Below are 144,179 nucleotides of genomic sequence, written 5' to 3'. Positions count from 1 at the left end.
CCAAGCATCTTCTTCTGTCGACCCTGAGGTCATCTGTTTTCATGTTTTGGAGCAGATACCCAGTCCAGAAGAAGGAGAAGAGGGAGTATCTCTGTATAAGAGCTGGCATAAGAGGGACAACTGGACAAATGACCGTGATGCACCCAGGTAGAAAGCTACAAAGTTAGACAAAATAGGATAATAAGCATTATTATTAATAAGCAACAGTAAAAAATGTTGCCATTTGGGCACATTGTGTAAGACGCACTAACCGGCCAGAACAGGTATAGCAAATAAATGCATTTAGGCATGTAGACAACCTTCCAAAGCTTAAGTAACTTTGAATGTGGTGTGTTTGTTGGTGTCAGATGGGCTGGTCTGAGTATTTCAGAAACTGCTGATATACTGGGATTTTCCCACACAACCATCTCTAGGGTTTACAGAGGATGGTCCCAAAAAGAGAAAATATGTACTGGGCAGCAGTTCTCTGGGAGAAAGTGCCTTGTTGATTGCAGGGATCAGAGGCGAATGACTGCTTCCAGCTGACAGGAAGGCTACAGTTACTCAGAGCACCATTTTTTACAACCAAGGTATGCACAAGATTCACAATAAATGAATTCTTAATAAAGAAGATGGTCTACGGCAGCAGAAGACCACACCAGATGTGAGTCATGTTAGCTAACAACATGGGGTCACCAAAACTGGACAGTAGAAGATTGGAAGAATGTTTGCTGGTCAGATGAGTCTAAATTTAGCTGTTTGGATGGATGGTAGGGTCAGAAGTTGGTATTAAAAACATGAAATCATGGCTTGATTTGGCCTTTTGTGAACATTTCAGGCTGGTGATGATGTAATTATGTGGGGGACATTATTTTTCGCTTTGGGCTCTTCAGTACCAACAGAGCATCGTTTAAACACCACAGTCTACCTGAGTATTGTTTCTGATCATGGTAATAAAAAAAGGGATTCTGACGGTTGATTCCAGAAAGATAACACTCCATGTTAGAAAGCAACTTTTTCTGAAGACAGAAGGTCAAACTGAGTACTTTGCAAAGTGTACCTTATAAAATGTCCAACGAGTGCATATGCATTCTACTTAAAAGCCGTATCTATTCAGTCTAGTCTTTTAGTGTTTGTAAGTTAGCTTTAACCTCCTAGGACCACATATGTGGACATCACATTTTTGGTTGTCTAGACCAAAATACTAAATTTTGCAGTACAAGGGCCTGATATCCATTTACGAGGACATTATGCTGCTTCTGTTTTATCAAAATTTAAAACAAATATCCTCATTTGTGGCTCTCATTTTTCTTAGAAACAAAAATCAGGTTAAAAAAATCTGCTGATTCTTTGTTTTTACATACATTGGGTCCCAATATGCCCAAATTAAAAAAAAAATGCATGCCATGGAAGAGTTTGGGTCTTAGGAGGTTAAGTTAAATTTTGAATATGAGGCGTCTCACTCATTTTTCATTTATATGGCTCAATCCTGGTGTTTCGTAGGATCAGTAAACTTGGGTCAGGCAGTGATTTCGAGGCCTATTTTATCCGTCTGGGAATTGCTTCAGGCAGAGCTCGATACACCAAGAACACGGTGAGACATGCTGCACTCCCACATTTATCCATATAGTTATTTGTTTTTACCACAATTAAGGTACACTCAAAAAAATAACTCTTTAAATGAACATAAAAAAATCATGGAAAGAATTTCCACGTGATTAAATTGCTTTATTTTAGCATTATGCAATTCTGTTACTCCAACTTAATGCACTCAAGTTGGATCAACTTAATTAAAGATTGATGAATCAACGTATTTACTGCATTTTGATCCAATATATTTTAATAGTGTTGATCCAACTTAAAGAGTTTTGTTCCAACTCAATTCAGTAGGTTTTCTCCAACTAATTTACTAAATTTGGTCCCAGCTTAAGTTAATTGAGTTGAACCAACTCATACAAATTAAGTTATTCCAACACAAGTCTTTAATGCTAATAGAAAGCAATTTAATCACGTGGAAATTCTTTCCATGATTATTTTAAGTTAATTTAAAGAGTAATTTTTTGGAGCATTTAACAAAGTCTAGAGTCTGGTTAACATACATTTCACTATTACATCTAAAAGGTAAATAAAAATTTGTCATACACATCTTTTTGTTTTCTCCAATTTATTGAATTTATAGCAAATTTCACATAATGTATAAAGAATACATGAAATGCAAGTACAAGTTACATAACAGAAAAAAAGTAGTGGACAAAGTGGAAAGTTAACCTGTTAAAACAATTTTTTAACAACAATGAATGGCTGAAGCAGGTGATTTTTCGATGACCAATACAACTACTTTGAAGGTCAACAGATGCACTTTCAAAAAAGAAAATATCTGCAATTATTTTAGGTTCATGGTCCAGATACATGGTGTAGCTGTTGTAATGGGAACATTTCTCAACGAGAAAATAGTGTTTTGAGAACCTGTACTTTGTGTGCTGTTGGATAGTTCGTGTGCATCTAATTCCATAAGAATCTTCTGCAGGACCTCAAAGGTGTACCTGAGTTCCAGAGGGTAGCTCAGGTTCAGTGAATAGACCAGACCAAGCAACATTGTCACTGCAAAAACTACATTGCCCAACTCACCCATCACTTCCACCCCCTCTAGAACAATCACAACATCCTGAGGGTCATCGCCAGGCTCCGCACCCTCTGACCGAATGACACAGATTCCAAAGACTGTCTCTGCTATGGCAGTGGCGATGCTTTTTATCAACTTCCTGTGACAATAAAACAAACAAAAAAAAGATAATGATTTCTCACTAATGTCCATTGCAAACAGTTTTAAAAGTAAATATCTGTTTTACATTAATGTAAAATACCTAAAAGCTTTATTCATTCAAGCCTTATAATAATGTAAATGTAATCAAAAATGACTGCCCGATATTTTTCCTGACTCATGAGAAGTTCATTCAATACCTCAACAATGTCCTGTCTTTCAAAATCTTGTGATAGGGGTGACTGTGGCACAGGAGGTAGAGCAAGTTGTCTACTGGTTTAATCCCTGGCTTCTCTAATCTGATACTAAAACTATCAATGGGTAACATACTGAACCCCAAGTTGCTCCTGATACATCCATTGAAGTGTAAATGTTACATAAAAATCTTGTATGAATGTGTGTATGAATGAGGTTATTATAATGATATTATAATAATGATAGTATAAAACACTCAAGAATGGTGTGTGTAGTATCCAGTGAGAAACTTAAAGCTCTTACTTTTCCTATTTTAAAAGGTATTTTTTACAGCCACCGGTAATTTATAGGAAAACCCCATCCCCTGAAACTTTTTGTATGTAGTTCAAGCTTATCTTTGATCATCTCCTTAGTTAAGGATACAGGCAAGTTAACATACCAGGTAATTCTTCACCAGCTTCTCAGGATCTTCATTCAGGTACACGCAAAGACCTTTGGCGATGTATTCTCTTCTGATTTCAACAGCATCAGTCTTTATACACAGAGGGGGAAAAAAACAAATATATACGGAAATCCATCTCAACGACCTAGCAGTGGGATTAAAGAGCTTTTAGTTGAATTACCAGGAATTTGTGAGAAATACAGAGGCTATTGTTTTACGGTCTTAATCTTTTCAAATAGTATTTATGCATTTTAGACAAGTCTGTCATTTTAATATTGTTTTGTAATTTGTGTATTAATTTAATCATGCCATACCCCCAATTCAAGAAAGTTTAGATGATGTGTACATAAAATCAGAATGCAATGTTTTCTTGGTCTCAAAACTATATGTCACCTACAAATGAATATATTACATTTTTAACATGGGAATGTGATAATTTTTAAGAAAAATATTAGCTCACCATGAATTTGATGAACTGGCCTGCCAGCTCTCCAGACCTTTCACCACCTGATAAGATTAAACATTTATTATCTTTACAGGAGGGAACTGCAAGTCTCCAAGTTTATTAAGTAGAAAAATATTAAATTTCAAAAAAATTAAAAAACAGGAAAACATATCTGTTCATGTTTTTTCTTTCCTCCTCAGTGTACTAAAAACACATAAATTGTTAAATAAACCACTGTCCATCAGTTGCAACTTACAAACTTACAAATTTCAACAACCCACACGTAAAATGTAAATTTATCACAACAGTCTCTGTGGTAGAGCCAAACTAGCTTATGTGCAGAGGTTAAGTTATAAACAATATCTATATTTGGAGTAGCTAAGTCTTTCATATTAGGCTATCATGCTAGCATGACATTGTGCTATATTCTTGCACTAACGTGTTAGCTAGCTAGAATGGCATAAACAAACAGATTTTTTTTTTAAAAAACAAAAAAACAAATGTGAATAAATAGAACTGAAAAGAATCGACAAACTAATGATACCTTTGTGCAAAAAGTATTTTCATCAAGATGGATGAAGATAGATTCACTCTTACCTTTCCAAGATGACCGTGAAGCAAACCATGTGCTTTCCTGCCTCTTGTTGTTTAGAATCTCACGTGATCTTGTGATATCGCGAGTCTTTAAGGCAGCTAACCACTCTTGTTAGATTTTATCATGTCATATCAACAAGAATAAATTTAAGAGGCGCTAAGTTGGTAAATTTCTTGTAGATCTTATATGATTTTATTACGTTCACCTTAGAAACATAAATTCATTGTGTTCAAATTACATGTTAGAGTGTTGTAAATGCAATAACCACCAAATTTCACTTTTTTGAGTGTATATGGCTATGTGCTTTTGCTGTATTCATAGTGTAAGCGTTTGTATATCCAGAGTTCTTTATATTTGCATTTTTATTTTCTACTACAATGTAAATCTACTGTGTTTTATTCAAGATCGATGTTATTGAAAGTTTGGCTTTACCAAAGGGTGGAGTATCTTAGTGAGAATAAGAGGTGACTGAAGGGTCTTTATTGTAGAGGTTAAGTAACTGTGAGCAAGCATGGACTCATGGTGAAGTATTTTATGTGTCTATTCAGAAAACAGAGCGCTACAGTAGCTATCCAGTCTATCACAGTGTGTATGAAACCTTCGAGATTGTGGAGAAGTTCTACGACCCCTCGTTTAAGAGGCTTCAGGCGGTGGCCCAGGTGAGAGGTGCACTCATCTTCCTGTTGGCTGACTCCCAGCTGCTCCCTCTGGATGTTAATGAGTATGCAGATTCACTGAGGAAATATGCACAGAGCATAGCACAGCTGGTCCAGAAGAACTTAGTGGAAATGGAGACGTATAAGGTGTCATTTGGTGAGTTATGGTCACTGTTAATACAATAATGTCATGACCCAAAGATTGCAGAAGTGCTGTCACAGTATATGTGGTGCACACTTTTTAATTGTATCTATTTTCTCTAGATTCCCTCTTTTCTGCAGTCGAGAACTTCACTGTTGCAGCCAGGGATTTCCACGAGCGCCTTCAGACTCTCAACAAAGCGGAGTACGAATTGTGTTTAACGTGTTAAAAATTTCAGGCGTCTTAATCAAAAGCTTCACTATACTTTTCTGCATGTTTCTACTGTATACAGTCCTTGAAATGTGTCTTGAGACTTGACATGTAGTGAAATTCAGATGGAGGTGTAATAGTATTTTTTTGTATGTGCAGTCCTCTTCAGCTACGAATCATGAATGATCAGCTTATGTACTTGGAGAGAGCCTTTATAGACCCTCTGGGCTTACCTGGCAGACCTTTCTACAGGTTAGTTTCTCACAAACACACAAAAAACATTTTTCTATTTTTTTGCATTGTTTTACAGCTACACCTCAGTATACTGCCCATTAGTTAGCAGCATGGACTGAGTTAGCATTATTATGAGCAGTAAGATTGATCTAGATTAATTCATTTTTTTTAAATTTCACAAATTTTGCAAAACATGTCTGTAGCATTGTATTATTCTTTGAGAATACCTGGGCAGGTGGAGGCAATGCTCTGGGGAGGAGAGGAATGATGGGGAAGATTTAAGCATGTAGTGAAAGAGGACATGCAGTGAGGTGGTGTGACAGATGAGGATACTAGAGATGGAGGCAGAAGGAGGCAGATGATCTGCTGTTGTCACCCCTAAAGGGAGCAGCCAAAAGAAGATTTCTTAAAACTAATACATCACAAAGCAGTAGTCTATGCAGTAGCAACGTTTTTAAATTGCAGCTTCTCAAGATTGAGCAGCCTTGTTAGTGTTGTCACCACCTTACTGTGGCTGCTTAGAACAGAATGATTTATTTCTTTGGTTTACATTTACAAGGCATAACATGTGAAACTACGACGCATTAAATTGAGAAAACAGCTATTATGAGAAAAGTGTAACAGTCATTGCATCTCATTGGGCTTTCTGGGATGTCCACTTCACCCTCTATTTCTGTGAATTTAAACATAGTGCAGCTCAGCTCTATGGTTTACCGATCCAGTCTCAAAGTACACTTTGGGATGGGCTCCTATGTCATATGAGTCTCCAATAAAACACTTGTGCTACTGGGTACCTCACAAGACAGATAATCTTTAAAACTGCTTCGTCTGTGGTCCTTGTCACTGAATATATTCTGTATCTATGCTGTACATTAGAAAATTTCACTCTTTTCTAAATGTGATATTTTAAACCCAAGACTAGCCAAGTTTACCTTGGTTTAGTCATCCTATGTGTGCATTTAACAGTAAAAAGAAAATGCTAAATGGCACAAATACTGTGTAGTAGTTTCTAGATTTTTTAGAAGTATTTATAAATTCTGTCATGTGATGTTTTCGTGCAGACAGCTGTCACTCTTTTTATAAACATTCATAATTATATTTTAATAATTACACGATAACTACAGTGTCCTTCAGACTCTTGGCTCCTGAAACAAATTTTAAATATTATTTTGATCCTTTTAAACTGTATGCATGACTGCTTCTCAGATTTATACATTTGAAAACACAGCTGACTGTGAGAGGCAGTAGATGTCAAGACTCTTGTCCTCTTTACTTGTTCCCACTCTTGAACTTCTTTTTTTCAAAAATAGCACACATGTATTTCTCTTGAAATACCAGTGAGTGCATTCCCCTAACGATACACTTCCATTTAATTCATCTGTTCTATTTTCAGGCATGTGATTTTTGCTCCCAGCAGCCACAATAAATATGCAGGGGAGTCTTTCCCTGGGATCTATGATGCTTTATTTGACATTCAGAACTCAGCTGACCCAGCAAAGGCCTGGGAGGAAGTCAAGCGTCAGATCAGCATAGCAGCTTTCACTGTCCACGCTGCTGCCATGACCCTCACACCGCCTGCATGAAGACAATATAAAAATGTGTAATTAATTTGACAATTATAAGATCTCCAGTTCAACACACATGGGAATCCATGTTTATCTGGATGTTTTCCAGAACACCTAGACCTGCAGAACAATGTGAAATGCTTCATCAAAGCTTGAGAAATCTTTGTACTTTTTCAGGTTTCTGTTTTATGATGTGGCTCCACAAATAAATCTGTTTTTTTAATGTTTTGTAATAATATTTGTGATTACAAGTCCACTCAACTCTTCACATGTGGGCACAAAGATCACTGATTTTAGTTATGCACGCAGATTTTTTTGACAAATTTACTCAAATGAAAGGTACACAGCAAAGTTTATTGCATGATAAAATGATCTCATGTTGTGGAAACACTGTCAAACATTTATCCTATGTTTAAAACGCTGAGCTGTCAAAGTTATGACATACAAGGGATGACATTACGAGGCAATGAAGCCCAGACATTCGAACAGTTGTAAAAAAAAAAAAAAAAGCTTAAGTGACAATCAGGAAAAGTTACAGTGTAAAGGCAAAAATATGACAATAATTTCACAAATAATAATATAAAATATAATCCATACAGTTAGGGTGAATAAATCTGATACTGTGTTAACTGGAAACAACATTGGTGTTCTTACACTCATAAATATCTTTTGTGACTTCTTTGTGTGATTTTTGTATAAGGACACCTAAAGAGAATGCACAGAAATAACACATGAATTCCATATTGTGGAGGCTGACAACAACACATACTCATTAGAGAAAAATGTCTTGATGCATGCTCAATCATCCAGGTAAGGAAATCTGGTGGGAGAAACATTTTGAGTCACTTATCCAAGTGACTTGATAAGTGACTTATCAAGTCACTTGGATAAGTTTCGAGTCACTTATCCAAGTGACTTGAAATGTTTCTGCCACTGAAAACGCTAAATCCAGATGAACAGAATCAATCTTTTTGGGATTAGAGAAAAATATCAAAGAGATAACTTAAGACTAAAATTGATTCATCCATGTGGCTAGATAAATAAGCTGCCTAACCACAGTTATATCCCTTAAGCCTTGATTAAAGCTACAGTACATTGCCAGTGTTAGTGCAAGGTTTGAGGTTTCATCTGTTTACTTTTAATAAAAGGTCTGACATTAAACATTTGATTTAAAAGGAGGTCAAGTGAAAGAAATCAGATTTGCCACAGTGACACTACTGAAGGGAAGGACAGACACACAGGCGACAAAAGACTAAAGAGGGGAACAAGCTGGAAGTGAGCTCTGAGTGTCCTATGTGTGATTGGTGTCCTCCTGTTCCTGATTCTGTGGCAGGGAGGGCAGGTCCAGACGGGCCCATGTGATTGGTTCAGCCTTCTTAAGAGACACCTCCATCTTAGAAGCCAACAGGTTCACCACACTGTTTTTTTTTACCTCCACAGCCTGATAGGATCAAGAAAAGGGATGGCGTCTTTTAGGTTTTTAATTCTATTTTATATCGTTACTACCACTGGAGGGCGCCAAATGTGTAACTTTCCAAAAACATGTGCTGCTATATTAATATTAATCATTTAACAATAGTCAAAGTAAAATCAACAGTGATCATGCAATACAGCTTAATATTAAAGCACAAACAAAGTTTATAATGAAACACAAGGTGGTCACTTACCCCCCATAAAATGATCTTCTGTTCAAACTCTTTATCTCCTTCAAACATTACATGAATGTTCACCTGGGACAATCAGAGAATTACTTATTACCAACATTAGTCATAATTAGAGATATGATGGGGTGTATATGTGAGAGGTAGAACATGTCTTTGTGGTTTCTACCGTGGTGCTGTTGGCCTCGACATAACTGAGCTCTGGCAAGGAGTTCTTTGCATAGATGGAGATGATAACTTGACTGCCGGTCTGGTGCCAGTCAAATCTACACGGCATCACCGTCGTCCCCTGGAGATAGAGAGAGTCAGAGAAAGACAAGATGATCATCATCAGGAAACTATAACATTTGTTAACTTGAAAAATTTGCATTTCCTGTGAAAATGCAGTGTGGATGCTTTAAGCTGAAGCTGTCTGCAAAAACTAGCTGAAAAAGCTGAAAAGTTGCAGAAATTGTAAAAACTTTGCAGAAGCAAAAGAAGTTTGCTAAAATGGAATAATTTAGCAGAACTGCAATATCTTAGAGGAAACATAATACTTGGCAGAAATACAATAGCATAGCAGAACTTTGCAGAAATATTGTAACTTACCAGAAACATGATAACTTCTCAAAAATACAAGAATTTAGGAGAAATAGTGTAAGATAACAGAAAGAATATATTTAGCCAAAAATACTTAAACATTACGGAAACACTATGATTTAGAAAAATAGTACAAGATAGCAGAAATACTGTGATTTACCAGAGACACTGTGATGAACTATGAATATTGTAATTTTAAATTAATACTATGTTTTAGCACAAATACTATAATTTGACAGAAATACTATCATTTGGCAGAAATACTGTTTCAGCACAAATACTCTGGTTTAGCACAAATATTATAACATAGCAGAAATACAATTATATAGCAGAAATGCTATATTTAGAAAGAAAAATATAATATAGTAGAAATAGTATGATTTAGCAGAAATACTGTATTTAGCACAAGTACCAAAAAGTAGCAGAAATACTATGATTTAGCAAAAATACTATGATTGAGCAGAAGTACTAAGATGTAGTAAAAGTACTTTGATTTAACAGAAATACAATTATGGAGGAGTAATACTTTAAAATGGGAGAAATATTGATACACACGCACATACACAGAGCCTAAAGGGAAGAGTATTTGTGCCATGGAGTGTTAACAAGAATGTGAGGTCCATATTAGAATAGCTGGTAAAATCATAAAAGTTTGCAGAATTGTAATAAATGATGAATATGAATTACTGGTCTGTGACAGTGTATTAATTTGTAGGGAAAAAAAATGTTGACAAGGTGGAATCGAACCCACGACCTTTGGTTTGAAGACCCGTGTCATTACCAACTGCGCCACTGGGAAAGAGAGCGGGCATTTTGAAAAAATAGGACAATGAGCAGTCAGAATTAGATCGCGGTGAGAGGCGAAAAACGCTGTTTTTTGGAGTTACAAAACGTTGTGTAACCCAAAAACTAGGTGGATTGAAGCATAGTTCTTGTACTGGGTGAATCAGCGGACTTTGGTGTACTTTGACTGCGATTTTCATTGCTCTTTGTATCTCAGTCGCGGCGATATGACGAGAGAGGAAACGGAAGACCTCAGATATGATTGGCTGGCTGGGAAGCCGTGCAGGCCCTGATATGTGCATTTGAATGTCTGAGTCCTCACAGAGGATTGGCTCCCTGGGGACCTGGCAGAAATATATAGAAATACTATGTTAAGCACAAATCCTATAAAAAGCAGAAATACTATGTTAAGCACAAATCCTATAAAAAGCAGAAATACTATGTTAAGCACAAATCCTATAAAAAGCAGAAATACTATGTTGCCTCCACCTGCCCAGGTATTCTTTGAGAATACCTGGGCAGGTGGAGGCAATGCTCTGGAGAGGAGAGGAATGATGGGGAAGATTTAAGCATGTAGTGAAAGAGGACATGCAGTGAGGTGGTGTGACAGATGAGGATACTAGAGATGGAGGCAGATGGAGGCAGAAGGAGGCAGATGATCTGCTGTTGTGTTTTGGAATTTGCATGTGTTTTTGAGTTTGCAAGTGTTTTGGATTTTGCAAGTGTTTTGGAGTTTGTACGTGTTTTGGAGTTTGCATGTGTTTTGGATTTTGCAAGTGTTTTGGATTTTGCAAGTGTTTTGGATTTTGTACGTGTTTTGGAGTTTGCATGTGTTTTTTAGTTTGCAAGTGTTTTGGAGTTTGTACGTGTTTTGGATTTTGCAAGTGTTTTGGAGTTTGCAAGTGTTTTGGAGTTTGTACGTGTTTTGGAGTTTGTACGTGTTTTGGAGTTTGCAAGTGTTTTGGATTTTGCATGTGTTTTGGAGTTTGTACGTGTTTTGGAGTTTGCATGTGTTTTGGATTTTGCAAGTGTTTTGGAGTTTGTACGTGTTTTGGAGTTTGCATGTGTTTTTTAGTTTGCAAGTGTTTTGGAGTTTGTACGTGTTTTGGATTTTGCAAGTGTTTTGGAGTTTGCAAGTGTTTTGGAGTTTGCAAGTGTTTTGGAGTTTGTACGTGTTTTGGAGTTTGCAAGTGTTTTTTAGTTTGCAAGTGTTTTGGAGTCTCTACGTGTTTTGGAGTTTCTACGTGCTTTGGCTCTAGGGGCCACCGTAAATTAAGTTCCATCTTACTATATCTTCCTTTATTTTTTTGTATAAGGGTAGGTAGTTCTGTTCAAATAATTTTGTAAGATCTTTCGGTAAATTTATGCCTAAATATTTAAAAGACTCCGTTTGCCATACCAGGGGATAACTACATTTTATTTCTTCTGGTGGGCTATAATTATATGAGAGTAGCTGGGTTTTACCTATATTAATTTTATAGCCTGATAATTGGCCGTATTGTTCAAATGATTGCATCAGTTTGGGTAAAGAATATGTTGGGTGTCCAAGGTAGACCAAAATGTCATCCGCATAGCAAGCCAGTTTATATTGCATCCCTTTGATAGAAATTCCCTTAATGTCTTCGTTTTGCCTAATGAATTGAGCTAGTGGTTCCAAGTATAATGCGAAAAGTAACGGTGACCATGCACAGCCCTGTCTAGTGCCCCTTTTTAGGGTAAAACTGTTAGATAGGCATCCATTAATTTTAATCCTGGCTGTAGGATTATCGTATAGTGCTTGTATAGTTTTAATAATCGTATCATGAAAGCCAAATTTATATAGTACCCTGTAAAGGAACTTCCAGTTGACGGAATCAAAGGCTTTTTCAGCGTCTACACTCATCACAATTGCTTTGATTTTATGTTTTTGTATATGGTCCATAATATGTAGTGTCTTTCGTATATTGTCCTGTGTTTGGCGTTGATGTATGAAACCAGTTTGGTCATTACATATCAATGTTTGTAGGAACTCTTCTAGCCGTTTGGCCATGATAGATGTGAAAAGTTTATAGTCCACATTAAGAACGGAGATTGGCCTGAAAGATCCACATTCCATTTTATCTTTGCCTTCTTTTGGTATAACTGAGATAATTGCCTCCTTCCAGCTGGGGGGCATTTGTGCCTTTTTCAAGACCCAATTCAATGTAGGCAATAAAACAGGTATCAGTTCCTTTTTAAATTCTTTATACCACTCTGCCGTGTAACCATCTGGTCCTGGTGATTTACTTAATTTAAGCCTATTAATTGCAGCTTTTAATTCTTCTTCAGTTATGTTCATTATCATTGTTTGATTTTGTTCTTCATCTAAAGTGGGTAAGTCTAGAGGGTTCAGGAAGCTATCAATCTGAGCTTCAGTCCCGCCAGGGGCTTCAGAGTATAGGGTTTTATAGAATCTTTCAAAGGCTTCCTGTATTTCATTTAATTTATTTTTTATCACTTTTGTACTTAGGTCCCTAATTTTATAAATTGTATTTTCCGCTGTCTTTTTTTTCCAATTTCCACGCCAATATTTTGGTAGATTTAATGCCACTTTCATAGTGTCTCTGTTTCAAAAACATTAAATCTTTCTTGATTTCTTGTGTGGCTAGATTGTTAATTTCATTCCTAATGTTTTTGATTTCCCTTAATATATCCTGTGCTGAGTCCCTTTTATGTCTTCTTTCTAGTTCCTTTAGTCTCTTATTCAACTCCTCTAGTTTTCTATTCTTATCTTTTTTCCTAAATGAAGTTATTGCTATAATTTTCCCTCTTAGTACCGCCTTCAAAGTATCCCATAGTATGGGAGGTGGTACTTCTCCGGTATCGTTGAACTCTAAGAAGAGACTAATTTCTGATTTAATTTGTGCCTTAAAAGGCGAATCATTCAACAGACTTGAGTTCAATTTCCATGTATTATTTTTTAACCGTAGGTTAAAATCAATGGATAAGTATATTGGTGCATGGTCACTTATATCTATCGTCCCAATTCCACAAGTATGTATTTTATCCTTATCTTTACTAAATGTTATGAAATAATCTATCCTTGTATAAAGAGAGTGTGGAGCAGAGTAGTAAGTATAGTCCCTTCTATTAGGAAAAAGGTCTCGCCATATGTCAATTAATCCTACCTCCTCAAAAAGTGCATTCACTTTGATATATGGGGATTTCCTATCATACGTTTTCCTGCTAGACGAGTCTAATTTTGGCTGTAGGTGTATATTTAAATCCCCTCCACAGATCAAAAGGCCTTCTGTTTCTGTTACCATAATATTAATAATCCTTTGGAAGAAACTAATATCACTCTCTGGCGGGGCATAAACATTTAAAAGGGTGATCAAATTCCCATCTATTTTTCCTTTTACTAGAATAAATCTGCCCTCTTTATCACCCATTTCAGATACTTTTTCAAAGTTTAATTTGCTTGAAATAAGGATTGCAACTCCTCTCCTATGTCCTGATTTGTATGAAGAAAAAAACAAATTAGTAAAACCCATTCTCTTTAATTTTACATGCTCCTTATCTGTCAAGTGGGTCTCCTGTAAGTAGACTATATGGGCTTGTTCTGCTTTCACTTTAGTTAGGATTTTAGTACGTTTAATTGGATTTAACAGCCCATTAACATTGAAAGATAGAAATTTTACTTTATCACTAGCCATATGTAATCAACGTATGTCCATGGAACAAATAAAATGAAACTTATCAGATCTACTCCCTAAACAAACAAAGATATCAAACATAAATAACAAGTACAGAAAAAAAGACTGTGGTTCCAAGGCTGGGGTCTCTAATAAGTGACCCTGGGTAGAGCTAGAAAAAGCGTCTAGCTGTGAGGGAAAGCCTCTCCCATATATGGGCTGAGGGCCCCCGCCATGGCACTTGAGGCGGAAGAAAACAAAGTCGTTGTTCATTACACGGAAAGTGTGTCTTTATGCATCCCTCGCTTATATCTATATAATCTCATCCAATTGGGGTAGAGATATACACACAAACATCTTGAAATATATATAACACCGCGTATTTTTACCTCATTTTAAAGCCCAACAGTACTTATAACTCCTCTGACGAGGGTATGATCTGTCTTCTGAAGGTTCGCAGTCTCGCCCTGATATCTTTCTCTCGCTCGTCGTCTGTCCCTCGCTGAGTTGATCCTCTCGTTGTTTCCCAGGCGGTACGGGACAGCTGCTCGACCAGACTCTCCTTCGATGTAGTCACATTAACTGGAAGCCCTCTGTCCTTCATGTCTGTAGTCGCCTCCTCCGCCGTCTGATACAGACATGTTCCATCCTCATAAAACACTCGTAGTTTTGCCGGGAACGGAGTATGGAAGCGGATATTTTTCTGCTTTAACACCCGCTTCGCCTCTACGTACTCCTTTCTCTTCTGCAGTACTACTGGAGGGTAATCATGGTCAAAGAATATTAATTTCCCATTCAGAAAAACTTTCTTCTTTTCCCAAGCTCTACGTAGGATCTCTTCTTTAACCCTATAGCGGAGAAATTTGACTATTATTGATCGCGTTTTATCTTGCCTGTCTCCGGCGGGTCTTGATGCCAACGCCCGGTGTGCTCTCTCGATGCCAAACTCCACAGTAGGGTTTATCTCCAGAGTGTCGCGCAGTAGTTTTTCCACAAAGTCCATCATAGACGAGCCCTCGGCTCCTTCCGGAACATTATATATCCTTAAATTTTCTCGTCGCGATCTTCCTTCATAGTCAAGTAACTTATTTTCTTGTTGATGCATGATTTTTATCATCTTATTCAGCGTCTGTTCCAAATTTTGAACACGGTCTTCCACTTTTTCAATTCGTACCTCTGCCTCCGTTATTTTTTGATTAACGCTGATAATCTCTGATTTAATACCAGTTAGGTGTTCTTTTGTGTCTTTTCGGAAGTCCCGAATCTCCTCCAAGATTTTTGTCAAACTTACGTCGGCACTTGAGAGAGCTGGGTTAGCATTAGCTTCGCCTTCTTGTCCCTTCGTAAGAGAGCTGCTCCTCGAATTTTCTGCATCTGCAGTTTCTGCGGCGGTGGTTTCTTTGTTTGCACGCGTCTTCCCCATTCTTGCCCCTCTCATCTGTTCAAGTATTATTTGTAGGTCTAGTATTTGATGGTCTGAAGGGACGAAATAACTATTTTCGCGAGGGAGCTATTACTTTACAATCTGTGAAACAAAGAAAAAAATTTATTTGATGTGGATTTCAAAATATCCAATGCTGAGAGGAAGTCAAATTTGGTGTGGTAACATACCATGCAGGTCCTGGACTTCTCTCCAATGAAAGAATCCCTGAGGACTTTGGTCAAAGTGCTCATTCGGAAAGGAATGTGATCACTGTTCTTTCCCAGTGAACGGATACACTCCTACAGGATACAAGAGAGGAAACACCAGTGTTTTGAGTTGCTGTGCAGACATATTTAATGGAGAGAAAACAGAGTACTTCTGCCTTTTAATCAGCAATCGATTACCTTGAGAGCCAGAAGGCTGCGGTTGATCTCGGCAGTTTCAACTAAAGTACTCCGGTCATTGCTGCTGACATCTGTACCACGCTCATTGCCAGCCAAATCGACCAGTGAAAACTTGCCGTGCAGCGTGGTAGCACGGTCATTGCGCCGAAGAACAATTTGAAGGAATGCATGAGAGCGGGATGAGTTGGCATTGGCTGAGGTTTGGCCCGACGTTCTGGAAAAGACAGTGAGATTCTAACTTGGAGTTTGCCTACCTACACTAATGGGCAATTAATATGTTTTTGTGCTCTTTCAGGCACAAAGAAAAATGAACAAGGAAACATCAAACACATTCTTGATACTAAACTACCTGCATGAACTGCCAATCTGTATCATCTTGATGACCTCCTCTGCTGAGGTCACATAGACCTCTTTGAGGCCGACCACCTGAACCTGTTGTCGTTCATCTTCCAAAGCACGCAGCTTGGCCTTCTTATGCAACAGGTCATACACCTAAATAAAAATAAATGTCTAGTTTGCTATATGGATTAATTGAACACGTGGATTCAATAGATATCTTCTGAGTGAAGGGTGTTCCCTTCACGTCTTCCTACCTTGCCGTTGTAAATCTCAAAGAAGCTGACGTAGGCAGAGAGATCCAAATTAGCATACCTCCTGTGGTGGAGGTAGGCAAAAACATCCTGGGCTAGAAGTGAATAGACTCAAATTATGACAAAGTCTGTTTTTTTGTACAAAATCCAGTTGTTTCATTTAAGGTCCTACCTGCTAATGCGTAGATGCCTTTAGCACTGTTCTGCTGCTTCCCTGTGAAATCACCTCCCATTGTCTTAAAAACAAATAAAGACTTTGAATAAATTCCACATTTGCAAAATTGTGCTTCAACCCCCCCCCCCCCCAAAAAAAAAGATCAATCTCCTTTTTATTAATCTCTACAATACACAAGAGTATCGGAGTTAGTGTATAAACATGGCAACTGTTTTCTCTCCCTTAATTACTCCTTTATATTCAGATGATAGAATAGAGAATCTACAAATTATTCCTGACCTACCCTGCTTGTTAAAGGGCCGCTTGCGAACGCACACACAAATCCTTTGGGGCTCAATCTTAAAAAAGGCAAGAGATGTGCAGAGAAATGACTGTGCTACAGTTTGCAAAGCTACAATAAAACTTTCTGGATGGAACATTGTAAGTCCATGTTCAAACCTACCGTTTCAGTAGTTGATAAGGGTGTGATTTCCAAAGTCGCTCTGAAATCCTGAATCATCTCAAAGAACTTCTGGTTGGCCCGGGAACCTTCCAGAAACTATAAAGACAAGCAAACAAAAGGTACTGTAACAAAATGAGGAGTAGTTTTGCTCATGTTTAAAACAATTTACATTATAAAATAAAAAAAATAAAAAAAGAATAATGGTTGAAGAAATCTTTCACCTTTCCCCTCTTGGTTTGCATATCTGGGGGCTTTATAACACAAGAGAGCCTTTTATTGCCTTTGTTCAACTCCATGGGAGCCACAGATTTCCTCCTGCCTAAAATGTGAAAAAACAAACAAACAATATACACACTTAATATACGCACACACACACACACACACACACACACACACAGAAATAAATAAATGAGATGTTAACACCTAATACCAATAAAATGGGTTACATACCTCTAACTGTGGATGGAGTAGGCATTTTCTCAGGTTCATCATTTTGCTTTATGGCCTCAGGAACAAAAGGCTGCAAAGTCGCTGGTTGTGTATCATTCTTTTTACGCTGCTGATTCAGAATTACTAGATGACAAAAAACAAATATAATTCAGATTTAACAGAAGGAAAAGACCAAAATATTTCTTCATACATTTAAAGTACTCAGAAACTTATTCAAATACATTTTAACAGGTACATGATATGACTTTGTACCCTGCAGATAACCAAATGAATATGGCATGGTCACCAACAACAACATGTTGTTAAATGAAACAGATGTGGCACTGTTATGATTTTTTAAAATGCATTATGCATTTTTAAAAAAATCTTTTTGTTTTCTGTTTTAAATGAATAAGTAAATCACAACCAACCAGAGTTTTTGAGGACTGATGATGGTGGGGGCTCGGGATGTATGGTTTCTGGGTTAGCTGAAAAGGATTCTGTAGCTGAGACTGGTCCTTGAACAGAACCTGGGGCCTGAAACATACACGTCTGCCGAGCCTGGGACCGAGTAGCAACTGAAAGTGACACAAAACCAAGTCAAACTGCTGAAATATGAGTTTATGCAATTCAGACTGCACTGAAAAAAGTCTAACATGCAGTCATTCATTCAATCTAATAAGTGCCATTCAAAACAGAATAAAATCATTGATTTGATTGTGAAACCCTTTCTTTTTGCATTTTAAAATACCACTTTTGATTTGGATGAAACTAAATATCTGTACAAAGGACACAACGCAAAGTTTTTGATTTCTCTCAAAACATATATTTCTTTTCATGTTGAACAGATAATATCTTTAATTTGAGTCAAAGTGATTTGCACTTGAACACGCCCACCAGAAATAGACCGGGACCCATTTTTATTCTGCATGGCTGCTGGAAACATCGTGTCACATCTTTGATTAATTTCATCTGAAAATAAACGTAAGTAAAGCCAAGTGTGTTACAAAAGCTTTTATAATTTGTATTGCCAAAATTGCAGAAAATAACCCCATTTAAGCTGGGTCGACAGCCACCCCTAATTTTTGCATGATTGTAGCTGCTAGCTATAAGCTAGCTAGCTATCCTGCGCAACGTTAGAACTGGTTACCAGAAACCGACCATCACAGTCGGGAATGCAAGTTAGGCAAAAAGCCGTTTTTTACCAGTATACTAACTAGCTAGCGTTACCACGATGCATCGGTGGTGGATACAGCTAGCTAGCATAAGTTCATAGTTCATAACATTCATAGTATAACTCCGTGCTCCGCTTCGTTTGAATTTTTCTGGTGAGCTCGCGGTTTCTAGACACAAGCTTGTGTTTGTTGATTATGCAATTCACAAATCTGATTAGTCAAATAATTGTTCTAATAGTCTGTGACCAAACAACTATCAAAATAGTAGTTTATTATGGTCAAAGATTTATCAGGTGTGCCAGACTTCAGTTCTTCACTTGTACATTTTGTTCCATATTTTACCTCAAGATATCCCAGAAAGATGAAGCTGAGGAAGAGCTGCAGAGTACCACCATGGCACTCTTCGTCTTCAGGGACAACTCAAGCCTCCTACATCAGCCTCGAGACATCGGGATAATCATTGATGGTGTGGAAGTCCTGAATGAGTTGCCTTCTGTGGCAGCTGGAGTGGCAATGGTCTTTGGACTCTGTTATGCTCTTAATATGGAATATCCACGAGGATTCAGGTTCACCTTTGAGGCTCTTCAAAAGATTATGATGGAGCTTGACTTTAACAAGATGACCTCTAAGATTCGCAAACTTAATTGTGAACTTAACACTGCACAGTAGTGTGTTTGCATGCATGTGTGCATGTGTATGTGCACATGCATGTGCATGTGTGCTTGGTTATTTTGCTTGGTTGGCCTGCAGTGGTATTCTACATTCAAAATTTATAAGAACACCCATTTGAAAGGGAGATTTAAGTTGATTTCATTGATACATGTGTAGATTTTTTTTTTTTTTTTACATTGTACAGGCACAGTGCACATATAAACATTTTTGAGTACTTGCAAATTGGTTTAAAAAGTTTTTATAATGGTTTTATGCCAGTTTTAGACAGGTTGCAGGTTTTATACTGGTTTTCAAAAGATTGCAGGTTTTATACTGGTTTTCAAAAGATTGCAGGTTTTATAAAACAAACATTTCTCTAATCATTTCTGCCGTAGCACTAAATCTGTATATTACTAATATAATAATATTAGTAATATACGCCTCAACATACGCTCATCATATTCTGTGATTATAGTTAAAATGGTTTGGAACAATAAATAATTTTGAAATAATTGGTTGGCCAACTGTCTTGTTTTTTATAGGAAATGCAGAGCATTTTTGAACTGAAATAAAATGAAATGTAAAAAATATAGTTTGAATATATGTAAATCAATTACCTGGCTTCAACACAAACATATTAGTTCATGTTAATTTGGTTCGATGTGAATACATTAGGTTGGTTAAATTTCAATATATTAGCTTGGTTCAATAATTAAAATATGGTTCTATGTAAAAAAAATCAATTTGGATCAATGCAAAATTTAAAGTTTCAGTCAAGTCTAGTAATATTGTTTATATCAACATAAAAGTATCAGGTCATATCAAGTGACTCAATTTGGATTCTATAAAGCCAAATATTTTGGATGTGACAACTGGACATCATTTTTTTTTTTTATTTGAATAGGGTTATTCTTTTTACAGTGTGATTATTACCAGCATTATTGATCTGGATTAAGACAGCCACTACTGGTAAAATGGAGGAGAAAAAGGTAAGAAGAAGAAAAAAAAAAAAAAAGCTGTACGAGGCTGTCTGGCAAAACACAAGTGACACCAACAGTAAATTCACCACTTATTTTTCCGAAAACAGAACAACCAAATTAGACATCCACAGTGGTAGAAAAGTGTGTTACTTGAAACAATCCTCCATTTCTGACCATTACTTAATCATTTTTCTCCCAATCTCACCCTGAAAATAATGACTAAATACAGCAGGAAAGTGTTTAGAGAGGTCACATTTGGAAACTGTTTTTCTTTCTATAGTAACAAAATTCTTTTTACAAGCCCTAGGTATTGCCCCCTGGTGGCCATTAAAAAGAATAGAAATTTAAGACAGAGTCTACACCTTTATTTAAATGTCTAAAAAAAAATGTCAGACAGCTTTTAATCACCTGCCTGACACAAAAATATGGAACTGATTGACTTGTTTGACATACTTACTGTACATTACGAACATAAAAAGACAACAAATATCTTTAACCAGTAACCAGTAACTTTAACCAGTAGTGATGTGCGATACCACTGATTTCCTTTCCGATCCGATACCAAGTAAAATTCAGGGTGGTATCAACGATACTGATCCTTTTTGCACGATACTTTGTGCAAAAACGTATTTTATTTATTGTATCTCAAATTATAGCATCATAATGATTACAGGACATCAGATTACTTGTTCTTATCACTTAATAATACAGAATTCATCATATAGAAATAAAAAAAACCTGAAGTTGTGCGCTATTTGAACACCTTGCCTGCCTGCAGCACTAAAGGACTCCATGAGAGACGTCTGTCTCGCCCTAGCAGCACCTGTCCCTGTCCACTCCTCCTCCTCCTCAGTTCGCCTCAACATACGCTCATCATATTCTGTGATATGATTTACTCTGAGGTGTTTGACAAATTTGTGGTGTTGCCACAACACCTCACTTTCTTGCCACATGTATCACAAACCATGTTTGTGGATGTAAAATACGTCCGAACATAACTCCAGTTACGCTCAGCCATTGTTGTGACTGCGCACGCCAAGGGACTGCGACACATTTATACAGCCGTATTTCGCACATGACTATGAAAAGCGGAAGAGGAAGTAGTTGCTTCCAATGTAGACAATCCGAATGAAATAGGATCTTCCCACTGTGATCCTGTTAATGATAAACTACAAGTTTACTCTAAATTACTAAAATATCGATATTTTAATGTGAGAATCAATTCTAGAACATAAATGACTGGTATCAGAGGAATTGATATTTCAGTATTGAACCGCACATCACTATTAACCAGCCACTGACTTATGAATTTTGTGGCTCCATTGTATATTGGTTTTCAAATCTGCTTAGCTTAATAAGAGGTTACTTGTCCAGTTCCAAAACAAATATTCTCTTTGTGGGTTGTGTCAGGAAGGAAGATACCAAAATATCCAGAGCTTCCTGTTGTGACAAGATCTTTCACATGGAATTCCAATAAAATTGATTCATGTTTGTGGCTGTAATGTGACAAAATGTGAGAAAGTTCAGTTCAACGATTAAACTGGCCTTAAAACTTTATTTTTTTTAACATTTATTTTTAAGCTATGTTTTTCCAGACATCTTTTTGACGTACTTATTTATGATGTATTTTTATTTTTTTCATGTTGACAACAGGAAATTTCATATTAAAATGAAATTATCTGCGAGAGCTGCCTGTTGTGACAAGGTGGCAGACAAAGAAACAAAAAACAAAACACAAAGTACTAATAAGAGACTTTATATAAATTTTGATTAAGAAGCCCCTACATTATTATGTATTCCTTGAAATTTAAATGAATTATCATTTTTTAAAAAGTGCTAGCGTATTTATCTCTACATTTTTGCAATTACTCGCTTTTTCCTTTACTCATTTTGATATATTTTCTAAATAAATAATTATTTGTGGACAAAATCATCCAACTCTTGTTGTGATCTTGCTCTGTTACAGTAATAATCCAGCTGCTCTTCGCTGATGCCTTGGGTACGTTTAATTCAACACAGTGAAAGCACAATGTCCTGCTGTTGTTACAAAAGCAGAACTTAACTCACCCCTGACCAAAAAGCTGATTGTTCCGGGAGGGATTTGGACACCAGAGCTATAATTTTAATCACAGACACAAGGATTAATTTGCATCAAGTGTACAATATTTTCCAGTATTAAAGTAAAAATGTAACTTGTATGTTGTAATTGTTCTTTTTGTGTCAAGGTATACATCTGGAGTTCCACGAGGAAGCTAAAAGTTGGATTGGGGCCTTGGCGCACTGTCAGAGAAATAATTCCTCGCTGGTTGAAATATGCAACAAGACTGTGAGGGTTGAAGTGAAAAATCTCTTGCAAAATAAAATCTTGCAGGATGGTGTGTGGATTGGCTTGGAACGACCAATCTTTGGCAACAAGGATGAATGGAAGTGGATTTCAGGGTCAAAACTACTAAATGCTCAGTTGAACAGCACTGATTCAGTCAACGGCTTCAACAACCACTGTGGAAAGATCGTCTTCGTTAATGAGACAAAAGAAATTAAGTGGCTGGATGCCAGCTGTCATGAAAAAATACCTTACATCTGCAAAGGTAAGCTGCTGATTTGTTTGGGTCAGTCTGGCATGATATTGATACCAAATGTTAAATTCTCCCCTTTTCCAGATTTGAAATTTTGAGGATGCTCATATACAATCAACTGAATTGTTTTGAGTGAGTGGTTATTGATTTTTGTGAAAGAAAGGGAAGCCAGCAGCTGCAGCAGGCAGGAGAAAGGCGATGACGACAGCAATGGCAGCAAAGAGAAAGGCGACAGCGGCGAGGAGGAAGGCAACGGCAGCAAGGGGGAAGGCAACAGTAGCAAGGGGGAAGGCAATGGCAGCAAGGGGGAAGGCAACGGCAGCAGCGAGGAGAAAGGCCAGGGCAGCAAGGGGGAAGGCCAGGGCAGCAAGGGGGAAGGCAACGGCAGCAGCGAGGAGAAAGGCGACGACAGCAAGGAGAAAGGCTACAGGATCTAATGAACACTGAAAGCTAACTAAAATACTATTTTTTTAAAAATAAATAGATAAATAAATAAGGAAATATTCTAAGTTTTAGTCTTTATGTTTTTTAAATCTTGTTTCCTGAGACTTTGGATGTCTACATGAAACTGACCTGGCTGTCTTCCTGTTGTGCTTATGCTGATTTTCTAAATCTTGACCTTTATGCCATTTTAATTAAAATACAAAATGTTTTTTTGATCTCTCATTGTTGTTTGAGTTAATATATTTGTATGTGTCAGAATCCCTGTGTTGAGTTTTGTTCACTCTCAGTATTTCCTGGGTTTTTTGTATATTGATATTCTAAGGTTTTGTTTATCATCTAGTTCAGTTTTGGGGTTTAGGTCTATATTCTGAGTCTTCTATGTATTCCTTCCCTAGTTATCAGGTTTCCCTTTTGTTTTTGTTCTGTCTAGTTTTCATCTATTTGTGATTCCATGTTTGCAACTTCCTGGTCCTCGTATTAGTTGTGTTTGCTGTTTTATTGTGATAGTTTCTTGTTTAGTGTGTGTTGCCCAAAGATGTACTTCCCCTGTCATGTTACCCCTGATTTGTCTCTGCTGTGTTCACATCTGTTTCCACTTCCATACTCACCCTCTTGTGTTCATACTATTCCTGTCTGCCTATGTGCCCTGTCAGAGAATCTGTTATGTTCCCATTAGCGATCTGTCTAGTTCCTGTCTCATGTCGGCCCTCTTCATGTTTCGGTTTTCTGTTATTTCCAGTTTAGATTTTTTTTTTAGTTCGGGTTTATGTTTTGGACTTTTGCCTTTGTTTTGTACCAGTTCCATCAGCCTAATAAAAGCGCTCACTTTTAAACCTCCATGTAAGCATTTATGTCTGCCAACTATACAAACACTGACAGTATGCTGTTCAAACAAACTGATAAGCTTCTATTTGTTTCCTATTTGACTAAACACACCCTCCTACTTGAAGGTCTTTGGACTTTTTGTAATTTCCAAATTTCAAATTCAAATAGCTTATACACTTGGATTTACAAGATATTTGAGCTTCATTTTAGCTTTGAGATTCATTTACTAGTCAAATTTGTGAATTAAGAGTTATTTAATGTATAATGTAAGAAATTGCACACACATAATTACACAAAAAACATTAAAAAGTAAGTAAAAACAAAACAGCTGAGTTTTTTAATCTCATCTGTCCTGGTTATGAGAAGAATGCAGGGAGCATTTGCCGTCAAACTTCATTCAAATTGATAGTTTTAATGTGACGATCAGGTACTTATGTATCAAGTTATTTTGTACACTGACTAATTATTCAACAAATAATATCAGCTTGCAATTGTTAATGCACTCTTTCATGCCATAAATACTCAGAGTCCTTATTTAATGCCAGCTACAGGACAATATTTAATGCAGCTAAAAGACAATTGTGTGCTCTTCAAGTTCATTGTTTTTAGTACACAGAAATGTAGATGTCCTAAATGATGTGTAACATCGTGTCATTTGCATATTTGGTGCAGCAAGTTGTGTTTGCCTAAAGGCTAATGCTCATCCAGTACATATAGTGGCTTGCAAAACTATCCGGCCACCTTGAACTTTTCCACATTTTGTCACATTACAGCCACAAACATGAATCAATTTTATTGGAATTCCACGTGAAAGACCAATACAAAGTGGTGTACACGTGAGAAGTGTAAATCCAATCGAGAATCTATGGCAAGATCTGAAAACTGCTGTTCATAAATGCTGTCCATCTAATTTGACTGAGCTGGAGCTGTTTTGCAAAGAAGAATGGGCAAGAATTTCAGTCTGTAGATGTGCAAAGCTGGTAGAGACAGACCCTAAAAGACTGGCAGCTGTAATTGCAGCAAAATGTGGTTCTACAAAGTACTGACTGAGGGGGCTGAATAATTACGCACACCCCACTTTTCAGTTATTTTTTTGTAAAAAATGTTTGGAATCATGTATGATTTCCATTCCACTTCTCACGTGTACACCACTTTGTATTGATCTTTCACGTGGAATTCCAATAAAATTGATTCATGTTTGTGGCTGTAATGTGACAAAATGTGGAAAAGTTCACTTGTTCCTGCCTAACTGGCTTCAGGGGTATTTCAGCAGACACATCTGGGTTACACAAACAAAGTTCAACTGAAGATTAAACTGGCCTTAAAACTTTATTTTTTTTAACATTTATTTTTAAGCTATGTTTTTCCAGACATCTTTTGACGTACTTATTTATGATGTATTTTTACTTTTTTCATGTTGACAACAGGAAATTTCATATTAAAATGAAATTATCTGCCTTCCCCTCTTTCCTGAAAAAACAAATTCCTGTTTCTGTGTAGCTAATGCAAATATGAATACAGAGACTGTATTGTGAGATAACATGAAAGTTGTTTTTTCAGTCGAATAGAATGCAAATGTGTGCTTTTCACTTTTTTAAGAACAGCATGTAAGTTCAACATATCAGGACATAAAAAAAATCATTTGATCAGTTTTAAATTAAGTAAATACAGCCTAAGATGATAAACAACACATCAGATATTACTCTGTGTTATTATTTATTCTATGAAAACTAAACCAAAATGCAGAAGAAAACTAGGTACACTAGGTGCACTGTTACTGCTTCCATAGGAAATAACAGAGTAAGAAGCAGCCAGGTTCTGCTAATGCACTTGATTACAGCCAGTGTCTTTTCTGATCATCAGATAATCTTAGGAAACATGTTGTTGCTGCCTGTCAGTCTGTGAATGGTTACAAAACAATTTTATATTTGAAGTCAGTTTTTCTACAGTGAGAAAAGATATTGACACATGGAAAGCAAGACAGCAGCCAATCTCTCTAGGAGTGGACATCCCAAAAATTCATAAAGGAGGCTTAGACTGACCAAACTGCATCTCACCAAACCAAAAGACTTCTGGATCAGACTGCATCATATTACTAAAATGCATCATTGCACTGCATCAAATGCAGTGAGGACTGGGAAAGCCTCCGTTTTCCCAGTCCTCACTGCTACGCGAAAATGCTTTTTTCAAAATTATCCACTTTAGAGAACGTTTTCAAAAAGCTCAGTTTTCCTTGACCACAAAAGGCGTATCAGTGTGGACGGAAGGCCAAAATGGAGAGAAAACGATGCGTTTTCAAACTAAAACGTATCAGTGTGGACATGGCCACAAACTATTTTCATAGCACTCTGTCTTATAGTTCTCAGAGGTAACACCATTTACCACTTGGATGTTAGTACTTTGTACGAGCTAGAGTTGTTAGCCCCAAGCTCCAACCTGCAGGCCCCAGGTGTCTGACCTCTAACCCTTGCTGCAGGCCCCATGTCCATTCAAGGCCCTTGTGCGGTAGCAGTAACAGGAGTAGTAGGAATGGTAGTTGTACTAGTATTGTGCAACACACATGCAAGCAGGCTTCAGAAACTGGCATTCTTCTGACCTGCAAATGGTGAAAACATCCCACATATGCATGTCATACTCGTAATTGAAATTTTGATAAGTAAAATGTCATCATAAAAAGAGTTTAAAGCTCAATTTGGCATAGACACAGACTTTATTAATCACCCAGCAGGGACATTCACAGTTACAGCAGTACATGGGTCAGGAAGAGAAAGTGAATCAGAAATATAATATAAAAATAAACAAATTACAAAAAACGGTGCACAAATTTAAAATTAGCCAAACAATCTATACGAGAGTAATTACTACTAATCTATAAATGACTGTTATATATAACAAATACACTCCATGTCAGTATAAAGCTGAGTGTCATTCCTGATCAGTTGATGCAAGACTTATAAATTAAAGCTGTCTGCAAATAATAAGCAACCAGTTTGTTCAAAAAGTAGCACAAACAAAGAAATGACTCAAAATTTATAACTGGAACTCGGCTGATATTCCAGCAGACAATAATTAAAAGTTTTTTCTGCCTCCATAGATTAAGAATTTTATGTTTAATTATTTAACAAGACCTGTGACTTCAAAGCATGTGCATTCAAATTTCAGAACAGGCTCAACATCGTTGTTGTTTATTGGATTTTACTTTGCTGCTTTACTTTGAGCAGTCTGGTTTTCTTTTTTTCTTTTTTTTGTTTGGTTTTTTTTACATTTTGTCTTGCGAGTGTGCATCAGTTTGATTTTATTAACACAAACTTTGTATGCAGTTTACAACAGAGGTAAAGAGATTTAAACACACCAGAATCAAACAGCTAGGAACAAAACTAAATGTACTAAAGAACAAACCAAAAAAATCAAACTTGATATTTAAATAGCACAGCAAGAAAGTCAAAACTATGATCTTAGGTAAACTATTCCAGGTTTATGGCATGTCTAAAATCTGTCACAAATAATTCTATTTTCAGTTCAGTTTAATTACATAGTGCCAAATCACAACAACACTTGTCTCAAGGTGTTTGTAATTTAAGGTAAAGAACCTACAATAATACAAACTATTAAAAATAATGACATCCAAAATAGTTTTCCTGTGAAACACAACAGTAGCTTGAAAATGCACATGTGCCCAGTACTAACTACCTTGAAATTGTCCAGGTGTCTTCCTTGCTAACCCTGATAAGAAGAAACCCGAGTAGCCATGGAGGTCAAATCCTGTCAATTCCTCTTTTTAACAGTAGCTCCCCTATTGATCGTGGCACTTATAGTAAACAATACTCAGACTTCTACCTTTAGTATTTTAGAAAAGGTTAGAAAGTGAATGTCCACAATTTAGAATTTAACTGCAGAAAGAAATTTAGCAAGAGCAAAGAAAATTCAAATAGTAAAAATTACAAACATAAAGAATTCACATCACTGCGCATACAGTCACAAATAGATAGAATTTACTTCATGTTTCCTTCAGCAGTTCTACTTCAATTAGATTTGTCTTTAATATATTTTCACATAAATATTTATTGTTTTAATAAAAAGTTATTTATATTAGTTATCCCAAAAACTCATGATACACTTGCCTTTACAGGGTTAACTAGAGAGTCGCCATGTGTATGTTTATGTAGCTCCTCTCTAGATGTGTAACCACAGTGGCAAATCAACTGTTAGTGATTCATTCAAGTGTCAGACTATATATAAACCACATCCTCGTTCTCCTTCCTTTCATTATCTCATGGAATAAGATTAGTAAACAGTCATCAGAGGAAGGGAGACTTTATTTTAAACAGAGAAAATGTTGACTTGCTACTGCAGTAACCGTGACAGATCAGGTCAATATAAAGTACCTTTATACAGCAAAGATTAAAAGGAAATGAACTGAAAATTATATAGCTACTAACTTTTAAGGAGGAATGCTTCCTTATATGAATTAAAAAACACAACTTAAATATAGAGATTACTTTTCTGAATGCAAATTATACTTCGCATGGGATAATGTGGCATAGAGATAAGGTAAATGTGTGCTATCCACCTTACCCAGCTTTATGTCTGCAGTACTGGTAGATAAGCAGGCAAGTGAACCTTTTAAATCACATTTGAAAACATGAAAAATGAGTCATAATGTGAAATCTAAAGCACTAAATTAATTCTACAAGTATACATGCAGGTGGTGGCAGATTAACTAGTGATTCAACAACACTTCCTGTAAACATAATACTAAAAATACAAGCTTTTTCATATTGTGGCTGTGACTCAATATATTGGTTTGCTTGTCATGAAAACTGATAACCACATATTTGTTTCCCATTTGACTGAACACACTTTCTCACTGTAAGGTCTCTGGATCTAGATTTACATACATACTTACATAGGGTAAAAAAGGGAAGTACAACACTGTGAACTAATTCCAGTATGAGTTTCCTGTTATCAGTTTTTAAGGATGATTTGAAACAGCAGCTGAAAAAAACAATAGTAAAATATGCTTGTTTAGATTTGTTGCATACTCTGAGACAATTATAAAGAAATCTGACCCACTATCAAGAAATATTAAAAAACAACAACAACAAAACATGCTGCATAAATGGTTCCAGCCTTTGCTATTTTGTAAACTGTAGCTAAGAAATTGACTTCACTGCAAAGCTGGTACACTATAGGCAGACAGGTATATGGTGTTATATTACAGAAACCATCAGAGCTAAATGTCTACATTTCAGTGGAACCCATTGCAAGCATCATGTAAAGCATACAGTAAACAAATAAGAATGACTGTCTCTCTCAATACAGCATTTATTGAGAGAGTAATAACAGACGCACCCTTGATTTCATGAAGAAGAGAAACAAGCATAATGTATTGATGTACAGAATTTAGATGGAGGTATTTGGTGGTTAGACTCCAATGGGATGTCTCGGTGGAACGTCACCCCCACAGTGATACAGATTAGATTTAGTTTTATAATCAAATTATGTATCTTCTTTTAAATCAGAGGACGGGCATACAATAGCTAATCTGTTGTTAAAATTGCACAGAATAACCTGACAGAGTTTATTTAGATTCATTTATTAGAATGTTTGTTTTCCCCCTTACTATATCAGACTATATTATTATATTAGAAATGTTAACCACACTGCATATCCACAGGGCCTTAGGGGATTCTTCTTCAAAAAAGAAAGAAAGAAGAAGCCAAATAAGCATTTGTGGGTGTGTTTCTTTAGTCAAAACAGGTGACATCTGAACACCTGTGGATCTCTATAAAACAACATCACATTTCTATGCCTGCATTTATATCACAACAACTAAAAAATCTTAATGGGGTAAGTACAAGATCTGTCTGAAGAACACAAATATAGAAATTTGGTTATATGTGATTGATCTTTAAAAATAAACTTACTCATTTAGTTTAAAAAGAAAAGGAACATTTGGTTTGGTAGGTCTAAGCAATGTGTTTGATTAAAGGAGCTATTCGTTTTCTATACCAGCTACAGTCTTAAGAGAATTGAATCATTATTACAGTAGTTTATATATGTTTATACAAATAAACTACTGTACTCAAAACTTCTGGCTATGATGATTTTATGATTAATGGACAAACTGTTTCGACATTTGCACTAAGTACTAGAATCCAAGTTATCATTATTAAGTGTTTCTGTATCATGAAAACAAGTGTACAGTATATAATGTGTATCTATTTGAATGCCTAGATTGTACCCTAACTCTAGTTTTGCACCTTGGATATGTAATTTTCACAGTTACATTAACACTTGGGCAAAGGGTGAAAGTATTTTAACTTTTCTACGTGAATGTGCTGTGTATGTTTTTTTCATAACTTTCCAATATTTTTCTGGTCATGTTTACAGGTCATGGCAAGACTGACCTATCTATCACTGCTGTTGGGTATGTTACTAACTGATTGGTCATAGTTAGAAACCTTAAAACGTTATTTTATCAAAATTACAATTATCAAACCCAATCACTGTAGCAATTCACACAGAGGAAGAACCTATTCTCTGCTCTAGTAAATGCACTATTTTCATTTTAAGAAAACGTTATTTGGTTTTGTTCAATCCCTCTGAAGCTTTAAAATCCATGTTTCTTGTAAAGTTCGTGCTTGTCTATTATTTATTTTATACATTTGTTCCTGCATTTCTTATTTTTGCAAAACAATTTATTTTTTACTGCATATCATTTTCTCTAATTTATTGATAAAATAAAAGGGAAAGGGAAAGCAAAACACCTATGATAATATATATATACAAGGAAACTAAATACAGTTTTGGTGTGATCAACAGTCCAGATGTTCAGCTGTTCCTCAGAAGATCCAAACATAGATTGCCCTGCTAACTGCATAGTTGACAGTTGGAACTGGACACTTCAATGTTTTCAAACCAGCACAAAGCCTGACACACTAATGGTTGTGGGTCAGACATTGGATCACTGTATGCCTGGGAACAGCTTTAATATGAACAAAACTAGCTGTTTGTCTTTGAAGGTAAACGGAGGTAAGCTCTCCAAACCCCATTTTTGTTCTTATCTCTACTAAATGTCCATAGTTTAAAAAAAAAACCCAACATAAAACAAGATGTCTGCATGCTGTGTGTTCTTACATATGGTTTCCAAGGATCCAGCATTAAACCTGACACTGCTCAGAAGTGCAACAGAAGCATATACATTCCAGCTGACAGTAGAAATCATTGTGACAAAAATCTTACTAATGACAGGTGTATTAACTTTACACCAGGGTAAATATGTCTTGCATCCATTCTGCTGTTAATGTAATCTTAAGAATCCTACATAGTGTACATTACAGGTAATTATTTTTTCTTACAGAGAGAAAATATGTATCTCCTTGGAACCTAATGGGAAGGTAAGGATGGAATTTAACTGCACTCAAGAACACCCAGGCAGTATCTGTAATGGCACGGGTAAGTTTTATTCAACATAACAAAACCATCTTACTGCGTTTGAAGCAGTTTTTTAGAACTTTTTCAACTTAGAGCTTTACCACACACACAAAATAGAAATGACTCTGTAATTAAAAAAATCACTGCTGACTGTTGTTTATCATTGAAATATGACTCAACATAAGATGTGCCTCCAGGAGAAATGTAGCACTAGACTAGTCAGAAGAAATAAAAGAATAACGTAGAGATGAGACTTTGTACATGCTAAAATAAAATTATAGTCATTGTAAAATGATGTATATTTACCTGCATTGAACCAGATTTTTTTAATTGAATGCCCAATGTAGAAAACTAAAATTGTGATCTTTTCATTGTAAAATAGAAGAGTCCTCAGAGCTTTGCATTTGCAGCAGTGAGGCAGAAGATTGTTTTGTGTCACCACATCCTAAAATCTGTGTTGCAAAAACCTTAACCTACCCTTTCTGTGTTCAGATCTGCAGTTCCACTCAGTAAACAAAACTTGGATTGATGCATTGGAGCACTGTTGGCAAGACAATTCCTCCTTGGTTGAAATCTACAATGACACAGTCGGTGTTGAAGTTAAAAATCTGCTGCAAAATAAAACAGAGTCACACACAGGGGTGTGGGTTGGCCTGGAACGATCCATTTTTGGCAAAAATCCTGAATGGAAATGGATTTCAGGGTCAAAGGTTTTATATTCTCAGTGGAACAACAGTTTTCCTGTAAACTCCTTAAACAACCACTGTGGAAAGATCATCTCAGTTAATGAGGCAAAAGAAATCAAGTTGCTGGATGCAAACTGCCATAGAAAACTGCCATTCATCTGTCAACGTAAGCTGCTGTTTTGATTAAGATTAGGTCAGGTATAAGCACCCGAATGTTTTTAAATCTCACCTTTCTTCAATTGCCAGGTCTGAAAAACAACATTTGCTCTACTAAAGCACCTACTCTGAATCCAGGTAAATCTGCTGAAACTATTTCTAGTTTGAAAGCAGAAACTTGTAACTTTATGTTCACTTCATGTTCCTTAGAAAGAATGTATGCAAACTAAAAACACAAGTCATTCTGTTATTTGGTTTTTATCATTTTAAATTCACATTTGTGTTTTGGGTTACAGTGCTTTGCATTGACATCGACAAGGATAGTTGCTAATAAATGAATCGAGAACAGGATATACTGCATCTCCCTGGTCACACTGAGATGAAATTCCTGAGGAAACAGATGAATGACCCAACATATCCAGTGTATAAATACTCTCTTCAAGCTACTGTTGTGTTTCACAGGAAAACTATTTTGGATGTCATTATTTTTAATAGTTTGTATTATTGTAAGTTCTTTAGCTTAAATTACAAACACCTTGAGACAAGTGTTGTTGTGATTTGGCACTATGTAATTAAACTGAACTGAAAATAGAATTATTTGTGACAGATTTTAGACATGCCATGAACCTGGAATAGTTTACCCAAGATCATAGTTTTGACTTTCTTGCTGTGCTATTTAAATATCAAGTTAGATTTTTTGGGTTTGTTCTTTAGTACATTTAGTTTTGTTCCTAGCTGTTTGATTCTGGTGTGTTTAAATCTCTTTACCTCTGTTGTAAACTGCATACAAAGTTTGTGTTAATGAAATCAAACTGATGCAGATTTCTTTAGAAAAATACACACTCGCAAGACAAAATGTAAAAAAAAAAGAAAAAAAGAAAGAAAAGAAAACCAGACTGCTCAAAGTAAAGCAGCAAAGTAAAATCCAATTAAAAAAAACAACAACAACAATGTTGGGCCTGTTCCGAAATTTGAATGCACATGCTTTGAAGTCACAGGTCTTGTTAAATAATTAAACATAAAATTCTTAATCTATGGAGGCAGAAAAAACTTTTAATTATTGTCTGCTGGAATATCAGCCGAGTTCCAGTTATAAATTTTGAGTCATTTCTTTGTTTGTGCTACTTTTTGAACAAACTGGTTGCTTATTATTTGCAGACAGCTTTAATTTATAAGTCTTGCATCAACTGATCAGGAATGACACTCAGCTTTATACTGACATGGAGTGTATTTGTTATACTGTTATATATATATAACAGTCATTTATAGATTAGTAGTAATTACTCTCGTATAGATTGTTTGGCTAATTTTAAATTTGTGCACCGTTTTTTGTAATTTGTTTATTTTTATATTATATTTCTGATTCACTTTCTCTTCCTGACCCATGTACTGCTGTAACTGTGAATGTCCCTGCTGGGTGATTAATAAAGTCTGTGTCTATGCCAAAATGAGCTTTAAACTCTTTTTATGATGACATTTTACTTATCAAAATTTCAATTACGAGTATGACATGCATATGTGGGATGTTTTCACCATTTGCAGGTCAGAAGAATGCCAGTTTCTGAAGCCTGCTTGCATGTGTGTTGCACAATACTAGTACAACTACCATTCCTACTACTCCTGTTACTGCTACCGCACAAGGGCCTTGAATGGACATGGGGCCTGCAGCAAGGGTTAGAGGTCAGACACCTGGGGCCTGCAGGTTGGAGCTTGGGGCTAACAACTCTAGCTCGTACAAAGTACTAACATCCAAGTGGTAAATGGTGTTACCTCTGAGAACTATAAGACAGAGTGCTATGAAAATAGTTTGTGGCCATGTCCACACTGATACGTTTTAGTTTGAAAACGCATCGTTTTCTCTCCATTTTGGCCTTCCGTCCACACTGATACGCCTTTTGTGGTCAAGGAAAACTGAGCTTTTTGAAAACGTTCTCTAAAGTGGATAATTTTGAAAAAAGCATTTTCGCGTAGCAGTGAGGACTGGGAAAACGGAGGCTTTCCCAGTCCTCACTGCATTTGATGCAGTGCAATGATGCATTTTAGTAATATGATGCAGTCTGATCCAGAAGTCTTTTGGTTTGGTGAGATGCAGTTTGGTCAGTCTAAGCCTCCTTTATGAATTTTTGGGATGTCCACTCCTAGAGAGATTGGCTGCTGTCTTGCTTTCCATGTGTCAATATCTTTTCTCACTGTAGAAAAACTGACTTCAAATATAAAATTGTTTTGTAACCATTCACAGACTGACAGGCAGCAACAACATGTTTCCTAAGATTATCTGATGATCAGAAAAGACACTGGCTGTAATGAAACCTCCATTTCATTTGAAGCTGTCGAACTTTGTTTATGTAACCCAGATGTGTCTGCTGAAATACCCCTGAAGCCAGTTAGGCAGGAACTAGTGACATCTCAGAGGGCTGATACTTTTTTAACTAAATGATTTAAAGCTGTTAAGCCTAAAGAGCAGGTTTGACACCTGTGGCTGTGACGTTGGGGGTCAGTCTAGCAACAGGAAGCACTATGTACATGTTTCCATGTCTTACGTTGGGATCTCGCAAGTTTTTTCTTTCTTCATGTCAACATGTCAAAAAGTACATCCATTATAAGAAGAGTCAGATAAACCATGGCCCTCATTTACTTCCATGTGTGTGGAAATGTTTTTACCAGCAAAGAAACAAAAACATGCAAAAACACAAACACAGTGCCTAATCTCTCTGGCTGTCCACAAAACAGGAGCAAACTCACATAAGTAAAATGGCAAAGAACTATGCTAATCTTCCACTAACATACAAGCAAATCTGACCACAGTAGGACAGATTCCACATGTTAACCATCACTTTCCAAGATGACGTCAAGCGCACACTGACCAGCAATAATCCTGCAACCACAAAACACAGAGCCCAGTGTTGCTGCTGGAGCTAGATATGCATGTACACAAATGAGCAGCTGTTCAGGTGTGGCAAACAAGGAATACAGAGAGAGCAGTTCTCTTTCATGAAGAGGCCAAAAGGTGACTGGACGTAACAATAACATTTAATCAACAGGATTAAGTGTTTCTGGTAGATTTTTCATATGCTGTGTTAGGTTGAACCAGATGGATAGATAGTACTTACATTAATAATGATCCACCTCACACAATATGTTTGTATTCCCGCATTTAAGCCTTTATTACCTTTTCTTATTTTGTTACATTTTAAAAATGTTATTCACATTGCATATCCACAGTGTGTTTAGGCAGGTTTGTTTCTGTAGTGAAATAAGGGATGAGGTAAACAGCTCCATAAAGTGACTCCCATGCATATCCCAGCTTTCATTTCTATCAGATTTTACAGATTGACAGAAAGTCCAAGGCAGATGTGATGAGCAGTCATTACCACAGAATGATTATGTATGCAGTAAATTCTTAAGATTTACTTTGTATAATTGAAATTATGCAGTATAGCTAATGAGGAAAAATGAATTAAACTTGTGAATACTTTTTGTGTTGGTAGATATTTAAATAAGAAATCTGAAAGGTCAATATTCTTCTGCTTTATTTCTTGGATGATGTGTTTGGTAGGACAAGCAAGCAAATAGAGAACAACTTCTGTACCAAATTAAGTCATGAAAAAACTTAATTATTGTGATAGTAGTCTAGGTATGTCTCAAAAGTATTGAAGCCACATTAGACAAGCTGCAAAGGGGTGAGGTACCTGAGCAGTTTTATAAAGGATCACTTTTCAGTTCAAGTAAGAGAAACTGAATCCTCATCTGGACTTTTTTGTGAGTTGATTTCCAGACGTTTGTCTGTATTTTGGACAGCATGTTGATGTGATGTTTAGCACTGTCACCTCGCGCCAATAACTAAGAAATTTGTTTGCCATCCTCAACTCCACAGAATAATTAAAAAGCACTTATTAAATTTAAATGTGTTCAAAACACTGTTAGTGTACTGCTGATGAGTTGGGATGCTTGGGTGTTCCTGAACGTCCTATCAGGATGAACATCCAAATAACTTTTTCATACATGCATTTTTTCAAACTGATAATCACAGTTTGCAGTTGTTTAGTTTATCCAAATCTAAAATTCTCCTTCCTAGATCTTCTCTGACTTTCTTTAATTTTTCCCATTGTTAAAAGTATCTCATGAGCATCCTGAAGTGAAGGAAGTGGAACGGCTGAAATTGGCTTTGAAACAAGTCAAAAGTAACCAAGTATGCACATTATCACCATCTAGTGCAGACCTTCCCAAAGTGTGGGGCCCACCCCCTAGGGGGGGCGCAGAGCCATTGCAGGGGGGGGCAGAATGTAAAGGGGAAAAAACAAAACCACTTGGACACTGCTAGCACGGGGCGGAATATGTTTCCAAACCAACTTCATTCTAAGCCAAAGACTAGAAAATATGGTGAAGCATATCTTCCCTTTGGTTTCACCTGCACAAGTGCAGAGGTAGGTCTCCCTGCAGGATTGGTTTTCCCTGTGTCGGGAGCAGCGCTGGGCTGTTCAAATCACGGACAAACATTATCCCACAGCTGTTTATGTTTTTAAACCCACTTTGCACAGAGAGGCATTTTTTGAAAAATGTATTGATAGCAATGTTGAATAGTATTACAAATGGAAAAAAAAAAAAAAAAAAAAACTACACGTAAAAATCACACCGTGACGACTCTGCCTTTCTAAATGGAGGGACAGTAACTGCGTGTGTAAGCGTGTAAAACCTGCATAGTCAGATTAACAGTATTTTGTGTCCATCTGCCATTCTGTAATTCATGTCATGTAAACAATACCGTGCGCACAGCGTGACGTGAAAAAGGCACATACGTTTGACGTTGTGTGACCAACTCTGTATTCCTCGTCCACACGTAAACGCAAAAATGAGTTTAAAAAAAATCTCCATTTTCGGTGATTCAAAGCGTCGTTTACGGGTGGACAAAACAGCTGCGTTTTCAAAAATACCCGTGTAGGTGCGGACGTAGCGTAAAAGAGTTAGTAGTTTATTTTATTACTACCTGTAATTTATTGCAGATTACTTGTATTTGCTTAATTGTTTACTAAATGTTTGAGGTGTAAATAAACCGCAATGGAGCAAAATATGGGGGTGTGTGATTGGAGGATGTGTTTGTGCGTGCAGGGGGTGGGATCTAGTGGGAGAGAAAAAGAATGGACACACGCACACACAGTAGATGTCTAATCTTTACAGTGTATTATGGGTTTTCAGATCATTCTGAACATTAAAGTCAAATTGGGCTCAAATGTAAAATAACATTTTATAGTCAAAGAACAGTTCTGTTTTTATAACAATTATAAAATGTTAGATTTCACAAAGCAACACCAAGTCTAATGCAGTACGGTGTAAGTAGAAATGCTTCTGTTCACCAATCCACTTTCAGGAAACCCTCATAGGCCCAGAGCTTCTTTCTTCACACTGCAGCCCAACAGGACATTTCCAGCATCCACACACTCTCTCACACACGGTGCTGAAAACACAACACAGACATTAAAGCAATGAATGTATGGAGGGAAGACAAAAAAGTAGATTGTAGCATGAAACAATTTTTAAAACATTTTATTCTTTAATTAGCGTGTTACTACCATTCTGAGCACGGAGCCATGAGGCAGCCTTCATAGCCAGAAGCTCCCACTCGTCCTTTGCATCCATCTTGAAAGCATGAAGCCAGATCAGAGCCAGAATGGTGGCCCACACGTCACTGTTGGCCTAATTCAACAAATCAAAGACAATAAAATAAAACAGAGAGGACACACAAAGAAAAGAACCCCCCCCCCCCCCAACAAAACCAACATCCTACATGATTTTACTTTCTACAACCAGTAGTATTAGTTATTTCTGGCTGCTTACTAGTCACAAGGGGTCACCAAGTTGTGTAGCTCTGCAAATTTGATTTGGCAGATTATTACACTGGATGCTGTTCCTGATGTAATCACAAAGGAATTTCTGTCTAGATGTGTGATTACCACCAGTGTTTTAGCTTCTGATATACAGATGTTTATTTTCAAGGCCTACATTTAGTTTGACTTCATTGTCATTTGTTTTTTTGTTGTGTTTTTAATTACATCATGTGTTTCTGTTCAAATCATGGAACATGAGCATGAATAACTAACCCTTTTTTTTTCTTTTTTTTTTGTGTCCCGTTTGGATCTTTAGCCATCAGAATTGTTGTCTTAAGGCCAAGAAAGATGCCAAGCGGATTTATTTTACCAAGTGGATCATCATGGCCTTGCAATATTGGTCCATTTGATTGACCTTTATTATAATTATGTATTTATTTTATTTTTGGTTGCTACAAACGGGACAGACATGACTGGGGGATAGGACAGGGAGAAAGAATGAAAGAAAGAGAGGGAGAGAAAGAAAACCAGAGGGGAGAAGAGACGGTGAGAAAAGGGGGAAGTAAGAAAAAATAAATAAATAAATAAAAATAAAAGCAACATAATAAATACAGCACCATCACAATAAACTAGCTAGCAGTAGATAACAGTAGACACTAAATAATAAACGATATTGTGCAGCACGCAAGATAGACAGCGCACAATGTGCTTTGAGGCAGCAGCCAAGAAAGGTGTAATCCGCGTCTGTGAACACCCGTGTGTACACCTGTGTCGATCAGCATGCTTGTATTCCAAAGGTTTCTCCATGTAACGATCTGCTAGGGAGTGTGGGGAGCCATAGCCACGTCCACCAGGGCATGAAGCAGGTATGGAGGAGATCCAGGCCCCAGATATCCAGAGGCCCCAGAGTACGAGGACCCGAGGAGGACCACCAAAAGGGGGGGGAACTGTGCCACCCTACAATAACTAACATTTAGTGTGTTATTATTGAAAATGAAAACAGTCCACCTTTTCAGGCTTTGACTTTTCCACCTCCTCGTTGGTCTTTCCCAGTGCAGTAGCCAGAGCTGGATCAAGCAGCCAGCAGCCAGACGCCCCCTGCAGGGAGACTAAGTGCAGCAAAGGGTCTCTGGGTGGCTGCTCGGGGGCAGCAGCTGGAAAACCAAAAATGAAATAAAAACTAGACCCGATTATGGTGTTAGATGAGAAGACAGAACTTTATAAACCAGTGCATAAACCACCTTCTTGTAAACTATGCAACAAATAAGCATTTTTGTATTTGAGATCAACATCACAAATAAAATGTTTTCAACAGTGTGAACTTATTAAATAAAAATAAAAGCTGGCAATAACACGCCATCAATTACCGAGGTTTTAATGAATACCATCTGAAAGTAAGTGAGTTGAAAGCTTGATAAATTATGATGTAAAGTATGCGGTTCACATGCTTAACAGAGAAAATATATGGCCAATGAATTAAATTGTTTTGATCTGATTTATTGGAATACAAGACTAATTATTCAATGGCAGAAAACTGGATCTCATTATCTAAGCAACTGAACTAAACATTGTACAGTCACTTCCATTCGATGTTAAATTCCCTTCATGTCTACCAAGAATATACATGCTTTTTTTTCTTATTTTATTTTAACCTTGCAATTATAACTGATGGGTTCACACACATTAAGAAAATAATAATTTCCAGAGGCACAAACAAACCCTGACATACATGATGTTCCGGACCACCATACCAACTCCTACATGTAACAGCTCACATAATTTCCTCTGTGTCTAACCGTTTGTGTATTCACAGAAATGCCTAAATTACAAGTACAAAACATGGATTCTTACATTTATTAAAATTGGTTTTTCTGTATGTACTCTTTTTATTGCTTGTTTGCTCCTCTAACTGATGCATATACGAAGAAAAATGTGTTCAAAAGGATTGATCCATAAACCTAAACCACACAAGTGTGTACAATGACTTGGGTGTGACTTTTGAAGACTCACACCAGCTTGAATTCACACACAAATACGAAGCAATCTGACCTCACCTAAAACTAATTTCAAAATGCGTACATCTGTACATCAATACGCATTTGCAACCCTTTTGAGACTACGTACTGTCTCTACATACATATGTTACTTATACACATACACACATGGAGGACCACACTATGTGATTACTACCGTATGAATAGAAATGTGTTTTACTTACCCATGTCATGTACAACTCCTCGAAAGATAGACTCTACATCACAAGATTAAAATGATAAAACAAAAGAGGATGGCATGAGATGAAGACATTACATTTGATTTACTTAAGAAATATCAGGCAATATTTCTTGCTTCTGAGGTGATTAGTGACTTGAAAATTATTACTTACACACACACACACACACACACACACACACACACACACACACACACACACACACACACACACACACACACAAATTAAAAAAATAAAATAAAATACATGACTCAACCTTCACTTTCTCTTTAAAGATACAGCCCATTATAACCAGCAGTAATAATGGTCTTATACATAAAGTACTGCATATTTCACATGTGAAATAAGTTAAAAAAACAAAACAAAAAAAACAAAACAAAACATGATGGGTTTTTTTTCCCCACATCTACATACATCTACACATTTACATAGATGTTTAAATGTGTCATTTAGGTTCTATTTACCCTTGGTAGTTCTGTCACACTTTGCCATGGAGTTGGGCACTATAATGTAAAAAAGAAAGAAAGAAAGAATTTAACACACGCACAAAAAAAACGTCAGCAAATTCTTATGAAACGTACTAAGGAACACTAAATTACTGACCTGTTGATATACAAATACAAAACAAATAGTATAAAAGTATTTAAGTGTATATCATTGTAACCTTTCTAATTAGAATCTTGATTTCTTGGAACAAATATTTTAAAGTCAATCTCACTTTTTGCTTTTAGATAATCTGAACATGACTCAGATATTCTGTCCTTTTATTCACATTCATCGGTCTTTATCTTTAAGGAAAGCAAATTACCATGAGAAAATCAGGTTAATATTTCATGTTAACATGTGATGTCTCCACATCATACTAAGTTTTCGTCTTCGGAGAGTCTCACAGCAAGTTAAAACATTACTACAATATTTAAATCTAAATGCTGATAAACATCACCTACATTTAAACATTCAAATTTTGGACACATTGACTTATTAAATGATCTCTTTCATTGTTTTTACTCTTTTGTGCAGTGAAGAAGAAATCACTGCTTTGTTGAAGGAGCCAAACATACACATACGGCCTTCTCTGAATCTCACAAAGGGATGGTATCTGTCACAGTTTTAATAGGGCCACATTTTAATAAGTTAGATTTCTAATTATTTACTAATTCAGAAAAATACATTTCACATGGAAGGAATCGCAGCTAGATTATGATGCTTGTATGAAAATGTTGTGAAAGTTAGACATTTCATTTGCTGTTTAGATCAGCAAGTTAAGTTTAGTTAAGCTTCTGAGGTCATTATTGTGACTTGCAGCTTGTCATAAATTGTACTATAAGTACAGTGGCTTGCAAAAGTATTCGCCCCCCTTGAACTTTTGTCAAGGGGGACGAAAATTTTGTCACATTACAGCCACAAACATGAATAAATTTTATTGGAATTCCACGTGAAAGACCAACACAAAGTGGTGTACACGTGAGAAGTGGAACGAAAATCATACATGATTCCAAAATTTTTTTACAAAAAAATAACTGAAAAGTGGGGTGTGCGTAATTATTCAGCCCTCTGAGTCAATACTTTGTAGAACCACCTTTTGCTGCAATTCCAGCTGCCAGTCTTTTAGGCTATGTCTCTACCAGCTTTGCACATCTAGAGACTGAAATCCTTGCCCATTCTTCTTTGCAAAACAGCTCCAGCTCAGTCAGATTAGATGGACAGCGTTTGTGAACAGCAGTTTTCAGATCTTGCCATAGATTCTCGATTGGATTTAGACACCAGACAGGTCAGGGATAAAGTTATTGAGAAATTTAAAGCAGGCTTAGGCTACAAAAAGATTTCTCAAGCCTTGAACATCCCAGGGAGCACTGTTCAAGCGATCATTCAGAAATGGAAGGAGTATGGCACAACTGTAAACCTACCAAGACGAAGCCGTCCACCTAAACTCACAGGCCGAACAAGGAGAGCGCTGATCAGAAATGCAGCCAAGAGGCCCATGGTGACTCTGGACGAGCTGCAGAGATCTACAGATCAGGTGGGGGAATCTGTCCATAGGACAACTATTAGTCGTGCACTGCACAAAGTTGGCCTTTATGGAAGAGTGGCAAGAAGAAAGCCATTGTTAACAGAAAACCACAAGAAGTCCCGTTTGCAGTTTGCCACAAGCCATGTGGAAGAAGGTGCTCTGGTCAGATGAGACCAAAATGGAACTTTTTGGCCAAAATGCAAAACGCTATGTGTGGCGGAAAACTAACACTGCACATCACTCTGAACACACCATCCCCACTGTCAAATATGGTGGTGGCAGCATCATGCTCTGGGGGGGCTTCTCTTCAGCAGGGACAGGGAAGCTGGTCAGAGTTGATGGGAAGATGGATGGAGCCAAATACAGGGCAGTATTGGAAGAAAACCTCTTGGAGTCTGCAAAAGACTTGAGACTGGGGCGGAGGTTCACCTTCCAGCAGGACAACAACCCTAAACATAAAGCCAGAGCAACAATGGAATGGTTTAAAACAAAACACATCCATGTGTTAGAATGGCCCAGTCAAAGTCCAGATCTAAATCCAATCAAGAATCTGTGGCAAGATCTGAAAACTGCTGTTCACAAACGCTGTCCATCAAATCTGACTGAGCTGGAGCTGTTTTGCAAAGAAGAATGGGCAAGGATTTCAGTCTCTAGATGTGCAAAGCTGGTAGAGACATACAGCTGCCAGTCTTTTAGGGTAATTGCAGCCCCCCCAATTGACTCGGGGGGGCTGAATAATTACGCACACCCCACTTTTCAGTTATTTATTTGTAAAAAAAAAAAAATGTTTGGAATCATGTATGATTTCCATTCCACTTCTCACGTGTACACCACTTTGTGTTGGTCTTTCACGTGGAATTCCAATAAAATTGATTCATGTTTGTGGCTGTAATGTGACAAAATGTGGAAAAGTTCAAGGGGGCCGAATACTTTTGCAAGCCACTGTAAAAGCTTGCACATCTTTAATTGCTGACTAAGGAATCAGCCAATTACAACAACTGTCAAAACAAATACTGCAGCAACTGTGTAGTTAATGTTTGACATTTAACATTTCAAATAAGTGCAAAAACAAATATGTTGGTTTCTTTGTTTTTATTCTCAGAAATGTGTATGTGTAGATGTGTGTTGTCACTCAGCTTTTACTTACTAAAAGCGGATGGAGCAGGAAATGGAGCAGCATCCATGCACACTATATTTACAAAAAAAAATAAAAAATAAAAAATTCAGGGTGAATGATTACAACAGTCTGAACAACACCGCTTTAAAAATGTATAAATCGATCTTAAACAGACTGAGGTTATCAGATAAAAGCCTTCACTTTGGGACACAGCCCATTACAAAGGTTATCCAAGCAAATATTGCAGCTGTTTGCATACAGTATTGCACATCTAACATTTCAAAAAGGTTAACAAGTTAGTCCTCTTTTTTAAAAAACAAACAAAAAAAAAAAACCTAAAAAAAAAAAAAAAACGCACAAATATGTGGTGTATTGTCATTCACTTTTTACTTACGCTTGGGCACCCGAGCACACATTGGCCTGGCCATCTTCCCTATTATGTAAACAAACGAATAGGTCCAGACATTTAATTTCATACTTTTTAACATTCACAGGCTGATATACCAATGCAACACAAATAATACAAACAGTGTTCAAAATATATACAATGTCTATCTGTTCAGTCTGGTTATTCTGTTTTCATGTCGTAACGTTCCTGACATGTCTACCAGTAAAGTTTCCTCACCTGCATCATGTTGTCTGATTGATCCCTGCTGTATTTACCTCTTGCTCAACACCTTGGTTTATACAACTTGTTAATTCCAATTTGTTCTCTAGTGTTTAGATTTTTTTTTCCAGTTAATTTTTTTCTCATTTTGTGGTCATTCTGCATCAAGCACTGTGTGCCACAAAAATCACTCAGCCTCACTTCACCAGGTTATAATAATTTAAAAAACAAAAACAAAAAACCTAGAGGATTAGCCAACAATAATAAATAAACTAGTAAAATAATTAAAATCTGATATTACTGCAGTGCCTCACAGGTAGTATTGTAAGTATTAAAGATGTTCACTAATATTCCAAATATAACAAAACATTTCGAATAAGTTAAAACAGAAATATTTTGGCTTGTTTCTATTTATTGCTAGAAATCTATAGATGTGCAGATGTGTGTTACTCTGATATTCAACTTCTACTTACTACATGCCATGGCGAAGACACCTAGGATGTTAAAAAAAAAAAAAAAAAAAAAAGTCAAATATTTCATAAGAATTTGTTAAAAAGAACTTTGTTATTTTAGGGAAGCAGAAATATAACACAAACACTACAAACAGTATTTGTGATGTGATGCGATGCAATACAATACTGTGGCATTTCAGAACTTATTACTCTCACTTCCCAAATGTGTCTGCAAGTAAAGCTTAGTCTTATTGGTCGCTGCAGCATTTATAGCACTTGTTTATTATCCTTTAAGAGCCAGATTGAATGCTTTTAATTACCCATGGCTGCTTGAGCACACATTGGCATTGATTTACATACTACAGGGAGTGCAGAATTATTAGGCAAATGAGTATTTTGCCCACATCATCCTCTTCATGCATGTTGTCTTACTCCAAGCTGTATAGGCTCGAAAGCCTACTACCAATTAAGCATATTAGGTGATGTACATCTCTGTAATGAGAAGGGGTGTGGTCTAATGACATCAACACCCTATATCAGGTGTGCATAATTATTAGGCAACTTCCTTTCCTTTGGCAAAATGGGTCAAAAGAAGGACTTGACAGGCTCAGAAAAGTCAAAAATAGTGAGATATCTTGCAGAGGGATGCAGCAGTCTCAAAATTGCAAAGCTTCTGAAGCGTGATCATCGAACAAGCAAGCGTTTCATTCAAAATAGTCAACAGGGTCGCAAGAAGCGTGTGGAAAAACCAAGGCGCAAAATAACTGCCCATGAACTGAGAAAAGTCAAGCGTGCAGCTGCCAAGATGCCACTTGCCACCAGTTTGGCCATATTTCAAAGCTGCAACATCACTGGAGTGCCCAAAAGCACAAGGTGTGCAATACTCAGAGACATGGCCAAGCTAAGAAAGGCTGAAAGACGACCACCACTGAACAAGACACACAAGCTGAAACGTCAAGACTGGGCCAAGAAATATCTCAAGACTGGTTTTTCTAAGGTTTTATGGACTGATGAAATGAGAGTGAGTCTTGATGGGCCAGATGGATGGGCCCGTGGCTGGATTGGTAAAGGGCAGAGAGCTCCAGTCCGACTCAGACGCCAGCAAGGTGGAGGTGGAGTACTGGTTTGGGCTGGTATCATCAAAGATGAGCTTGTGCGGCCTTTTCGGGTTGAGGATGGAGTCAAGCTCAACTCCCAGTCCTACTGCCAGTTTCTGGAAGACACCTTCTTCAAGCAGTGGTACAGGAAGAAGTCTGCATCCTTCAAGAAAAACATGATTTTCATGCAGGACAATGCTCCATCACACGCGTCCAAGTACTCCACAGCGTGGCTGGCAAGAAAGGGTATAAAAGAAGAAAAACTAATGACATGGCCTCTTTGTTCACCTGATCTGAACCCCATTGAGAACCTGTGGTCCATCATCAAATGTGAGATTTACAAGGAGGGAAAACAGTACACCTCTCTGAACAGTGTCTGGGAGGCTGTGGTTGCTGCTGCACGCAATGTTGATGGTGAACAGATCAAAACACTGACAGAATCCATGGATGGCAGGCTTTTGAGTGTCCTTGCAAAGAAAGGTGGCTATATTGGTCGCTGATTTGTTTTTGTTTTGTTTTTGAATGTCAGAAATGTATATTTGTGAATGTGGAGATGTTATATTGGTTTCACTGGTAAAAATAAATAATTGAAATGGGTATATATTTGTTTTTTGTTAAGTTGTCTAATAATTATGCACAGTAATAGTCACCTGCACACACAGATATCCCCCTAAAATAGCTAAAACTAAAAACAAACTAAAAACTACTTCCAAAAACATTCAGCTTTGATATTAATGAGTTTTTTGGGTTCATTGAGAACATGGTTGTTGTTCAATAATAAAATTATTCCTCAAAAATACAACTTGCCTAATAATTCTGCACTCCCTGTAAACAAAATTTTAAAAACTGCTGCAAGATGCGCTGGGAAACAAAGTGCTGAACAGGAAGCTCGGGGGTCAAGTTGCTGATTAGGAGGCATCATGTGTGATCGAACGTTGTGTGGATCTGTGATGATGACTCCCCAGATGTTCTTGGAAATCTTCTGGGCCACAGCGGTGGCAGTCACTACTGTGATGACAGGGCCAGACAGCGGCTCTGAGCCTTCCGTGGTATACGCCAGGCTTTGGTGGACGTGGGCTGCACGCAGACTCTGCTCCACCAAACCCTTGTTTCCCGTTGCACATTGTTGGAGGCGGAGCGGGTGGAGGTTAGATGTGTGCATGGGGACATCCACAAATATCCCATAGTGCCGCTGCGTATTTAAGTTAAGGGAAACACACATAGAATAAAGGCTGCAGTTAGTTGGCACCTGTCGCATCCCTGACTTTGGGGATGAATTGGCTGAGATTTAATAAACTTTTGGGCCAGTATGTTGGGATGTGATCACGACCAGTTGTAGGTTGTAGTGTCTGCGTGGTGCTACGTGGTGACGCGGGGTTGTCCAACGCTGACTCCTGGGGAGAAGAAGTGGTGGGTCCTTTTCATGAGGCCCCGCCTGAGTGGATCATTCGCCCCACAGAAGATTTTCCACTGGAGCAGTCTCGTGACGACACCCTACGCTCAGCCTTTGACCAAGATAGTAATTGATGGTCACTTGGTGTGCCCTAAAGCCATGTGGCCCTACCCGTACTTTGTATCATTGAACGAGTAAGCCGTGACACTCGCACAGAGGAGGAACACACCCAGTTGTTGGTGCTTAAAAGCCACCGAGATGCTGAAAATAGGGTTAATAGAAAAGTCGCACGGCACATAATGTACGAAATGTCACGGTTTGAGGCCTACCCCATGGCCCAGGATAGACGAGCTTCTGGACGAGTTAGGCACTGCCAAAATTTTGCACAATGCTAGATTTAACCAAGGGCTACTGGCACATTCCCTTGTCTGCAAAAAAAGCCTTCTCCACTGTGTATGGTTTGTACCAATTCTTCACACTTTTGTTCGGCTTGCCCAAAGCCCCATGGACTGGGTGGGGCGGCCTCACCTAGATGATGTTATCATCCACAGTAACACCTGGGTGCACATGTGCAGCAGGTGGTTGCAGTCCTGAAGACTCTGCAGCAGGCAGGGCTCAGGGCAAACCCTAAGAAATGTGCATTTAGATGGAGGGAAGTACAGCATCTGGGTTAGCACTTGGGGTGTGGGCAGGTGCGTACAGATGGAGAAGACAACTGCCACTGTATCCTCCCCGCGCCCCAAGACCTAAAAGGAGGTGAGGCAGTTCCTGGGCCTGGTGGGGTACCATAACCAGTTCATGCCTAGTTTCAGTCCTTTGACAGATCTCACCTGAAAGGGTGCCGCAGATCTGATCCAGTGGGTGGAGCAATGCCAAGCAGTGTTTGTGCAGGTGAAAAAGGCTCTCTGTGGGGAGCTACTCCTCCACAAACTTTTCCCTCCCTTTCATCCTGCACACGGATGCCTCGAACAGAAGGCTGGGGGACGCTTTGTCCCAGCAGGTAAGAGGGGTTAACCGCCTTGTTCTTTTACATCAGCCAGAAGCAAAATACAGCATGGTGGAGAATGATTGTCTGGTGATCCGGTGAGCGGTCAATTCCCTTCGTTATTACCTCCTGGGACACTCGTTCGCACTCTGCTCAGACCACGTCCCGCTACAGTGCACCTGGGTCACTCGGTGGTACCTGACTTCACAGCCCTTTAGGTTCAAGGTGGTCCATAGGCCACAGATGGTCATGGACAATTTCCTCTCCCGTTTACACAGGGGGAGCCAGATGCGGCCTGGGCCTCAGTCAGACATTGGGATTGTGTGGCAGGGGTGTGGTCTATGGCTCCGCTGCAGTGGAAGGGTGGTGCAGCAGACTCCAGGGCCAGTCCCAGGGAGGCTGAGGTCCAGGTGGAGGGAATTAGGCTCACGAACACTCTAACGTTTTTAGTTATGCTGGGGACCAGCAGAGAGAGGGCCAGCTGCAAGCTTTTGGGAAACATAAGGTGCCGAACAGGAGGATTGGTGGTCAAGTTGCAGAAGAGGAAATATTGTGTGTGTGTATGTGTGTGTGTGTGTGTGACAATTTAACTGTGTTCGAACGCTGTGTGGGTCCGTGGTGTTAACATCCATCTTGGTATCTTGATTCCTTGCATCATTTTTTTGCTACTGAATCTTACTTTTTGCCATAACCAACTTTTCTTTATATTTGTACTGTCTGTGACTCTTATAGTCTGCTTTTCAATATATCATTGTACCCCTTACAATAAATACCCCTTAATTCAAGTCTATCTTCATCTTCAGTCTGTGCCTGACAGAGTTTTATTTTTTCTTTTGAAATAAACTCACGGGGTGTTGGAATATTTCTGCGCACAAGAGGTCCTTGAATCATTTCGCTGTTGTCTTTGTTGACAGCAATGAAGGCAGTGAAAGAACTGCTCACTCCTGATTGGACACTGAGTTGCACCACCTTCTCCTTCACTCCTCCATCTTGCTGTCCTCTGTTCTCTCTCTCATCCATCTCCAGGGAGCGAATCAGAGTCCGAGCACCCAACCTGTGGACTGTTAGCCTGCAGACAAGAAGGCACAAAACCACAATAATTTCCTTTCCATCCATTTCCTTTTCATCACTTTAAAACAACAAAAAGATTTACACACAAGCAGGCTAACAATTTTGATCCACTGCTTTCCCAAAATGAGAACGTTCTTTATTTAAATCAAATACATGTAACCTAGAACAAAAAGTGTTAAACTGAGTGTTAAACTAATTCAGAATAAGATTAATCAGAAAACTACACAACATTTTTATCTTGTTCGGCATCACCACAATTGACATAGTTCCTTGAATGTTCCTTCTTTATCTCATCCTCTACCAGTAGCTGATTTTACTTAGACTTATCTATGTTTTTGGTAATCAATACATCTCTTTTTGTAATTTTATCTCCTTTATAAAAGGACCTCTCCTGCCAAAAATAATGTGCAAGTGCATTTGCTAATAGACAGCTTGGTACTGGATAAAATAGTATATCACCACAAAAGAAAATTTAAACCACGCCCAGTCAGGATAGTCAAACAAATCTCTCAGTCTTCACTTCAGAACAACTTTGTACTCACGTTTACCTTTCAAACAAACAGTACTGTGATGTGACAAAACCAGCCAAAGCTAACAAAAGTATAATTTCTCCTAAAATTGCAGTTTCATGCTCCCAACTTTGCAGGAACAATTTGGGGATAACCCCTCGCTGTTCTAGAATGACTGTGCAACAGTGCACAAAGTGAGGTCCATAAAGACATGATGAGCGAGACTGGTGAGAATTGACCTGCACAGAGTCCTGAACTCAACGTGATCGATGTGTGACCTAACAAATGTCCTTTTGGAAGAATGAACAAAATTTACCAAATCTGTATACCCATATCTGTGTATTCAAAGGAGCTTGCAAAGAAAAGCGTCTGGACTTCTTTAAGTTGCTTGAAGCCGTTTCACCTCTCATCCGAGAAGCTTCTTCAGTTCTAAGGTCAAATGGTGGGGAGTCCCAGATTTAAACCTAGTGGGAGTGTCCCCCCACAGAGGGACAAGAGGACCCCCTGATGATCCTCTAATCGCCTGAGCCAAGGTGTGAAACTGGGTGTGGGTCCCAATCAGCCAGAGTTTCGGGTGAGCTCATTGTGAAACCTGGCCCCACCCTATTATGCAAATTCCTGAGGTCAGATGGCCCAGGATGTGAGTGGGCGTTAAGGCGTCTGGGGAGGGAACTCAAAACTGGATTATAGATGGCAGAGAGTTGGTGTCGTAGACCACCGCCTCTGTTCAAAGATGGTCGCTCACAGTGGACATAGATGGCTTCTTTCACTCCTCTTTCAAACCATCTGTCCTCTCTGTCCAAAATGTGAACATTGGCATCCTCGAAAGAGTGACCTTTATCCTTAAGATGCAGATGGACTGCTGAGTCTTGTCCTGTGGAGGTGGCTCTTCTGTGTTGTGCCATGCGCAACATAGACAAATCTCTATGAGACAAAACTCCAAAACGCAGACTTAAGAATGTGGTGTATGCTGTACAGTGCAGCGAGGAATGCCCAGACCTCTACATTGGAGAGACCAAACAGCCACTTCACAAGCGCAGAAGTGGCTGTTTGAGAAAAAGAAAAAAAAGAGGGTTGACAGAGCATTTTTCAAAGAAACATATCTTGAGTAATATTTCAATTTTGAAGTGAAATTTTCACAGCACTCATGTGTGCCCACACCATAACATTTTTATGAAAATCGTAGACGGATAGGCAGAAGTCCCGTGTTGATTTTACGGAGTTACCCATGTATACACTGAGCTGGTTGGTTTTACTGGCTGTGCGAAATTTGAAGTTACTTTGGAAACGTTTTTTTGTTTTGTTTTTTCGTACTTTGAGAAGTACAAAAAGAATAAATCAGTTTAAGAGATCCCTGAGCTGTGCTTCAGTTGAAACAAAAACTGGACCCATTTCCTAGACTTCAGTGTTGTGGTATTTGTTTTGGATATAGACATAATTAAAATAGTTTTAAACAGGAGTTACAGTAAAGAAAGGCTGCAGCTTAGCAAAAAACCCCAGGGTCACTTTGATAGGCAGTATAAATTATTATAATTTGCAATTAGGCAGTTAATTTAATTCAATTTGGATATAAGCTTAAAAATATTAGAGAAAAAAATAATGACCAGATGCTCCCCATGAGCAAGCACTTGGCAATAGGAGGAAGGAAAAGTTCTCTTTAAACAAGAATAAACCTTTGGCAGAACCAGGGTCATGGAGAGACAATCGTCTGTTGAGACTGTTTGGGGGTGAGAAGGAGGCAGACAGAGTCAGTGAGTGTGTGTGTGCACTTGAGAAAGTGTGAGAGAGAGTGAGAGTTGGTACTTTTAGTACTCTCGCTGCAGTGTTTTCGATTAACTGAAGTTTTTTTTGTGGAGCTTTTGCAGTGATGAATAATAATGAATTACAATAGTCCAACCTAAAGCAATAAATGCTCTAATTTTTTCATTAACAAATTTCTCAGCATCACTTTGAGACAGGATGTTTCTCGTTTTAGACATCTTGCACAAATAAATGAAAATAGTGCTAAATATTTGGTTAACATGTCAATTAAAAGATATATCAGATCAAAACTGGCTCCAGGATTCTTCACAGCCTTGCTGTAGTTCAAAGTAAAGCTATTAAATATCTGGTCAGACACAATGTTGTGAAGATTTTTAGGGTCAAAGACAAAGCTATTTCTTTCTTTGGCTCTCGGAGGAGGCGGACGCACTTTTTCTCCTCTCCCTTATCTTCCCTGCTAGTTCTTATGTCCTTGTCTAGTCTCGTGTCTTTTTTGTATTACTTTCCCTGGAACACTCTCTCACAGTCTGTATCTAAAACCTAAAAGAGAATTATGGATTTGATCAACTGGTCTCTGAATGCTATTGACACCCTTTAATGAGAAGTCTGGGCTCGGGAGAACCCAAGTGCCCTGGAGGGACTTCCCCTGCCGGATACACAATGGAAAGGTGGCAGAGGATTGTGTGCCTGGCGGGACTGTCGATCGAGGACGCTGAAGATATCTACCTATTCGGAACCATGATAACAGGGTTCTTGCTGATCGGAGCTGACTTGGCCCTGGCTTATCGGAGAATTAAGAGAGCAGAACCGGCTGTTCAAACCCCCACAAGGCTGCCCGCTGGGATTGGAACGACAGGTGCGACTTCTCAGAAAGGGCTCACTGAAGGTAGCATGGTTAAGAGCTTGGAGGCGCTTACGACTGCAGTGAATGCTCAGAATAACACCTCTGAGCGTATGTATGTTGGATTACATCAGGAAAGAATCAACTCAGAACAACATCTCTGGGCGGAAGCTGGATTACATCAGATTACAGAACCTGCTATGTGAGCACAAGAGAGACAAGACCACGGAATCGACGGCTAATAACATCATGGAGAAACTCGCAGCTACTAACGGGAGATTGAGAGACCAGTGTCAGAGTGTTAAAAACAGCTTGAAATTCTCATGAGTTGTTTGCAAAAGAAAAATCACCATCATAATGCGGCTACCCCTTCGGCGCCAGCGGTGGGCTCAAGGCTGGAGCCAAACAAAAACTCCCTGATAACGACTGTGTTGAGTCTGTTCCTTCCCATTCCCTACAAGGCCACCTGGGTTGGCTGGAAGACTGTTTACTTAGCCTGGCGGGGCGAAGGACACTGTCTCAGCTGAACTCTGGACATGCATACATATACTGATACTGATAAGCACTCACTATCACCCTCCCTATCCAACGCCACCTCCAACGCTTACCTCCCCCATGATGTGGACAGCTGGAGGCACAGTCGAAGATTGCAGCGGTCCCAGATCAGATGTACACACTGGAACACTTTCCCATGTTGCTTGTCTGTGTTTATTGTGTTATGGTGTGTTGATACCTGTGCATTCCTGTATTATCCTTTTGTGTTGCACATTTCAATGTTTTTTTCCTCGCTACCTGGCCTGACCTGTCTCCCCAATGTGATGTTTGTATTGTATGTACGGTTAGCAAGGTCTGTCATCTTGGTTGTGGGTTAAAGACCTGCAACTGACAAATAAAGGCTATCTCATAACATCAGTTTAGTCTGAATTTAGAAGCAGGAAATTAGAGTTCACCGAGGTCTTGATGTCTTAAAGACATGACTGTAGTTTGATCTATTGATTTGTGTCACTGGGCTTCATGGAGACAATGTTAAGAAAGCAAAATGAAATTTTAAGATTTTTAAAGAGAATCTGATAAACATGGATAACAGTGTGTCGAACTTACTGTAAAATGTAGGTGTTATTTTGCTATTTAAGTCCAAAAATGCTTTTAAAAGATAATGAAGCAGTATTGCCAGTGGCTATAATTTCAAGATCTATTATGGAATAAAGTTACCACTTACCTTTGTGCTATATTTTCTGTTTATATCACTCACATTGACAGAGGATGGTGACCAATAGTCCAGACAGATGTGCTGCGTCTTTCTGTACTTAACCCCAGTTATCAGGCTAAAGGAGTCGAAACAGCATCTTGCATAGATTCCTTTTTGCTTCTGACAGATTTGCCTCTAAAGGTCAGACAGACTATGTTTTCTTCTCTAAACAAACACTATGACTGTCACGCTTTACAAAAAGAGGCACTGAGGGCACAAATTAGTTGCTGTTGGAGAGGTACCTGTGTGGGTCAAGCTGTGTGCTCTTCATGTACTTTACAGTAAAAATGGCAGATTGTTGCACAGTAGTTTTTTCACTTGAGGTCAAGAAATGGCTTCTTGATTTCCCAGAAACTGCAGACTGAGATTCCTCTGTCATGTCTAAATGTTTGTGATCAGTAATCATATACTATTAGATATTATGAAACCCCTAATCCAAGAAAATAAGATTAGAAAAAGTGAAACATGTTTAAAACTAGACAAACACCATTAGGTCTGTGTATTATTAACTGTTTTCTAGTAAGTAGAGTTATGTTTCTGAAAATATTGTTTTAAATTCAACACTCGCATTTCAAAACAGAAGTGTGCCGTTTGTGTTAAACTGTTTTACCCAGTGTCCTCTGCAGGGCTGAGACTGAAGTGCAGCTGGTTCTCAGAGGGATGACCTGCCAGGCTGTACTTCACCGTCACACAGCCCTCTGCTGCCTCTGAGCTCTGACACAGAATCACAGGGTTAGAAGTCACGTTAATTACTGTCATCAAATACCTAAACAACAACATGAGAAGGTGCTGCTCTTACCTGTCCACTGAGCTGGGCATAAATCAGTGACCTCTGACCCTGGAAAAGTGCTGTGATTGGTGGAGAGAGGACAGTGACAGACACTTCCTTTGGTAAATCCCATGTGACTGAGATGTCGACCACAGCCGGCTGCAGAGCAAATCGCAGCGACTGCATCACCTGAAAAATAAAGAAAAACTCTCCAAATTTGCTGCTTCAATGTTTAACTTGACATGCTTGACTGCTCTTGCTCTTGACGAAGGCGGTCGCACTTTTCTCCTTTACTCCTCTCCCTTAGCTTCCCTGCTTAGCCTCTTATGTCCTTGTCTAGTCTCGTGTTTTTTGTGTTACTTTTCCCTGGAACATTCTCTCACAGTCTGTTCTCTAAAACCTAAAAGAGGAATTATGAATTGGATCAACTGGTCCCGAAATGCAATTGACACCCCTTTCTCAATGAGAAGTCTGGGCTTGGGTGAGCCTGAGTGCTGAAGATATCTACCTATTCGGAACCATGGTAACAGGGTTCTGGCTGATCGGAGCTGGCTTGGCCCTGGCTTATCGAAGAATTAAGAAAGCAGAACCGGCTGTTCAAACCCCCGCAAGGCTGCCTGCTGGGAGAGGCGTGAGTTTCTCAAAATGGGCTCATTGAGTCAGCACGGATAAGATCTTGGAGAGGCTACGGCTGCTGTGAATACTCAGAATAAGATCTCTGACTGCAGACTGGATACATCTCGGAAGGGCTAGCTCGGAATAACATCTCTGGGCGGAAATTGGATGACATCTCGGGGAGGCACACTGCCGTGAGTTCTCAGAAATCGGCTCCTTGAGCACAAGAAATGACAACATCACAGAACGCAAGTATGGCGAAGCTCGCGGCTCTCCAACAAGAGATTGAGAGACCAGTGTTGGACTGTAGAACTGCTTTGAAATTCATATGAGCTGTTGGCACTAAAGTAAAAAGCACCATCACTTCATGCGGATAGCCCCTTTGGCGCTAGCTGCGGTCTCAAGGCTGGAGCTGAACAACAACACCCTGATAACAACTGTGTTTAGTCTGTTCCTTCCCATTCCATGCAAGGCCACCTGGGTTGGCTGGAAGCTGTTTACTTAGCCTAGCAGGGCGAAGGACACTGTCTCAGCTGAACTATGGACACGCACACACATACATATACACTGATATGCACAAACTCATCCCCCCTCCCTTTCCAAACGCCTTCGACGCTTATTCCCTTCTGATGCTGCACCCTTTACCCACCCCTGTTGCTTGTCATGTGTTTCTTTGGTGTATTAAGAGTTTTTTCATGTGCTATGTGCAGTGGTGTTTTTTTCTGTTCTCAAACTGATCTCCTTGTTGGAGCTCAGTCTGGGGGAGTTATTTTTCTCCTTATCTTTCCTCATGTGGTGCATTTTCCATTGTTATACCTCTCTGACCTGTCTTCCCCATGTGATGGTTTGTGTAATGTATGTATGGTCGGAGGGTAAGATGGCGCCGCCATTGCATGCAATAGGTCGGCAGCCTTATGAAATTTCCCCTTGTGGGACTAAAGGTATATCAAATCAATTCAATTACTTTTATTCTATATGTATAGAACTTCAGTTTTTGATTAACAACCACATATTAAATATTAGTATGCATGTCTGAACATACACATAAATAGACACATAATCAACCTTACAGTCAAACATTTATTCCAACATACAAACTATGGCCCAAAATAGAGAGGAAAAGATTAAGGGAAAGTTAACCAATAAAAATGTGCTTTCATCAGTCGTTTAAAACAATTACAAAAATTCCAGATAAGCTGAAGAGTATTCCAGGGTTTGGGCACCACGACCTCAAAAGCATGATCACCTCAAAGTCAGAGGGGAAAAAAAACCAAAAAAAAAAACCAAAACCTATATGGCCCAGAAATGATCTGCTGTGTATCACATCTTTGGAAAGCTGAGTTCAGTTTCTGAACCTGATTACTTCCACACCTGTTCTTAATGACGAAATCACTTAAATAGGAGCTGCATGACAAAGTGGAGTAGGCCAAAAGATCTTCAAAAGCCAGACATCAAGCTGTGATCCAAGGAAATTCAGGGACATATGAGAAACAAAGTAATTAGATCTGTCAGTGTTGAAAGCCATTTGTAAAGCTGTGGGACTCCAGCGAACCACAGTAAAAGCCATTATCCACAAATGGCAATAACACGGGACACTGGTGAACATTGATAGCAACAAATATTTCTGGCACAACTTCACCAACTTCCAAAGTGCATGGAGAAGACAAAGATCTGATGACACCGAGACTCCAGCGACGCTTAAGATTCTAGGGAACAACTTTATTAAGTGAACAACGCGTTTTGTCTTGTGGCCTTCATCAGGGTTGTTGCAAAATGTCCAACAGTTAATGTTTAAAGAAAAAAAAAAAAGGAAACAGAAAAAGAGAATTTCCAAGTGGACCAATTACAACTCAAGAAATAAACCAGCTGACCAATTGACATTAACGAGGTGGTATTGGTTCATTGGTTAAGCTACAGCCAAAATAGATTCTAGACTAAACCACTACAAGGGAAGGGGGGGGGGGGGATCCCAACATTTCCTAACATAATACATAATCAATATTGCACAGAAAAATGCAAATAACTTAATATAAAAAAATACAAATTAAAAGCTAATATGAGTACAGGAACATTAAAAGAGTGCAAAGATGCAAAAATCTAGTTAAAAACATAGAAACATAGTTGCTGCTAAGGGTGGCCCAACCAGTTATCACAATCATTTTTATCACACAGGGCGATGTAGGTTTGGACTTTTTCCCCCTTTAATATAAAACTGGTTAATTTAGAAACTTCATTTTGTGTTTACTTGTGTTATCTTTGTCTAATATTCAATTTTTTTTGATGATCTGACATATTTAAGTGTGACAAATAGACAAATATAAAATAAGGGGGAAAACACATTTTCACACCACTACATTGATTAATATGAATTTGTTGAATAAATATGCAGAAAACCATTTGCCAGCAGTACCAGTGATGCCATCTAGTTTTGTATTCTGGTGATAAGAGTAGCATGATCAGTGGTATCAAAGACTGCAGATAAGTCAAGCACAACTAACATGAAATATTTTCTCTTATCCGAGTGCATAACAATACCATTAGTAGGGATGGGTATCGTTTAGGTTTTATCCGATACCGGTGCCAAATCGGTACTTTTGAAACGGTGCCGGTGCTTAAACGGTGCTCGAATCGGTGCTTAAAGAATGGAGAACACAAACTTTGTCCAAAAACCTCTCACGTTCAGCTGGTTTTTTTTGTAAAAAGATAACAATGTTAGCCTTTTCTGCAGCTATGTGGCATATATGGTATCACTCTTGGCTGGAAGCAGTGCTTAAACAATGGAAAAAACACAAACTTTGTCCTCTCATGTTTAACTGTTTCCCACTTTTTCTTTGGTCATTTTAGCCTTTTTGGCCAGGGTGAAGGGAGTATCTGCCATCAAACAAGAAGACAGCTGCATGTAGCTATGATGATGTTTGCTAGTTCACCTTACATGCATTAATGTAATAACGTGGTTAGCCTACTCAACGTAAATTACACACGAACAACATGAAGCTACTCATGCAGAGAAGAACGGGTGCTGCTGCATCATCATCTGTCATCATTTCTGCTACACTGGCAGGGCTAGGGGCCAGGACTCTATTCTTCGGGTTTTTGGGGGATGTTGCATAACAGCCAACCCACCCGCAGTAGATGCGCTCGGTTTGAGGTCTCGCAGCAAGCTATCAAATACAGCGCATTTCTGGGCTTTTAAAAAAACCGCTATGCATCGCCAGGTGTTTCATCGGATTTGAGGTGTTACCTCCTTTGACAGTATCACAGTATCAGCTTAAAGCACTTGTTGCAGGCTGCTGAGTTTGCATATTTTGCTGTGAAGTACAGCCAGACTTTTGACCGCTTCGCCTTGGACATTTTAATCTGTAGCTCTGCTCTAAAAGAACGCACGTACCTGGACCCGCCTACTATTCTCGGAAACGTAAAATGATTGGCTAGAAGTGTATCACAGCTCAGAAAAAAAAGCACCGAAATAAAGCACCGAAATGTGCGCTGCTTTTCGGTCTGGTTACTACCGTTTATGTCAGAACCGGTGCCATCATGGCACCGGACACCGGTACCCATCCCTAACCATTAGCATTTTTTTTAAATAAAGTTGTTTCAGTGCTGTGGTTTTGTCAATAACCAGATTGAGAAGCAACAACTTTCTTGAAGACTTTGGAAATTGGCCCATAATGACCTAAAACAGTGGAATCTAAGGAGGGATGTTTTCCCTAGAGGAAAGACGCTGGGTAAGATAAATGGAATGATTTATAATAGAGAAAAGCCAAGGACAGATGACAAGTAGAACCTGCTAATGAATTTAGGACAGACAATGTCCACTGGGCAGGAAAACGTGTGCAATAATGGGACGTATGGGACAAAAGTGGGTGAAATAATGTCAAGGAGATATGTTGAGAAAATTAGTTTAAACTCTAAGAAGAGAACTGATCAAGAGATTTGAGTCAGTTGAAGACACACAGACTTGATGCAGTCACTGGAATACATGGCAGGGAAAGCAGATTGAGGGAGATTAAGGAATCTGCTGATGGTGTCAAACAAAAATATTGGATTAAGTTTATTACCATTAGTCAAACCAGCAAAATAAGATGTAATATCTTTTATAAGTTGGTGAAGTATGTTTAGTAAGTCCTTCATATAGTGTTATTATCCTACTTCATAATTGTGTTAAATGTCTTACTTTTGGTTGCATCCTGTCAGTCCCTGTGATGAACTGAGCGTGACCTCCTCCTTCTTTGGCCATCCCATTGATGAGAGCAGAGCTGGCCCCTTCCCCAATCCCAAAAGAGAAACACCTGCAATACAACAGTTTTCTCTGAGTACACAGTGGACATGTTGGACATTCTGGGAATTGTGTAGATATGGTTGTGTTTTTGTGGTTTCACCTGTGAGAACCTGAGTTCTTCTTCACCAGATCTATCACTTCTTTGGTGTTCCTCACCTCTCCATCAGTAAAGACAAACAACTAGAGAGGAGAGTTGGCACAAAAGGACATAACATCAGACCCACAAACACACAACTTGTTCTGAGAGCCGAGTTAGGTTTCAGATATGGTAATTGGACTGAATCTTATTAGAGTTTTTTTTTTGTTGCCCGTCCCGTTTGATTCTTTAGCCATCAGAATTGTTGTCTGAAGGCCAACAAAGATGCCCAACGGATTTATCCAAGTGGATCATCACGGCTTTGCCGTATTGGTCCATTTGATCAACCTTTGTTGTTATTATTTATTTTATTTTCAGTTGTTACAGATGGGACAGACATGGCTGGGGTATAGGAAAGGGAGAAAGAAAGAGGAAGGAAAAGAAAAACAGAGGGGAAGAGGGACAGTGAGAAAGGGCACGTAAAAAAGAAAAAAAAATCTCCTGGATCACCTGTTGAGAGAAAATAAAAAAAAATAAAAAAATAAAAAAAGAGAGAGAGCGCAACATAATAAACACAACACCATCGCTTTAGTCTAGCTAAGTGTAAATAACAGTAAATACTAAATATTGAATGTTGTTGTGCAACACGCAGGACCGACAGTGCACAATGTGCTTTGAGGTAGCAGCCAAGAAAGGTGTAGCTTGTGTCTGTGAACAGTTGAACACCCCTGTGCACACCTGTGTGAATGGGCGCGCTTGTGTTCAAAAGGTTTCGCCATGTAACGATCTGCTAGAGGGTGTAGGGAGCCATAGCCCCGTCCCCCAGGGCATGAAGCAGGCATGGAGAAGAGTGCTTTTTTTTTTTTTTAAGTGATTTTTCTACTCTGCTTGAGAACTTAACTCTTCATACAACATGTCTCTTTCACATATTCACAAAAATGGGTGAATACAAACACTTTGTTCTATGTCAAAGCACCTTTCTCTAGCTAACGTTTCTAAAGTCTCCAGTAAATGAATGTAAGCCAGTGTCTGTGTTACCTGTCTAAGCTGACTGGGAATGCAGGGCTGGTTGTAAGTACGTTTGAAGGGCTCCAGGATCTTTTTCTATATCCAAGCACTTTCTATCAAGCATTTACTCGCACACATACTCACTCTGCATCATGTGCATTGGGGCTCAAGAACACACTGGTGTGCAGCCAGTGATCGAACCACCAACATTATTATGAGCAGATCATCCCCAACATGAGCCATAACCAGGAAGGTGTCAGACTGTGTGTGTTACCTGTCTTGGCTGATTGGGAATGCAGGGCTGGCTGTAAATATGTTTGAGGGGCTGCAGGATCTCAGTTCCTCCAAGATTAGCCTCCATCTGCTCAACTTTCTTCAGAGCCTCCTCCATGGTCTGCTGGCTGTACTCCACACTCTTACTGCCATCACATAAACACATGACCGAAACATCCATTCAGATATTAAAGAGGCCCTTTCTTGGGGTGACCGATATGAGGGGAGACTCACGGGAAGATGTGTTCATATCCAGACCCAAAACTGTAAATGTTGAAATAGCAGCCCATTGGTAAGCTCTTCAACAGGAGCAGCAGAGTATCCTTAAGAGAACAGGATTGTGAGGGATGGAAAATATGGTGAGCCCACTATGTGAGAGGAACACTATGACAGATTTTCTGACTGTAATAACTTAATACAGATACCCTGGCACTGCTGATGCGAGTTTCCTGCTGCTTGCTGTTTGTGATAGGACAGCCCATACTTCCAGATCGATCCATTAAGAACACAAACTCTCCACATGAAGCCATTGAAGACATCACAGACTGGGGGAACTCAGGGTACAGACTCACCATCACCACTGAATCACCCATCAGAGAGCCTGAAAAATAAACAAATTTTAAAAATTACCTAAATTTGCTTTTCATTGTTTGTTCAAAAACCAACTACTCCTATCATTTCCACTCACCCGGCTCAGCAGAGGCCTGTCCTGCCTCCACCACAGCGGTGGGCTGGTGAGCATCTTTGTAATAAATCAGCAGTTCAACATCTCTGTCAAACTTGTGTCCTGCAGCCAGCTTGACCTGCACACCACAAACACATTCATATTTAATTCTCAGTAATAAGTACAGAGCAGACACAGCAGCACTCTACCTACCGTGGCCTGGGTTTGATCAGTGTTGAGGTACTGGAGAGGGTCCAGGGAACAGTTGGACTCTACTTTAGAGATTGGATGAGGAGAGGACACTCGGGCAGAGAAAGACAGACTGTAGGGCACCAGAGAGGCTGGAACAGAAGTCACCTGGACTCCTGCACCTTCACTACCTGTACTTGACATTAGAGATAGTTGCAAATCACTGTGGTACATTTTTACTGGGACTCATGCTTGTTACAAGCATGATTGTTTTGTGATAAATATTTAACTAAATTAATAAGTGTTGGATGATTTTCCTACCCTGAGGCTGGTATCGAGGGTTGAGCACAGCAGGCAGACAGAACCTCAGACCATCATCAGCCTGCACAGCCAGCTCAGTCACGTACTCCAACCTGATGGAGGCGCTCTCTCCTGGAGGCAGACTGCCCACACTCAGAGAGAATATATCTGGACTCTGATCGCTCTCCTCCAATAGGAAGGCCTGCTGACCGGAGCTCAGAGCATCATCATACTCCTCACGAGCCTGAAGGACAGGTGACACATGTCAGTGACATTCACTGTGTTTATTGTTATTTTGAATCTTACTTATAATCAGGTTATATTTACTGTCCAGCTCACCTTCTGTTTCTCCTTCACCTCAGCTACAATCTGTGTCTGTCCGATCTTAGCACTGAAATGACAGACAGCAGCGTCTCCAGGCAGAGGGAAGACAAAAACAGCCTCTAATGGTTTGTCCTCCTTATTCTCGTAGTTCAGAGTGGAGACCACTGTAGCCACATGGTCCCTCACCTCCAGCTCCACCTCAATGCTCTTCAGAGGAACTAAAAGAAACAGAACAATCATAAATACATAAACCATACACGTTTTAAAAATGGTTGTTTCTTGTGTTACATTTCAGCCACACAAAAGTTAGCCATTAAACCAAGCTGGTACTTAAACATGACTGTCCAACAGTGTTGCAAAGTTTGTTTGTTTATTTATATTATTATTCATTTATTTATTTTTGTTTGTTTCTTGTATCCATCATTTTTCTTCTGTGCTTTTGTATCACAAGGATATACTCTGCATTAATCGTAGCCATATGCAGCAGTACACTACTGTCCAAGATGCATATGATCAACTTCACAGAGTAAGCTTGATGCCATCCAGAACTTTTCACCAGTGGGTGTGGGAGAAGCACAACATTTTCTTATGTATACTTTGGTCAGCAGAAGGTGAAAATGGCCATGAACCTCAATGCAATTTTCATGTTGATAACCTAAAGAGCAAATGACCATCCAGCTATTGAAATGGGTTTGTTGAGTATTGTCTCAGTCATGGGGAAATAATCATTTATTATTATGAGCCACTACAAATAAAAAAAGTCATTACATTTGAATTTTAGATGAATGAAAAGAGGCTGGAGAGTAAACAGAAGCCCCTTTACTTTCTGTCAGTACCTGGTTCCTTCTGGAGAGTTAGCAGACCACAGCGGTTCATCATTGTACCTGTGAAACAGAAACATCTGAGGACTTAGTGTTGAAATAACATTCATAGGTGCTCTACATTTCAGACATTCTTTAGCTATCTATCTATATAAAAAAAATAAATATTTCCAAATTAATCTTATCAGATAATGTTGTGGTTATGACTATCACAAATTTTGATGATCGGACTTCCAGTATTATAATTGTTTTAATACTTATTGGTTGAGGGTTAAAATGTTCACTTAATGTTCCACTGGTGACTATAATAAACAACGACAGCAGGACCTCCTCTCAAAAATCCAAGTTTGAACCAACCATTACTTTCACTCTTGTTATCTTCTTCCTGTGATCGACCTCACCGAGTTTAAAAACAGCATGAATATCTCAGATTTAATGGTTAATTGTAGCCACACAGACTTTGCTTATGGAATCACATCATATACATATAAATCATTGTGAAAGCATCTATATTACTACCCTAAGGTTGTCATGTAAGCATACAGAAATCTGATGTTGCACATAATGTACAAAATATCATTCATTTTGCAAAGTTATAAAACATGTTAATTAATTGTAAAACAAAAATGTTTATTTTTCTGTTGCTTGCACTTTTATTCAATGTAGTTTACTCAAAAGCTTATTTACTATCATCTGAACACAAAGTGTTAGGGTCCCTGGGTCGTTGACCCAGTGTTTTGTGTTTTTGGTTCTTTGATTTTGTTATTTCATTATATTCTAGCTTTGCTTTATGGGTTTTAGGATCATTCTTAGTTTAGGTTCTCTGGGTGGGGTTTGGTTAGAGTTTTAGTGTTCTGGTTTTCTGTCTGTGTTCCATAGTTGCCGTCTCCCCTGTCTGCTGTATCCCCACATCCAGTCAGTGTCTGTGTCTGCCCTGGTCCCACGTCTCTGTTCCCTTTGTTATAGTGCCTGCCTGTGAGTCTGTGTTATGTTTCCTGTTTTACTTTGAAAGTCCATATCTGATGTTAATGTGTCTGGTTTTGCTTCCCCTTGTCTCGTTAGGCCTGATTTGCCCCAGCTGTGTTTCCCTCCTGTTACCCATTCCCTGATTGCTCCCTCTGTGTATTTAAGCCCCGTGTTTCTTTGTGTCTGTGTTGTGATCTACTCTCATTTATGCTGTGTGTTCTGTCTGCCTGGTCATGTAAGTTTATTTGGCTTTTGGTTACGTTTTTGCCACTTTTTGCCATCCAGCGATAAAAGCTAGTGATGGTGAGATGAAGCCTCATGATGAACTGAAGCTTCCCATCCAACTGGTCGACTCATGGTTCGAAGCATTGTGATGATTCATTTGCTCTACTGCGCCATCAAGTGGACAATTCAAGTGAAACGGGCTCAATGATTATAATGATGTGATGTGTAAACCGCTAAACCGAATAAATAAATTGTTTTTCATGGTTATTTATCCCGAATATTGTCTCAGTATGTCTGATACAAAAGAGAAAGTGGAAACTATCAGTACACAGTTTTTGGGATGATTGTGTAACTGCGTAATCATTCTTATGTACATCTCAATAATGACACAAACTAGTGTGTGGCACTTCAAGTTGAATGAATAAAGGAATTACTATTGTTCATGACACCAATAACTGAACTCTAAATATTAGTTATATTTAATATTATACTAATTTTATATTATATTAATTTAATTAATATTTGTGTATAATAAATTGGCAGCTTAACACAGGAATGTACATGGAAACAAAAAGGGAGGGAGTTGTGATGTGAATGTGCTTGTATAACAGTGCTCATGACACTAGGGAAAAGTTTTCATTTGTTTTTATTCAAAAATAGCAGCTTTCCCACAGTGCTGGGCTTAAGACGGTTCCTCTTTTTTGAGAGGATTTCTCCTGCTTTTGAAAATATCCTCTCACAGGGCACAGATGAAGCAGGGGTTGCAAGAAAAACTACAGCAAGTTTATACAAGTTTGGATAAAGAAATTTGTGTCCAGTACTCCAGTAGCTATGTAACACGTACGTAATCCAATTCCACAACACGATGTGATGAGGGAATCAGCTGTGTTTTGCTGCCCATTTTATTTCGAATCTGGCGCGAACCGGTGAACCAGTTCCTGAATCAGTCACGTGGTACGGACTGCCCGCGAGGCCTCGAACGTCACTGCATACGTAATCAACGCAAGCCTCGATACGCGCTTCAGAAAAACGCCCCCGCGATTACCCGATTCGAAGCTTCGACACACAGGACACATCACTAATAAAAGCTGAGTTTTGAGCTACTTTCCGTCTCCGAGTGTCTGCACTTTGGGTCCTTCTACTTCCACTCCTGCCTGCACACAGCCTTAACCTGACACAAAGTGAGTTTTCCAGAATATCAAGTACATGTTATTTATGTTGCATTTATGACAAAATCTACCATTTGTTATTTTGATGCCACTATAAAAGAACTAAAGTATACACACAACCATCCAACCCAGAAATGCAATCTGTCCAGCATCTGTGGGGTTAGCCCTAAGACGACGTCCTGGTAAGACATGCAGGAAATACCTCCTCTATGCATCCTGGAACAATGTACCATATTTTCTTCACCAGTTTTTCACACTGATATTGTGTGAGCATCAGTGCTTTGTTCTCGGTTCTAAAAGTCCAGGAAACTGCCCTGTTTGGCCTGTATGAATATTCATCCACATAGCCTCAACCAGTATTTTCTGAATGCCTCAAATTGTGGGAAAGTTCAGTTTATAAACAACACCAGATCATTTCAAGAATGATCAGAAATTCACCAGGAGCAGAGCAGACTAGCTGCTCGAAAACCAGCAGAGTCACATGACAACATAATAAGACTTTGGAAGTACAGGTTTCACACGTTTCTGCCTGAAAACACTGGATTTAATAGTTAGACTAATACATTTTTACATGACAAACACGATGCCTTCTTTTTCTCAGTCAATGTCGGCCCTGCGTTGTTTTGGTTTAGTCAACAAAATTTCTGAGAAGTTAGAGGGCAAGTAAAATTCAACACAATCACGCAATTATTCCATCATATTCCAAAATTCATTAAAAGCCATCCTTCACAGTTGACATGATACTTTCAACATATTTCTACTCTGGTTCACTTACTCTAGAAGTAGGATCTTAAACTGCTTAAACACCCAAGAAATTAAAGGACAACTACTCAACTGAAAAAACATTTCAAAGCAATGTGTCAACATCATGTTAAAAATGTATTTAAAATTATACATGACAGTTAAATGAAATTGGATTTTTCTTCTTGAACACTCACGTGTGCAGGTTTTTTTTCCCCCTCATTCCACTGCATAATTCTGGAGAAATTTAACGGACATTTCTGGTCTAATTCAACATATCCAATCAAATATAACATCACATAAAAAATTAATTAAAATCATCCTTGACATGAAATTCTCAGTTGATTACTCCTCTGGGTTACTCTGCTACATGTGTGCCAATTTTTGAATATGACACAGTCCTGATCAAAAGGTTAAGACCAATTGAAAAATGGCGGATAAATAACTAAAATATTTTTGATGGTGCAGGCACAGTTTAAAGTGGAGCTGGAGTCTGTTTACGCACCGAATGAGCAAAGAGGCAGAGCCATTAGTTGGGGGAGAAAGAGACTGACAAATGAAATATGACGGATGAAACGAAAAGAAAAATGCAATTCCTACTAGAAAACAGTGAGCAGCTCATTTTGATAGACACGTATTTTCTTTTTCTTTACGATATTTATTATTTCTCATTAATACGACAAAGTATTTCTTATCAGATTACTCAATGGAATAATCGATAGATTAATAATCTATAGTTACAGCCCTGGTTGAATTTGAGTAACTGTCTTTTAACTTCTCGGGAATTTTGCAGTTGATTGAGATGAAACAGTGTTGTTGCGGTCACATTGAAGATTCCATTGAATTGTGAAGTAAGAAGCACATTACCAGCGAAAGTGAAAAGAAAAATAAATGAAAACTTCACTGGGGAAAACAATGGTCCTGGAGCTTTATTTCTCTTAACTTCCTCTGTGCGTTTGTGTGGGTGTCTCGATTAGCGAACAAGAAGATATCCAACGCTTCACGGTAGGATAAGAGGCGGCTGGTTTCACCCCGACGCACAAATGATGGTTCACTTGACCGCGGTTGTTCTGTGCGCGCTCATAAAAAAGGGGGTGGCTGGCGCTTTACTGCTCACGTGACACTTCTAATGGATTCCGCTCAATACATTAAGAGATTTAATCAGGTGAAGATGATTAAAAATCTATAGCGAACAGAATTTGATAGTGACACGAATACTTGGAAATAAAGAAATACTTCTTTGTGCAGAAAATTTCTTCTCATTTTACACACAATGTTGAAATTAAAATATTGAGTTTTTTTTTATTTTATTTTAATGCTGAGTGCGCTCTCAGTACTGCTGTTTATTTAACGCCACATCTGCATATTAGAACTCTGAAACATTAAACATTTTAACATTACTAACCTGTAGACGCTTCGATTTGTTAAGAAATCAAATCAATACATTTTAAATAGATCAATGAAATACTCAATTCAATCAATAAAATTGACCAAATTGATAATTCCATCCATCCGCTTCCGCTTATCCTTTTCAGGGTCGCGGGGGGGCGCTGGAGCCTATCCCAGCTGTCATAGGGCGAGAAGCAGGGTACACCCTGGACAGGTCGCCAGTCTGTCGCAGGGCCAACACACAGGAACAGACAACCAGTCACATTCACTCGCACATTCACACCTAGTGGCAATTTGGATTATGCAATTAACCTATCCCCACAAGCTGCATGTAAAGACATGCAGCTTGTGGGGATAGGACGGTGGGGGGAAGCCGGAGTTCCCGGAGAGAACCCACGCAAACACGGGGAGAACATGCAAACTCCACACAGAAAGACCCCGGCCTGATGGTGGTGTAGCCAAGTACAGGATAGGGTAGGGGAAATTAAAGTAAGATGGAGAGAATGGGCCAATAGCTAGATTCGCAGGAGGGATAAAGGGAGTTGCGTGGAGAAGAATGACTGGAGCCACAGGTAAAGTTGCTATGAATTGTATTAAACTATTTAGCAACAATTTAACAGCATTTTATGAACAGGAATGAAAACATAAAATAAAATACAGTGACAGCAATAATAATAACAGTCAGAATCCTATCTGAGCTCAGATATGTCAGTCTTGCCGGCTTAATAGTCAGTGTTCAGTCAAGTCAAATCCAACAGGTCAAAAGTTTGTGATTGGTGCGATTTCGTCCTACCGCACTGTTGCAATTGTTCGTGAGAGAAGAGCAACCTGCCCTTCTGGGCCAACTCAGAATGGCTGTGGTTCGGTTCGGTTCAAAGGGAAAGGCTCGCCATCTTCCTCGTCAGGAAGAGATCCAGGTCTCACGATCCCATAAAAAAACCTAGCCAGCACACTTCTAATGTTCAACTCTCAGAGAGGATCTTGTTCAACTCTCAGAGAGGATCTTGTCCACTTCATCCGCTCCCGCGCAGATCGCGATGGTTTCAAGGTCCGAAATGTTCACAATAAATCAGGTCCGTTTCTCCAAGGTCCATGCAGATCTCCGGTATGGATATTTGCTCAATTTATCAAGTTAATAGTTATTTTCCAGCGAAAAGCTTGGCGGTGAAAATCAGTGATGGTCTCGTGTACCTCCGTCTCTCTCTGTGTCTGAGCACGTGACGGTACAGAGCAGGGGAAGGCGGGGCTTGTTCCTTCCTAACCAGTAGGGGTGTTAAATATACTCTTTGGGTTTTATTCTTATATTTATAGTATTTATCTTTTATTATTGATTTATTTTTGATCAACTCAGTGATTAACAGAGTAATGATAAATCCCAATTAACAATAACATGTTGTAGTGCATTACTGAGTCGTGTAAACTCACTGGGTTACAGTGGAATTGAACTCAGGACCTTCTTGCTGTGCGGCAACAGTGCTAACCACCTTGCTTGATAATTGTGTTGATTAAATTAGTATTCTTGAGGGCGTTCTGTGTTAGCATTTAAAACTGCAACTCTGAACATAACCTGCTCCTTACCAACACAATAGAGTGCGTTATAAAGAGTGCATGCTTTAGGGGGTGGTTCTCTTTTGTTTCTATAGTCCTGTATGAGCTCTGCATTTTAAAGAAGAAAACACTGCATTAGTAATTTATCTGAATTCATTCAGCGATAATCCGCACACAAATAACAATGAATACCCCTTGTAGTTGTCAGCACAGGGTGTGCCTGTGACTCATCATGCAGGGCAGTTCGCAGGCTAAACTTACTTTGGTCAGCAATTAGAACCCGTTTAAGTTACTTAAAAATAAAAATATCATTTATCCTTTAAATTATCTAAACATAATTTTAATGACTCGACACACGTATCGCAAAAATTGAATCTTGGCATCTACAAAGATTCGCATTAGATGCCACTAGAAACATCTGGATCACGTTACCACGCAGTGAAATGTTGGAAAACGCCATCAGAAAACACCAAAACCAGTTAAGCAGGAACACCGGGGACTTCTACGCTCTGATAACTTCCAGTCGGAGGCGTTTTCTGTGCAGACAATTAATGGCATCTCTTTGTTATTGTGACAGAGTGACTGTGCACCTACCTGCTAGTACGTGACACTTTCAGAATCTAAGGCAATAGTTCTTTTTCACTACACACAAAATTATGCAGTTTTGTGCCACTGAATAGTTTTGAAACTGTTTTGTCTGGGATCCGAAAACATTTGTTAAAAGGCAGTAATGAAAACTGAAAAAGCAACCAATGACGTGACAATGAACTGAGCGACAAACTCATAAAAAATGGAATTAGGTAAAATCAACACGTGAGATATGAAAATATGGCCGCCAGTGAAGAATGATGCGCAATAGAAGCTTACCTCTATTGATAGACGGGTGTATCCTGATAGGTTTACTGCACTCCTCTGTTCTTGTAGCAATGTTTACGCCACAAACAGCAGACTTTATAGAAAAAAGTCACTGCTACCGGGTACGTCCCATTTCCTTGTTTTTTCCACCAACCGATATGCACTGGGTGGGCGGAGCGTCAAATTGCAAAACATTTTTCCTTTGGATTGTTTTTTTTAGAATTCCTTCTGTGGTTTACATTTTTACTTTGCAATAGCTCTGAAGTCCTGAAAGGTCTCACGCTCACACTCTTACACTAAAAATAATTGTACTTCACGTGAAAGTCTTTGCTTATAATATATGGCATTATTGCATCCTCTTGTGAACAAGAGAAACATTTAGGAAACAGAATAGCGTTTTGTGAATATGTAAACTTTAACTGTTGACCCATTTCAGTTTGAAATGTAGAAAAAGTGCAATCACTGCTTATTCATTAATTAATCAGTGTCTTTATTAGAGAAAGTTTACACCTCAGTTATACCAAAGCAAAAAAGCAGTAAAAGATACTTTATTAAGTTGCATGTAGTTTAAAGAGTAAATCAGACATTCAACTGAGATTTCTTTAACACAATAGTCACACCTTAACACAGGACATTACCTACACAGGATAAGGTAACACATGGACTTAGTTTCCATAAAAAAAGCAAGTAAGCAAACTTAATTTGATTAGTTTAGTTTGGCTTCTGAATTTGTTCAGGTCACACATCGCCCATGGCTAAAACAGTCAGAGGTGGACTGGCTAATCAGGAGTATAGAGTTATTAAACTCATCATACAAATCATCATCTAGAGCATACATATCAATGGATAATTATGATCCAATAAAAAGTATATAGTATTGTATATGATTCTGAAATGTCCCATTCTACATGTTGCTTTTAATTATTTAAGATGATGTAAATGTATTTTTGTCACACAACTTGTTCAGTATTAAGCTAATTAACTATGATTACAATTTTGAATAAAGTAAAAAGTCTAAGCAAATGTTTTCACTTGTCCAACACAAAACTACACTGTAGCATAAAGCATTTTTAAAATCATTTATCTGTTATTATCATTGCTACGATCATTCTGAGCACGGAGCCATGAGGCAGCCTTCATAGCCAGAAGCTCCCACTCGTCCTTTGCTTCCATCTTGAAAGCATGAAGCCAGATCAGAGCCAGAATGGTGGCCCACACTTCACTGTTGGCCTAATTCATTAAATCAACAACAATTAAATGAAACAGAGCAGACAGGAATCACGATCTTCTGTCTAGAAATGAAGCACAAATAAAGCTTTGAAATGATTTCACAACTGTTTTGACCGATGAGGAAAAACCCTCTCTGCTGCTCTATGCTAATATGAATATCAGACTTTTATGGTCACCTATAGTCTTCCCTGGCTGATACCATCTGGTTTGTCTTCTCACTTTCTCTCTCTCCTGTTGGCTATCGGTGTTTTATTGTGGTCTGTGCTCCCGGGTGGGTCCCTCTCTGGGTTTCCACCGGAAGCCCCTGATGTATTCACCTACCTGTGACCGATCTCATCCGTGTTTAAACAGACACACACCACCTTCCTGTGATATACCAGTCAGGCGTGTGTCTCACAATCTAAATACCAAATTTCTAGATCAGAATAATTGTTTTTAAGTTTTGCTAAGTAAAATGAAGCAGCAGTGTCTATACTTATACTGTAAGCGATAGTAAACATCATCAGAACATGGGTACAGGAAAAGTGGATGCTCTTCCTGGCTTTTTTATTAGTAAAAAACTAACAAGAAGTCACAAGCAAAAGGACAACACACCATGGCACATGTTTAAACAAGGAAGGTTTATTCATCTTTGATTTATTATCAAAATAGACATAATTTTTTCAATCCACAAAAACGACATATTCAAAGAACCACATCAGCACAATATCAAACAGAACTGCCACATGATGTTAAACAGACGCTGTCAATTCAGCTGTATAGTGGGCAATCAAACTGGAAGCACAACAAATACGGAGAAGCGGAGAAAGACACACAAGCTTAACACTGGAAACAAGGGGAGCATTGGGACATGACTTACTGGTGAGACCAAGAGTGTCCACTGTTTGTCCAACCAAACATCCAATAATTTCAAATCAACAAACCACTGCTGCACTGTGGTGATAGTTTGTAAACAGGCAAAAGCAGTCCAATGTGCAAAATTTGAAAGTTGCGTTTTATGGTCAGTTTATCCAGTTTGGCAAGCGATAACCAAAGATCAATTTTTATTGTTTCCTGCTGTTTCTCCTGCTCTGTCCCAAAGGCCCACTCCAGTTCATGCTGGACTGATACAAACCCTTATAGAAAATGGCCCTATACTTCTTCCTGCCTTACTTATAAAGATAAAGAACAAAAACAAAACAAAAAATTAAGCAATTATTGATAGGTTTGCCTAGCACAGACCTGTTGCTGAAATGAGACAATTCTACTAAACCAGCAAAAACAAGACACAAGTCACCAAAGTTCTTTGGTAATCACGTGCACGAGGGAGAGAACTGTGATGAGCGCTGTTCCTGACGCTTGAACCCCAGTCACTCTCAGTTAGCTCCCCCGTAGTACTGCTCTTTACTGAAGTAATTCATGAATATGCATTAGTTCATTAACATATGACATCTTACATAGGCATACATGGGAACAAAGAGTACCAGTCTGTGTATACGTGTAGGTGTGTGTGTGTGTGTGTGTGTGTGTGTGTGTGTGGGTGACACAAATGACACAAAATCAAAGAATATTAACAAAACTCGAAAACACATGAACACTGGGTCACCAGACCCAGGACCATGACAGAAAGAGACTGGCCCCCGTCAATCGATCTTTCAAGAACTGTTTGCACACAAAGAATCCAGTATTTAAAAAAATGTGTGTAGGTCTTCCAAATATTATTGGGAGCACATCATCATGTATAATTTTGAACAGTATCCTTCTTTGTCATGAAACATGAAACCATGATGGTTGCCTCCAGCACCTGATGATATCGGTTTGACTCAACCCTGCACTGCTTTCTGCATTAGCGTTCAGTGACCGAGCAAAGAAAAGAAATGCACACAGTTTTTGTCTGAGTAGACACATTAAGACAAGAACAAACTGAACAAAAAGAATAATAAACCAGTGGTGGTTGAAAAAGTTTGCTTTTTAAAAATAAAAAACAAACATGTTAACTTGGAGTGACAAATTATAATTTGTTAGTTATGTTCAGGCACCTTGTATGTGTTCAGCTCACGGACTTTGCTATAGAAGTGTTGAATGTTTAGTGGTGTATAGACGTTGTGTTTTGACTGGTGAGCACAACTGCAACGGGAGAAACAGATTACTCAGAAAAGGTTTACTTGAAATTTTAAGATTACTTAGAAAAGTAGGAATAAAGAGTTTTGATTCACAACCAATTTGTTTGATGTCACAGACTGGGCACAGTTTTGTGCCTCTTCTATCCTCTCTGTCATAAGAAGCGTGCACAAAATCCTCAATGCAACTAAGAAGGAGGACCTCGAAAGGTGCATTGGTTTACAGCTGGGGTAGGGAACTCCAGACCTCAAGGCCCGGTTTCCTGCAAGGTTTAGATGTGTCCTTGATCCAACACAGCTCATTTAAATGGCTAAATTACATCCTCAACTTGTCTTGAAGTTCTCCAGAGGCCTGGTAATGAACTAATCATTTGAGGCCTGGAGTTCCCCATACCGGTTTACAGGGAGTGATTCACAAAATACAAAATGCCTCTTAACACTAAGAACTAAGCATGAAAAAGAATATATAACAATTCTGACTGCATAACAGCAGCAGGGTATGTAACATAAAACAGCACTGGATCAAAGGCAGTAAGGTGTACGCAGATCTGCTTCTGATCACCCTGAAGGTGAAGCCACTTTAAGAAACCCCTCAGAGGCCCAGAGCTTCTTTCCTCACGCTGCAACCCAACAGGACATTTCCAGCATCCACATACTCTGTCACACGCGGCGCTGAAAACAGAAAACAGATATTAAAATAATGAATGATGGAGAAAAGTTGACTGTAGCATGAAACTATTTTTAAAACATTTTATTCTTTAATTAGCGTGTTACTACCATTCTGAGCACGGAGCCATGAAACAGCTTTCATAGCCAGAAGCTCCCACTCGTCCTTTGCATCCATCTTGAAAGCAGGAAGCCAGATCAGAGCCAGAATGGTGGCCCACACGTCACTGTTGGCCTAATTCAACAAATCAAAGACAATAAAATAAAACACATAAAAACACGCTACATGATTTTACTTTCTTCAACCAGTAGTATTAAATATTTTTGGCTGCTTCCTTGTCACAAGGTGTCACCAAGATGTGTAGATCTGCATATTTGATTTGGCCGATTATTACACTGGATGCTGTTCCTGATGTAATCACAAACTGTGATGCTCTAACATAATGTGCTGAAATACTTTGTCAAGAACTGATGATGAGAAAAGTATTTTTGCTGTGTGTGGTTACTGTGTTTTATCTTCTGATATACAGATGTTTACTTTCATGCTGTGAGGCAAGCCTACGTTTAGTTTGACATCTTTTTGTTTGGTTTGGTCTGTGTCGTGCGTTGCTGTGTCTCCAGGAACAGATACGAAGTTCAACACAACACTGCTTTCTTTTCACAAACTGGACAAGAAAAAACATCTAAAACCCTCGTTGGAGATAATAACTACATTCATGATACATGTTAACTTTTTTTTTAAGTCAGTCTTTCCGCACGAGGGTCCGCGAACACTCGCGATAGAAAGGGCGTTTAACTAGTCACGTGACGCTTCTCACGCGTACAGCGCAATCCAGTCAGAGATTTTATCAGGTGATGATAATAAAACGGTAATTAAAAATCTATAAAAAAAAAAACCAGTATATCATAGTAAAAAGAGCACCGCTGGAAATAAGAAAACATTTCCTGCTGCAGAAAATTTGCAATGTGACTCACCATTTTAACTCGGAGTGCGCTCTCAGTGCTGCTGTTTACTCCCAACGTGACGTCTCATTAAACATTTAAATCGTCTAAACATAATTTTAATGACTTGACACACGTCTACTAAAATTGAGCCTTCGCTTCTACAAAGATTTGCATTAATATGGCGACTCTGCGACCAGAAGCATCTGGATTATGTTGTCACGGATTATTATACACGTTGGAAAACGCCACCAGAAAACTAGTTAAGCGGCAGCACTGGGGACTTCTCCGACCCTCTGCTAACTTCAAGTCAGAGGACTTCGTCCCGACGATGAATGGCATCTCTTTGCTCTTGTGACAGAGTGACTGTGCACCCACCCGATTATATGTGACACTTCAGTCGTTCCGTTTTGTGAAACTGCATAGGTTATACTGTGTGTTTTTGACTGTGATCCGAAAACATTTTTTAAAAAAGACAATAATGAATCCGGAAATAAAAACCGATGATGTGACATTAGGAATGAACTAACTCATAAAGAACGGAATGGTTAAGATAAACCTGTGAGATATGAAAGTGTGGCGCTGGAGACCGCTAGTGAAGAATGATGTGTAATAGAAGCTTACTTCAATGGACAATGACTGTAGAAAACAGACGTGTGTATCCTGACAGGTTTCGTTTTCTTTTTCTTCCTCTTTATACTGTTTAGTGGCGGCTGGCAAACAGCAAAATGGTGCATTATCGCGACCAACTGGTGTGGAGTATCGAGAGATAACTGTCTCCTCTCTCCTGTTCCTCCCTGTGCTTCTCATTTTTTTATTTCCCTTTGTATTTTATAAAACCATCTCCCTTACCCCTCTTCCTCCCATTGCCTTTGCCACCTTTCTTTTATTTTGTGCCATATTCTACTCTTGATTGCTGTCCTACTAACACTGATTTCCATATCCACAATGGTCTCTTTGCAGCTTCCTTTGCTGTTCTGTCTGCCATAATCATTTCCCTTAACTCTATGATGCGCTGGTACCCATATGAGGTTGACCATAAGCCCCATCATAGTAATTCTATATAATGTTTGCTGAATCTCTATCAGAATGTCAGGTCTGCAATCTGAGTGACTGTCTTGCAAACTAACGAATGATGAACTTGAGTCTGAGCATATCACTGATCTTAGTGGTCTTGCATCGTCAGTCCACTAGACAGCCAACGGTATTGAAACTACTTCTCCCATGTACACTGATGAAACATCACTGATTCCTTTTCTTACTTATCAATATATATACTAAAAATAAAAATACAATAACAGTAAACAATGCAGAACACCAACATCAAAAATATAATAAAGTCAACAAGCAATAAAAAGAGAATTAATTTTTACTGTATATATCTTTCATTAATCAGCATAAATACCCCTATAAACATTTAGTTGGCCCAGATGTAGAAATTGTTCAAAAGAAAATTCCAATAAATTCTGATTATATAGCACTCATAACAGGGTATATAATACAACAGCGAATTGAAGGCAGTATGGTGTAATTAGATCTGCTTCTGTTGACTAGCCCCGAAGGTTAAGCCACTTTGAAAACAAGATGTAAAAATCAAAAGTGGCTTTATTGCTGAAGTTAGATAAAAAAAAAATACAACAACCACACAGTCTACGCAGAAACCACAAACTCACAAGCGAGGCTCGTTTGGCTTGTAAGAAAGAACATTGAAAATGTCTGGCTATTATCTTTAGTGGTCTTTGAGCTATTCGTGTTCAAACATTGCTGCAGATGTGAATGTGCAAAGAAATAGTGTGTGTGTGTGTGTGTGTGTGTGTGTGTGTGTGTGTGTGTAGTTTATTGAAAACTAAAGTTTCACTGCAAACATTGCACATGTTCAAACTTTACTCTAAAAAATTTTTTCACAGTATTTCTTCTTGTAAATTAGTGACTGTGCACCCACCCAATACTATGTGACACTTTATCCTAGGACATGGCAAACATTAGCTCAATCCATTAGCTCCATTTATTAAAACTTTACTGAAAAGATTCTGTGCTTTTGGCCTGCAGGGCCAGAAAGATTATCTGGACAGTTTTACTGCAGGTCCCTGTTCTTGTAACAGTGTTTACACTATGAATCACAGACTGACTGTGCTAGTTCCTTGTAGATGAGGACCTGGGCAATTGGGTATATTGCCTGTACTATAGAATATGGCTTAAGTGCTAAAATGTTAATGTGCATACCTTTTATTATTCAGCATACACAATTTTTCCCAAACATTTAGTAGTCTGTCAGATTATAGAAATATATATATATTTATTGAGTTGCATTAGATTTCATAGCATTTCTATCTAAACATTAAGCAGACAGATAAACCTGATTACAAACTATGACAAATCCTGTAAATAAAACATTCACTCCACTATAAGATAAAATTAGGACTTTGTCTAGAGGCATAAAAAGTTAACTTTGATTTGGGACTGTAACACAAGCATTTTGAATTAGAACCTTTTTCAGAAGAACAACATGAAGTGGAATGTATAAAAACAAGTAAAAAGTAACAAATTATGAACAACATCACCATATGGTGATGGAAAACAGGAATAAAAACATACAATTTAAATGAGTTGCCATAATAACTGCTTGTTTTTTGAAACGATTCTGATTACATAACAATTACAGTAGGGTAAATAGCACAATAATGAATTAAAAGCCATATGGCATGATTTGCCAATCCTGAAGGTGAATCCACTTCGAGAAAACCTAGAGTCCCAGATCTTCTTTCTTTATGCTGCAACCCAACAGGACATTTCCAGATTCCACACACTCTGACACACATGGCGCTAAAATGTAAACGTAAGTTATTATATGAATAAGGTGAGGGCTGATTTTTTTTGTGGTTTCAAACAGTGTTTAAAAGAATACTTGATTTGATATTATCATTGTTTCTACCATTTTGAGCATGGATCCATGAGGCAGCCTTCATAGCCAGAAACTCCCACTCATCCTTTGCATCCACCTTGAAAGCATGAAGCCAGACCAGAGCCAGAATGGTGGCCCACACTTCACTGTTGGCCTAATTCATCAAATGAACACATTAAAATCATGATCTCACTTTCTACAACTTTGCTAACATAAAGTAAAATAAGGCACTGAAATGTTCAGTAGAAGTTCTGACTGATGAGAAAACACTCTGCAGTGCAGCTCCGTGGATAGTTAGGAGTCATTACAACCAATATTTTATCCTCTAATATTTACAGATTTGTTTTCATGCAGCAAGGCAGGGGCTACATTTAGTTTACTTCTTTTTGTTATGTTTGTTATATTGTACTCCCATGTTTTTAATTGCGTCCTATGTTTTTTTGATCAAATTATCCAATCAATTTTGTTTTAAATCTCATATTATCATTTTGTGTTATTACGTAAATTGACAGCCAGTGTTAACTTTGAGAGAAAATGTTGATTTAGTTTTAGTCAGTTGTTTTACTAAACATTTATTTTTATTTATAATTTAGCCGTTGTTACAGGAAAAATGATTCTATGTTTCTTTACCTTCTTTTAAATGTACAAAGATGCCTTTTGTCTGCCCTCTGCCTATGGTTAGATTAGTTTAGAATTATCTTTTTAGACTTTCCCAGCAAACACATCTTGTTTCTGGGACATATTGTTTTAGATTGTTTTATCTTCCCTAGCTCTCTGCTGACGAGACTAGCACCATATATGGAGTTGTTTTATTTTATCTGTTTATTATTTGTTATCCTGTTCTCACTGTCTCTGTGCTCTGTGCCTATAAAAATTACCAAGCCACTGTGCATGGTGTGAGTTGTTCTTAGCAGCTCACCCGTGTACACGTTTGATAAAGAAAGTAACTTTGTCTCATTGTGTCTTTATTTCTCCTGGGTCTTTTACAGAGTTTTCCCCCAACATTTCTTGGTCCTTCGGAGCCGGAGCGCCTCCATCGTGTCCCATCTCCGTGACCAGTCCACGTTGCTCGTCTGTCGACAGCCCACACACTAGGTGTGTGGTCAAAGACCAAGGGCGTTAAATTCGAGTCTTGGCCAACGTTCTTAGAAAGCGACCCACGGTGGTGGGGCCCGATCGAGGTGGACCAGACCCGGCGACACTGACCAGGTAGATACAGACACACTGACACAATCTTGCGTAAAATCGTATTTTAAATTCAGGGAATTTAAAATAGCGAAAGTAGCTCGTCGCGACTGGAAGCTCCCCACTTCTGTGGGTTTAAAGTAGCTCGTCGGCTGGTAGCTTGGAGCTCGTCGACTGGAAGCTCCCCACTCTTGTGGGTTAGGTTTGGAGCTCTGGGTAGCTCCCCCAGCTGAGTCAAGGGAATAAGTAGCTCGTCTACAGAAAGACTGGCAGCTCCCCTTTATTATAAGGGTTCCGATCGCGCGAATAAGTGTGAATGTATGCGTGTGTATTGTTGTAACTAACGGAGCAAGCTGAATTTTCACGGTCCGATAAGAGACTGAGCTGCTCCTACTGTGTTTTTCTTTTACTGCTATTCACTGACGTGCTGGTGAGTTGAGAGAACGGTCGAGTTCCGTCTCGTAAAGTTCACACCGCTTTTGGAAATAGTCCGAAAGTAGAAGGGCGTGTGAGCAACCACTCTCGTCTCTAATACCAGCGAAGGTGATAGCAGCTGTATTGTGTATATATTACTTAAACAAAAATAAGTAAATACATAAATAAGATGGGTAATCAAGCAAGTGAAATTAAAACTCACTCCTGCTGACGAGCAGTGGTGAGAAAAGAAAAGTCCAGACGCCGGACAAAAACAGTGTCTGTAAACTGAGAGATTTAAGAAAACAAAATATAAACAGTCGGGAGAACAGAATCCAACTGCCAGTTTAGTAAAACCAGAAGACGAGACACTGTGCAGTTCCCACAATCCTTTTAGTAAACCATCACCCATTCCTGCAGCCGCATCTGCAGCAACACCCATATCAGGAAGAACATAATAATCCCTTATTAAGTGAAAACTAGAGATCACAGTAGTTTTGTAGTAGTTTAAAAGGGTTGAAAACAGACCCCACTGAGTAGATATAAATATAAAAAGTACGAAATAAAGATGAAGGGAAAGTTACAGTAGAAATGATCTTTAGAGTATTTGAAATTAATAATAGCAAGGATAACAACCTGTAAAGTGATATTAACAATGAAACACAGTTGGCATGATGACCATGCCCACAATGTATAAAATGAATATAAAGCAAATAATTCACACGAAAATATTTTAATAAAATAAATAAGGTATATTAAGGCTGTGTCACTGTTCAGCCAAGGACAGTGTGTGAAAAGGTAACTGTCTCCACCCTGGGAAAAGGATGATTCTGCAGGTCATCTGAAGCCCTTGATGGATACAAAATAAAATATAAATAATATATTATAATAGAACTGCCTGGTCCGCCATGCAACAGAGAGAACAAATGTGACCGCAGATTGGATGAATTCAAAATTATCTGTTTGCTGAATAAGATGATCCTAACTATCAAATTGGCTCAGTAGTAGTATAGTGGTACACACTGATAAAATATTATAATATGCTATTGCTGTTATATAAGACAAAGAGGATAATACTAACAATGACATAATATTAATATGAAGAGGCACCTTAATCGGTTATGATGTAAGGTGGATAATTGTTAAGCAGTAGTCTGCATCAAGCTTAAGGTTTGCTAAAACTCAGTGTAATGACATGTGAGATGAAGACAATACAGAGAATAACTAAACTAATGAAGTGCATAGAGGCACTTGACCAGCTTGAAACCTATCATCCTAGAATGACACATTGCTGAGATAGAGCACACCTATAATAACAACCAATAAGCAAAACCCTGTAGACAACAGCTAAAACTACAGGATTGAGAAGCTGAATTAAATATGTAGACACTGCTAAGCTGATGAGCATGTTACACATTTTCTTTTCTTTTTATTTATTTGTTTCTTTTAGAGCAGAAGCTGCTGTAACACACCCAAAGAAAGACTCTAGGTCTGACCAACCGTCTCAGTCGTGGGCAAAAAGATGTCAGTCAATAAAATTCTAAAAGATAATTTGTTGACAAAAAATATATCAAGAGATAAAAGATAAAACAGTCCAGTGTCCCACTTATAAATTGTATAAAAACACACAGTCCCAAGGCCAGAGCCAGCTATGCCACACAGCCAAGTTGCACTCCACATGTTGCCTTTAACAGGGTTAGAAGTTGTCCTTGGAGACCCACCACCCTGCAAGCATATAGTCAGTGGTCACTCAAGCCTCTGCAACCCAGCTGCCTTTAGGCTGTGGCATATAATAGGCCCTGGCCTGCACAGAGAGACAAAACGACACACCTAATATAAAATTCATAGGGCAAAACCCGTCCATCCCAAACATATCTGATTTCATCACATTACATACCTGCACAGAGAGACAAAACAACACAGCAGTGTTTGTAGTGTGGGCTATAAGAAGACCGGTGTATCAGTGCAATCAAGTACACCTGCCTCTAATTAGTCCAACCCCATTCCAGCCATTGGCTCACCAAAAATGTGACACACACAAAACCACTCCCAACCCAGTGCAACTTCACACAATAATATGGAGCTGAATTAACACAGGCACATTAGTCTACCATGTTACAAGCTGCATGCTATTACAAGCCAACATATGCAGACTTCTGCCTTGTTCGGGTGGCAGCATTTTTCTTTTTTCTTTTGTGTCCTGACACGTTTATGTTTTTTGGTTTTGTTTGATTATTTTGTTGGTTTTGGAAATGAATTTAAACGAACTTGTGACCATACTTGAGAATCACAGTGACACATAGTGATTAGGCATATGATTGAAAAATGCCTAGGTTTAGAGCTGTGAGCTATGAGCTGTGAGCAATGCAAAGTTAAATATATATATTTGTATAAATGGGAAACAACCCTAACTTGAAAGTTTGAAATGTGTGAGATCCATGCATTGTTTGAAGAACTAGAAATTATCTAAAACTGCCTTAAGTGAAAATGTAGAGTTGCATCTATTCTCCCAAACAAAAAAACAAAAAACAAAAAAAGGGAGAAGCATTCTGTAACTTAAAAATAAGGCTGACTGTTGACAACAGACTAAAACACTAATTCGCAGGTGGCTATCAGGAACAGAGAGGCGAGCAAAGTCACAAACACCAAGGCCGCAGACAGCCACGCAGAAACAGCAGATAACATAGAGACAACGCCTGCTAGAACCGTGGAGAGGAAGGTCACTTCACACGAGATTGTTGCGCATGTGAAATACACAAAGATAAACAAATAACCATTTATATAGACAGCCAGTATGTTTTCTCTGCTGTGCATCATTTTGCAAAAAATCTGGAAAACCAGAGGAATGATTACACCAACTGGCAAACCAGCATGCCAACCTCTTACAACGCCTACTGACTCTTTCATTACTACAGGCAACAATTTTGCTGACAGAGCAGCAAAATAGGCGGCACAACAGGCAAACATCACATTGATGGCAGTAAACACACATCAGATTCCACTGGATGTGTTGAAAAATGAACAAAAAGCAGCAAGCACAGCAGAGCAGGCAAAATGGCTAAAACACGGTGCAGTTCTGACAAACGACTTAATGATGTGTTATGGCAAGCCAGTGTTGCCAAAATTCCTCCACAAAATGGCGGCATTAGTGACTCATGGCTGTACGCATTTGTCAACGGGGGGACTGACCAGTATTGTCAACTCTCATTTCTACACTGTAAATTCTACACTGTAAATTTTGAAACCTCAGCAAAACAATTTGTCAGAACGTGCATGACGCGTCAAAAATGTAATGCTCAGGGAAACCTGAGACCACACAATCCATATGGACTTTATTGAGCTAAATGAATGCCAAGGGTAAAAATACACCCTAGTGGTTATAGATGTATTCTCAAAGTGGCCAGAAATCTACCCAGTGAAAAAGGCAGATACAATTTCAGTAGCAAAATGTATGTCTAAGTTGTAGGAAAATAAAGAGATGATTGTAAATGACGAAGAATGTAATGATGTCTATCAAGTGTCTTGCAGATCACAGCCCGGTGACTGGGTTCTGATCAAAGTGCTCCAAAGGAAAAACTGGAGCTTGCAAAATAGCGGAACGACCATCTTGCATCCATCAGAGCCAGTAAGTGAAGCCATCTAAACACAGCTGACGGCAGGCTTGCCCACTTGTTGTGATCTCGCCCGGTGGAGGGGTCAGCTTTCCTGGCCGGGGGGTCTACTCGCGACAGGAGGGTGTGTCCCGTCGTCATGAGGTGGTGGCTCTTAACAACTGCAGCGGCCCTGACCATGGCCGGGCTCCTCATCTTTGCTTCCGTGAGGGACAATAAGTCACGTTATATGGAGAAAAGGCAGACACTGTATGACAAAGGAAAGTACACCAAGTTTCCCCATGGCTATGCCACTAATTTCTGGTGGCAGTTTATGAACACTACAGCTTACTTGAATAATAAAACTGACTGCTATGCAAATACATATACACTTTCTGCCCACCAAGGAACGAGAGGAAGTGTATGGACTGTTCACTCAACGAAACCTGTGCCAGTAACGCGACACTGATGAGCCTCAACTGTCGCTCCAACTACAGCTCCCGAATGATACTACAAACAAAGACTCATTACCAGACAGGATGTGCACGGACGGCACCAAGCAGTAAAGGAACCAGAGTTTCGCATCTGAGGAGGAGTGAAATTCTTACAGAGCTTGATCCCCGGCATTGGAGTTGCCGAGGTGCGGGATCATGTGGAAATCAACCGATATGCTCTGCTACGACACATCAACTTGACTAAGACCCTGGGAACCGCCTTAGCAGGAGAACAGCAGGCCATCAGAACGATGGTGCTGCAGAACAGACTGACACTAGACCTGCTAACAGCATCACAAGGAGGAGTTTGCAAGCTGATCGGGGAAACATATTGCACTTTTATCCCTGATGGATACAAAGCTGGAGGAGACATTTATGAAGCTTTGCAGAATTTGTCCATTCTGCAAAAATATGTCACTGACCACACATCTGGAGCAGCTACACCGCCATGTCTAAGAGTAATGATTTCAAAGATGATAACAACTACAATGACTGCTTATGTTGCCGTGCCTCAAGAAGACCAGCATCCCGTTGCAATTCTGTTAGAGGAGAACTTGTAATAACTGCTAATGAATGACGTGGTGATTAAAAATGACTTCTGCCTTTTTCAAGTGATCATGCACTGATTAACACATTAGTAGTTTATGCAGGTACAATATAAGGTTTTCATCATTTTATTTTTTGAAGTTTTCATTTTAAATATGAAGTTTTCATCATTTTACATATAAAGTTTTCAATTTAAGGTTTGCATCATTTTAAATATAAGGTTTTCATCCTTGTATTTTTTGAAGTTTTCATTTTACATATTAGGTTTTCATCATTTTCAAATACAAAGTTTTCATTTTAGTTTTCATTCTTTTATTTTTTGTAGTTTTCGTTTTAAAATATAAGGTTTTTATCCTTTATTTTTTGTAGTTTTAGTTTTATTATTTTTTCTTGTTTATTCCACTTGTTATTTCATTTACTATGTTTTTCTTTTTATTATTTTCTTTTGTTTTATTCTTTAGACCAAATGACTTCCATTTCTGCTATGCTGACATTTTGAAAATTAAAAAATTGCTAAAGATGCTTAATAAATAACCTTCACAGACAATTGTTGTATACATTTAAAATAAGTTAAAACAGGAGGGAATGTTACAGGAAAAATGATTCTATGTTTCTTTACCTTCTTTTAAATGTACAAAGATGCCTTTTGTCTGCCCTCTGCCTATGGTTAGATTAGTTTAGAATTATCTTTTTAGACTTTCCCAGCAAACACATCTTGTTTCTGGGACATATTGTTTTAGATTGTTTTATCTTCCCTAGCTCTCTGCTGACGAGACTAGCACCATATATGGAGTTGTTTTATTTTATCTGTTTATTATTTGTTATCCTGTTCTCACTGTCTCTGTGCTCTGTGCCTATAAAAATTACCAAGCCACTGTGCATGGTGTGAGTTGTTCTTAGCAGCTCACCCGTGTACACGTTTGATAAAGAAAGTAACTTTGTCTCATTGTGTCTTTATTTCTCCTGGGTCTTTTACAGAGTTTTCCCCCAACAGCCGTCTAAATTCAGATGTGGTCAGCTAAATATTATAAGATTATAGTAGATGTAGTTTATTCAGCTGATTAAAATCTAATGTAAAGTGTAAAGCTTTGATGTGTTTTTGCTGGTAAGAGATCCTCCAAATGGTTTACAAAGCATCTTATTTTCTTTGATATGACATGCAAAACCTGTCCAGGTCTTCTTTTCCTTCCGAGTTTTTAACTTTTATCATGTTTTGATGATAAACAGGGAGCATGGGAGTTTCCTCCTGCTTGTCGGTGGCAGATCAAATTGTGGGTGTCTAACTAATCTAACAAGGAGATTCCTTCTGATTTTATCACTTCCAAATTCGTCTCACCTTCCTACACAACTTAAGTTCTGATTGGATTTCGTCTCTCTAGAAAATTTTCATCTCGTTTTTATTCGTCAGTGAAACTGTTAATACATTTCAAGTTTTTGTCTTCCTGCGTTCGTTTTTATTGTGTTTTGTTTTTCCCCTCACAAAGGTTATTGATGAAAATTATGACAAAAATGATTAGTCAGCAAAATTCGACCCACCGTTCTGGGTTTGATCTTTTCCACCTGCTCACTGGTCTTTCCCAGTGCAGTAGCCAGATCTGGATCAAGCAGCCAGGAACCAGACGCCTTCTGGAGGGAGACTAAGTGCATGAAAGGGTCTCTGGGTAGTTGCTTGGGCAACGCAACTGGAAAATCAAAGATTAAACAAAAACCAGACCTCAATATGGTGATAGATAAGAAAACACAATTCTACATGACAGAGGAAAGCAAAAATGTGACAAACAGTGTACATAAGGCTTCCACACAGCAAATTAAGGGTTTTAAACAGAAACTGAAGAAAGACTAAAACTGGAAAGAAAAAAAAGATAGCTTTATTTTTTTCAATGTGTATACCACAAATAGGTTGATATTATTAATGTTTCTATCAAACAATAGCTTCTGAATGTAAACAGCAAGTAGATTTGAGATGACGCACACACATACTGAGGATCATATAATTTCCTCTGTGGGTATTATATGAGCCATATTTATAGAACAAATATTTTTTGGAGCTTACAGTCAGCTTTTTTCGTACCCAACATAGATTTTACTGTAAGGTAGGCATTCATCACCATGATGTTTACATAAAAACAGTATATTTAAAATATTATATTTGAATTTGTTCAAATATTGTTTAAAAGTTGGGTCAAGACATTTGCTGAAGAATTTGTCATTAATTGGACTTAAAGGGACTTTCATAGTTTTTACTCTTTTCTACAGAAAAAACTGAAAAGTTCCAAACTATAAAGTGACACATTAACACCTCCTACGGCCCACGTGTACACATATGATCTAAATCCTCTCTAAATCCCACAAAGACATGGCAGCTGGAAATACAAACCACATATAGAGAGACTTGTAAAGAAACTGAGACTTAAACTTCGTTTTTTCTTCCGTAATAAACAGTGCTTTTCTTTTGCAGTAAAAAAAACATCTTGTCACTGCAACCTTTTTATCTGTGTTAGATTATGGTGACATTCTGTATATGAACGCTTGGACAGGATGTATCATGCTTCCTTGAGGTTTATTACCAACTGTAGATATCTGACCCATCACTGTGACTTGTACTTAAGAGTAAAATGGCCTTCTTTGGCCATTAGAAGACAGGGGCATTGGTACACTTTTATTTATAAAGCTATGCTAGGATTGCTGCCTCCTTATATTTGTACTTTGGTCACAAGGACAAATAGTGGTTCTTACTCCTTGCGTTCAAATGATCAGCTGCTGCTGTCTGTTCCCCTTGTCCGCACAGAGTTGGGTAAGAAAGCCTTTGTCCACTGTGCGCCTTTTTCGCGTAACCTGTTACAGAAAGACTGGAAATTGACTGAACTGTTGTCTTTAAATGTTTTTAAAACTAAACTCAAAGGCCTACAGACTGCCTCAATAATGTGTAATTGTTTTGTGTAATTGTTTAACTTTGTTCGTATGTATTTGTTTGGAAATGTGCTGCCTCTTGGCCAGGACTCCCTTGAAAAAGAGGTCTTTGATCTCAACGGGACATTCCTGGTTAAATAAAATAAAAATACAAGTTTCAGATTTGAAATCACAGTTTTAACACAATCTTAAATTTGACATAACAATTTAACATTTAAAATATGACTAAATAAGAAAATGACTTTCACACAGGTGGAATCACGGACGGAAGATGAACTCTGTATTAAAATGTAGATAAAAATGAGACATTTCAAATCCTTTAACTTGTTTTGACCAGTTACCCATCCCACATTTCATTTTAGAACTTTAGATAGCTTGTCTTAAACTTCCATTCAGCTTGTACTTACAGTCTTGCAGGGAACGATTTCAGGTTTTTATTAAGAAATAAAAACAATTACTGGATTGTGATTTTACTGCGCAGATGTGTGGTGTTCTGTCATTCACTCTTTACTTACCCCCACGCCGCGGATTACCGTTTTTCTTTCCATCTACCATGAAATCAAGATGAAAAACATGGAGTCAGCAATTTCATAATAGTAAATGAAAAAGAACAAATAAAGTACAGACATTATAAACAGCCCAATACAATGACTATGATAGCAAATACTGCTGATGCTGTCCATAGAGCATTTCATATTTAAATTTTTCAAGTTAAACAGAGTAAAACAGAAAACATTTATTTTTAGAAATGCACTGATGTGCAGATGTGTGTTACACTGACATTCAGCTTTTACTTACACGTATCTGGTAATGAACACATTGCCCTGCAGGAGCCAACCAGGATGTTAAAAAATGAGATTAAAATCTTTTATAAGAATTTTTTCAAAGGGCGTTTTTCATGTCATTGATTTAAACACTGATTAAATGTATGGGATCTTCATGTGGTCAGTCCGGATGCTTGCTCACCTACCTCCATGGTCCCTGCAGTATTTACAAAGCTTGATCACCATGCTTGATTTGTCAGATTGTTTAATTATTCATTGTTCTTCTGTGTTTAGTTTCTTCCTATCAGTATTTTTGATTCTTTGTAACAAACCCTTTGAAGAAAACAAGCCACATTTTGCTTTAACTGGCATGTTTTTGGATTCTGACTTCAGGAACCTCTAAACTGGTTCTAATGTTCTGCTCCAAGTTATCATTGAAGTACTTTTATTCATGTTCATCTGCCTTTGTCTTCAGGTTGTGTGTGACAATTAGTTTTTGCTTTTGTAGTAACAAATGTATAATTCCTCTAATACTCTTCATACTCAAAACTAAAATCTTCTGATTGCTATTTTTTTAAAAATACGGGGATACTGCCGTGTCTCTCTGCTCTTAACATTATCACTGCCCTGCTTTCATTCACTCAGCTGCAGGTATACATGTGTTAAATCTCAGGGATGCAGCAAACGTCCATGCACACACGTACCTTCCAACGCCAATAACTCTGCTTTGTACTTACCTCTTCTTATAGGATGACCATGCAATACTGATCCAAATCTTAGTGTCACTTTAAGATAAAAAAAAAAAGAAAAAAAAAAAGAGTGAGGGTATGAGGTCTGGATTGGACAGGAAGAAATGCAAAAATTGTTTGTTGTACTTTCATTCAGGTTTTTACTTCTTGCTAGTTTCTGATCTTTGGAGATCACTTTGGAAAACAAGCAACTACTACCTAACTACTTTGTTTTTAAGTTAAGTTTTTTAGGATTTAGAATTAACTCTATTATTCTGCAATTAAAGCAGTCATTACATTCACCTCATTGAAGTTCAGCCATCTTTATCTTCAGAGCTGTGGCTCACAGAGTTTTAGTTTGGGGATTTAAAATAAACTCACTGGGTGTCGGAATATTTCTGCGCACAAGAGGTCCTTGGATCACCCTGCTGTTGTCTTTGTTGACAGCAATGAAGGCAGTGAAAGAACTGCTCACTCCTGATTGGACACTGAGCCGCACCAACTTTTTCTTCACTTCTCCATCTTGCTGTCCTCTACTCTCTCTCTCCTCCAACTCCAGTGAGCGAATCAGAGTACGAGCACCCAACCTGTGGACTGTTAATCTGCAGACATGACACAAAAAAAACATCTTCTGTTCTAATGTCTATCATTTTACTAGATTAACTTATCAGTAACTTTGTCTATACCACTGCATCCTCTTCAGGGTCCTACAGAGGTGAAGTTTAATCCACCACTTTGGTAAAGAATCACAATGATAACATACCAAGTTTATCTGAAGACAGTAGAGTGATCCAATATATACAAGGATACAAACATACATACATTGAAATGCATGCATGCATTCATGAACTTTAGTTAATCAAGTTTAGTTCTTAAATATTATAAAGTGTTTACTGTATAGTGTAGAAATTGTTTAATGTATAATGTTACCATTTTTATTTTAATGAAATGACGTGTCCCCATTCTTATGTTTACTTTTTAGACACTCATCATCAAGCTCAGCAATAATAAGGTTCTAGATGTTAGAGTTAAATTACCCTTTAAATTTTTGGTTAAAACAGCTTCATTTATTCCCGTGTTTTCTGAATCATGAAATTTGAACTACAGGAAATGAAGCCAGTTGGTTTTGGGCAGATAATGGCTGCAACCATAGCTGGACTGGCCATCGGGCATTTGCCCGGTGGGCCGCTGGCGATTTTTTGTTTTTATGGGCCGATGGATTTTTTTTTAATTTTTAGTTTTTTTTTTTTAGGAAGGGTATATATAATGAAAGGTGTTGGATTGGCCAATTGGTCATGATCGACTCTGGGCTGGACCAATTACAGCCGAGGAGGCCGGATGCACCCTCCCCCTTGTTTAGCAATCACGTGATTTTCGCGCATTGCATGCCGGGAACTCATGGCAAAACAATCCAAGTACCGCATCAAATGCAAGCATTTGCAGCACCGCAAAATGTTCATTCTCCGGTACCAATACCTTCTTGTTTTTACTTTGCCGCACAAAAAAGGAATGTACAAAACAAAAGGAGAACAATGCCGGTCCGTACAAAGACAGACTTGATGAAAAGTCAAAGAAAAGATACGAGGAAAAATCAAAGGTGTGAAAGGGTTAGACCCTTACGAGCACACAGAATGGACAAAAGACGTTAGCGTGCTGCCCAACTTTCACCACGCTCAGATTTATAATTATACGGTTCTTGGAGTGAGTGCACACACTCATGAAGTTTAGTAACTTCCGGTCACTGCAACAAGCCCAGGTACAGTTTACCGACGGATGGGTACAGGACCTTGAAATGCACCGTGTAGAACGAAAGGACCATCGTACGAACAAAGGTAAGTCTACCAGTCTCACAAATCGTCGTCATAAATACACATTCGTTAACCGTTTATTAATAGGACCTTTGAGCTCAACGGTAATTAATTAGTAGTGGAAATAATTTCTGGTAGTATTACAGAAATGTAGCAGTGACAATAATATTGTATGTTGTAATCGCACCAGACAATTAGTGATACAGAACAACTGTTTTATCCTGTGAATGAAAGTATATGTTTTTGTCAATGTACCATGGTAATAACAGAAGCGAAACGCAATATTGTGTCAGGACAATTCACTGCACGGATACAAGCGGCAGAAATGAGCTTCCTCCGAAGGGTGGCTGGCCTCTCCCTTAGAGATAGGGTGAGAAGTTCGGCCATCCGGGAGGGGCTCAGAGTAGAGCAGCTGCTGCTCCACATCGAAAGGAGCCAGCTGAGGTGGTTCGGGCATCTGACAAGGATGCCTCCTGGGCGCCTCCTGGGTGAGGTGTTCCAGGCATGTCCCACCGGGAGGAGGCCCCGGGGCAGACCCAGGACACGCTGGAGAGATTATATCTCTCGGCTGGCCTGGGAACGCCTTGGTGTTCCCCCGGATAAGCTGGAGGAGGTGGCTGGGGAGAGGGAGGTCTGGGCCTCTTTGCTTAGGCTGCTGCCCCCGCGACCGGGCCTCGGATAAAGCGGATGAAGATGGATGGACAATTCACTATTTATGCACAATAAATAAAGGAGCATAGCGCGACAATTTCTGTTCAGCGCCAGACTTGCTTGTAACCTATATCACCAATTATGTTAAGAAAAATGACGTATTAACTACTACAAAACTCTGACCTTTGTGGGAATGCTTGGAGCAGACTAACCTGTGAGCTGGAGTGTTCTGAGACGTTATATTTGGTATATCCAGACCATCCGTCGGCTCTTACTTCGAAACATGGCTTAAAAAATTTTTTTCTCTTCAACGACGTAATCCGATAAAAAACAAAAAACAATCTCTTTACCCGTCGGCTTCCCGTGGCTGTCATGCGACCGGCTATTGCAGTTAATAATACAACAGCTTCTTGCCATTTTTTGGGTTTCTTTTTATCGCCGTGTAACTTAGTTCAATTGAAAGCCTGCGTGCGCTAGTACCTCTTGCCACAAGTTCCCAGAATCCTTTGCGGTTTTACCCCTGAATGACGTCACATTTTCAATCTTTATCCTGGTGGGCTTGTCTCTAGTCAAAATGCCCGGGCCGATTTTTTGTCCCAGTCCAGCCATGGCTGCAACTGGAATATTAAATGAGTAAACCCTATTGTCAGAATATCAAACATAGAAATACACTGTAATTCATCATTGTTTCTAATGATGTATAGATGGAAAAAAAGGATGTGGTAAAACCAGGTCATAAAAATATCAAAGATATGCACAGTAATATGTTTGTGCATCTTAAATAAAGTAAACCAAACCAAAAGGGTGCTGTTGTTATTAAACTTTGTTTTACCCAGTGTCCTCTGCAGGTCTGAAACTGAAGTGCAGCTGGTTCTCAGAGGGATGACCTGCCAGGCTGTACTTCACCGTCACACAGCCCTCTGCTGCCTCTGAGCTCTGACACAGAATCACAGGGTCAGAAGTCACGTTAATTACTGTCATTAAATACCTAAACAACAACATGAGAAGGTGCTGCTCTTACCTGTCCACTGAGCTGGGCATAAATCAGTGACCTTTGACCCTGGAAAAGTGCAGTGATTGGTGGAGAGAGGACAGTGACAGACACTTCCTTTGGTAAATCCCATGTGACTGAGATGTCGACCACAGTCGGCTGCAGAGCAAATCGCAGCGACTGCATCACCTGAAAAATAATGAAAAACTCTCCAAATATAAATCCTATACATATAACAAATATGTATCTGCTGCAATCTTTAATGTGACTTCTAATTGTGTTTCATGTCTTACTTTTGCTTGCATCCTGTCAGTCCCTGTGATGAACTGAGCATGACCTCCTCCTTCCTTTGCCATCCCATTGATGAGAGCAGAACTGGCCCCTTCCCCAATCCCAAAAGAGAAACACCTGCAATACAACAGTTTTCTTTAAGTACACAGAGGACATGTATTGTGTAGATATGGTTGTGTTTTTGTGGTTTCACCTGTGGGAATCTGAGTTCTTCTTCACCAGATCTATCACTTCTTTGGTGTTTCCCACCTCTCCATCAGTAAAGACAAACAGCTAGAGAGGAGAGTTGGCACATGAAGACATAACATCAGACCCAGAAACACACAGCTTGTTCTGAGAGCTGAGTTAGGTTTCTGTCAAAGGAAAATTGTACATAGTGTATCCAGCTACATGAAATGTGCTGGATTTTATGGATCACTAAGCAATCCACATGTCTACGTGACTTTTCACATAAACTCTTGTGTGATAAACTTATTTAGCAACTAACCGCTTCCTGTTTTCTGAGAACAGACTTAGAGAAGAACCTCAGCTCTGAGTTCCCGGAATAAGTTTGTTACCTTTGTACACACACAAGCTTGTATAAATAAAGAACGCAGTAGGTCTAACCCGCCGCAAGGGTCTAAAGAAATAAACACGTGAAATAGGTTGAGTTCGCCGAAAGGAACTAAATTTAGACTGGTTTCAGAAGTAGCTGAAAGTACTTCGTGACAAATTATAAAAACGAGTGAATGTCTATGTCTATATGTGTTTTGGAAGTAAGTTGATTTTACAGCACAAATAAACTGCTGAACTACTTCCATCTTTGTGTATCCTGCAAAAGCCCACGTACTGGTGACAAAGGGGAAAGGTTGAGTTCCGCCTCATAAAACTGACACCGCTCCGTGAATCGCGCGGAGTAGAAGGGCGTGTCAGCCACCACCCCCGAGTCAAGTGTACCAGAGAAGGCTCTGCAGTTCTGTGACAATGGGGAATCAGCCCACCAAACTCACTGCTGACGAGCAGTGGCTAGAAAAGAAATGTCCAGGCGCCGGACAAATCAGTGCTTGTAGATGGAGAAATCCTAAGAAAACAAAATGTCCCACTTGGGAAGGGAAATGCAGCCCCTCAGTGCTAACACAGCTGAAGGAGGCTCTTTAAAAGAATTAGGAGAGAAAGGAAAGGAAAACGCACGCAAGAATCACAATACTTCCAGGCCTGGAAAGAAGAAGCAGTTAGGCGAGACGAAAACAAAAAGAAAAAAACAAGAGAAAAAAGATAAACAGTCAGAAAAACAGAACTTAACTGCCAGTATAGTAAAACCAGAAGACGAGACACTGTGCAGTCCTCGCAATTCTTTTATTAACGTCAGAGTTAGGCAAGCGGTAAGTAAGGTTAAGTTTCAAGGAAGTCTTGAGGAAACTGATCCAAGCCAGTGTGTGCGTTACCTGTCTAGGCTGACTGGGAATGCAAGGCTGACTGTAAATATGTTTGAGGGGCTCCAGGATCACTGTTCCTCCAAGATTAGCCTGGATCTGCTCAACGCTCTTCAGGGCCTCTTCCAAGGTCTGCTGAGTGTACTCCACACTCTTACTGCCATCACACAGACACCAATACACACGCATGTAACACAAAAGACACAAAAACATGAAAGGAATAATTGTGTTGGGCTGACAGATCTGAGCCTTACGGGAAGATGTGTTCATATCTGGACCCAAAACCATAGATGTTAAAATAGCATCCCATTGGTAAGCTCTTCAACAGGAGCAGTAGAGTATCCTTAAGAGAACAGGGAAAAGATGGTGAGTCCACTGTGTGAGAGGAACACTATAAAAAATTTATGACTGTAAGAACAGATACCTTGGCACTGCGGATCCGAGTATTACTCATACTTCCAGATCGATCCATTAAGAACACAAACTCTCCACATGAAGCCATTGAAGACATCACAGACTGGGAGAACTCAGGGTACAGACTCACCATCACCACTGGATCACCCATCAGAGAGCCTGAAAAATATTACGGACAGAAAAATAACCAAAAATTGTTTTTGCTGTTTACTCCAACATCTTTAACTACTGAGTTAAAGAAGACGGATAATGATTTTTTTTTTTTTAAATTTCAAAACAGCAAATCTCATTTTCACTCACCCGGCTCAGCAGAGGCCTGTCCTGCCTCCACCACAGCGGTGGGCTGGTGGGCGTCTTTGTAATAAATCAGCAGTTCAACATCTCTGTCAAACTTGTGTCCTGCAGCCAGTTTGACCTGCACACCACAAACACATTCATATTTAGTTCTCAGTTATAAGTACAGAGCAGACACAGCAGCACTCTACCTACCGTGGCCTGGGTTTGATCAGTGTTGAGGTACTGGAGAGGGTCCAGGGAACAGTTGGACTCTACTTTAGAGATTGGACGAGGAGAGGACACTCGGGCAGAGAAAGACAGACTGTAGGGCACCAGAGAGGCTGGAACAGAAGTCACCTGGACTCCTGCACCTTCACTACCTGTACTTGACATTAGAGATAGTTGCAAATCACTGTGGTACATTTTTACTGGGACTCATGCTTGTTACAAGCATGATTGTTTTGTGATAAATATTTAACTAAATTAATAAGTGTTGGATGATTTTCCTACCCTGAGGCTGGTATCGAGGGTTGAGCACAGCAGGCAGACAGAACCTCAGACCATCATCAGCCTGCACAGCCAGCTCAGTCACGTACTCCAACCTGATGGAGGCGCTCTCTCCTGGAGGCAGACTGCCCACACTCAGAGAGAATATATCTGGACTCTGATCACTCTCCTCCAATAGGAAGGCCTGCTGACCAGAGCTCAGAGCATCATCATACTCCTCACGAGCCTGAAGGACAGGTGACACATGTCAGTGACATTCACTGTGTTTATTGTTATTTTGAATCTTACTTATAATCAGGTTATATTTACTGTCCAGCTCACCTTCTGTTTCTCCTTCACCTCAGCTACAATCTGTGTCTGTCCGATCTTAGCACTGAAATGACAGACAGCAGCGTCTCCAGGCAGAGGGAAGACAACAACAGCCTCTAATGGTTTGTCCTCCTTATTCTCGTAGTTCAGGGTGGAGACCACTGTAGCCACATGGTCCCTCACCTCCAGCTCCACCTCAATGCTCTTCAGAGGAACTAAAAGAAACAGAACAATCATAAATACATAAACCATACAGGTTTTAAAAATGGTTGTTTCTTGTGTTACATTTCAGCCACACAAAAGTTAGCCATTAAACCAAGCTGGTACTTAAACATGACTGTCCAACAGTGTTGCAAAGTTTGTTTGTTTATTTATATTATTATTCATTTATTTATTTTTGTTTGTTTGTTTTTTGTATCCATCATTTTTCTTCTGTGCTTTTGTATCACAAGGATATACTCTGCATTAATCGTAGCCATATGCAGCAGTACACTACTGTCCAAGATGCATATGATCAACTTCACAGAGTAAGCTTGATGCCATCCAGAACTTTTCACCAGTGGGTGTGGGAGAAGCACAACATTTTCTTATGTATACTTTGGTCAGCAGAAGGTGAAAATGGCCATGAACCTCAATGCAATTTTCATGTTGATAACCTAAAGAGCAAATGACCATCCAGCTATTGAAATCGGTTTGTTGAGTATTGTCTCAGTCATGGGGAAATAATCATTTATTATTATGAGCCACTACAAATAAAAAAGTCATTACATTTGAATTTTAGATGAATGAAAAGAGGCTGGAGAGTAAACAGAAGCCCCTTTACTTTCTGTCAGTACCTGGTTCCTTCTGGAGAGTTAGCAGACCACAGCGGTTCATCATTGTACCTGTGAAACAGAAACATCTGAGGACTTAGTGTTGAAATAACATTCATAGGTGCTCTACATTTCAGACATTCTTTAGCTACAGGGCTCTAGACTAACTTTTTGCCATGGGCGTACCGGTACGCCTAACTTTTTAAAAGTTACGCCTAACTTTAAAAAGTTAGGCGTACCAGCACAAAAGTTAGGCGAACACAAATTTTATAATAATTTATACAATATAATGTGTTTTCTGGATACACTGTGCTTTTTCAGCATTCAAAGATTGATGACACCGTGTCAGAGCACTGGCTATGAATTTCAGAAGGATCAGGCCTTAACTTAACAGAAAAGTTAGCAATAGTTCTTTTCCTATTACAGCTACATCCACTTCTGTCGTGCCTAGGCTGCTCACAAGGGCTGGGTATCATCACTGATTTCTATAATCCATTCGATTCCGGTTTTCAAAGTCCCGATTCGATTCAACTTAGCCTCAGACAGTCAGAAATATTATAATTCTGATCATTTATCAGTACTGACTTCATCAGAATTGTGAACATCACAGCAGATGCCTTTGTGTGAAAGTAACTGAGAATAAAACACAGAAAAACATGAAGGAGATTTTCCTGGTCTGGCTTTTTATAGTAGATAACCTTAAAAATATTCTACAATGTTCTGCATATAAAGTTTAAATTTCTTCAGTATTGAACAACAGAAAAAAATTGGCTTTCTTGTCCGAGGTCATTTAAGTGAAAAAAAGAAAAAGACACCAGTCTACCGCTGTAAACAACGGTAGACTGGTGGGCAATAAGCGAATGAATAAAACTTTTCTTGAAGTAAAGAGAGATAGCTGTGCATGAAGTGTGATTTTAATAGTCGTGGAAGCAAAACAGCAAAATTCATGACGACATTGATCAAATGTGAAGCGCAGTTTGCTGCTTCTTTTGCTGCTGGCTCGGTGAATTTTGGTTGGAGAGAGACAAAACCTGCAGCTCAGAATCAGCGCAAAAAGACGTAAACACAGCGCGGACCGGACGCATCAGAATCGCTAAGCTCCGACAGCGTGTCCGTCTAAGGGCCGCCCGAGAAAGACAAAGTTGATTCTGATGGTCCGTTCTGTGTTTACGTCTTTGTGTGGAATCCGTGTACCTGCTCTCATTTGCCATTTGGTTGTTGTTGAAATGGTTTTGTGAGCTTTAATCTGAGAATCTGGCGTTTCTGGCCAAACACAGTTATATTTAAAAGTCTATTCAGGATTTAATGAATAATATCGCTTTATTCAAGCTACTCACCTCCCACTTCCACCTGCACTTTCAACTGGACCACGGCCAATCAGAGAGGTCCCGCCCCTGACTATCTCTGATTGGTTTAGTCCATGATAGGGGCAAAATGTGTGTCTGTTGTTGACCACAGGGAAGGTTGCAGATTTTATTTTATTTTTTTTTGTGTTCCTCTGATGACAATAACAAACAACGACAGCAGGACCTCCTCTCAAAAATCCAAGTTGGAACCAACCATTACTTTCACTCTTGTTATCTTCTTCCTGTGATCGACCTCACCGAGTTTAAAAACAGCATGAATATCTCAGATTTAATGGTTAATTGTAGCCACACAGACTTTGCTTATGGAATCACATCATATACATATAAATCATTGTGAAAGCATCTATATTACTACCCTAAGGTTGTCATGCAAGCATACAGAAATCTGATGTTACACATAATGTACAAAATATCATTCATTTTGCAAAGTTATAAAAACATGTTAATTCATTGTAAAACAAAAATGTTTATTTTTCTGTTACTTGCACTTTTATTCAATGTAGTTTACTCAAAAGCTTATTTACTATCATCTGAACACAAAGTGAGTTTTCAAGAATATCAAATACATATTATTTATGTTGTATTTATGACACAACCATCCAACCCAGAAATGCAATCTGTCCAGCATCTGTGGGGTTAGCCCTAAGACGTCCTCCTGGTAAGACATGCAGGAAATACCTCCTCTGTGCATCCTGGAACAATGTACCATATTTTCTTCACCAGTTTTTCACACTGATATTGTGTGAGCATCAGTGCTTTGTTCTCGGTTCTAAAAGTCCAGGAAACTGCCCTGTTTGGCCTGTTTGAATATTCATCCACATAGCCTCAACCAGTATTTTCTGAATGCCTCAAATTGTGGGAAAAGTTCAGTTTATAAACAACACCAGATCATTTCAAGAATGATCAGAAATTCACCAGAAGCAGAGCAGACTAGCTGCTCGAAAACCAGCAGAGTCACATGACAACATAATAAGACTTTGGAAGTACAGGTTTCACACGTTTCTGCCTGAAAACACTGGATTTAATAGTTAGACTAATACATTTTTACATGACAAACACGATGCCTTCTTTTTCTCAGTCAATGTCGGCCCTGCGTTGTTTTGGTTTAGTCAACAAAATTTCTGAGAAGTTAGAGGGCAAGTAAAATTCAACACAATCACACAATTATTCCATCATATTCCAAAATTCATTAAAAGCCATCCTTCACAGTTGACATGATACTTTCAACATATTTCTACTTTGGTTCACTTACTCTAGAAGTTGGATCTTAAACTGCTTAAACACCCAAGAAATTAAAGGACAACTACTCAACTGAAAAAACATTTCAAAGCAATGTGTCAACATCATGTTAAAAATGTATTTAAAATTATACATGACAGTTAAATGAAATTGGATTTTTCTTCTTGAACACTCACGTGTGCAGGTTTTTTTTTTTTCCCCTCATTCCACTGCATAATTCTGGAGAAATTTAACGGACATTTCTGGTCTAATTCAACATATTCAATCAAATATAACATCACATAAAAAATTAATTAAAATCATCCTTGACATGAAATTCTCAGTTGATTACTCCTCTGGGTTACTCCGCTACATGTGTGCCAATTTTTGAATATGACACAGTCCTGATCAAAAGGTTAAGACCAATTGAAAAATGGCGGATAAATAACTAAAATATTTTTGATGGTGCAGGCACAGTTTAAAGTGGAGCTGGAGTCTGTTTACGCACCGAATGAGCAAAGAGGCAGAGCCATTAGTTGGGGGAGAAAGAGACTGACAAATGAAATATGACGGATGAAACGAAAAGAAAAATGCAATTTCTACTAGAAAACAGTGAGCAGCTCATTTTGATAGACACGTATTTTCTTTTTCTTTACGATATTTATTATTTCTCATTAATACGACAAAGTATTTCTTATCCGATTACTCAATGGAATAATCGATAGATTAATAATCTATAGCTACAGCCCTGGTTGAATTTGAGTAACTGTCTTTTAACTTCTCGGGAATTTTGCAGTTGATTGAGATGAAACTGAGTGTTGTTGCGGTCACATTGAAGATTCCATTGAATTGTGAAGTATGAAGCACATTACCAGCGAAAGTGAAAAGAAAAATAAATGAAAACTTCACTGGGGAAAACAATGGTCCTGGAGCTTTATTTCTCTTAACTTCCTCTGTGCGTTTGTGTGGGTGTCTCGATTAGCGAACAAGAAGATATCCAACGCTTCACGGTAGGATAAGAGGCAGCTGGTTTCACCCCAACGCACAAATGATGGTTCACTTGACCGCGGTTGTTCTGTGCGCGCTCATAAAAAAAGGGGGTGGCTGGCGCTTTACTGCTCACGTGACACTTCTAATGGATTCCGCTCAATACATTAAGAGATTTAATCAGGTGAAGATGATTAAAAATCTATAGCGAACAGAATATGATAGTGACACGAATACTTGGAAATAAAGAAATACTTTGTGCAGAAAATTTCTTCTCATTTTACACACAATGTTGAAATTAAAATATTGAGTTTTTTTTAAATTTTATTTTAATGCTGAGTGCGCTCTCAGTACTGCTGTTTATTTCTAACGCACATCTGCATATTAGAACTCTGAAACATTGCAAAAATTGAATCTTGGCATCTACAAAGATTCGCATTAGATGCCACTAGAAACATCTGGATCACGTTACCACGCAGTGAAATGTTGGAAAACGCCATCAGAAAACACGAAAACCAGTTAAGCAGGAACACCGGGGTCTTCTACGCTCTGATAACTTCCAGTCGGAGGCGTTTTCTGTGCAGACAATTAATGGCATCTCTTTGTTATTGTGACAGAGTGACTGTGCACCTACCTGCTAGTACGTGACACTTTCAGAATCTAAGGCAATAGTTCTTTTTCACTACACACAAAATTATGCAGTTTTGTGCCACTGAATAGTTTTGAAACTGCTTTGTCTGGGATCCGAAAACATTTGTTAAAAGGCAGTAATGAAAACTGAAAAAGCAACCAATGACGTGACAATGAACTGAGCGACAAACTCATAAAAAATGGAATTAGGTAAAATCAACACGTGAGATATGAAAATATGGCCGCCAGTGAAGAATGATGCGCAATAGAAGCTTACCTCTATTGATAGACGGGTGTATCCTGATAGGTTTACTGCACTCCTCTGTTCTTGTAGCAATGTTTACGCCACAAACAGCAGACTTTATTGAAAAAAGTCACTGCTACCGGGTACGTCCCATTTCCTTGTTTTTTCCACCAACCGATATGCACTGGGTGGGCGGAGCGTCAAATTGCAAAACATTTTTCCTTTGGATTGTTTTTTTTTTTTTTTTTTAGAATTCCTTCTGTGTGTAACCGAGGACAAAGGATGAGTAAACGGGGCAAAGAAATAAATTGATCGTTTATTTATTACATTAGTTAGACATAATAATTCCCAGTCATTTCCAGACAGGACTTACAACACATCCTGCTGATATCCCAGCTGCACATGAGACTTACCACACAAACTGTGCGAAAATAACAACACTGCAACCTGTCACACCCCGCTTAGCGACACTGCAATCGTGGCACACACTGCAAACAATTCGGGTCTCAGCGCAGCTGGGAATCAGTGCTATGTATGGCCTGTGATCTGGGAGAAAAAGGGAAGTGGCACAAACAATTAAACAAAAAAACAAAACAAAAGGGAGGTTAGTCCGCCCTTACACAACTTACTCTCAATCAATAACCGCCTTTACGACTGGACGGACTAACCAAAACAAAATTACAAATCAATCAAAAGAACGAAAAAAAGGACAGCAGAGACAGCACAGCTGAAAAACAAGCAACATTATCAATTAAAATATTACCCAATAAAATAGCAATTTTATAAAACCATTCAAAATCATGAAGCTAAAACAAATACTCAATATACCTACAATATTGATCAGTTTCCCTGCGCGCAGTCGATCTAGGGCTTGATCAATTCTTCTATTAAAATTCGTGGTTACACTAAAAAAGTCCAATGACACATTAAAAATAGGCACATGCAATAGCAAACGATCCAAACAAAAATGGCAAAAGTCTCTTACCGACAGTATACCCACTCGCACCTGAGTGAATTAATTGCCTCTGGTTTTTTTCCACAGAAGAGCGCTGACTTCGCCCCACACACCCACTACCTTTTCACAGCTCTTCAGCCAATCACCTGGCAGAGAGCAACAAACTGCCAGGTGACACTTGTTACATGTGGTTTACATTTTTACTTTGCAATAGCTCTGAAGTCCTGAAAGGTCTCACGCTCACACTCTTACACTAAAAATAATTGTACTTCCTCCTCCTTATTCTTTATTTTACGGTGCAAACTTTCATTAATCAGCACTAATAGGTTGTCTCCATTTAGTTGGCTCAATGATTATAGAACTATAGTTAAAAAGAAAATTCAAAGAAATTCAGATAATGTGGCATGGATGGAATGGTGGCCCACACTTCATTGTTGGCCTACTTCAACAAATCAAAGACAATGAAATGAAACAACTGTGCAAACACAATTTATCTCAAATACGTATTACCAATTTTGGTGTCTGATAAAAAGATATCTACATCACACTATGTAACCCTCGTTCCAAACATTACATAGATGACTGATCTGAGGCCCCGGGGACCCCAACAATAATTTATTGGAAGAAGAAAGTTTATTATAGCATCAAAACATGTTTCTTTACAAATCATTTTACTTATCTAATTAATTTTATCCAAAGAAAAACAACAATCATTATTAATTTTGCAACATTACAATTAATTTACATATTTTATAAAACAAAACTTAATATTTTTCTATAATAAAACTTGTATCTTTTACACAACAAAATCATTCATTCAGTATAAAATAAATGCCAGCCCAGAAATGTAATGTCGCCAACATATACTGGGTTTGGCTTGAGCTTCCTTCACTTGGAGGGCATGCAAAATACGGTTCCTTTTCATGCTGAGGGCCAGTCCTATGGGCTCAAACTGTGGTCATAAATATTTTGTACTTGTAAATCAGCATTTGTATGTGTAAAAAGAATTTGCGTGTGCGTAAAAAAGATTTGTGTGTGGACTTAGCCAAAAAATACGCGTGAAACTCTGCACTCAAGTTTCAAGTTACAAGTATGAATTTTGACCCTGTTTTTCTTCCTTTCCACACACAAATCTTTTTTGAAGGCTGGCCAAAGGAGGAGATAGAAGCCACTGACATAAAGACAAGAAAGCTCCTTACCATGCATGGAGGGTTTCACCCCAAGTCCAGCACCCTGAGGCTGTACGCTAAGCGGAAGGAAGGGGGCCGGGGACTGGTGAGTGTCAGCACCACAGTCCAGGATGAGACAACGAACATCCAAGAATACATTGGGAAGATGGCCCCAACTGACCGAGTGCTCAGTGAATACCTCAGGCAGCAGAAACCCAAGAAAGAGGAGGGAAACGAGGAACCATCATGGAAGGACAGGCCCCTGCACGGCATGTACCACCGGCAGATAGAGGAGGTGGCTGATATCCAGAAATCCTACCAGTGGCTGGACAAAGCTGGACTGAAAGACAGCACAGAGGCACTAATCACGGCAGCACAAGAACAAGATCTGAGTACAAGATCCATAGAGGCTGGGGTCTATCACACCAGGCAAGACCCCAGGTGCAGGCTGTGTAAAGATGCCCCAGAGACAATCCAGCACATAACAGCAGGGTGCAAGATGCTAGCAGGCAAGGCATACATGGAACGCCATAACCAAGTGGCCGGCATAGTGTACAGGAACATCTGTGCCGAGTACAACCTGGAAGTCCCGAGGTCAAAATGGGAGATGCCCCCAAGGGTGGTGGAGAATTACCGAGCTAAGATCCTGTGGGACTTCCAGATACAGACGGACAAAATGGTGGTGGCTAACCAACCGGACATAGTGGTGGTAGACAAACAGAAGAAGACGGCCATAGTGATCGATGTAGCGGTTCCGAATGACAGCAATATCAGGAAGAAGGAACACGAGAAGCTGGAGAAATACCAAGGGCTCAGAGAAGAGCTCGAGAGGATGTGGAGGGTGAAGGTAACGGTGGTCCCCGTGGTAATCGGAGCACTAGGTGCGGTGACTCCCAAGCTAGGCGAGTGGCTCCAGCAGATCCCAGAAAACAACATCTGTCCAGAAGAGGGCAGTCCTAGGAACTGCAAAGATATTGCACAGGACCCTCAGGCTCCCAGGCCTCTGGTAGAGGACCCAAGGTTGAAGGATAAAGACTGTCCACAGGGCAAGTGTGGAATTAGTAAATATGCAGAGAATGCAGAGAAAACAGAAGACTTTATTTTCCATCAGTACCTGGTTCCACAGCGGTTTATCATCGTATCTGTGAAACAGAAACATTTAAGGACTGTGAAATAAAATTTATAGCGGCTGTACATTCCAGGCATTCCTTAGCTATGTAGATATTATAACAATATTTTCAGATTAATCTGTCAGTCTGCCCCAGGGCAGCTGTGGCTACAACAGTAGCTTGCCTCCACCAGTGTGTGAATGCGAGAGTGAATGAATAGTGGCATTGTAAAGTGCTTTGGGTGCCTTGAAAGGTGCTATATAAATCCAATCCATTATTATTATCTTACTTATAATGAGGTTATATTTACTGTCCAGCTCACCTTCTGTTTCTCCTTCACCTCAGCTACAATCTGTGTCTGTCCAATCTTAGCACTGAAATGACAGACAGCAGCATCTCCAGGCAGAGGGAAGACAAAAACAGCCTCTAATGGTTTGTCCTCCTTATTCTCGTAGTTCAGGGTGGAGACCACTGTAGCCACATGGTCCCTCACCTTCAGCTCCACCTCAATGCTCTTCAGAGGAACTGACATTCAAACTGAATTACCAAAAAACCATAAATCAGAGATGTTTTGAAAATGGTTGTTTGTTTCTTCTTTTTACATTTCAGCAAAAGAAACTTGTTAACCAAGTTGATATTTAAACATGGTTCTGTCCAACAAAGTGTCAACTTAAAACAAAAAAAAAGAAGAAAAAGTGTAATTTTGTTAATATTTATATTTAACTTATCCAGTCTATTTTTTAAATAACTTTCTTATTATTTAGTTTTTTTGTAGGAACTGTACTTGCAAAACATAAACGTGCAGATCATGTCTATATTGGGTCCGTCAGTTCATTACCAATTCTGGACATCTATGCAACATCCAAACTAGGCCCACAATCTGGATATCCAACAATGACCCAAGTTAGACGTTAATATGACTTTCAACATTTTAACTTTGGACTAGCTAATTTTTCTGGACATCGCATGGACGTCTATGAGAGGTGCAGGAAATTTACATGATTGATAAATGTAATATTTTTTTGTTTAGAAATATCAAGCTCGTTGTTATGAACATGATACATATGAATACAAACTATTCATAAGAAAACAAAATTTATTAGCCTATGTATTTGTTCAGTACATGTGGGGTTTTGGGGGGGATTTTTTTTAACTGGTTATTTATTTCATTATATGTCCTCCACCTTCTGAAAACATGTTACTAAAGAGCCTACAGAAGCAGTATAAAAATGATATCTAAATTAATATAAATTTGATGTTGAAAGAACAGCCACAACAACCACATGTAGGCTGCTCGTACGCGTATTTGTACTATTATCCCCAGTTTTTATTTTTATTTATTTTTTTATTTATTTACAATTATCCTCTCTATCACAAAAGTATGTGAAGCAAAATATTACATGCCAAGCAGCGAGTCTTTACAATTAAGGATTAAATAAATGACAATGGTAATTTATTTAATGACCGATTGTCATTTATTTAATGAACTTACGTTCATTTTGAAAAACGTTCATTTTGAAAAACGTTCATTTAGAAAAACGTTAAGTCTCTTTGTATCAGTACCTGGTTCCTTTTGGAGATTTAACAGACCAGAGTAGTTCATCCTCGTACCTGTGAACCAAGAATATTTGAGGACTTGTATTAAAAATAAATGTATCCTTTTATCCATTATCGGGTCCTGAGGGCAGCAGCCTAAGCAGAGAAGCCCAGAAATCCACCAAGGCAACGCGTTAGCACCATGCAGCCCCACCGCGCTAACGGAGATTTGCCACCTTAATGAGGTTATGGTGTTAATGTCATTTTAACGAGATTAACGCTGACAGCACTATTTGAAACATTTGAATAGAAAAGGCTAAATATTTCTTGAGCTTTCAGTCAGCTTTTTACTTACTCCAGCTCCTTGCACGTCTTGCTGCAGAGTAGGTATTGATAACCATAACAGGAAAAAAGGAAAGAGGAAATAGGTTAGTATGAGGTTAAGGCATTACAGGAAATATCAAATGCGGTTATTATAGTGATTCACTAAATACTACCAATAGTACTATTTATAAAAAAACTCCTTTAAACTTCTTTAATCGCTGCTTTAGGAGACAGTCTATGTTTATTACAGTCTGGGTTTTTTTTACATTTAATGTTTCAAATAAGTTAAAACAAAAATTAGATGGTTTTGTTTACATTTATTTTTAGAAATGCATAAATATGAAGCTTTTACTTACATACACGCCATGGACGATCACTCTCCATTTCAACTACATGAAGTCCAGATGAGAAACGTGAAGTCAGCAATTTTACAAAAAGCAGTTAAAAAGAACAAATAAAGACTTTTTTGCAATATTTTTGAAAAAATATATAAATACTTTAAATACCATTTAAAACTTCTAATTTGTTTGTTAAGTCTGGTTGTTACGTCATTTCACAAACTGTCTGCTATATCTGCCAGTAAAGTTTCTGCCAGTAAACTCACAGGGTGTTGCAATATTTCTCAGCAGAAAACGTCCTTGAATTGTGTCTCCGTTGTCTTTGTTGACAGGAATGAAGGCGGTGAAAGAGCTGCTCACTCCTGACTGGACACTGAGCTGCACCAGCGTCTCCTTCACTCCTCCATCTTCATGTTCTTTGTGCTCTCTCTCCTCTATCTCCAGGGAGCAAATCAGAGTCCGAGCACCCAACCTGTGGACTGTTAGTCGGCAGACAAGAAGGAAAACAGCTACAGTTGTAATGTTTATCATTTTACTACATTCATTTATTAGTGTCTGTTTTATACCATTGTATCCTCTTTAGTTTCATACATAAATAGAGTCTAATCCACCATCACATTAATAAAACGTTTGGAGGTAAATGCTACCTACAAGGGGTCTAAATTCAACAGACAAGTGAACACCTGGTGTAGATTTCTTTCAAACTTGCCATTTACGTGAAAAGGGAAAGACTATATCTGAGTCGAGGAGGGGGCCTGAGGGTACATCTTTCGCCATCTTGCAATGCTGTGATTGCAGCCATTTCCCAAATCTCTGTGAATGGTACTCATGGCGACTGATCAGCGGTCTTTGATCAATAAGCTTTGATCAGTGGTTGTTGATCAATGGTCATGAGAATTTGCATATTAATGATCAAGGAACTGACCTCCCAGCCCATTGTTCCTTCACTGGTGCTAGTTTCAGTCATTATAAAAATGTACTGTTCATAAGGTTGGGGAAACGTGCAGTCAGCTGAGACTGAAGAAGTCCCTTTGATGAGTGACAAAACGTTTCTCTCACTGAAAACGTTACGTCCAGATGAACAGACTCAAACTCTGGGGATTAACTTGCCATTAATTTTGTAATCAAAGTTAGGGCTGTTATCGGGGCGGAGGCCCTGGTGTTTTTTTACTGGAAGACTTGACCCTAACACTCACGTGGGCAATGACAGAGAGACCTGAAGCATTGTGATTGGGAGGACCAGCCTGCCTTATCTGAACCTGAGTAGTGTTTTGTTATCAGACTTTGTCCATAATGACCACCGTGTTTTAACATGAGAATGGCAATAAGTGCATGTGTCACCCGGACATCCTAGGTTTTCAGTTGATGATCAATTTTGTAATCTCATCATCGGATCTGCAGCCATATATTCTGGACACTTGCGTAAAGAGATGATCTGAACTGACAGCTCACTATCCAACTCACCAACTGGTGGTGGAAGAAAATAAATGGAAGAATAGATGGAACAGAAATATAAATTCCTATTTCTTTCAAAATAATAGTCCAACCCAATCTATATATGGATACAGACATACAGTACAATATATGGATGTGTTTATGAACTTTAATTATTCAACTTCAGGTCTTAAAGTTTTAAACACATTGTGCACATTGGTATTTTTTTAATAAAATTAATATGAGCTACATTCCTACCTGATGATTTCCTCTTTAGGCACTCATAATCAAACACAACAATACAAACGGTTTAAGAGCGTTACATTCCTCTTCCATTTACAGAAAGAAAGAAGTAGTAAATATTCTACTAAAACAGGGTCCTAAAAAAGAATCTGCTTTGATGACAGTTTTATTGTACTTTCAAACAGAGTGTCATCTACAGCAAATCTATAGCAAACCTCCCCCGTTTACCCACACCTATATATTTGCACAGACTGAAAGTGAAAGATTGAGGTTCCCTGTTACATTTACTGAGATCAGCAGCAGACATTCTGTGTTTACGACTCAATAAAATGACATTAAATGACACTTTAATGTGTTTTACAGCATTGCAGACAGTTTCTAACTGTCAATGTTACAGTGAATAATGGTCAGATTAGGGTTGATCTTTAAACACAGGAGTGTAACTGCTCCTCTCTATCAACCTATTACAACTGATGCCGCAGCACTTTCAAAACCAACAAACCACAGACATAACATTTCTTCAGCGATGGCCTTCATAGCTGCAGGATATCACAGACAGCACCCCCATGCATAACTGCAAGTCAACAGTTTGAAACAACAAGCTGCAGAGTTTACCTTTGCAGAGAATTCTGACTGTCAATGATTAGGGTTGATCTTTAAACACAGGAGTGTAACTGCTGTGTTTTCTTACTCATCAGCAGAGATAAATATAATTTTTACAGCATTACGGCGTAAAATACTTTACAATGATAAATATACTGTAGGATAAATGGAAGATTCTGTCAGTTCCTTCAGAAATGCCTCTTATAGCTGCAGGATGTCACAGATAGCAGACTGCAAACTATTTTTTTCTTTTTCTTTTAATTTTTTAATTAAAATAATTTAATTATTCCTGTGTTTTGTGAATCATGAAGTTTGAGCTAAGGGAAACATGAACCAGTTGGTTGATGGTGGCTAAAGCTGGAATATTAAATCAGTAAATGCTGTCATCAGAATGTAAAATGTAAAAACCATAAAAATGAGGTAAAGAGTAAAATGAGTACTTGGTTAAGCCAGCTTTTAAAAGACGTCAGCGATATGTGCACTTTGTGCATCTTAAACAAAATTACCTAAACTGCAGTCACTCAGTCAGCAAACCACAAACAGTCAAAGCACCTGTGACTTCACTTCACTCAGGAGCCTGACCACATGTGTGTGAATGTTTCAGTCTAATGTTTATTGTGAGAAATGAGTCACTTGTTTAGTGTGAAAGAAATATCTGCAGAAAAATAAAGTGCATGATGTCAGTTTCATTTTATCATAAAGTGTTAGATGAGATCAGGCTGCAAGTTCAGGCGTTGCTGAAAGGAAAGAGAACCAAGATAAGCTGGACGAATCAAACAATGACTGCACCTGTGCTGGAAGTGAGATTCTTCTGTCTTTTGTTTATATCTTATTTATAATCAGTACTAGCACACATTGGTATTTTGTAATTGGCAAACTAAATTTTACTAAATAGTGTAGCCTTTCTCACAGTGCTGTCATTATTAGACTGTTTTACCCAGTGTCCTCTGCAGGTCTGAGACTGAAGTGCAGCTGGTTCTCAGAGGGATGACCTGCCAGGCTGTACTTCACCGTCACACAGCCCTCTGCTGCCTCTGAGCTCTGACACAGAATCACAGGGTCAGAAGTCACGTTAATTACTGTCATCAAATACCTAAACAACAAAACGAGAAGGTGCTGCTCTTACCTGTCCAGTGAGCTGGGCATAAATCAGTGACCTCTGACCCTTGAAAAGTATTGTGATTGGTGGAGAGAGGACAGTGACAGACCCTTCCTTTGGTAAATCCCATATGACTGTGACAATAGGGTGCAGAGCAAATCACAGCAACTGCATCACCTGAAAAATAATGAAAATCTCTCCAAATATACACAAACAGCTGGAACGCACATTTTACTCACTGCAGGTCTGATCTCAAATATGGATCTGCTGCTGCTGCAATGTTTAATGTGACTTTTAATTGTGTTTCATGTCTTACTTTTGCTTGCATCCTGTCAGTCCCTGTGATGAACTGAGCGTGACCTCCTCCTTCGTTGGCCATCCCATTGATGAGAGCAGAGCTGGCCCCTTCCCCAATCCCAAAAGAGAAAAACCTGCAATACAACAGTTTTCTTTGAGTACATAGAGGACATTTTGGACATTCTGGGAATTGTGTAGATATAGTTGTGTTTTTGTGGTTTCACCTGTGAGAATCTGAGTTCTTCTTTACCAGATCTATCACTTCTTTGGTGTCCCACACCTCTCCATCAGTAAAGACAAACAGCTAGACAGGAGAGTTGGCACATAACATTACATCCAGAAACACACAGCTTGTTCTGAGAGCTGAGTTAGGTTTCAGAAGCACAAATGTTTGTATTGTAATGTGCAAAGAACAATGCACAGTTAGTACCTGCAACAAAAACGAAACAACAAAATACAGGCAGTTGCCAGTCCTCTTAGCCTCCTAGTAGATAGTGCCTGTACTACATGATAGGTGAAATAGGCCATAAAGATGTGCAAATCTTAAGTATTTTTCTGAAAACCTGACCTCTGACCTCCATCTTGAAGTTGAGGTCACTGAGATTCAAACGTGTCTGATATGTTTAGTAGATGCAACTATGGTACAAATTGCAAAATCCACCATCAACTCGTTCTTGGAACATTTGTGTTTGATGTAAGTTTTACTCATGTTGTAGAAATTATGTCTGTTTATACAGTCCTGTTATGGAGATGTAAAGAAAGACATGTGCAATGACATAAGTAATTACATTCCAAGGCAAATGGTTGTTTTAACTTCCTAGGACTTGGCATCCACATATGTGGACATGACATTTTGGGTTGTCTAGACCACAATACACAATTTTGCTCTACAAGGGCCTGATACCACTTACGAGGCCATACTGCCAAAACTGCCAAAACGAATGTCCTTGTATGTGACTATCAGGCTCTTGTAGAGCAAAATCAGGTAAAAAGATATTTCTTTGTTTTTACATTCATCAGTTTTTACATCCAATCAGCCCAAATAATAAAGAGAAATTAAAAATGCATGCCATGAAAGAGCTCGGGTCTTAGGAGGTTAAGGTAAGAGTTAGGCAAGCAGTAAGGTTATGATTACAAGAAGTCCCCAGAAAATTAATTAGAGCCACTGTGCATGTTACCTGTCTAGGGTGACTGGGAATGCAAGGCTGGTTGTAAATATGTTTGAGGGGCTCCAGCATCCCTGATCCTCCCAAATCAGCCTCCATGTGATCAACATTCTTCAGCGCCTCCTGCATGGTCTCTTGGCTATACTCCACACTCTTACTGCCCTCACATAAATATCAGTACACAATTACATGCACTTCATACCAAAAACAGAAAGTCTTTTGTTGGGCTGACTGATACGAGGGAGAGACTCACGGGAAGATGTGTTCATAACTGGACCCAAAACTGTAAATGTTGAAATAGCAGCCCATTGGTAAGTTCTTTAACAGGAGCAGCAGAGCGGAGAGGGACACTATTAAAGATGTTATGACTGTAATAACGTATTAAGGATACCCAGGCAGAGCTCATATGAGTTTCCTCCTGCTCACTCTTACTGATAGCATAGTCCATACTTCCAGATCGATCCATTAAGAACACAAACTCTCCACAAGAAGTCCCTGAAGACATCACAGACTGGGGGAACTCAGGGTACAAACTCACCATCACCACTGGATCACCCATCAGAGTGCCTGAAAAATGAAAGGGACAGAAAAATGACGCAAAGCAGTTTTTACTGTTTATTCCAACAAATTGCAGCAAACAACTTCACTCATTTTCACTCACCCGGCTCAGCAGAGGCCTGTCCTGCCTCCACCACAGCAGTGGGCTGGTGAGCATCTTTGTAATAAATCAGCAGTTCAACATCTCTGTCAAACTTGTGTCCTGCAGCCAGTTTGACCTGCACACCACAAACACATTCATATTTAGTTCTCAGTTATAAGTAACAACCACACACAGCAGAAATATTAGCACTCTACCTACCGTGGCCTGGGTTTGATCAGTGTTGAGGTCCTGGAGAGGGTCCAGGGAACAGTTGGACTCTACTTTAGAGATTGGACGAGGAGAGGACACTCGGGCAGAGAAAGGCAGAGTGTAGGGCACCCAAGAGGCTGGAACATAAACCACCTCGAAAGATTTACATTTCTTACCTGTAAACAAATGTGACTGATTAGAAGTAAACCTTTTCTTTTTCTTTTTTTTTTTTTACAGCTGTAACTTCAGCAGAAAGAGAACTGCAGGTATGATGAGGGTCAGTCAAATGTTTTCTTTCAATATTCTTAAAGGACAGCACTAGTACAGAATGGCATGTCCATCCTCCAATCACTTTATAAATTCCATATTTCAAACAAAAGATTGGCAGTCATGTGATTCCGAAGAGAGTTAATTCAGGTTAACACTAAGATATATTCTCAGTTATAAGCAGAATATGTATAACAGAATAGAAAAGTGATCCAGGTTGAGAAAATGAAAAATATGCTCATCTGTAACCAAAATTTATGTAGAAACTGTCATGGTCCTGCGACCATGACTCAGTGACTTTATGTTTATGTTCTTTATTGTTATTACTTTCATTATTATTCATGGCTGTTTTGGGATGGTTTGTGTTTGGGATTTTAGACACTGTTTCCCCCACCTGTGTGTGATTTCCCGGTGTCTCTTTGTGTATTTATAGTGTGTGATTTCCTCTGCTCCTCGTCGCGTCGTCTGTGTTCATACCTGGTGTAATCCCCTGCGTGCTCTCCCTGCTGTTCTCCCTTCATGCTCAGGTTTGCTATTTCTTTGTGTAGTTTCTCCCAGTTAGTTCATCCTTAGTTCTGTTTTACCATCACTTTATATTTGATATTATCAATAAATCACCCTCACACCTGAATAAGTGCTGCGTTTTGAGTACTCCTTCCACTCTCCACACGGCCGCTGCCCCGGACCGTGACAGAAACTCCTTCATTGAGGTATTCATGTTTAAACTTTTCACCTGAAAGGCAAAAAACCCCCCAAAAAAACATGTGCCTGGAAGTGGGTTGACAGAGCATTTCATACATTTAAACAATTTACAATAATTTTATAAGATTCATTATATATTCCAACTTTATATCATAAACATTTCAGCTAAATCTGTTTTGACAGAATTTTCTTTTAGCCAGTACATGTTTATATTTGTCCAAGAGTATAGATTCTGATTTGTTTTGATAGTAAGAAAGACCAGTATACACATATACTGGCTTTTATTTTTAAACATCTTTTAGATATTTATGTTCAGAGATCTTGATGCATTCTCAGTCATCCAAGTAAGTAAATCTCCAAAGGTTGATTCTGTTTATCTGGACGTAGCGTTTTCAGTGGGAGAAACGTTTCGTCACTCATCAAAGTGACTTCTTCAGACTTCAGCTGTTGATCAGTGGTCATGAGAATTTGCATAATCATGATGAAGGAACTGTTGAGCTAGTTAATAGGTATGCCCTCGTTGTGATTTTATTTTGAAAGGATGCTTCCTGTTATGCTGCAGAGTGCACGTGAGAGTTCAATAATAAAAACTAAGTGTTGTTCCGGTGAAAAGCCGATGCCCCACGTGTGATTATTCCTCCGTCTAGACAATAGAAGTATCTTCAATATTCATGCAGATTCCGCTGGAAGACCCGTCTCTGCTAACAGGTTATGGGCCCAGGAAAACATTGAAGCTACGCCAGGGGAAAGTTTACCACCAGAAAAGTCGCAAAGTACAGCGTGTTCGGTGAGGGCTAGCGTGCTAAGTTAGCACCATGAATAAGCGTGCTGGTGAACCCAGTGGCCGATGGGCAAGGTTGGTTTTTGACGGAGATGAGAAGAATTATGAACTGTGGGAGACAAAATTTTTGGGACAGCTTAGATTACAAGGTCTAAAAGACACAATATTGAAAAGTGATGACGACGATGAGGACGACGAAGATAAGAATGCCCAGGCCTATGCAGAGTTAATACAGTTCCTGGATGATAAGAGTTTATCGCTCGTGATGAGAGAAGCTGCCGATGATGGACGCGAGGCACTGAAAATTTTAAGAGACTATTATGCAGGAAAAGGTAAACCAAGAATTATCAGCCTTTATACCGAACTGACTTCTCTGAAGAAAGCAAGCAGTGAGAGCGTCACGGAGTACATCATACGCGCAGAGACATTTATTACAGCCCTGAGAAATGCTGGAGAGACACTTAGTGATGGTCTGCTTGTAGCGATGGTGTTAAAAGGTTTACCAGAAACATTTAAACCTTTTTCCGTTCACATTATGCAAAGTGAATCAGAAATCAAGTTTGCGGAATTTAAAACGAAACTCCGCAGCTATGAGGACACTGAGAAAATGCGCTTAATGGAACAAGAGGATAACATCATGAAGGCGAGAGTGCAACCCAGCGTGAGACCCGCAGCAGCTGCTAATGACCACAGGAGAGACATGTCAGACATAGTCTGTTTTAAGTGTGGCCAACGGGGACACAAGGCCAGAGCATGCCGCTACAGACAGTGGTGCGGTCACTGTAGGAGCAACACCCATCGAGAATCGACTTGCAGGAGACGACAACGCAATGATGAAGCACGCACAGCCTCGGAGGAGGGCGACAACGCAGAGAGTGACGACACCTATGTCTTCCGGATGAGCGATGACTACGCGGCACCTCAACAGCCACAAGACATCAGGACCAAAGGCCTAATGGTGGATACTGGCGCAACATCACACATCCTGAATGATAAAACAGCGTTCAAGAAATTTAATGACGACTTCCAGCCGGGAACGCACTGTGTGGAATTAGCTGATGGCACCAGGTGTAAAGGAGTGGCTGAAGGCAGAGGAGATGCAGAGGTGTGCTTGATTGACAGCAGAGGGAGACAGTGTAAAACAACACTAAAAGACGCCCTATGCATTCCCTCATTTCCACAGAATATCTTCTCTGTGAGAGCGGCCACCACGAACGGAGCCACTATCATCTTTAAGAAAGGAAGGAACGTTCTTCAACACAGAGACGGTACAAAGTTTCACATCCATGAGCACAACAGACTTTATTACCTTGAGACTGTAAGTGAGTACGATGATAAGTGTAATAATTGTTTTGATGTGCAGACATGGCATGAAATTTTGGGACATTGCAATCATAGTGACATTCTGAAGCTACAAAATGTGGTTGAAGGTATGAAAATCAAAGGGAAAACTGACAAAGAAAGTTTGAACTGTGAGGTGTGTATTCAGGGAAAATTTGTCCAGACTAGGAATAGAAACCCTGACAGGAGAGCTGAGAAACCTCTCGAGCTGGTACATACGGATCTAGCAGGGCCGATAGATCCAGAATCACGAGATGGACACAGATATGCATTATTGTTTACCGATGACTTTTCCGGTGCAGTATTTGTATATTTTCTCAAAAACAAAAGTGAAACAATGCAAGCAACTGAAATCTTTTTGGCCGATACAGCCCCACTCGGGAAGGTAAAGTGTATCAGGTCAGACAACGGCACAGAGTTCATGGCAAAGAGTTACCAGGTATTGTTAAACAAACATGGAATAAGACATGAAACTTCAGCCCCATATTCCCCTCACCAGAATGGTACAGCGGAACGTGGCTGGAGAACACTTTTTGATATGGGGAGGTGCATGCTTATTGAGAGTGCCATACCAAAGGAATTATGGATGTATGCAGTTCAAACAGCGGCTATCGTGAGAAAAAGATGCTTTAACAACCGGACAGGGCAGACACCTTACTTTTTACTGACTGGGCGGAAGCCCAATCTATCCAGAATGCGAAAGTTTGGGTGTGAGTGTTATGCTTACAAGCAAAACAAGGGTAAGCTGGATTCTAAGTGTACAAAAGGGATTTTTGTAGGCTACGACAAAAACAGTCCAGCATACAAGGTTTATTTCCCAGACAGCGCCAAAGTGCAAAAGTTTAGGCTGGTTAAGTTTGTAACCAAACACAATGAGGAAAAGCAAACACAAACTGATACGACATCTGAGGATGAAGACATACAGGTGAGGGAGAGACCAAACGTGAACAGGGAAAGCCCCAGTACCAGTTCACAGGAACCAGATACTGACAACCAACCAGAAGTGAACAGTCAGATGCCACTTAGTGATGAGACTGAAAACTCCAGAAGGTATCCTTCTAGAACAAGAAAGAAACCAGATTATCTAAATGAATATGAGTCAGGAGAAGACATTGATGATCAAGTGCTGACTAACATAGACTACTGTTACAGACTGATAAGTAACTCACCCGTGACATTCAGTGAAGCTGCAAGGTCACCCAACTCTAGAGAGTGGAAAGCAGCTATGGATGAAGAAATGCAATCCTTAAAAGAGAACAACACCTTTACCCTAACAATCTTACCTGAGGGAAAGAAAGCAGTGGGGGGTAGATGGGTATATGTGAAGAAAAACAGTGGTGATGGATCAGAAAAATATAAAGCACGGTACGTAGCTAAAGGTTACAACCAGTGTTTTGGGATAGACTATGATGAAACTTTTTCTCAGACTGCTAACCTGACAAGCATAAGAGTATTGATGCAGTGTGCAATACAAGAAAACCTGATTTTGCATCAGATGGATGTAAAAACCGCATACTTGCATGCACCAATAGATTTTGAAGTGTATGTTGAGCAGCCAGAAGGCTATGAAGTAAAAGGAAAAACAGATGAGAAACTGGTCTACAAGCTGGAAAAGTCACTTTATGGGCTTAAACAGTCAGGCCGAAACTGGAACAGGACATTACATGACTATTTGATAGAGAATGGTTTCATGCAGAGTCCTGTGGATCATTGTGTTTACACAAGGAAAACAGGAAAAGAAAAAGTGATCATGATCATATGGGTTGATGATATTATTATTGCAGCCAGTGATGAAAGGGTTTTGAAAACTGTGAAGGAAATGCTAACTGCAAGATTCAAAATGAAAGATATGGGGAAACTCAAACATTTTCTTGGTATTGATTTTGAGCAAACCCAAGATTGTGTAAAAATGTTACAAGAGAGATATGTAGAAAACATACTGGAAAGATTTCAAATGCAAGACTGTAAACCAAGATCAACTCCTTGTGAACAAAGGTTGAACTACAATGATGATGCTGAGAAAATGAACAATGTCAGAATGTACAGAGAGGCAGTAGGTAGCCTTATTTACTTGACCTCTTGCACACGACCAGATTTGAGTTTTGTTGTAAGTAAGCTGTCACAGCACTTCAAAGAACCAGCTGTGGAACATTGGACTACTGTGAAACATGTTCTAAGGTATTTGAAACAATCAAAGGACAAGACATTGTGCTACAGGAAAAGTGACAAAGATTTGAGAGTACAAGGTCACAGTGACTCAGACTGGGCTGCGGATGTGACTGACAGGAGGAGTACTACAGGTTACTGCGTAAGCCTGAATGAAGGAGGTACTTTGGTGTCATGGCGAACAAAGAAGCAGCCAACTGTTGCCTTGTCAACTTGTGAAGCAGAGTACATAGCTTTGGCAGCAACAACACAAGAATGTTTGTACTTGACACAACTATTGCAAAGCATGTATGAGCATCAAAAGAGACCGCCAAAGATTTTTGAGGACAATCAAGGGACCATTGCATTGGCAAAGAATCCTGTTAACAGACAGAGGTGTAAGCATATCGATATCAAATATCATTTTGTGAGATCAACAGTTAATGCTGGAAATTTGATATTGGAGTATTGTCCGACAGGTCTGATGGTGGCCGATGTTATGACAAAGCCAGCAACAAAGGGGAAGTTATTGAAGTTTGAGAAATATATGTTTGGAGTGTAAACAAATAGTAAAGAAAAACTGTTTCTTTTGGAATGCATGTAAAGCTGACAACGTGAGTGCAAGTGGGGGTGTTGAGCTAGTTAATAGGTATGCCCTCGTTGTCATCTGTTGTGATTTTATTTTGAAAGGATGCTTCCTGTTATGCTGCAGAGTGCACGTGAGAGTTCAATAATAAAAACTAAGTGTTGTTCCGGTGAAAAGCCGATGCCCCACGTGTGATTATTCCTCCGTCTAGACAATATAAGTATCTTCAATATTCATGCAGATTCCGCTGGAAGACCCGTCTCTGCTAACAGGAACTCAGGAACTGACCTCCCAGCCCATTGTTCCTTCAGTGGTGCTGGTTTCAGTCATTATGCAAATGTACTGTCAATAAGGTTGGGGAAACCTGCAGTCAGGTGAGACTGAAGAAGTCACTTTGATGAGTGATGAAACGTTTCTCTCACTGAAAACGCTACAACCAGATAAGTATTTTAGTTATAAAACAAAATTTTGACTGCAATAATTATAGCTGCTCAAATTTTGTATCATAAAAATTTTATTCAAATCAGTGACAATCAAGCAGAAAAGGTTCTACAAATTGCCCAATTTGAGATGGAATGACTTACAGTAGTTATTTTTCAGTTAACATGTAAATAATTCCATGTAATATCTTACTTATTTCCACATATGTAGTTATGAAACCTTTTACATGTTTGAATTTGAGGGTTTCTGCTAGTGTCAAGTGTTTTTCGTACCCCGATATTTGAGGTTGTTGTTAAGACTGCTTTCATCCTTCATGGATTTTTGAGTTGAATCATAACTTTGACTGTGTTAACTATATAAGACACTTTCTTTAATGTTTATTCTGGAAGTTACATTTAATTTAAACAGACTTTCATTTGACTATTCAATAGTAATATTATTCAAACTGAATTAACATGAAAGACTAGATTTTTGTAGTTGAGTTTTTATACTTTAATTTTTCATTTTTTTTAAAGAACTACACAAAGACAAACATGAAATGTATGACATTGCAGACTGTATTTCTGCTATTTGTCCCTCTTTTCAAATACTGTTTTTAATTAGATATTATCTCTATCACAAACAATATGTGAAGCAAGATATTATGTGCCATTATAACCAGTAACCAGTTACATTAAAATATTACAAAATCCAAACGTGGTCAGAGAGAAAACAGAAGTCTCTTTGAATCAGTTCCTCGTTCCTTTTGGAGAGTTAGCGGACTGGAGAAGTTCATCTTTGTACCTATGAACCAAGAACATTATTTTAATGCTAATAGGAACATCTTAATAGTTAGTTAAATTTTAATTGCATTATTAATTTGATTACTTATGCACAGTTTTCCAGTCATACAGTTTTTTTTTTATAGTGAGGTGTTTTCATTTTGTTTTCTTGTTTCTTTTCCTAAGGGAATGGTTTGAAAATCACTTGTCAGCATTGTCAGCTAACAGTGAATACTCTTGGTATTATAGTAGATATTTAGTTAGGCTTAAGATCTCTGTGTTTGAAAGCAGACAGGCAGCATAAATAGTGCTTTAAACTGGTCCAATTTATGTTGTGAAATTGTTACATGGTGGAGGAATGTGTTTTTCTTATGTGTATGGGTGGTGGGTGAGGTGGGCAGAATCGTCACCGCATACCACTGTTTTGATGACAGGTAACAGCTAGCCTGAAGCACCTTCCGGTTTAGTTCTTCCTGTTGTTTGCATCATCGAATTAAAAATAAAGAGCAACACCCCCCCCCCCCCCCCCCCCCCAACACACACACACACACACACACACACAGATGTCTCTCTGTAAATGCGGTTGTCTGTTGCAGCACAACCACATTTCTTTATATCACGATAAAAACATATAAACAAAATTAATAAAGAATTTCAATGTGACAGCATCCAGGTTGCTATCCTTAGTCTTAAGGTTTTCGTGTCAGTGTGCAGTAATGTGTTGCTGAACAGCAAGTGATCAAGCTGCTTAAATAAATGCACGGTAGGAGCTTACCTCTAAAGCCCAACATGTGTGTCAGATGTCAGATGGTTTACTGCCGTCCCCGTTTGTAAATATTAAAGGCCAAAGTGTTCACACAGCACAGACTCAACTGATATGTCACCTCTATCTGATATTCTCCACTTACTTGTTGAGATGTGGGTGGAGCTTTTTTCGCAGCCTTAGCTCTGAGAACACAGTCATCAGGACCTGAACCCTGCGTTTAAAAGTCTTGGTACAGAAGACTGTAGGGTGGCTACAGAGGGAAACCTGGGAAAATGTTCTTATAGTCTTTATGTGTTAAACAAGTAACAAAGTATGAATTTCATCACCAGAAAGGGGGAGAGAAAAGTAAGGAACAGTCTTTCTGAAAGAGCTGCTACAGTAGCTGTCTTTACTTTATCAATGTTATGAGAACAATTCTGATTTATCTATTTATTTGTTTACAACGGTAAACACAAATTTCAAATACCAATGTACAATACAAATATATAACAATTCTAATTATATAATTAAAACAAATGATAACGCACACATAATGTTGTCTGGTCGTTCCATACATTTTTATACATCATGTGTTTGTATTCAAATTTTGCTATATTATCATTATTATTATTATAACAATATCTCAAATTATCAGTTTTTGATTTTATTTATTAAGATGAACAAGTCACCTTTCCAGGCACTGATTTCTCCACCTCACTGCTGGTCTTACCCAGTGCAATAGCCAGAGGCGCATCAAGCAATCAGCAGCCAGACGCCTGCTGGAGGGAGATTAATGTCAGCAAAGGGCCTGTGGGTGGCTTCTTAGCTACAACAGGTAGAATTTTTTTTTATTAAATTATTAAATATTTGGTGTATTTAAATATTTATAATATTTAATACCTACCAGATAAACCAGTGCATAAAAACCACTGCACAAAAAAATAACTGACACACACGCACAGCCTTCCCCTTTATTTTTTTCTACCTTCAGTGGCCCTATGCTACTATAGTAGCATATATCCAAAAGTTTAATGTTATTAAAAAAAAAAAGCAAAAATGCATTCAGATCACAATTCTGATTGCAAAGCTGCCAGACAGGATTTAAAAAATAAATAATGAAATAGAATAAAAGTCACAAATCAAGGTTTTACTTGCTGATTATTGATTTTTATTATTGTAAAAACAGAACTGCCATAATCCACCTGCATACAGTTTCTCTTGTTTAACTTCTCGATGTATTCATAGAATTACAGTACTTGTCAGTACGTGGAGATTTTGCACCGATAACTAATAACTGACTAAGTAAATTAAAAAATGCCGCAACTTGGACAGTAGTGGGAGATGTGTTTGTTGTTTGTTTTGGAGTGTCCCTTTCTCTGCACGACATTTTTGAACCAAAGTATTAAAATGAATCACAAAGGTGATATACTAAAATTAGTGGCAGACAACAACCATTCATCAGGTAAGCAGGCATGACTGTAATATCATTTGTATGTGACACGAACGCCACAAGAAAGGTAGTGTTATACCTGTTGCTCAGTCTGTGGCTTTTTGGCAGAGTCAGTGATCACAGTGTTGTCTTTAGTGTAGCCATTGCCCTTGTTGTTAGGTTTCAAAAATGACAGTTTAGTTGGTTAGTCATTAAATAGACGCTCTCATGATTCATCGAGTGACACCTCTGACTAATCAATTTGTGGCACGCAGTCTGTTGATGTCACATTTTCTACTTGCATGGATCGCTTGGAACCCCGGCTGAGGAGGTACTAAAAAACTATCCACTACCAGATACTATCACTTAATGGAAAAGGCTAAAAACAGAGTTGAGCCGTGCTGACCCAAATCAAGTAGGTACTATTGGAAAAGGGTTCATAAGAAATCCCTCAGAGTCCCAGAGCTTCTTTCATCACGCTGCAACCCAACAGTAAATTTGCAGCTTCCACACACTCTGTCACCCATGGTGCTGAAAACACAAAACAAAGAAAGACAGCTGAGTGTGGCATCAACCAGTGTTAAAAAGCACTTTAGCACTTTCATAAGGGTTACTACCATTCTGAGCACGGAGCCATGAGGCAGCCTTCATAGCCAGAAGATCCCACTCATTCTTTGAATCCATCTTTAAACCATGAAGCCAGATCAGAGCCAGAATGGTAGCCCAAATTTCCTTGTTGGCCTAATTCACCAAATCAAACAAAATCAAATGATATAGACAGAACACAATCCTTCACATGGAAAATGCTACCCAATGATTATGATCTTGTTTCCTACCACTTTGAAAACATAAATAATCTGAAAGAAGGCACTGAAATACTTTGACTGATAATAAATATTTTTTGCTCCATTTGCTCCCTTCAATGTAATTTGTTTATGTTATAGTTGTATCCATCTTTATGTTATGCTCATCTGAAGTAGGTCATAGTGGCAGCAGACTAATCCATATATTTTCCAGTTCCTTCTGGGAGATCCAAGTGCATTCCAGGACCAGACAAGGAATATAATTTCTCCAGCAGATTCCCGGGGTCTCTTCCCTTTTGGTCATGCTCTAAATATTCACAAAGGAAGGCGCCCAGGAAGCATCCTTACAGATGGCTAAATTACCTCGACCTACTCTGTCTGAGATGGAGGAACAGCAGTTCTAGTTCAAGATTTGTCTACATGTCAGAGCTTCTCACCCCATCTATAAGACTGAGCCCTACGGAGCAAACTTAATTCAGCCGCGTGTGCAGTCATGACCTTATTCTATGGTCATTACACATATTTCATGATCATAGGTGAGGGCTGGGATGTAAATGGACTGGATAATTGAAAGATTCACGTTTTGGCTCACATTTCTCTTAACCACAAGAATCCAGGAAATATCCCACCACTTTCCAACAAAGAATCATGACTTCAGACTTGGAGGTGCTGACTCTCATACCAACCATTTCAAACTGTGACAAATTGCTCCAGTGGATACTGTCACAAGCTGGCCCATGGCAAATGACAGAGGGAAGACAAGACAGATTGTGTTGCTAATCATTACTTTATTCAAAAAAAGGAAATAACAAGCATGGGATATGAGAAGTGAAAAGTATCAGTGGTTGAATGGAATAGATGTGTGCTAATGTAACACAGAAGGTCACGCTCCAATGAAGCATACAGAACCACATATATCACTTAATTGCGACAGATTATGTTGGTTGAGATATATATATATATGTATGTATATATATATATATATATATATATATATATATATATATATATATATATATATATATATATATATATATATATATATATATATATATGATGATATATATATATATATATATATATGATGATATATATATATATACATCATTCTCATATATATATATATATATGTGTGTATATATATATATATATGTGTGTATATATATATATATATATAAAAAAAAACACCCAGCACGCCCCTGCGGGCGGTTTATCCTTCAAGCTCGGGTCCTCTACCAGAGGCCTGGGAGCTTGAGGGTCCTGCGCAGTATCTTAGCTGTTCCCAGGACTGCGCTCTTCTGGACAGAGATCTCCGATGTTGTTCCTGGGATCTGCTGGAGCCACTCGCCTAGCTTGGGAGTCACCGCACCTAGTGCTCCGATTACCACGGGGACCACCGTTACCTTCACCCTCCACATCCTCTCGAGCTCTTCTCTGAGCCCTTGGTATTTCTCCAGCTTCTCGTGTTCCTTCTTCCTGATATTGCTGTCATTCGGAACCGCTACATCGATCACTACGGCCCTCTTCTTCTGTTTGTCTACCACCACTATGTCCGGTTGGTTAGCCACCACCATTTTGTCCGTCTGTATCTGGAAGTCCCACAGGATCTTAGCTCGGTCATTCTCCACCACCCTTGGGGGCATGTCCCATTTTGACCTCGGGACTTCCAGGTTATACTCGGCACAGATGTTCCTGTACACTATGCCGGCCACTTGGTTATGGCGTTCCATGTATGCCTTGCCTGCTAGCATCTTGCACCCTGCTGTTATGTGCTGGATTGTCTCTGGGGCATCTTTACACAGCCTGCACCTGGGGTCTTGCCTGGTGTGATAGACCCCAGCCTCTATGGATCTTGTGCTCAGAGCTTGTTCTTGTGCTGCCATGATTAGTGCCTCTGTGCTGTCTTTCAGTCCAGCTTTGTCCAGCCACTGGTAGGATTTCTGGATATCAGCCACCTCCTCTATCTGCCGGTGGTACATACCGTGCAGGGGCCTGTCCTTCCATGATGGTTCCTCGTCTCCCTCCTCTTTCTTGGGTTTCTGCTGCCTGAGGTATTCACTGAGCACTCGGTCAGTTGGGGCCATCTTCCTAATGTATTCTTGGATGTTCGTTGTTTCATCCTGGACTGTGGTGCTGACACTCACCAGTCCCCGGCCCCCTTCCTTCCGCTTAGCGTACAGCCTCAGGGTGCTGGACTTGGGGTGAAACCCTCCATGCATGGTAAGGAGCAGGAATAATATATATATATATATATATATATATATATATATATATATATATATATATATATATATATATATATATATATATATATATACATACATATATATATATATATATATATATATATATATATATATATATATATATATATATACATACATATATATATATATGTATATATATATATATATATATGAGAATGATGTATATATATATATATATCATCATATATATATATATCTATATATATATATATATATATATATATATATATATATATATATATATATATATATATATATATATATATATATATATATATATTATTTGCAAAAAAACAGATGTTATTCTGAGATTCCCAAAGCAGATGTCCTTCTTGAAATTTTAGAATAGGATCGAAAACAACAGGCAACCTTCCTGCTCCTCCTCCTGTTCAATGATTGGACGGAACATCTTTTCAAAATACCCTGAATTAAGTTTTCCCTGGGAGGCTAAGCAGCATAATACCCCAATAATTTCTTATAATAATAATAAAATGAGAACCACCACCCTGGACTGCCACTCCACAGGCACTGTCCCAACATTAAAAGCGCATATAGGTAACCCTTCCTCCTGCTTCTCAACAATCCTGGTGACCGTCTGCAAGTGTAACCGGTGAGACTTACCCCAAGTGTTCAGGCTCTCCTTCCTTCATATGGAACGTTTTGCTTGGGTTTTAGAGTTCCTCAACATGCCTTTTCCTCCACGGGACAGCAGTTCTCCTCCCCAACTAAACATGGCTTGGGCCAAACCCAGCTTTTCCCTCCTGAGTACTGAGATAGCTTGACAGACCTTCTTTGATGCCTGCCAAAAGTCCTCCTCCATAGCTTCTCTGAACTCATCCCACACCCAGGTTTTTGCTTGAAGTTCTGTTCAACTGTTGAAGCCACCCCATTTGGCCCCACAATACCTGCTTCGGGAGTATCCCTGGGCCAACCCAGTCTAGAAAGCCTACTCCTTAACCTTTACAGCCTCTCTCATTACTCTTGCATCCCGTGGGAGGTCCAAAACCTCCCTCTTTACCCATTTAGGTTTTCTAGGACTGTCTAGCAGTCCTCCCTGCCATCTAGTCCGACTCACCATTAGGCGGTCAGTTGACAGCATTGCTCTCCACCAAAGTGTGCAAGACATACTGCCTCTGATCAGATACAAAAACAAAACCAACCACTGACCTTTTGCTCTGGCACAAAGTACACTTACAATCAACCTTACACTAAAACATATTGTTTGGTTGGCCAACCTGTACCTAGTACAGAAGTCCAATAACAAAACATCATTCTCATTTAGAGCAAACAGGCCATTCCCCCCAATCACTCCTTTCACAATGTCTCCAGGTACAGTCCCTTCCATGACGGCACCCAAAAACTTTGTGTTATATATGAACATTTTTAATTAGGTTTCATACTATGAAATCTTATATTATCACTTTATATAATGATTTAAATTTACAGCAACCCACCAATACTGGCTTTGACTTCTCCACCTCCTCGTTCGTCTTTCCCAGTGCAGTAGGCAGAGCTGGATCAAGCAACCACTTGCCAGTTGCCTCCTGGAGGGAGACTAACTGCAGCAAAGGATCTCTGGTTTGCTGCTCAGACACAGAAGCTGAAAAACCAAAGATGAAACAAAAGCTGGACCTGATTATAATTATTCTACATGTGAAGACATAAAAAGTCTACAATATAAAGCAATCCATAAACCACCATAAACTTTGAAACATTTGTAATATATTTAAATGCCTCATTCAAGTTTTTGTTGACTATATTTTCATATTATTGTTTTCTTTTTCCTGATCCACTAGCACACACTACACATACATGTGATGAGCCAACTACAACTGTCTGACATTCTGTAAATGATGGAAGCTGATAGTTTATTGGATTTATCTACTTACATCTAACATTACCTTCAGACACAGATTTTAGAGCACCATCAGCCACCGTCTTACAAGATTTCCAAAAGTCACTTAGTATCTTCTTCATCTGAGTAAATACCCCTGTCTTGCTGTCAGACTTATTTCTAGGTTTGTAGCTACAAGCTGGTGAGAGAACAGATAAACAAAACCCTGATATAGATCAATTTACTGTTATTAAATGCATAATACATCGGATTTTGGTGTTTTGATACAAGCTTCCTTTAAAATGATGAACATTTGATTAAGTTCATTCCTCCACAATAAACAGAAATCCACATCCATGACCATGGGCAACAATGCCTGTCTAAAACAAGGCAAATAAAAGCCCTCCAATTCCACGTAATGTGGGGGTCTTAACTAAGTAAACTGTCACCCAGTGTAATGGTTTGTAACTTGTAATGTAGGACAATTTCTTTGGAAAGGTTATTTTTTTCATTGTTCTGTTTTTCTTTTCTTTTTTAAAAGATGTGTCACAACACTAAAAACACTTTTTCACTTCAAGGTTTTAAAATAAATAGTAAATGTTTCTGACATGAGAATTAAGAAATGAAACTACTAAAAACTGGATTTTTATGGTAATAAAATGATTCACCTTAAGTACTACTTAACATGGGCAAATTGTTAATGACTACAAAGGAAAAGGCAAATGTCAACTGTTCCACAAAAAGGCGGTAGTTATTTCAGTGTTTACAGCCATGTATTCATAAAAACAAAAAACAAAAACACTTTCTATAGCATTTAGCTTTTAAATTTAACTTTAGCACAGGGCATGTCTTCTGATTGAGATAAGTAAGTTAAACATAATTTTAGAATAACTGAAACGTTTGTGTCTTCAAGACTTCAACTTAATAACTATAATGCTATACTATAATAATATAAGATTGTTGAAATACCTGAAAATATTTAAATGTGTGGCTTTTTACACTGTTTAATGACTAATTTCAAAGGCACAAGTTCTTTAGCAGGATTTAAAATATCACAAAAAAGAATTAACTTTTCATGTTAAAGTTGCAAAAAAGTTAAACAGTAACTGTGCTACAGAAATGTTTTGTTCAGTGTTTACAGGCAGTCACTCTAATTACAGAACATAAACACACATCTGTGTTTCTGTTTTATTTAGAATTTTTGCTCACTTTCATAATCCTGATCAAGAGGCAGTGCGCAATCCATGTAATCTGTGGAAAACAAAGAAGGTAAAGAGATTAAGCTAAGCTTCATGCCATGAATCGCAACAATCCATTTAAAACTTAAAAACTTAAAATAAATAAGCTTGTTAAATGTTCAAAATTGTAAAAAAAAAAAAAGAAAAAAAAGTGAACATTTTAACACACTGTGATTCCTTACAACAGTGCAACTTTTTTCCACAGGATTTAATGTGTCGCAAAGATTTATAGGGGCAACATTTTATATGTAAATTGCAAATGAATAGCATAGTATTTGTATCACAAAGAAATGTTGGTTTGTTCAGTGTTTACCAGCATTTAGAGAAGAAAAACAAACCAAAACAAACCAACAAAAAGGTTAGCTTTTTGCCTACCACCAGATTCCTGATCAGCATCCATGTAACCTATGGCAAGAAAGGAAGGTTCTTTGAGATATATAAAAGAGGGTAGGGGAAGACATAACTAAAAATCTCATAATGAATCATAAAAATCAGTTTAAAAGGTATTTATAATAAAAATTTTAAATGTGGGGCTTTTACACACAGTGATTCATAACTCATTCCAAGTGTGTATGTTCTTCAGTAATATTTAAAATATCACAAAAATGTAGAGGAACAGCGTTTTGTTTGTTTTGTTTGTTTTTAAGTCCCAAACAAGTTAAATAGCATTTATTTTTTCATGTGTTTCCAGGCAGTTATGTTGTTCTTTTATAGAAAATCATGTGTTGTTCTTTCTCATTCAGCTTTTTGTTTTTTTATTCTTAAATAATAGATCAGGTCAATCAAGGCAAGAAAAAAAAAAAGAAACTCCAATGACTACAGTCTCATTCAGCAGGATATGGATCCCTGAGTCCAGAGTCCATCATGACCACTTTGCAAATCCACCACCTTCATAGTTTATATTGTTACAAAAACAAACAAACATAAAAACAAAAAATCACTATCGGCCAATGGCCACTCCAGCTGTGCAGTCAGCTGGTGGGTAACGGGCATCTCCAAAAACGTTAGAACACTTTTGCAAATATGTGGTGTCGTTATCAATCGAGCGAGAGGGGCTGTTATTGTGTGTGTATATGGATAATAGCAAAGAAGAAGAATTTTGTTCGCTCAAATTTAGTTTTTCTTCGCTCAAAATAAATTTCTCCTCAAAATGCAACACTTGTACTTGCAAATTTTTTTTAACATGTGCTCAGAACAATGGCACAAAAATAATTACATAGACCTGTCGTTGGCCTCCAAACCCTCTGTGACAAATTTTTGTGCGTGTCTTCAGAGAACCGTCAAGTTTTGTAAACAGTGTTGTAAATACTCTTTTCCACTAAATAAGCACTAAAGCAGAAGGGATGAACTGCCTAATTGTTTTCTTTACCTTTTCTCTTGTTCATTAAATTAGGGAGTTAGGGTAGTGGTTGTCTTTTATTTGGCTTTTGTTTCATGCAGGGTTTAGGTAGCAGCTTCTTTTGGAATAGCTTGTTTTGTTTATTATTTTAGCCTTTGTTCACCCCAGAGTTAGCACTGTTAGTTTTGGTAGCAATAAAACTCCACCTTGAGGGTTAACCCTTATGTTGTGCTTCTGTTCCCCGAGACTGGGATGTAAGACCAGATACCCCAGTATACCATCCGGGAACTGGACTGTCAGGACTGTTTTATAGGAAATGGGGGACCAACACAATATTAGGTAGGGAGTAATAATGTTATGAGTTATCTATCAATCTATCTATGACTCCCTTGTAGAAGTAGTCCAAGAACACTTTAGCATGAAACGACTGTAATCTGCAGTAACTAAAGAAGGTTTTTCCAGGCACAAAACGAAGGGAGAAGTGACAACATTACAACTAAATTTTGTACCACCAATGGCAATGATCAGTTTAGCCTGTTCTTATAATAAAAAGGTTATTAAAATATCAAAATAGTGTGATTATTTATTTATTTTTTTATGATTCATATGCCATTACAAGGCTGCAGGTTCTTCAGTAATATTACCATAATTTAGAGGAACAGCTTTTCACAATAAAGCTGCAAACCAGTTAAATACCGACTGTCCCACAGGAATATTGGTTCGGTCAGTGTTTACAGGCAGTTATTCCATTTATAGAAATCTATTTATGAATGTTGTGCTATAATTAGCCGTTTACTTACCTTCACAATTCTGATAAGGATTCAGGGTGCAACCAACGTAATCTGTTGCAATTAAGAAAGGCATTTTCAGATCCAAAAGCGAGAAGTTAAAGACATTACGCTAAGCCTCATACTATGAATCACAGCAATCAGTTTAAAATGTATTTACAATAATAAGCTTGTTAAAATGTTCAAAATGTCAAAAACGTTTTTCTTTTCACACACTGTGATTTATAACTCATTACAACAGTGCAACTTTCAGTAAGATTTAAAGTATCACAAAAATGTATAGTAACAATTCTTTTCATTAATGTTGCAAATGGGTTCAGCAGTAACTGTGCCACAGAAATGTTGGTTTGTTCAGTGTTCACCAGCATTTAGAGAAATAAAAATCAAACAAAACTTAGCTTGCCATAAGATTCCTGATCAGCATACATGTAACCCATGGTAAGAACAGAAGGCTCTTGGAGATCTAAAAGAGAGGGGAGGTAAAGAAATTATAAAGAAATCTAAAACTAAAATCATGACAACAGTTTAAAATGTATTCATAAAAATGTTCAAAGTGTTATAAATCACTGTTTTTTTTTATGCACAATGATTCATAACCAAAGGTACAAGTTTTTCAGTAATATTTAAAATATCAAAAGTTTAGAGAAACAATATCTGTTGTATTTAGCTACTTGCTTACCTTCATAATCCTGGTAAGGACTCAGAGTGCAATCAACGTAATCTGTAGCAAGAAAAGAAGGCATTTTTAGATCCTAAAGATGGACGGTAAACACATTAAGTTAAACATCATACCATCAATCATAACAGTCGGTTGTAAAATGTACGAATAAAATGAAGCTGATTAAAATGTCAACAAAGTGGGGCTTTTTGCAAACTGTGATTTAATAAGTGCCATTTAACAATATTTAAAATATCACAAAAAGTTATAGAAACAGTGTATAAAAACATGTTTCATATTTCAGTTCCAATCATGTTAACTTTGCAACAGAATTATTGGTTTATTCAGTGTTTACAGGCTAGTTAATGGTTAATGTTTTCATAGATCAGGTCCATTGAATCTTTTTTAATGGTTAGATGGATGTTTGGATATCATGACTTCCACCTCTTCTTAAAGTCAGTAAAGAGTTCTTTTTACTGATGGCATGAAGTTGACTTTTATGCGAGTTGTACAATCTTGGGTTGATATTGTTACAGCATCACCTTGATCACAAACTACGCTACCATCAAACTAAAAAAAACCATAACATTCAATGAGATAGTAAAACAGGTACAATAGAGACATAAAATGATCTATATGACATAAAACATACCTCGCGGGCTGACCCATGTTTAGAGGCTGAAATGAGCAATGTACAGATACTTTTAAGAAACCTTTAACATTCCCGGCTTCAACTTGCCATGCTCATGCTTCAAAATGGGTGTGCATCTCATAGATCCTACATGAGAATTTCTAAAATAAATGTCCTATTGACAGAAAATATGCGTAATGCAAAATAAAATACATTAACTAAAATTATGGCAGTAAAACATTTAGCATCAAACAACTGATGTTTTTCAACATTTTATAATTTGAGTAATTAGAAGGTCCTGGATCACAGAGATTGTGAGGATTGTTGCTCTATTGCCTGTTTATATTGTGACAAATTCTTTTTCCATAGCACGGACAGTATTGTGTTAATTTATATTTCTGACCCCCCAAAAAATGTGTGAGTAGATATCTGTTAAGATCTCAGATGTCAATCCTGGGATCTCCTGGAGCAAGTCAACCAGTTTGGAAGTCACTTCCAAATGCTCCAGTTACCACTGGGACCACTGTTGTCTTCAACCTCCAAATCTTCTAAAGCTCCTCTCTCAGCCATTTGTATTTCTCGACTTTCTTGAGTTTCCTTCTGCCTGATTTTGCTATTGATTGGTATAGCTACATCTATCACTATGGCTGGTTTTCCTCTTCTTTTCTAGCACTACTAGGTCTGATTGGTTAGCCATCACCAAGTGAGTTTGTCCATCTGTATCTGGTCCCACAGGATCTTAGTCTGGTCTCTCTCAACCACCCATTTTGAACTCAACTTCCAGGCCATACTCGGCGCAGATATTCCTCTATACTATGCCGGCAACTTGGTTATGGTCTTCCTTGTAAGCCCCGCCTGCTAGCATCTTAAACCCTGCAATTACGTGCTGGAAGGTCTCAGGGAAAACTTTGCATAACCTACACCTGGGGTCTTGCCTGGTGTGGTAGACTCCAGCCATTATGAATCTTGTGTTGCCATGATTAGTCTTTCAGTTCAGTTTTGTCCAGCCACTGTTCGGATTTCTCGATATCAGTCACTTCTTCTATCTGTCAGTGCTACTTGCCCTGCATGGACCTATACTTCCATGATGGTTCCTCTTTTTCCTCCTTTTCTTTCTCAGGTTTCTGCTGCCTGGAGTATTCCCTATGTACGTGATCAGTTGTGGTCATCTTCCTGATATACTCATGGCTCTTTTTTCTTTTTTTCATCCTGGATAGTGGTTCTGACACTCACCAGTCCTTGGCCCGCTTCCTTTCGCTTAGCGAAAAGTTTCAGGATGCTGGACTTGGGCTGAAACCCCATGCATGATAAGGAGCTTTCTTGCAGGTGTTGATTCCCAGATCTTGTTCTTCTCATTTAGCATACTCCTCAGGACTTGCCTTACCCTCGGTGTCTTCTAGAGGCCTCTTGATGGTTCCCATTTGCCTGTGAGATTCCAAAGTAGTTTCTGGCAGTTCAATCGTGTCCGTTCTGACTACCCTCTCTGTCTTTGTTACCATCCGACTACACGTCACCAGTCGGAATGACATTTGGATGTCATTGCTGTTTTATATGTTTTTCATTCATCTATTTAGTCCCTTGTTCAGTCTGCCCTCTCTGCAAACCCATTCAGCTGCCTCCTGAATGGGCCCCACAGTATATAGACCTCTAGCTGGCCATCCTTTATTTGGTACACTGTCAGTGTTGACCAATGGGTTTTTCCCCCCTTAATATTTTGGTTTTTAGTTTAATGAGCTTGTTTTCAAGTCATCTTATAAAACTATTTTTAATCACTGCACTCCCTTTATTCGTGCACCGTAATTTTGATCTTCAGAGTTGTGGGTGAAAGTTTTAGTTCTTGCTTTTAAAAACTCACCGTGTTTTAAAATATTTTTGTGCAGAAGAGGTCCTTGAATCGCCTCGCCATTGTTATTGAAGACAGCAATGAAGGCAGTCAGTGAACTGCTTATTCCCGATTGGACACTGAGCTGCACCACCTTCTCCTTCACTTTTGTGTCTTGCCATCCTCTGTGTTCTCCCTCCTCCAGGGAACGAATCAGAGTCCGAGCACCCAACTTGTGGACTGTTAATCTGTAAAGAAGTACGGACATATTTTTACTACAGCTGTTTACCAGTGACTTCTCTGTTTTTTATTATATTGTATGCTTTCTAAGGTCAAACATAGATGGAGATAAACCCATTGCTTTATATAAGAATCACAGTGATAACATGAATGGTGACAAATGCTCACACCAAGAGAAAATCTCCTAGTGGAAATCTCAGTCCACAGAACAGAAGCTCATGGTGGCATTTCAAGTGAAAACAGATAAAACGATATAATTATTTTCCACTCGTTGCACTGTGCAGTATATGGACAGGAGGCCTCTATTATGACCTAAATTCAACATGCGAGCCTTTTATTAAACTGAAGGTGAAACTGATGAAATGTGGAACATAAAGTTCAAAAGGAAACGGAAAGCTATAAACTACCGAAACCTAAACTGGGAACTAATACTTACAGTAAGAAGCACTGGAGCTAAGAGACAGGAAGGGAAAGTGAGCCGATGTTCTGACAAAGGACAAAAATAGACTGAGGCAATAGATACGTTCCAAAAGTTAATTTTGCTTTGGAGGGTTCTTAACTGAGAGACATGACTGAAATATCGGCAAAGCGACCATAATAAGAGCTGCTCAATTCTGTAAGTACTAAGGAATGGCGCTTCAATGCTTCTTTTATTGCTTCCTTGAGCAGAGGATACACTGGACCATCCTTTACAGAAAGGGAGGAGAAAATGCTCTCCCATAATTCACTGTGAGGACCATCCGACCATTCATGAAAATAAACATAATAAACACAGCTGCGCACCAACATTTGCTAATGGCACAGCAATAAGTGGAACAATAAGTGGGGTTCACCTCTAAACAGTCAGCGTGAGGACAGAGGGAGGAGTTTTAGGACAGAGACAAAGTTTTGGCACTGCAATAAGAGCTTTAAGCATCTATGCAAAGTCCCGATTACACACTAGTTCTGATAACATCTTCCCTCCTGAAAATAGACTCCAGTATCCGGTATCCAGTAAGGGTCCTGGCTAGACCCCCATGTTAAAACAAAGCCCGGGGATGGAGCGGCTACGTCTGCAGCCTGTCCGCAGCTCAAACACAAGTATTTCACTACATGTTGTACTGTGTATGGAACAAATAAAATTTGAATTTATAAGTTATTTATGACCTCATTGACGTGATTGTCAAGGTCAAGTAAAAGAGGTTAGAAATAGAACATGGGAGGGATTAACTGGATAGTGTCATATGTTTCACACTTAGCAACTTTAAGTCTAAAGTCATGATCCACAGAACAGTGCTGTTTATATCAAAACTCTGTTTTACCCAGTGTCCTCTGCAGGTCTGAGACTGAAGTGCAGCTGGTTCTCAGAGGGATGACCTGCCAGGCTGTACTTCACCGTCACACAGCCCTCTGCTGCCTCTGAGCTCTGACACAAAACCACAGGGTCAGAAGTCACGTTAATTACTGTCATCAAATATCTAAACAACAACATGAGAGGCTGCTGCTCCTACCTGTCCACTGAGCTGGGCATAAATCAGTGACCTTTGACCTGGAAAAAGTGCAGTGATTGGTGGAGAGAGGACAGTGACAGACACTTCCTTTGGTAAATCCCATATGACTGAGATGTCGACCACAGCCGGCTGCAGAGCAAATCGCAGCGACTGCATCGCCTGAAAAATAAAGAAAAACTCTCCAAATATACACAAACAGCTGGAACAGACATTTTACTCACTGCAGGTCTGATCTCAAATATGGATCTGCTGCTGCTGCTGCTGCTGCGATGTTTAGCTTGACTTCTAATTGTGTTAAATATCTTACTTTTGCTTGCATCCTGTCAGTGTCTGTGATGAACTGAGCGTGACCTCCTCCTTCTTTGGCCATCCCATTGATGAGAGCAGAGCTGGCCCCTTCCCCAATCCCAAAAGAGAAACACCTGCAATACAACAGTTTTCTTTAAGTACATAGAGGACATGTTGGACATTCTGTAATTGTGTAGACGTACTTGTGTTTTTGTGGTTTCACCTGTGAGAATCTGAGTTCCTCTTCACCAGATCTATCACTTCTTTGGTGTCCCACACCTCTCCATCAGTAAAGACAAACAGCTAGAGAGGAGAGTTGGCACATAAGGGCAGAACATCAGACCCAGAAACACACAGCTTGTTCTGAGAGCTGAGTTAGGTTCAGAAACACAAATGTTTTAATGGTAATGTGCAAAGAACAATGTACGGTTAATATGAACTCAAAATATGGTACTTAAGAAGATGGAAGAAGGGTAGTATGATAATGTCACAGAGGTAAGAGACATATGTACAACATGTTTATATTATTCAGCTATTATTCAGTTTTTTCAAGTCAGTGAAATGTCTTCTGAAGTCAAACATACTGTGTGTGTGTGTTAGATAGTTGAGTTTGGACTCTTTTGGGGGGCGCTCAAGGAAATTTCCATCAGAGCACTCTGGCAGGGCGTGGCTGGCGGTGCCACAGCAGCGAAGGTGGACACATCTGCGTGGCATCGCAATCACGCCTGCCCAGCTTAAGCGCGGTGTGAAGTCCTGTTGTATTGTTGTTGTGTACGTGTGGCTGGCAGCTGGGAAGCTGAGCCGAGTTGTACAAAAAGCAACCGTTTAATAAAGTAAGATGTTTCAGAATGCAGAATCGTGGTCGCATCATGCCTCATTCTTGCCACAGTGGTGCAGAAACCAGGAAGCGTAAGCAGAAAGAACTCCGGTACTGGATTGACTGCAGCACACAAAGGATTGCGAATCTGGCAGCTCTAATCCAGTTCTGACCGACACCACCAACACCCCCACCAGGTTCCCCAGCGGCAGGCATGCAGCAGGGTGCGAACAACCAAGATGCAGCCTGCTGCCACACCCATCCCTGCTCCTCGGGCGGGAGCGGCTAGTGCGGTGTCTGCGCTCATATCGCCCCCACGGAGGAGAGCCACAGAGCAACTACTGTGTCCTCAAACTTCTCAGCCGAGAGCAGTGGAGGAGCCACGTGGGGAAGCTGCTCCAGCCAGAGGTGGAAGAGGTGCACAAGGGTCCATTTTACAGGATTCATACCAATCTAAACATGGTGAACAGGATGGCTGTCATTACATTCATGTGAGGGAATACAAATCTATTATCCACTCGTGAAATTGGGGTATATAATGCTGAGTCTGCATCATAAAGGGAGGGTTTGTATGAATTAATATAAAACAACGCTATTACCAGTTTGCTTCAACGGGTGGATTAGATAGAAATCTCTGATTAGTCACTCTGAATAGATCATCGTACCAGTTAGGCTGCTTTAGAAGGTAACAGTTGATGACATTTGCAAAAGCATATTTCATTAATATTAATCACAAGAAACTGTATGGATGAAATTATGTTTGGGAGCTGAGCTCCCTCTGAAAGTTTGAACCTAACCTGGTGTGTTACCTGTCGAGGCTGATTGGGAATGCAGGGCTGGCTGTAAATATGTTTGAGGGGCTGCAGCATCTCTGTTCCTCCGAGATTAGCTTCCATCTGCACAACTGTATTTAGAGCCTCCTCCATGGTCTGCTGGCTGTACTCCACACTCTTACTGCCATCACACAAATACCAATACAAACATGCACGTATTTCATGTCAAGGACAAAAGGACCTTTGTTGGGCTGGGAGAGACTCACGGGAAGATGTGTTCATATCTGGACCCAAAACTGTAAATATTGAAATAGCAGCCCATTGGTAAGCTCTTCAACAGGAGCAGCAGAGTATCCTTAAGAGAACATTGAAAATATAGTGAGGCCACTGTGTGAGAGGAACAATTTGAAACTAAAGAGTTTATGAATAAGTATATTATGGATACCCTGGCACTGCTGATGCGAGAATTACTCATACTTCCAGATCGATCCATTAACAACACAAACTCTCCACATGAAGCCACTGAAGACGTCACAGACTGGGGAAACTCAGGGTACAGACTCACCATCACCACTGAATCAGCCATCAGAGAGCCTGAAAAATAACAGACAGAAAAAAGTTTATATAAATTTGCTTTTCAGTGGTTTTTTCATACATATTCAAACTTTTGAGTGAAAGAATGGGGATATTAAAAATCTGTCTTTGAAAACCAACTACTCCTATCATTTCCACTCACCCGGCTCAGCAGAGGCCTGTCCTGCCTCCACCACAGCGGTGGGCTGGTGGACGTCTTTGTAATAAATCAGCAGTTCAACATCTCTGTCAAACTTGTGTCCTGCAGCCAGCTTGACCTGCACACCACAAACACATTCATATTTAGTTCTCAGTTATAAGTACAGAGCAGACACAGCAGCACTCTACCTACCGTGGCCTGGGTTTGATCAGTGTTGAGGTCCTGGAGAGGGTCCAGGGAACAGTTGGACTCTACTTTAGAGATTGGACGAGGAGAGGACACTCGGGCAGAGAAAGACAGACTGTAGGGCACCAGAGAGGCTGGAACAGAAGTCACCTGAACACCTTCACTACCTGTACACAACATCAGGTTAGAAATGCTGTGAACAATAAGGCATTAAATATTAAAGCTTCTAAAAACATCTGGTCCAATTAAAGGTTTCAGGGAAATTAGGTACAAGGCTGGCACAAGTCTTTTACATTTTTTCTAATCTGATAAATATGTTTGACAGTCACAGTGTTATGTGGTATCTTTTCTTCGAGAAAATAAAGTTGAACTTTGATGCTTTTTCTGCCATATATTGTGTTCTGTCACTGTTGTGAGGTTGGTTCAAGACCTAATATGGTTTAACCATTTCTGGTCCAAGTATTTTGAAGTGTTCCTACCCTGAGGCTGGTATCGAGGGTTGAGCACAGCAGGCAGACAGAACCTCAGACCATCATCAGCCTGCACAGACAGCTCAGTCACATACTCTAACCTGATGGAGGCGCTCTCTCCTGGAGGCAGACTGCCCACACTCAGAGAGAATATATCTGGACTCTGATCACTCTCCTCCAATAGGAAGGCCTGCTGACCAGAGCTCAGAGCATCATCATACTCCTCACGAGCCTGAAGGACAGGTGACACATGTCAGTGACATTCACTGTGTTTATAAGTAATATTAAAATTAACAATAATCAGGTTATATTTACTGTCCAGCTCACCTTCTGTTTCTCCTTCACCTCAGCTACAATCTGTGTCTGTCCGATCTTAGCACTGAAATGACAGACAGCAGCATCTCCAGGCAGAGGGAAGACAAAAACAGCCTCTAATGGTTTGTTCTCCTTATTCTCGTAGTTCAGGGTGGAGACCACTGCAGCCACATGGTCCCTCACCTCCAGCTCCACCTCAATGCTCTTCAGAGGAACTAAAAGAAAAACATAAACATCCAAACAACTGTTTTTGATTAACTTCAAAATTTGTTTAGTCTCCTGCCCATTTTGGATTTTCATCAACTTTTTACCTGGTTCCTTTTGGGCAGTTAGCAGACCACAGGCTCTCACCATTGTTCCTGTGCAAGAGACAACCACCACAGAGATTTACTCCAAATAAAAGAATTTAGTGTTGCTTTCATTTTGGCTCCAGAAGCCAAATAACTAACAGATGACAATGATAGTTAGGAGGATCTGACTGAGAAACAGTTAAGATCTAAATCTAGAACTAGGGAATAGTTACGTAATATAAGGATTTAAAAGCTTTGCAAAGTTTTAAAGAAAACAATTAAGCATCCAAGAGCCTTTTCTCTATAAATTTTTTCAACATCTGGCAGCTGAACTTTAAATAAACTGGAAGTAGGGGATGAACTTTTGGCTGTAACTTTAGCAGACAGAATTGGAGTAGATAAAATGAAGGCATGTTCATGTCTTTCACTTGTAATTTAAACCTTTTTTTTTTTTTTTACTTTTCCCACAATTCTTATTAAAAATAAGGATGATTGTATGACCTTAATTTGTAGCTTAAATCCAAATAAAGTCCAAAGCTAGAAATGACACCCTGTTTAGGAGCAGACCTAATGTTTCACGATCATACACATCAGGTCATGCATTAAGTTTGGGGCGCTGCTATGTGCGGCATGAGAGCATCGGTCCGGTCATCGTCTTGTTGTGTTTATATTGTCACCTTCATTAACCTGCTCTCTCACATCTGTGATTTATTCTTAGTGCTGAATGTGGGCGCTCATGAAGACAGCACAACATGGGGGTCGCCAACTGGTGTTTCGGTCCTCTCCATCTACCTAAAATCCATCAGCATCGGTTTCATCTTTCTGTTCCTTTAATAGTTTTATTTATCAAGTATAGGTTGAGTTGAGAGTTACCGTTACTCCTGGTTTTGGTTTCTGTTAGTCTAGTTTTACAGAACAGAAGCCTGGATCCAATGGCACATTGTGTGGTTGATTCATGGTCTTCTTCCTCTTTGTTTGTTTTAGTCAGGGCTTCCATCTCTTTTTTCCCCAGTTTGTCATCTTTGAGTAACTATATTCCCAGTAATGTGTGTGTTTATGGCAGCAGCTTTGTGTCATCTTATATGCTGGACAAATGGAAGTTCTGGGACACCGGAGAGGATTTACTTCTGTTACAGCGTATCATCAGAAGTGCTAAAAATCAAGATGGATAATTTACAATAATGTAGATGTCTAATCTAGCTTATTTTTTTTTACCTAATTATTTATATCATCTCTGACTTCCCCCCCATCCCCCCCCCCCCCCAAACAACAAATATAGCAGGGATGATGTCTAATTGACAGGCTGATGAGTTAGAAAAAAACAAAAGGTTAAGTACAGGTGAGAAGATTTTTGCAAATGATGCAAATTTATTGATTGTTATTTTTACAGAAACGCTCAAGAAACTGCTTGCATATCTCTGTAACTATGTTACAAACAAACACCGCTCATGCCTCACAGATGACAGCTGACAGTCCTGGTAAAGATTAAAGTGACTTCATACAGCCCCGATTTGCAGACGCTGTGCGCATATGGGATATGCGCAGAGGTTCAGGAGTAGAAGTCCCATTGTAAACATATCAGGCAGACCCGATGATGTTTGCATGAACATGCTTTTCAGCATCTCTTTATTGACCACTTTTCACGCACAGCCGGCTGTAGCTTTTCAGCTCACAGCCCGACACATACCAACACAACAGCATAGATAGCACAGACGTTAAGGCGGCGAGGCGTGATTGGTTGCAGCTCAGGTGCGTCCGTCTCCCCTGCAGCGGCGCTGCAAACCACGCCGGGTTTATTTGGGTCTTAAACCCCTGCATTAACGTGTTTAACTGGGCCACAGCATCGCGATTTAGCTTGAAAAGACAACAAATTGTGTTTCTCGCCACTGAAATATGAGGTACCCAAACTCGTTACGTTTCACCGCCTACTGCAGCAGCCCTGGTTGAGATTTTTTTTTTTTGACTCAGAACAAGTTTTGATATTATTCTGCCAGTAAATAAAAAGGAAAATACAGACTGCATCTGTATACAGCTCCTGTCAGCACACTTCTTACGGCGTTTTTTATGAAGTGCGTCAGGTTACAACGTCTAAAGAAAAGTTACAATGAATTGGAGAAAAGCATACCTTTGAATAGAGGGATTTGTGTGTCCGATAAGCACCGATCTGTAGTATGTGTGTGAAGTTCAAGCTTATGCGTCTACAATACGCGCACGCAGTTCTACTCCGGTGACGTCAGAGGCTTTCTGCTGCATCCCTCCAATGAGATCATTTAGTGAGCGAGGCTTCACAGATGCCCTAACAGGAAATTAACTTATCAACTTTATCTTTACACATTAAAAGCTTTAACGATAGTAGTGAGTTTAAGAGTTCCAGTTCGGTTTCAGATATGTCTGTAATGGTATGTTTACGCATTATATTTTATGCTAAAGTGTAGCTTTTACATTTACAGCCTTTGCTCACGTTTACTTATTAGAACTTGTGTTTTGATAAACTTATTATTCTCTGATGTTTTGTGTTTGTTACATGTCTTTTTTATTGTAAAGCTTTAATGTGACTTGTCCTGTTAATAAAGAATGAAGGAATAAGCCGCATGGTAGTTCTTCAGTTATCAGTGTAATTTGATACTGTACTCCTGTATACCATTATTCATTTTCTTGAACTGAAGCTATAGATCTTTACTCAGAAGGACTGAGTTAAACCAAAGAACAAATTCTTAATCTTCCAAGCACCAATTTTAATTTTTAATTTTCAGTTCAAGGCACAAATGGAAATACAAATAAAATAGTTTGATTAAGTTCAAAAAGCATTTAGAACAATTGCAACAAAATAAAAATGAAACATGAACAATAAATATAACAGCGGAGACATCATTCAGTACAATTTAATTCAGTTTTGTTTATATAGCTCCAAATCACAACAGTAGTTGCCTCGTGCTGCCCTCACACCACGTAACAATGTGAAGCTTGACAGCCAGCAAACACAACAGAAGAGATCTCCACAAGGCTTGCTTTTCTTGACTTTGAAGAGCTTTTTAAACCCTTTCCTTTCTTAAGGCTTCTCCTCGTTTTTCTAACTGAAATGTACAGAAAATTAAACATAAATTGCTTGCTAATATACACATCTTAATCACAAAGACGAACGTTTCCCAAGGCACAAGCGTGTAGGGCACATTAAGCGTGTACATTAGTGTGCACATTAGTGTGCTTTCTCTCTTATTTCTGAGTGGAGGGAGCAGGACAAAAGACACGCTATGGAAGAGAGCCAGAGATTAATAATAACTGATGATTAAGTGCAGAATTATGTATAAACACACAGTCAGTGAAAAACGTGAATGAAGAAGACACAACACTGAATCAAAAGGCATTTGGCATAACTAGCTCTTTGAGAAAACTCTCAGAGTCCCAGAGCTTCTTTCTTCACGCTGGAACCCAACAGGATATTTCCAGCGTCCACACACTCTGACTCACATGGTGCTAAGAACACAAAACACAAGGATTAAAGAATGAATTTGCAAGAATAGCTCACTTTAACTTTGTGTCATGGATATGCAGCATTTTCTGTTATTATCGTGTTACTACCATTCTGAGCACGGAGCCATGAGGCAGCCTTCATAGCCAGAAGCTCCCACTCGTCCTTTGCATCCATCTTGAAAGCATGAAGCCAGATCAGAGCCAGAACGGTGGCCCACACTTCATTGCTGCCCTAATTCCCCAATAAAAGACAAATAAAACAGGGAGCACAAACACACACACACACACACACCGAGCCTGAGAGCAATTGACTTTATTCAGTACAATAAACAAGCCATGCACACTTATTTTGTGTGTTTTGCCAGAGGCTTCTCTCTCCTGCAGTGTTATTGCTGTTATCCTGGGGTATTTCTGAAGGTATTTGATAGAGCATCATCTCCTGCAATACTCTGTTTAGACCAGATGTGTCTAATTTTACATCGTAGGCCACGTTCAGCCCACTTTGATCTTAAGTGGGTCGGACCACTGAAACTAAAGTTGTTACATATTTAACCGTTTTTCTACATAATGAAGAAAAACCTGCTGTAACATAGAAGGAAACCTGTCAGTACGACTCTTTGAACTTAAATTATAGTAAATAAATGTGTAAAATTCTCTAGACTGTCCAGTTTTTGTTAGTCACAAAAAAACCAAACAAATTTCTATAGATGAAAGTGAAAAATTAACTTCTCGGTCATTTAATTGTTTATTGCTTAATTACTTTGTGTAGTATGAATGACCATAAGGGAGATTTTAAATCAGAAGGAAAAGATGCAAAACTTATGAAAAGGTTTAAAAGTCCAAAATTGATGCTTGTGCTTGTTAGTGGTGAGCAGCAGTTTAAACAGGTTCAGAAATATAAATGGCTTCCAGTGTCATATTCAGGTCTGTGAGACTAATTTAGACACACAGACACTGAGCCATGGCTCTGGAGGAAATCCACACATTTCTGCATCTCTGTCATTTGAAGGCATTTTGTATATAGTTTATTTTAGGTAATATTCTACACTGAACTGTAATTTTAGTCTTTTTCAAGGAAGCAATTTTTCATTCAGTGACCCCTGTGGTACTTGGAATGAGAAGCCTGGGTCCCTTCAATTACAACCAACCCTGCCCCCATGAAACCCAGGGCTTTCCGGCTCTTATATGAACACCAGGCAATACATGGCACAGAGAACGGGCAACAACAGAAAGTAATGGAGTTAAAACAGCAACAGGCAGCCAGTTACATGTGAATGTAGGTACACCAAGACAAATTAATGCTTCTACACACATAATCTCAACAAACTACCTTTACATAAAAGGGTTCTGATCTTAGTTTTTACAATTGTGATAACATAACTAATGTAACATAAGGCAAATACCTTCACGGACACCTCTTATGAGGGAAATACTTTTTGCCAGTTTTTACTACAGCTGACTTCATTTTCATCTTTTGGGTTATGTTATGTTTAATATTTGTAATTTCTTTCTATATTTTGTACCATAAAATTTGATTAACATGCATATCATCACTTTTTGTAATGACTGAAACTGACAAAAACCCACCTTTTCAGGCTTTGACTTTTTCACCTCCTTGCTGGTCTTTCCCAGTGCAGTAGCCAGAGCTGGATCAAGCAGCCAGCAGCCAGACGCCTCCTGGAGGGAGACTAACTGTAGCAAAGGGTCTCTGGATAGGTGCTCATGCACAGCAGCTGGGAAAAAAAAAAGTACAAAGATGAAATAATAACTGAACATCAAGTGTCCAGTCATGGCCTTTCTATCTAATTTAAAAAATAAATATTATACAGTAAATTTACAGTAAGGCACTTTTTGCTCCTTTTTTTGTGGTACCAAACTGCGCTCACTTCTTCCCATGTAAAGTTTTGCAGTGCAGTGTTATGGTAAGATGAGTCTGATGTGGCAACAACAATGAAGAATTTATTGGGTGCCCTGATATTCTGTAAATGATGGAAACTAAAAGATTTATGTGTCTACTTTTAACCAACATTACCTTCGTAAACAAACATATGTGAAGCAGCATAATGCTTGGCAGGCATCTTATGAGAGTTCCAAAAGACAGGTAGTTTCTTCTTCATGTGAGGAAATAGCCCTTTTTTGCTGTGAGACTTTGTTGGTTCATAGCAATGAGCTGCTGAGAGATTAGAGAGACCGCAACTCAGTAAAGCTCAAGTCATTATTATAAAAAACACACACACACTACAGTCCAACTGGGTGATCTGGTAATTCATTACTTTCATATGACTAACACTGAGATTAAGTTTATTCCTTCCTGATAAATAGAAATCCACATCCATCCAGTGCAGTGATGGTCATCTAAACAAAGTAAAGCTGCTCCAATTCCACTGGCTGTGGAAGCCCTGACTAAACAAATGTGCAACAAATGCAATGGCATCTCTCTTACAGTTTTTGCCCGTTGCCTGAACACATTTTGCAAAACTTTGCTCATTGTGCCAAAACCCTAAACACAAGTAAACATGACACAACACTGGGAAATATACCATTCACATCTGCACCAAATTGAAACTCTACTCTCAAAACCTAAACTCTGCTATCAAAACCTAACATTCCTTTGTCAAAATGTAACTCTGTTGACAAAATGACACATACTTGCATCATATGCAAACACTTACAGAGCAGGAGGAACACACTAGTCTACTTTATATAAAGCACTGCAGTCTTTGATTTCCATTGTTCATTCAGAAGGCATATTTTCAGGAGACACATTTGCAAACAACCAAAAAAGCAAATAGACCTACTCAATATTGTACATTGCAGTACCATGAATTCAGATAAAGCAAAAAAAACAAAAACAAAAAAAAAACCATAATACAGTAATAGAAAAAACACTATACTGTAAACAAAAAATCATGACAATTGTGCATACGTGGGCTCATGGATCCCGCCGTCTGTTGGGGTCTGGCCACAGGACCTCATCAACATCGCAAGCAATGTCTTCTCCCGCTAGGCACTGGGGAAAATATCCTCTTCCATGTCAAAACCATCCATGGATTGCTGTCACCTGAATGTCGCCGCATTGCTCAGGTCGAATCCAGCTTCATCAATGAAAATGTATTCATGAGGCTGTGCAGCTCCATCCATGGCCATGATCCTCTGAAAAAAAGGGGAACATGTCACTGTACTACAGTGCTACACATACAGCACCCTCACCCCATCACACAGGTACCTGTGTAGCTCTCAGAATAGATCCATGTGGTACTGATATGGTACATATTCAGCTGCTACTGGACTTCACCAATACTCTATTGTAAATGTAAGGGACAGTTACACGTACCCGTACATATTCAGCTCGAAGTCCTTTGACCC

The 144,179-nt window shown here is 38.9% G+C and overlaps 7 protein-coding genes and 1 pseudogene across 8 annotated transcripts in view; 2 read left to right on the top strand and 6 right to left on the bottom strand.

The window, feature by feature from the left end:
- naalad2 (N-acetylated alpha-linked acidic dipeptidase 2) overlaps positions 1-7,242 on the top strand; it is a 13,041-nt gene extending 5,799 nt beyond the window's left edge. Inside the window, exons 15-20 of the mRNA XM_085371013.1 lie at positions 56-147; positions 1,483-1,573; positions 4,966-5,230; positions 5,338-5,419; positions 5,585-5,677; positions 7,053-7,242. Of these exons, the coding sequence (XP_085227139.1) occupies positions 56-147; positions 1,483-1,573; positions 4,966-5,230; positions 5,338-5,419; positions 5,585-5,677; positions 7,053-7,242 (813 nt within the window). The remainder of the gene's footprint in view (positions 1-55; positions 148-1,482; positions 1,574-4,965; positions 5,231-5,337; positions 5,420-5,584; positions 5,678-7,052) is intronic.
- Positions 7,243-15,413: 8,171 nt separating this feature from the next.
- LOC146618736 (kinesin-like protein KIF2C) lies at positions 15,414-19,825 on the bottom strand. Its single transcript, XM_085370111.1, has 14 exons — positions 19,807-19,825; positions 19,022-19,040; positions 17,795-17,946; positions 17,385-17,507; positions 17,156-17,253; positions 16,935-17,030; positions 16,776-16,830; positions 16,595-16,656; positions 16,490-16,553; positions 16,321-16,412; positions 16,077-16,219; positions 15,728-15,941; positions 15,512-15,622; positions 15,414-15,425 (listed from the first exon to the last, which is right to left on the bottom strand). The coding sequence occupies exons 1-14, from the start codon at positions 19,823-19,825 to the stop codon at positions 15,414-15,416; spliced, it is 1,260 nt and encodes a 419-aa protein (XP_085226237.1).
- Positions 19,826-30,350: 10,525 nt separating this feature from the next.
- On the top strand, positions 30,351-32,624 carry LOC146618735 (secretory phospholipase A2 receptor-like). Its single transcript, XM_085370110.1, has 7 exons — positions 30,351-30,444; positions 30,840-31,049; positions 31,169-31,289; positions 31,378-31,472; positions 31,944-32,303; positions 32,384-32,431; positions 32,590-32,624. Exons 1-7 carry the CDS (start codon positions 30,351-30,353, stop codon positions 32,622-32,624), a joined length of 963 nt encoding a protein of 320 aa, XP_085226236.1.
- A 4,678-nt stretch (positions 32,625-37,302) lies between these two features.
- On the bottom strand, positions 37,303-69,755 carry LOC146618734 (von Willebrand factor A domain-containing protein 5A-like). 2 transcript variants are annotated; one of them, XM_085371237.1, is made up of 22 exons: positions 69,665-69,755; positions 62,775-62,822; positions 61,954-62,156; positions 61,636-61,858; positions 61,339-61,505; positions 61,150-61,264; positions 60,887-61,062; positions 60,696-60,784; positions 60,463-60,607; positions 59,205-59,284; positions 59,000-59,114; positions 54,241-54,399; positions 54,052-54,155; positions 48,859-49,079; positions 44,557-44,577; positions 43,871-43,909; positions 43,507-43,548; positions 40,813-40,851; positions 40,334-40,366; positions 39,124-39,269; positions 37,861-37,984; positions 37,303-37,745 (listed from the first exon to the last, which is right to left on the bottom strand). In XM_085371237.1, the coding sequence occupies exons 2-22, from the start codon at positions 62,815-62,817 to the stop codon at positions 37,666-37,668; spliced, it is 2,364 nt and encodes a 787-aa protein (XP_085227363.1). In that variant the 5' UTR covers positions 62,818-62,822; positions 69,665-69,755; the 3' UTR covers positions 37,303-37,665. The 2 variants fall into 2 exon arrangements, with proteins under 2 accessions (XP_085227363.1, XP_085227365.1); XM_085371239.1 differs by having other exon boundaries at positions 43,889-43,909.
- A 7,577-nt stretch (positions 69,756-77,332) lies between these two features.
- On the bottom strand, positions 77,333-100,141 carry LOC146618733 (von Willebrand factor A domain-containing protein 5A-like). The gene is made up of 19 exons (XM_085371240.1): positions 100,073-100,141; positions 95,618-95,665; positions 94,794-94,996; positions 94,476-94,698; positions 94,179-94,345; positions 93,990-94,104; positions 93,700-93,848; positions 93,530-93,618; positions 93,288-93,432; positions 92,057-92,136; positions 91,866-91,980; positions 91,603-91,761; positions 91,414-91,517; positions 88,504-88,724; positions 88,132-88,179; positions 87,146-87,178; positions 85,257-85,402; positions 77,522-77,645; positions 77,333-77,412 (listed from the first exon to the last, which is right to left on the bottom strand). The coding sequence occupies exons 2-19, from the start codon at positions 95,658-95,660 to the stop codon at positions 77,333-77,335; spliced, it is 2,244 nt and encodes a 747-aa protein (XP_085227366.1). The 5' UTR covers positions 95,661-95,665; positions 100,073-100,141.
- A 3,155-nt stretch (positions 100,142-103,296) lies between these two features.
- On the bottom strand, positions 103,297-111,503 carry LOC146618732 (von Willebrand factor A domain-containing protein 5A-like; annotated as a pseudogene).
- A 9,308-nt stretch (positions 111,504-120,811) lies between these two features.
- On the bottom strand, positions 120,812-137,406 carry LOC146618731 (von Willebrand factor A domain-containing protein 5A-like). Its single transcript, XM_085370109.1, has 23 exons — positions 137,364-137,406; positions 137,065-137,267; positions 136,747-136,969; positions 136,274-136,434; positions 136,085-136,199; positions 135,794-135,942; positions 135,615-135,703; positions 135,385-135,529; positions 133,982-134,061; positions 133,778-133,892; positions 133,471-133,629; positions 133,282-133,385; positions 131,774-131,988; positions 129,940-129,965; positions 129,309-129,381; positions 129,019-129,092; positions 128,642-128,741; positions 126,878-126,907; positions 126,474-126,515; positions 125,332-125,463; positions 124,885-125,030; positions 120,978-121,101; positions 120,812-120,891 (listed from the first exon to the last, which is right to left on the bottom strand). Exons 1-23 carry the CDS (start codon positions 137,404-137,406, stop codon positions 120,812-120,814), a joined length of 2,628 nt encoding a protein of 875 aa, XP_085226235.1.
- A 3,330-nt stretch (positions 137,407-140,736) lies between these two features.
- The window catches only part of LOC146618730 (von Willebrand factor A domain-containing protein 5A-like), a 12,583-nt gene continuing 9,140 nt past the window's right edge, over positions 140,737-144,179 (bottom strand). The window contains exons 15-18 of the mRNA XM_085371375.1: positions 142,846-142,986; positions 142,401-142,546; positions 140,922-141,045; positions 140,737-140,816 (exon numbers count right to left, since the gene is read on the bottom strand). Coding sequence (XP_085227501.1) covers positions 140,737-140,816; positions 140,922-141,045; positions 142,401-142,546; positions 142,846-142,986 — 491 coding nt within the window. The remainder of the gene's footprint in view (positions 140,817-140,921; positions 141,046-142,400; positions 142,547-142,845; positions 142,987-144,179) is intronic.

Source organism: Diplotaxodon limnothrissa, linkage group LG14, assembly GCF_057381915.1.
Source record: "Diplotaxodon limnothrissa isolate DT_005_m linkage group LG14, D_limnothrissa_male_GT1.1, whole genome shotgun sequence".
NCBI lineage: Eukaryota > Metazoa > Chordata > Actinopteri > Cichliformes > Cichlidae > Diplotaxodon > Diplotaxodon limnothrissa.
This window is presented reverse-complemented; position numbering and strand designations above follow the sequence as displayed.

Coding starts and splice junctions, on each gene's coding strand:
- LOC146618735 (XM_085370110.1), top strand. CDS start 30,351: ATGTGCTGTGTATGTTTTTTTCATAACTTTCCAATATTTTTCTGGTCA. Junction 31,050..31,168: donor GTCTTTGAAGGTAAACGGAG/GTAAGCTCTCCA, acceptor ATGGTTTCCAAG/GATCCAGCATTAAACCTGAC. Junction 32,432..32,589: donor AGCACCTACTCTGAATCCAG/GTAAATCTGCTG, acceptor TTTGGGTTACAG/TGCTTTGCATTGACATCGAC.
- LOC146618734 (XM_085371237.1), bottom strand. CDS start 62,817: ATGATGAACCGCTGTGGTCTGCTAACTCTCCAGAAGGAACCAG. Junction 61,859..61,953: donor AGGTGAAGGAGAAACAGAAG/GTGAGCTGGACA, acceptor CCTGTCCTTCAG/GCTCGTGAGGAGTATGATGA. Junction 60,785..60,886: donor CTCGCATCAGCAGTGCCAGG/GTATCTGTATTA, acceptor TGTTCTCTTAAG/GATACTCTGCTGCTCCTGTT.
- LOC146618731 (XM_085370109.1), bottom strand. CDS start 137,406: ATGGTGAGAGCCTGTGGTCTGCTAACTGCCCAAAAGGAACCAG. Junction 136,970..137,064: donor AGGTGAAGGAGAAACAGAAG/GTGAGCTGGACA, acceptor CCTGTCCTTCAG/GCTCGTGAGGAGTATGATGA. Junction 126,516..126,877: donor TGCTGATCAGGAATCTGGTG/GTAGGCAAAAAG, acceptor TGTTTTCCACAG/ATTACATGGATTGCGCACTG.
- LOC146618736 (XM_085370111.1), bottom strand. Junction 17,031..17,155: donor TGCAAACCAAGAGGGGAAAG/GTGAAAGATTTC, acceptor TTGTCTTTATAG/TTTCTGGAAGGTTCCCGGGC. Junction 16,220..16,320: donor TTGAGATTTACAACGGCAAG/GTAGGAAGACGT, acceptor ATTTTTATTTAG/GTGTATGACCTGTTGCATAA.
- LOC146618733 (XM_085371240.1), bottom strand. CDS start 95,660: ATGATGAACCGCTGTGGTCTGCTAACTCTCCAGAAGGAACCAG. Junction 93,433..93,529: donor AGATATGAACACATCTTCCC/GTAAGGCTCAGA, acceptor GTGTGATGGCAG/TAAGAGTGTGGAGTACACTC. Junction 91,518..91,602: donor ATGCCCAGCTCAGTGGACAG/GTAAGAGCAGCA, acceptor ATTCTGTGTCAG/AGCTCAGAGGCAGCAGAGGG.